The sequence below is a fragment of the Scyliorhinus torazame genome, chromosome 14 (genome assembly GCF_047496885.1).
Source record: "Scyliorhinus torazame isolate Kashiwa2021f chromosome 14, sScyTor2.1, whole genome shotgun sequence".
Taxonomy (NCBI): domain Eukaryota; kingdom Metazoa; phylum Chordata; class Chondrichthyes; order Carcharhiniformes; family Scyliorhinidae; genus Scyliorhinus; species Scyliorhinus torazame.
Window position 1 is genome coordinate 38,169,120 of NC_092720.1, and position 143,452 is coordinate 38,312,571.

A 143,452-nucleotide genomic window follows, 5' to 3' on the forward strand; every position below is an offset into this window, starting at 1 on the left:
GCGGCCACCCTTAACCAAGCGGGCAGACCGTGGCCTTTTTCTCCCGGACCCTCCACGCCTCAGAAATCCGCCACTCTTCAGTAGAAAAGGAAGCCCAAGCCATAGTGGAAGCTGTGCGACATTGGAGGCATTACCTGGCCGGCAGGAGATTCACTCTCCTCACCGACCAACGGTCGGTAGCCTTCATGTTCGATAATGCACTGCGGGGCAAAATCAAAAACGACAAGATCTTAAGGTGGAGGATCGAGCTCTCCACCTTCAACTATGAGATCTTGTATCGTCCCGGAAAGCTGAACGAGCCGTCCGATGCCCTATCCCGCGGCACATGTGCCAACGCACAAATTAACCGCCTCCAAACCCTCCACGAGGACCTCTGCCACCCGGGGGTCACTCGGTTTTACCACTTCATCAAGTCCCGCAATCTCCCATACTCCTTAGAGGAGGTCCGTACAGTCACAAGGGACTGCCACATCTGCGCGGAATGCAAGCCGCATTTCTTCAGGCCAGATGGCGCACACCTGATTAAGGCTTCCCGCCCCTTCGAGCGCCTCAGTCTCGATTTCAAAGGGCCCCTCCCCTCCACCGACCGCAACGCATATTTTCTTAACGTAGTGGACGAATACTCCCGCTTCCCTTTTGCCATCCCCTGTTCTGACATGACCGCAGCCACAATCATTAAAGCCCTGAACAGCATCTTCACACTGTTCGGTTACCCCGCATACGTCCACAGCGACAGGGGGTCCTCTTTCATGAGTGACGAGCTGCGCCAGTTCCTGCTCAGCAAGGGCATAGCCTCAAGCAGGACGACCAGCTACAACCCCCGGGGGAACGGGCAAGTAGAAAGGGAGAACAGCACGGTCTGGAAGGCCGTCCTACTGGCCCTACGGTCCAGGGATCTCCCAGTTTCACGGTGGCAGGAGGTCCTCCCGGACGCTCTCCATTCCATCCGGTCGTTATTATGTACGAGCACTAATCAAATGCCTCATGAGCGTCTCCTTGTCTTCCCTAGGAGGTCCTCCTCTGGAACGTCGCTGCCGACCTGGCTGGCGGCCCCAGGACCCATCCTGCTCCGAAAGCATGTGCGGGCACATAAGGCGGACCCGTTGGTCGAAAGGGTTCACCTCCTCCACGCAAACCCCCAGTACGCCTACGTGGAGTACCCCGACGGCCGACAGGACACGGTCTCCCTGCGGGATCTGGCGCCCGCCGGCAACACGCACACCCCCCCGACATCATCAACCCAACCCCTCCCCTTCCTGCCACCACCGCACCCCGCGACCGCCCCCTTCCCAGGAGGATCGGTCCCCCTCCCCTTTGCACCGACAGCTGAAACCGTACGGCTCCTGGAGGCGACAACACTGGTACAAGCACCACCACCACCGCCGGGGCCGAGGCGATCGACACGGACGACCAGACCGCCCGACCGACTCGTGGCGTCGATGTAAAACAAATATGGACTGTTCACAAGAACATTTTGCTTTTCTTCCTACACCCTCTGTAAATAGTTGCAACAGGACGAAATTGTCCAATACTGTATTGCCATGTGAATGTTTTATCCTCCCAGGACCAGCCCTGTAAACCCTTACCACCATACGAAGCATCACCCCGCCGGGTTCATTTTTGACAAGGGGTGAATGTGGTAGTATGTATTGGGGGTCATGTGGGACTGGAAGCCCTAATGTCATTGGCTGACAGATCCCGGGTCCTGGTTGGCCGTTGACCTCAAGCTCCGCCCTGAAGGCGGAGTATAAGAAGCCGGAGTCTTCCCCCGCAGGCCAGTTTACTATCGAGCTGCGGGGGAACAGACACGCTTAATAAAGCCTCATCGACTTCACTCTATTCGTCTCATGGAATCTTTGTGCGCTACAGGAGTCTAACCCCAAGTGAAACACCTGTCCCACCCATCCTTTCCTCAGCCTCGTCTGATCAGAGAACTTTAAGTGCGTCTCTTGCAATATGGCCACGTCCGCCTTCAACCCCTTTAAATGTGGGAACCCGCGGGACTGCTTGACCGGCCCATTAAAGCCCCTCAGGTTCCACGTGATCAACCTGGTTGGGGAGTTGACCCCCCCCCCAATCCCACCGACTAGCCATCTCCCTTTTTCGGCTAGCCGCATGCCCCCGCCTCCCTCCTCCAGCTCTCCCCCCCTCGGCGGCCCCCCCCGCCCGACTCTCCATCCATGCCCCTCACCTGGCACCTGGCTCCCCATCAGTCAGCAAAGCAGCATCCCCCCCCCCCCCCAGCCCCCAGCCCCCCCCCCCCCACCAACCATTCGCTTAGCTCTGGTTTCCCCCCCATTGTGCTTCCGTGAGTCTGCTAACCCATGCTGACCCCGGCAGCTCCCGCCTCTATATACCAACCCTTAACTTGTTGCCTCCTTCGGGCCACCCTAACCCCCCTCCTCCGCAAGGTAGAGGCGCAAGCGCCATCTGGGACCTCGCCGTGCGCTGGACAACCCGTCCCGAGGGTTTCCCGCCCCCCTAGCACCGAACACCTGGAAAACAAAACACCTGGAAAACAAACAAAACAAACAACAAAACCACCAACCAAACTAGGGCAGAAAAGCCCATAAACCTATGCTTTACCCACCGTCCTCCCCTCGGTCCCTCCCCACCCGCACATTTCACCCCCATACAACTGTCCCTTAGTTCAGGTCCAGCTTCTCCTGCCTGATGAACGGCCACGCCTCGTCCGGCGTATCAAAATAGTGGTGCCTGTCCTGGTATGTTACCCACAGTCTCGCCGGGTGCAGGAGTCCAAATTTCACCCCTTTACTGTGGAGGACCGCCTTCGCCCGGTTGAAATCTGCACGCCTCCTCGCCTGCTCAGCACCCAGGTCCTGGTAAATTCGGATCTCGCCATTCTCCCACTTACTACTCCGCTCTTTCTTTGCCCACCGCAGGACTCGCTCCCGGTCTGCCAAGCGCTGAAACCGTATCACCATAGCCCTCGGTGGCTCGTTTACCCTCGGCTTTCTGGCGAGAACCCTGTGCGCCCCATCCAGCTCCAAGGGCCGCGGGAAGGCCCCCGCGCCCATCAGCGTCCCCAGCATTGTGGCCACGTACGTGCTCGCGTCCGCCCCCTCCGCTCCTTCAGGAAGACCCAGGATCCGCAGATTATGGCTCCGAGACCTACACTCAAGGTCATCAGGCCTCTCTTGCCATCTCTTATGGAGCACCTCGTGTGTCCCACCTTCACCGCCAGGCCCAGGATCTCGTCCTCATTCTCCGCCACCTTCCTCCTCACCTCCTTGATCTCCTTCTCCTGCACCTTCTGGGTCACCACAATTCTTTCCATGGAGGCCAGCATCTCCGTTTTCAGCTCCATGAAGCAGTTTTTAAGGCGCTCCTGCTGTTCTCTGGCCCACTGGGCCCACACCTCCCGATCTTCTCCAGCCGCCATTTTGTCCTCCCGGACCTTCTCGACCTTCTTCCCCGTGTTCACGCATCTGCCGGCTCTGCTCCTGGTTCTCTCCGTGCACCACCAGGGGGAACCTCTCCCACATCCGTTCCTGCGCCGGTCCCTCCCGTCAATTACCGCCGCCGCTCCTTTTAGCAGCCTGAAAAACCGATCCCGGCGGGAGCTGCTGTTCGTGCGACCTCGCAGGTCATGGCCGCTACCGGAAGTCCCCATCAAATGTGATTTGTGTCGTGTTGGGTGCTCTGCTACACAGACGAACCAACACGGTTGCGGATGGTACAACTCAGTTTTATTACTAACAATATTTACAATGGTAAACTGGTCACTGTGGTTCATTCATTACCCTTGAATCTGTGGACCTATCCCTGACACTATCTTGGAGTGGCACTCAGCACATGGTGGATGTCTGAGTGGATTGCTGTGAGCTCCGTGCCCTGAGCTGTCTGCTGCTGGAATCACCGGGAAGTGTTGTGTTCCCCGTTTTATAGTGTGTATGTTCTTGCCTGTGATTGGCTGTGGTGTTGTGTGTGTATTGATTGGTCCGTTGATCTGTCCATCAGTATGTACGTATGTTTGCACCATGATGTTTACCTGAATACCATGACAATTTGTATTTAACAAATCCACGCTGACTTTCATTTATTACACTTTTTCAAATTATTTGGTCCTTAATTAATCTGTAGTTGTTGGATTTATCTCTCTCCCTTTTTAAACAGATGTGACATTTGGAATCATCCAGTACATTGGCACTGCCACATATTGAAGGAAGATTCGAAGATTGTGGTCAGAGCCCCTGCAATTTCCTCCTTGCTTCCCTCAGTAAGTAAGGATGCATCCCATCAGGATTAGAAGAATTTCTACTTTGAGGAAAGCCAACCTTTTAGGTGTCTCCTTTTTATTGTTATCTTGTCCAATGGCAGCATGAAGTAATTGCCTCCTCCTTGGCTGCTACATTCCTGTTTGTTTGTGAAGACAATTGCAAAATAGTCATTTTGTATCTCAGTCGTGCCCTTAGTCTCCAACAGAATATCTCTCTTCCATCTCTAACCTGCCCCACTCTTTCTTTGACCGCTCTTTTACGATTTATGTGTTTATGACTAGTTGAGTTTCCGTTTATTTTAGAGACTAATCTCTTCTTATTCCCTTTTGTCTTCTGTACTCTATTTTTAGTTTGGTTCTCTATTGTATTATGAAGCTCCAGGTAATAACATTTGCAAATGTCACACGATCGGATGTCACGTGATCCAACTTTCAGAGATACTTCTAACCAGGGTTGGCAATTTTCTGAGATGGGTCGTTCCACCATGGGATCTAGGCAAGGGACATGGTTCTTAGACAGACTAAATATCCTCTGGTATCTGCTTCACATTTGTTTATTAGTATTACATCTAAACAGGTTGCAGAGGAGGCACGCTGCTCCTAGGCATGATTCCAACCTCTCTCTAAAGAGTCCAAAACATGATTGACTGACTGATGACTGGCACCATCATCCAAGTCAGACATTAACATATCCCACCGCACCTCAAAGCTGTCCTCCGACCCCCTGAGGGCAAATTTGGTTTTCTCCAACCTGAGAAACACGTACAAGTCTCCCAAGCATGCTGCGACTTCCAGCAGCGCAGCCAAGCTCCAATTCAAAAGTGTCCATCGCCGGGCAATTAGAGAGCGAAAGCCAAGACATCAGCCGCTTCCCCTCCTGCACCTCCGATACCCCAAAGATGGCAGCCATCGGATCCGGCTTCATCTCAAACCCTACAATCCTCGATAGGTTCCCAAAAGTTCTCCAACTCCTCACAGCACCAAAACATATGGGCCACCTCCCATACCTCTCTCACCCGTCTACTACCTCTGGGAAAAAAGCACTTATCCGGGCCTGATTCATGTGGACCCTGTACACCACCTTAGACTGTAAAAGACTCATCCTTGCAAAAGGAGGAAGTTGCGTTCACTCGGCGCATTACTTTGCACCAATGTCCCCAACCTATCTCCCTCCACAACTCTTCCTCCCACTGCCGCTTGATCCTTTTTACTAAGATCGTGCCCTGCTGTCCAAGCCACCCTTTTATGTCCACAATCCTACCATCTCTCCTTCATCCAGGAGCAACATTTTCTCCAAAAGCATATATCCCGGTATCTGAGGGAATGAGGGCCGCTCCTTGAACGCAAAGTCCCGGACCTGCCAGTATCTGAACTCACTCCCCCATGGTAGCTCAAACTTCTCCCTCAGTTCCTCTAGCCCAGCAAACTTGCCCTCCACAAACATATCCCTGATCCACACTAGTCCTTCTTCCCTCCATTTCCTGTACATCCCATCCATCCCCCCCGCCCCCCCCGGCGCATACCTATGATTCCCACACAGTTGAGTCATAACCGACATGTGCCCCAGTTTAAAATACCTCCTCGGCACGTTCCAAATTTTTGTGGATGACTCCACCACCGGACTGCTCGTGTACTTCCTCAGGGCGAACAGCAGCAAGGCTGTCACTAGGGCCCTCAGGCTTGTCGCCACGAAAAGCCCCTCCTCTAACCTGACCCAATCTATCGCCACCATCATCTCACCTTTTCCACATTCTCTGCCCAGGGTTCTCTCTGCCATTTCCAGATCTAATGGTGACCTCAGACTTCATTTATTTTTCTGTCTGATGCAAACCATCTTCTTAAGCCCCTCCCCATCTCCTTCACTTCCAACAATTAATATGATGAGCTCATAAACTTTCTCACTGGGATTGAGATTATCTGATCAGCTGCCTCTGTTCCTTCCCTCCCTTCTCTCAGCCCATCGAGGCAAAGATCGTCCCATGCCCGAGCCCTAAACCCACATCTTTCTCTGGTTCCTCTCCTATCTATTTCCCTGCATGCCGTCTCAAACCTATCTCATCCATCAGCCCCAGTTTCAGCTCCCTAACCCAACTCCTCCTAAACTGCTAACCAACTCCCCTCCTGGCTCCTATGTTAGCTGATATTGTTAAGAGTTCTCTCTCCCCAAGTACTGTTCTCTCCTACAAATCTGCCGTTATCACCTCTCTCCACTGGAGAACAAAACTCTTGACTCCATCATCCTTGCAAACTACCCACTTCATCTCCAACTTCCCTTTCCTCTCTTAAGTCTTTGTACATGTTGTTGGCTCCAAATCCCATGCCCATTATTCCTGGACCTCCAGGTTTGAATCCTTGCAATTGGGTTTCCACCTCTACATTACTCTAGCATTGGCGGCCATGCCTTTAGCTACAAAGGCCCTAAGCTCTGGAATCCCCTCCCTTAAATGTTTCTGCCTTGCCTCTTCTCTTTACTATACCAAGGGGACAATTTGCATGGACCAGTCTTGAGCTTTTCAAAACATTTTGTGCAAGCAGCTGCTGCTGGTCTTCAATCCAGGCTGCTTCTACATTCACTTACAATAACATGGTCGGCAGCGGCTTGGTTGGTAGCACTCTCACCCCTGAGGTATTAGGTTGTTGGTTCAAGCCCCATTTCAGAGTGTGGAGGACAAAAATCCAGGCAGTGCAGTACTAATGGAATGCTGCACTGTTGGAGGTGACCATAGTATGAGAGAATTATATGAAGGTATGAGATATGATTTGGCTAAGATAGTTTGGGGAACTTCATTACAAGGCATGGTGATGGACATGCAACGGCTAATATTTAAGGAATGAATGAAAGCATTGAAACTGTACATTCCTTTCTGGTGAAAAAACAGGACAAGGAAAGAGGCCCAACCATGGCTGACAAATAAATGAAGGATTAGATCCAACGAGGAGTTGTATAAAGTTGCTCGAAAAAGTAGCAAGCGTGAAGATTGGGAGAAGTTCAGTACAGGAGGAAAAATAGATTAATTAAGAGGGGAAAATAGAGTAAGAGAGTAAACTTGCAAGGAACATAAAAGCGGACTATAAAAGCTTCTATAATGATATAAGAAAAATATTAGTGGTTTTCCAGTGGCCGTATGCAGAGAGCAGTCGCACAGAAGGCGGCTCTTGCCAGAGTACTTTGATTTTGGCCCTTTTCGCTTGATTTCTGGGGTGAAATGTATTAGTTCATTGGGATTTGGTTCCCACATAAAGACATGCCCAAAAGCATAAGACAAGGCAGCAGACAAGCAAAGAATGGTCGTCAGACTTGGAAACCTCTCGAGCCTTGTCTGCTGAGAAAATGCAGAGGCTCCTGCTGAGACTTTGGCCACTCCACTTACGGCCAAGATGCTCACGGGCACCTTGGTGGTAGAACTTAAGATGTTAGGCTCTATCAGGATGTGGGAGTAAAACTGGCAAAGTAGAATGCGGCGTTCAACAAGGCCAAGGCCGCATTGTATAGAAACAGTGTTTGATTTGGTGTGGTGTCTCCTGCACGCTTCCAAGTGACTTACAGCTCGAAGGAAATGGGGACGTTGCCTTTTCACTTGGCCAGGTCTAGCTTTCGTTATCTGCGAATTTGGGTGGCCTATAATTGGGCCTCGCTCCATAAACTAAATTTTGCTAGTCTGGTGAATGGGGTTAAGTCTGACTTGAAGAAGTGGGATAACCTCCCTCTGTCCTTGGCAGGCAGGGTTCAGACGGTAAAAATGGATGTCCTCCCAAGGTTTTTATTTTTGCTTCAGTGTCTCCCTATTTTTCTTCGCAAGTCTTTCTTTGTGAAGGGTAATAAAATGACATTTTCCTTTATTTGGGTGTACACCACCTCACAGATTCATAGGACATTTCTAAAGAGGCAGTCAGGGGGCCTCGAGCTACTTAATTTGTTATTTTATTATTGGGCTGCAAACATTGAAAAAGTACAGAGGTGGCTTAAAGATCTTGATTCAATAGGGACAACTGAGAAGGTGACCAAACAGGTGGATGAGGGTAAAGCAGTTGATGTGGTGTATATGGATTTCAGTAAAGCGTTTGATAAGGTTCCCCACGGTAGGCTACTGCAGAAAATACGGAGGCATGGGATTCAGGGTGATTTAGCAGTTTGGATCAGAAATTGGCTAGCTGGAAGAAGACAAAGGGTGGTGGTTGATGGGAAGTGTTCAGACTGGAGTCCAGTTACTAGTGGTGTACCACAAGGATCTGTTTTGGGGCCACTGCTGTTTGTTATTTTTATAAATGACCTGGAGGAGGGCATAGAAGGATGGGTGAGTAAATTTGCAGATGACACTAAAGTCGGTGGAGTTGTGGACCGTGCGGAAGGATGTTACAAGTTACAGAGGGACATAGATAAGCTGCAGCGCTGGGCTGAGAGGTGGCAAATAGAGTTTAATGCAGAAAAGTGTGAGGTGATTCATTTTGGAAGGAATAACAGGAAGACAGAGTACTGGGCTAATGGTAAGATTCTTGGCAGTGTGGATGAGCAGAGAGATCTCGGTGTCCATGTACATAGATCCCTGAAAGTTGCCACCCAGGTTGAGAGGGTTGTTAAGAAGGCGTACGGTGTGTTAGCTTTTATTGGTAGAGGGATTGAGTTTCGGAGCCATGAGGTCATGTTGCAGCTGTATAAAACTCTGGTGCGGCCACATTTGGAGTATTGCGTGCAATTCTGGTCGCCGCGTTATAGGAAGGATGTGGAAGCATTGGAAAGGGTGCAGAGGAGATTTACCAGAATGTTGCCTGGAATGGAGGGAAGATCTTATGAGGAAAGGCTGAGGGACTTGAGGCTGTTTTCGTTAGAGAGAAGAAGGTTGAGAGGTGACTTAATTGAGGCATACAAGATGATCAGAGGATTGGATAGGGTGAACAGTGAGAGCCTTTTTCCTCGGATGGTGATGTCTAGCATGAGGGGACATAGCTTTAAATTGAGGGGAGATATAGGACAGATTTCAGAGGTAGGTTCTTTACTCAGAGAGTAGTAAGGGCGTGGAATGCCCTGCCTGCAACAGTAGTGGAGTCGCCAACACTAAGGGCATTCAAATGGTCATTGGATAGACATATCGACAATAAGGGCATATGTAGATGGGCTTTAGAGTGATTTCACAGGTCGGCGCAACATCGAGGGCCAAAGGGCCTGTACTGCGCTGTAATGATCTATGTTCTATGTTCTATGAAGGGGAGCTCTTGTAGGTATACAAGTCTGAGGGTTTTGGCTACTGCTCCGCTTCCATTTTCCCCTGCAAAATTTACTTCAGGCCTGGCAGTGGTGGCCACTCTGAGGATTTGGAGACAGTTCAGGCAACATTTTAAGCTGGGCTCAATTTCGCTGTTAGCCCCAATCTGCAGGAATCATCTCTTTGTGCCTTTGGGTTTGGACTCATCATTCGAGTCATGGGAGAGGGAGGGACGGATGAGGGTTGGGGACATGTTGATAGAGGGGGCGTTCACCGGTTTTGAGGAGCTGTTGGCTAAATTCTAATTCCCAAAGACATACATATTTCAGTTTTTCAGGCCCGCGACTTCTTGCCAATGAGATTCCTTCTTTCTCCTGGCATCTTCATCCTCTCTTTTGGATAGGGTCCTTTCGCTGACAGAGTTAGGGGAGGGGATGATTTTGAACATTTATGGCTGGATCTTGGTGGTGGAGCAGGCTCCATTGGCTGAGGTGAAGAGGAAATGGGAAGGGGAGCTGGGCTAGGTTTTTCATGGGGGGGGTGGGGGGAGCGTGGAGCGAGGTTATTCACAGGGTCAACTCCACCTCCTCATGTGCTAAGCTCAGCTGATTCAGTTCAAGGTGGTGCATTGGACACATTTGATCAGGGGGTGGATGTAGGGTTTTTCTCAAGGGTGGAGGATAGGTGTAAGCGTTGTTCTGGGGGGTGGGGGGGGGGGCAAGGGGGGAATCATATGCATAAGATCTGGACATGTCCAAAAGTGGTTAGCTTCTGGGTCTCCTTCTTCAGCACCATGTCAGGGGTTCTTGGTATCGAGCTGGAGCCTGATGGCTGATTTTGGGGTCTCGGACTCACCGGTGCTGTAGTCGAGGTGGAGGCAAATGTCCTCGCCTTCGCCTCATTGATAGCTTGGAGGTGAGTTCTGGTTAGTTGGAGGTCTCCTGTTCTATCCAATGCCTTGGCCTGGTTGTGACCTAATGGAATTTTTCTACTTAGAGAAGGTCAAGTACACCATGAGGGTATCGGTAGGAGGGTTCTACTCTAGATGGCAGCCTATTTTAAGGAGCTACTCACCGTCAATTGTTAGGGGGGGGATTATTGGTTAAGTTTAGTTTTCTTTTGGGGGGATTGGGAGGGTGATGAAGTTTGGAGATTATTTTTTATGTGTTGTGGTTTTACTTTGTTACAATGAAAAATGTTAATAGAAATATTTTTTTGAAAAAGAAAAAAATTAGTGAAGACAAATGTTTTACAGTACGTTACAGTCCGAAACAGGAGAATTTATAATAGAGAACAAGGAAATGGCAGAGCAATTAAACAACTACTTTAGTTCTTTTCTTCACGGAGGAAGACACAGATAACTTCCCAGAAATGCTAAGGAACCGGATTGAAGGAAATTAGTAATACTAAAAAAAAAATGCTGGAGAAATTAATGGGACTGAAAGCCAATAAAATCCCAAGGCCTGATAATCTGCATCCCACAGTACGAAAGGAGGTGGCCATGAAAATAGTGGATGCATCAGTTGTCGTCTTTCAAAATTCTGTTGAATCTGGAACAGTCCTGGCAGATTGCAGTGTGGTAAATGTAACCTCACTATTTAAAAAAAGGAGTGAGGGAGAAAACAGGGAATTACAGATCAGTTAGCCTAACATCAGTAGTAGGGAAAATGCTTGCGCCTATCATGAAGGCTGCGATAACAGGACACTTAGAAAAAAATATCAATGGGATCAGACAAAGTCAACATGGATTTATGAAAGGGAAATCATGGTTTACAAACCTACTGGAGTTTTTTGAGATCATAACTGCGGGAATAGACAAGGGTAAACCATTGGATGTGGCGTATTTGGATTTTCAGAAAGCTTTTGATAAAAGAGGTAAGTGTGCAAAATTAAAGCACATGGAATTGGGGATATTGTATTAGCATGGATTGAGAATTTGTTACTAGGCAGGAAACAGAGAGTAGGAATAAATGGGACCTTTTGGAAGGAGCAGACAGTTAACTAGTGGTATCCCACAGGGATCAGTTCTTGGGCCCCAAGAAAAGGTTTTCTGATGATACGGAATTTGGTGGGAATGTGAGTGGTGAGGAGGATGCTAAGAGACTTCAAGGTGATTTAGACAAGTAGAGTGAGTGGGCAAATACATGGCACATGCAGTGTAACAGGGGTAAACGTTAAGTTATCCACTTTGGACAGAGATACAAAATGGCAGAGTACTCTTTAAATGGTGAAAGATTGAGAAACGTTGATGTACAAAGGGACCTGGGTGTTTAGTACATCAGTCACTGACGGCAAGCATGCAGCCACAGCAAGCAGATAGGAAGGCAAATGGTGTGTTGGCCTTCAACGCAAGAGGATTTGAGTTCAGGAGCAAGGATGCCTTACTGAAACTGTACAGGACCTTGGTGAGACCACACCAAGATTACTGTGTGCAGTTTTGATCTCTTTATCTAAGAAATGGAGTAAAGCAAAATATATTTTCTATGTTTCTATGTAGTTTAAGTCATTAAACCACAGCCTTGCCTGCTGTCTCAGGTGGATGTAAAAAATACCATGCAGTGATTTCAAGGAAGAGGAATTATCCTTGGAGTTCTAGCTGATACTTATCACTCAATCAATATCTTATGCAAAAAGAAAATTGACATGATCATGATCACAATGTGGGAGCGCACAATGTGTAAATTGGTTGCCGTATTTCCTACATTGCAACAGTGATTGGACTTCAAAATTGCTCCACTGGCTGCAAAATGCTTTGGGACATCTTGAGATCATGAAGATTTTTTTAAAATGCAAAAACATATGATCGTCTATCAAGATAAAAAGTCATGATGTGGAGATGCCGGCGTTGGACTGGGGTGAGCACAGTACGAAGTCTTACAACACCAGGTTAAAGTCCAACAGGTTTGTTTCGATGTCACTAGCTTTCGGAGCGCTGCTCCTTCCTCAGGTGAAGGAAGGAGCAGCGCTCCGAAAACTAGTGACTTCGAAACAAACCTGTTGGACTTTAACCTGGTGTTGTAAGGCTTCGTACTAAGATAAAAAGTAATTGTCGAAAAATGGATTTATGTAGAAGGATTCTTTTTTATCATAGGTTGTTGCTGGCAAAGTCTACATTTGAGTGGCCCATCCCCAAAATTGTAAAGGTCAGGCAAGATGTCTATGTGGAGTTTGCACCTTCTCCCCGTGTTTGAGTGGTTTCCTCCGGGTGCTCCGGTTTCCTCCCACAGTCCAAAGATGTGCAAATTCGGTGGATTGGCCATGATTAATGTGCGGGGTTACGGGGATAGGGTGAAGAAGTGGGCCTAGGTGGAGTGCTCTTTCGGAGGGTCGGTGCAGGATCGAAGGGCCAAGTGGCTCCCGTCTGCACTGTAGGGATTCTATGGATTTGACTGTGAACCTGGGATGACATGTGTGCCAGAGCAGGTAGACATAGACATAGAACATACAGGCCATTTGATGGAGGCCATTCGGCCCATCGAGTCTGCACCGACCCACTTCCACCCTATCCCCGTAACCCAATATCCCCATCTAAAGTTTTTGGACGCTAGGGGCAATTTAGCATGTCCAATCCACCTAACCAGCACATCTTTGTACTGTGGGAGGAAACAGGAGCACCCGGAGGAAATCCACAGACATGGAGAGAGCGTGCAGACTCCGCACAGACAGTGACCCAGCGGGGAATCGAATCTGGGACCCTGGCGCTGTGAAGCCACAGTGCTATTCACTTGTGCTACCGTGCTGCCCAGGTAACGTCCCAAAAGGTGATTGAACCAGATTAAAATGTGGATTACTAGTTCAATGATATTAGCAGAACACCACCGTCCGCCCCCTCCAGAAAGGGCTGGGCCATGGACATGCAGCGAGCCTTCGACGTTTTGAATGTGGTTTGGAAAATAAGGACGCTCCCTCTGCGCGCGCAGCGGAAATCCGGCACGGAAGTGGCGCTGACGTCATCCTGGTAGGGAGCGTCTCCATTTGTGAGCGTGGCCGAGTGAGGAGCGAATCAAAGGAACAGAGGCAGCGGCTCGGAGGCCTTGTGGAGCCGGGGAACGAGTGGCTGCCAAGCCGAACGGCAGCTGCCCTGTTCAGGCGAAGGGACTGGGCCTTTTCTTGCTGCTTCACACACGGACAGAGAGGCCGGGCAGCCGCCGCAAGCTGCAGGCCGCAGGGGCCGGGCTAAGAGACACATTCAGCCGGGACACCATGAGTGAAAGTGGCAACAGGAAGAGGAGGAAGAGTTTAAATCCCTCGCGTTACTCCGGTAATAAAGACTTCAGTATTTTGGGAGGGAGGAGGAAGCCTTCCAATGAACTTCCCCTTCCAATGGGGGGGAATAAAATTGACCAAATAATAGGGAAGGGGTATCACACTGACCAGGTGACTGGGTGGGGGTATCACACAGACCCGGTGACTGGGTGGGGGTATCACACTGACCCGGTGACTGGGTGGGGGTATTACACAGACCTGGTGACTGGGTGGGGGTATCACACTGACCTGGTGACTGGGTGGGGGTATCACACTGACCCGGTGACTGGGTCGGGGTATCACACTGACCCGGTGACTGGGTCGGGGTATCACACTGACCCGGTGACTGGATGGGGGTATCACACTGACCCAGTGACTGGATGGGGGTATCACACTGACCCGGTGACTGAGTGGGAGTATCATACTGACTGGGCGGGGTTATCACACTGACCCAGTAACTTGGTGGGCGTATCACACTGACCAGGTGACTTGGTGGGGGTATCACACTGACCAGGTGACTGGGTGGGGTATCACACTGACCAGGTGACTGTGTGGGGGTATCATACTGACTGGGTGACATTATCATACTGACCAGGTGACTGGGTGGGGTATCACACTGACTAGGTGGGGGTATCATACTGACCAGGTGACTGGGTGGTGTTATCATACTGACCAAGTGACTGGGTGGTGTATAACACTGACTGTGTGGGGTATCATACTGACCCAGTGATGGACAGGGGTGTAACTCTGACCATGTGACTGGGAGGGTGTATCACACTGACCGGGCAGTTATATCACACTGACCAGGTGACTGAGAGGGAATATCACTCTGACCGGGTGACTTGGCACGGCATGTCACGGGGACCTGGGTTCAGTTCCAGTCATGGGTGACTGTGTGTAGTTTGTCCGTTCTTCCTGTGTCTGCATGAGTTTCCTTGAGGTGCTCTGGTTTCCTCCATCAGTCCAAAGATATGCCAGCTAGTTGGATTGGCCTTGTTAATTTGCCACATATCCACATAGTGTGGGGCGTGGTCAGATATTACAGTCGGTCAATACCCTGCCACCACAATCCCGGGGAGTAGCGACGTACCCACTACAAAGATATCAATAGGGGAGTCCAAAATGATTAGGTGGGGTTACGGGGATAGGGTTATGCTCTTTCACAGGGTCAGTGCAGACTTGGTGTGCCAACTGGCCTCCTTCTGCACTGCAGGGATTCTAGGATTCTAAGAAACAGAGGCAGGTGATCACAGATGATTTGGCAAAGATGACTAAGCCCACTCATGCAGCTCGGGACAGTGCAGAACAGCGGCTGGAGGAACAGGACTCAAATGATATGGAAGGTTTAGGAGATGGTCACTGATCACGGTGACTGGACCGCCTCCTTGGAGGCAGGGGTAGCGATGTTGGCAGAGGGACAGAAATCATTGAAGGCCTAGGTCGACGACCTGGTGAATCGCTGCAGATGTCAAAATTTGAGGATCATTGGGCTGCCGGAGGGCATAGAAGGTGCGATTGCCAAGAACCACGTGCCAAAGATGTTTGGGAAGCTGGTGAGGGAGTGGGTCTTTGCAAACCCTCCTGAAGTGGACCAGGCCCACTGGCCGTTGCGACAAAGGCCTCGGAAATGTAGACGGGAGGATCATCCTGTCAGAATTTATCAGGATGTTGGGGCAGAACTGGCAAAAAGGCGTGTGGGTTTTTATAAGGCCAAGGCGGCTCTTTACAAGTGCAAAGTGTGATTTGCACTGGTGCACCTGGCTCGCCTGCAGGTCATGTTCGGAGACGGGGACCATAACTATGATACGCTGGAGGAGGCAAACGATTTTGTAAAGAAACAAGGACTGGGGGAAGATTGAATGAAGTTGTTGGTTACACATGACAGTTGAGGTTTTCCTTTTCTCGTCCTCTATTTTTCACATGTCACTGTTATCTTTTTGTCTTTTATCCAGGTCATTGGATTTTGGTTATTATAGTATCGTTGGAAACTGTTGGAAATGTTGGGGAGTGAGGGAGGAGAGGGGGTTGCGGTTGGGTTTGTAGATAGTAGAATGATCTGTATTAAACATGGGTTTGGGTAGGGGGGCTGTCTGTTGATTTATTGTGTGTATAACTGTTTTTTGTTTACCAGGTGGGGGTCACCCTTCTAGCAGATATGCTAGTTAATGGGAGCAAAGTGGGGGAGAAAGCCTCGGCTGGTTACCTGGGGGGGGGGGTTCTGTTTCTTTTGTTCATTAAGGTAACAAGCCTGGGGTGGTTGGGTTTTCTTGTTTGGGAGAGGGGAGGGGTCAGGACTGATGGAAGTGGGGTGTTAGTTTGGTGATCCGGGAAGCGGGGGGTTAGCTGGGACAGGGAGGGGAGGTTGGGGAGCAGTCAGGAGGGGGAAGGGATAGATTGCTGATATTGAAGCTTTATTTGTTGATGTACTCATTTAAGGGGTGTGGCAGCATCCATCCTGTGTGGGCCTGGAGCCAATGTGAGGTGGAGCCCTGTTGGCCTTCCGGTGGTCTTGGTGAACGTATGCACACTGAATTGAGACGATACGGACGTTTATCAAATTAGATAGGTCGTGCCCCAAGTTCTTTGCGACATCGGGGGTGGCAAAGGAGCTACTCCTCTTTATGGAGCAGATGGAGGGGTGGGGGATGCGTGGAGATTCAGATACCCGAGGGAGAAGGCGCTTTCCTTTTCGCATGTGTATCGGGTCTCCTCCCGTATTGATTTCTTTGCAGTGGGTAAGTTGCTACTCCCTGGGGTAGTGGGGGCAGAGTATTCACCGATTGTAATATCTGACCACGCTCCACACTATGTGGATATGAGTTTGGAGACGGGCTGTGCTCAGCGACCCCCGTGGAAGTTGGATCCGGTGTAGCTCGCAGATAAGGGGATTGTGAGAGGGCAGCTTCCGCTATTTGAAAATATGTGGAGTTTAATAAGAACGAGGAGGTCTCCTCTTCCACATTTTGTGAAGCGGTTGTCAGGGGGGAGCTAATTTTGATTAAAGCTCATAGAGATAGGTCTGGTACGGCAGAGAAGTGGATGTTGGTGGATTCCATCCTTGACGTGGACTGTCAATACTCTGCTGCCCCAATGGCAGAGCAGTTAGTGAAGAGGAAGAAGCTCCAGGTGGAGCTTTAGTTGGAAGTTGGTGTCGACGGGAAAGACGGTGAGGCAGATGCATTGCGTGAGAGGGATGTTTTTACAAGTATGGGGAGAAAGCCGGCTATTTACGGTTCACGGCGGGGGAGGCGGGTTCCAGTGAAGGGCAATGGGATATTTGAAGTCTTTTACTGGGGGGCTGTACAAATCGGAGCCTCCGGAGGAAGACTTGACTACAGTTCAGTTTCTGGATGGCTTGGTCTTTGCGGCGGTGGATATGGAAAGAGGGCAGAAATTGGAGGCGCTACTCGGGCTGAAGGAAATTATGAAATGTAATTGTCCTATGCAGTTGGGGACTGTGTTGGGGCCACAACATGTTGGACATTTAAAAAAAAATTTAAGAGTACCCAATTCGTTTTTTCCAATGAAGGGGCAATTTAGCGTGTTCAATCCACCTACCTTGCACATCTTTGGCCCATCTCCAAGTTGAATGCTGATGCAAAGCTATTGACTAAGGTGTCAGCAACTCGTTTGGAGGGGTGCCTGCCGGGGGTCATTTCTGAGGATCAGACGGGTTTTGTTAAGAGTCAGAGGTTGTCTGCCAACATTAGAAGACTTTTGAATGTGGTGCTGTCACCTTCCTCGGGGGTCGATCCGGAGGTAATCCATGGACGCAGAAAATGTGTTTGACCGGGTGAAGTGGGGTAACGTTTTGAGGTACTGTGGCTTTTTTGGCTTTGGGCCTAAATTCAATTTGTGGATTAGGCTGATGTACAGGGCCTCCACTACGAGCGTCCATACCAGCACATAAAGTTTTGGTTTTATAGAGGCACAAGGCAGGGATGTCCACTTTCTCCGTTACTGTTTGCTTTGGCAACTGGGCTGCTGGCCTTCGCACTTAGATCATCGGCCGGGTGGAATGGAAGGGTATAGAGAGGGAAGGCAGGGAGTATAGGGTGTCTCTGTATAGACGATTTACTGCTGTACATCATGGACCCTCTCATGTGGGAAAGATAATGGAGGTGCAAAGAAAGTTTGGCTCCTTCTCTGGTATGTGGTCTTCAGGAACGAAGACCTTGACCAGGAGATCCTACTTTTAAGAGAATTCTTATCTCTGGTTTAACCCTCATTTACTTTCATTGGTTTCTAATTCTCAACTGAGACCTCCTGGGTTGTTCAACTGAATGTCTGTAACTCCGAGGATGATTTGTTAATCAAACATTGGACATTACTTAAGGTTGAATGGTGCCTATCAAAACTAGCTTAGCGTCTGATTTTGCAGTCTTAGGACAATTACTGGATATGTTTTCTCACACTTGCTATGTTTCACAGCTTGACAGAGACCTTAAGAATTGATTAGTTGATTAGACAAAGAACAATACATTCTCAGTGTTGAATACACTGCAATACAATGGTTAATTCATTACATGAGACAATGATTGGATTCTCACAGTCGAGACACTTTTAATATTTTTGCCTCTTAGCTACATGCATTCAACTAGCACCTATATGAATAAAACTATGAATAAAACTAGACTGTATCAGGAGCGGATCTAGAGAGGCTACCATTTTGGCTGGTCAGGACTAGATTTAGTTATCTGGGAATACGAGTGGGCCTCGTTACACAAGTTGAACCTGGCCAATCTGGTAGAGGGGGGTGAATGTGGACCTGAAGAGGTGGAATGCCCTCTAGTTGTCCTTGGTGGGAAGGGTTCAAACGGCCACAGTGAACATTCTTCCAAGGTTCTTGTTTGTGTTTTCAATGTATTCCAGTCTTTCTTCCAAAATCTTTTTTTAGGAGGGTATATAAGTTAATTTTGTCTTTTGTTTGGGTGAGTATGACCCCTTGGGTTCCGAGGGTGTTCCCACAGAGGAACAGGCAGTCGTGGGGGTTGGCATTACCAAATTTGATGTATTATTACTGGGCGGCAAACATTGAGTAAGTGTGGGGTGAGTTGACGATTTGGGGGCAGATGGAGAGGCTTCTTGTACAGGTTCGAACTTAAGTGCGCTTGTTACTGCTCCATTTCCGTTCTCCCCGGCCAGGTACACTACTCTACAAAGCCAGTGGTTATAGCTTCTCTGAGAATATGGAACCAATTCAGACAGCATTTTAAATTAGAGTCCATGTTGCTACTGGCGCCCATCCGTAGGAACCATAGGTACATACCGGCTGGGGTGGATTTGTTGTATAAGATCTGGGAGAGGGAGGCGGTCGAGAAGTTTAGGGATTTGTTTGCAGAGGGTTGGTTTGCTGGGCCGGATTAACATTTCATTTCATAGAATTTACAATGCAGAAGGAGGCCATCGAGTCTACACCGGCCCCTGAAAGAACACCTTTGCTAAGCCCACACCTCCACCTCATCCCATCGTCCAGCAACCCCACCTAACGCTTGGATACTATGGGGCAATTTAGCATGGCCAATCGACCTAACCTGCACATATTTGGACTGTGGGAGGAAACCGGAGCACCCGGAAGAAACCCACAGATATACAGGGAGAACGTGCAGACTCCACACAGACAGTGACCCAAGCCGGGAATCGACCCCGGGTCCCTAGAGTTGAGAAGCAACAGTGCTAATCACTATGCTACCGGGGTATTAATTAATTGGTGGAGAAGTTTCAGCTCCGATGAGGGAATGTTTTTAGATATTTACAGCCACGGAACATTTTGTGAATGGAATTCTCTTCATTTTCTAGACTAACTGCACCTTCTCTTATGGGTAAGGTGCTGTCATTTGGCGAGATAGGGTAAGAGAGGATATCAGATATATATGGGCAGTTGATGGCGAGGAAGAGGGATTCACTGGAGGAAGTACAGGGGAAATGGGAGGAAGAGTTGGGTTTTGTTTTTGCTGGGGGGTGGAGGTGGTGAGGTGCTGCATAGGGTCAATTCTACCTTTTGTGCAAGACTGAATTTGATTCAGTTTAAAGTGGGGCACATGACCAGGGCACGTATGAGTGGGTTCTTTCCGGGTGAGAGGATAGATGTGAGCGTTGCTCGAAGGGGCCAGCAAACCATTCGCATGTGTTTTGGCCCTGGCCTAAGTTGGTTACGTTTTGGGCTTCCTTGACAATGTCAATGATTCTGGAAGTTAGAGGAGAGATGTGCCCAATGGTGGCGATCTTCAGGGTGTCAGACTTGCTGAGGCTGCAGGAGGGGAAGAAGGCCGATGTCTTGGCCTTCGCCTCTCTAGTAGCCCAGAGGTGACTCCTGCTCAGATGGAGCACATCGGTGTCGCCTAAGGTTTCAGCATGGTTGGAGGATTTGTCAGAATTCCTGCATTTGGAAAAGATAAAGAAGGCCATAAGGGGATTGGGGAAGTGTTTTACTCTTGGTGGTGCCGTTCATTACCTTCTTTAAGGAGCTGATTGTCGTCAGCAATTTGAGGGTGGTGGGGGGGGGGGAAGTGTCAGGTTCACATTGTTTAGCAAGTTGCAGAAGCATTGACCTTGCCTACAGGAAAGCAAGGACAAGGGAGAAATGTGTTAGTTACCATAGAATGGTTCCCCGAAGGTTGATGGTGGGATTCATCCTCTAAATGTTCTTGTTGCCTTGTAGGGTCTGACTCCACAGTTGAAGATGAAGACGAAAACAGTCCTGAACACTGTAACAATTCAAGCGATTCACAAGGTTGGTTAAAATTGTTTTGTGGGGAATGCCTGTATCTGTAAATAATACCTTCTATTTATCCACTAAGGTCAAAATTATGCACTCAAGTCACTAAACGCAGGGTATATCTCTCAAATGTTGGTGGTCTGAATTGGATTTTTCAACTGGAGTGTTTCTTAATTGCAACATTTTTGGGAGTGCCAATTGATTATAATATTGTTAGCTGGCCTACAAATTCCAAGAAACCAAAGGAAACTCCTTGGAAATGACTTATTTTCTGATTATTTGCTCCCCTTTTCTCTTCCCCGCATTTTTCTCACTGTACCATCTCCTTAAAGCACTGGATTGTGTTGGGATACAGTTCCAAAATTGCTGGTAGCTCTCTGGATCCTTACTCACGAAGTGACCATTCTTTGCCCGAGTGTATGGACAATTGTGGGTGGTGGAGGTTAGATTTGCACCTTGCTACTCGGATGCAGAACTACTGTTCTAGATCTACTGCCATTATAGAAACCATATGATTTTAAATAATCAAAACAGAAAGTGCAGGAAACCTCAGCATCTGTGGAGAGCGAAACAGGGTTAATTCTTCGAGTCCGATGTGACTCTTGTTTGGAACTCTTTTATTCATTTGTGTTTTAACTTTATCTTTGTCCCACTCCCCCATGAGCTGATACTGACATTTGTGGGGAGGAAAGGTTTGAAATTTGTGTTCTCAAAAACTAGGGGAGGCGAAAATGTGGTAGTTTTAAGAGTAGCTTAAATGTATCAATGCATTTAATTTACTTTCTCTTTTTCCAGACCTTTGCATGACAGTGAAGCCAATAAACTCTGTTTTGAAAGGGACTAGCAAGAGGCAGTGTGGATTTGATAACTGGAGCCCATTTAATGACCAAGAGAGTAAATTTAACACATACCATCCTGAACAAGAAGTTTCAACTGGCAGCAAACACCAAGATGATACAACAGAAAGTTCAGTTAGCGATGGCTCGGAGAGACGGGCCAAATCTCCTTGCTCAACAGTTCTTTATCAACATAAGTGGCCTCTGCGAAAACCGTCTTGTGATGGGCTCTACAGCTGCGAGCACTGTGACTTCAACAGCAAGTACCCGCTGGAGCTGAAGCAGCATGTTATTCTCAGGCACACGGACACGCTGCCTAACATCTGTCCAGTTTGTAAGCGAGAATTTCTAACGTACAATCTGCTCCACAAGCATTTGCAGGTCCATGAGACAGAAGAGCCAAACGCCTGCCAGTTGTGCAGCTACAGTGCTCAAAACCCAAAGGAGCTTGAGTTACATGTGGCTGATGTCCACAGCACTGAGTATCTGTACTGGTGCGAGCAGTGCAACATTCACTTCTGTAGTACCAGTGAGCTCCATCTGCACTTGCAGCAACATGATGGCGATGAGCAGTACCTCTGCCAGTTTTGTGAGTATGGCACAGATGATGCTGCTGAGCTGCACAGCCACGTCCTTGCTGAACATGCGTACAGCCTCATGGAGATGAACGACAGCTCCGAGGATGGACTTCAGGGACCTGCGGGTTTTATGAGTAAAGTGAGCTTTGACCGAGAGAGAAACTTCTTTATCTGTCAGTCGTGTGGCTACAGAAGCCGGTTGTATGGTAATGTCAACCGCCATGTGGCAATTGAGCATGCGCGGTTCTTTCCATATGTGTGCGACGATTGCGGGAAGGGGTTTTGCAACACAGCTGAATATAACAAACATTTGAACTTGCACTCATCTCAGGAGATCTACTTGTGTCAGTACTGTGATTACTCTACTGAGCAAATTGCAAACCTCCGAACACACATAGACATGAGCCATGCTGCAGCGCTTCCATACAAATGTGAAATGTGCATGTTGCGATTTGCAAGTGACGGTGAGCTCATGTGGCACCTTGCAAAGCACAAACAGAACAATGAACTGCTATGGTATCAGGGGTATGATTATTAAATAACATCTTTTAAACTTGGTTACCGTGGCTGCATCTGTAAAATTTCAAAAGTGAGAAACTAGATATGTTTCTTTTTTTTATTATCTGGAGGATGTTCCTGTGGATGGTTCCATGTAAATCCTGACAAGCCTCTGACTATCAGATAATCCATGATGGCTTAATTTAAATTTGGGGAGCATTTTCTATTGATTTCTAATTTTGCTGATTGTAGCACATTATATAAAGGTCGCGAACAAAGCAAAATGCCGTCCCAAATTCCAGACTGCCACAAATGCAAACATTATATAGTACAGATTGTGAACTCTGACTGTAAATGGAGAACTGTAAAGGAACAGACAGTCTGTGTCCTAGTGCCTGAAAAGTAAAATTAGCCAGCGGTAGAGTTTCTCAATTTGGGTGTGATCAGTAATCCATGCACAAATGGTGGCCAAAATTGAACTAGTTTTTGGATGTGCTTTCCCCCCCCCCCCCCCTCCAGTTTCCACTCCAACTCATTTATATATCACTGGGTACAACATCTGCCGTGAACCAGCTCAACTGGGCAGCGTTTTAGAAACTATTTTTAAACTTTAAAAAAAAAGTCATTGATCTATTTGTATAATAACCAGGTGCAATTTGATCAATATAGCTGAAAATGGATTCATCACAAATAATAAGCCTTTTAATCAATGTCCAGTCGTCACCCTTGAATAACTTGCATTTCGAATAACTGCAATTGACAAATCAAACTATACATTTGCTGGTTAAAAATGGTTTACAGAAGTCAGTTTAAAATTTTATGCAGTATCCTTGTGTCCAAAGGAGCAGTTTAAATTTAAGAGCCTCCTTGAAGATTCACAAGCGAACACAATTAGCTAAAATTCATACAAACGACTAGTTTGATCTGGAGGTTGTGGGGCTGGACCAGCTTCTAGAACAATGTTTTGTAAACTAGCGTGGAAATGCAATTGGCGCTTAAGAATTTGTGATTTTTGGGCGAATTGCAATGAAAGGTCCATGCAACCAAATGGAAGATCCAGACCCTGCTTTCTGTAAAATCATTGGGTTGTTTGCAGAGTATTTTCTCATCTTTCTTTGGTCTTGCAATGGGAAGCAGGGTATTTACAGGTTGTGTTGCATAGGAGAGAGGAGTACAATAGAGTATAAGAGGAAGAAGGGAAACGTCTGCATCTCTCAGGCATATCAGTGGAGTAATATGAGCTGGATGTGTCACCCACCAACTGAACTATCCTAAGCAAACTGAGTGTTGGGAGAAGGCCAGACCATACTTTTGGTAAAATTACAGGACAAAATTAAAGTTGGATGTGTCGCAGCAAAAGATTAATATCCTTGGGGGGGGGGGGGGGGGGCGGGAGACACCTCTTTAAACCTTATTGCAAAAGTTGATTATTAAGATACAACAATGCTGTTCTTTCTGGGGCTTCACCACATTAAAGTTGGTTAGTAATGGGCCAATGACTTGCAATATTCCTGCTTGCCGGTGTAAATATAAAATGGTGCTTCCTACTAATAAATCCACTGTGTCAGAGTGCATCTCAGAGTTGGATGGGTGTGATGGTAGATGTATATACACTGAAGATGCTTCTTGTACCTGAGAGTGTCTAGCATTTTGGTGACTTCATGGGTATCACCTGAGTACGGAGATTGGATTTACTGACCTATTCTGTAATTCACTGACTCGTTTAGTATTTATTTTGAAGATATCTAGACCGTGGGATGTAGTGCAGTATGACGGATCTCAAACCAACTTTTTTGAAAGCGGTTTGGGCAAAAGTTCACTCCCTTCTCTATGATGTATATCGGTATGATTAAGTAGGCTGTATAGAGCTGATTGTGCTAAAGATCGTGTCGTGATGGAGTAAGTGGCATCAATTGTGAAACTTAAAATAAACTTTGCCAGCTCGGTTGGAAATTATGGTTACCTTGTTTCATTATATTAAGTGTGGATGCATTCTTAGATACACAATAAGCAAAACTTACCTTTAGGTTCTCTTTTGGTTTGTGACGGAGAATTACTTTTAATATTTGCCTACTGCATAAAAATACTCAATGTACACACGTTAATTGTACATTTGGTTGAATTGAATAGAATATTATATTGCTAGTCATGGTGTAAAATTGGGTATAAAAGATTAGTTTTTATTTGCAGTTGAATAAAGTGTGGGACGGACTGATCCATAATGTAATTTATTTATTTTCACCTGCTAACACCTGTGATTAGGCCAGCAGATGACCTCCTACTAGCTGGAAGAGTCCTTTCCAGCTCCTGAGAAGGCTGGAGCTCGTGTACCACACAAATCACAACTTTTAGCATCTAATTGGCAGTTGGACAGAGGCCATAAGAGTGACTGGAATGCAACATGGAAATGTCGAACAGGTCCTGTAAAGAAGCTTTCTTGAGATTGAGAATAGGCTTATTTGATCTTAATAGTGACATCATTTACCTTGAATTCAAAGTTCCCCAAATCCATGGTTTTAATTTCTACATTAAGGCATTGCAGAATATCAATTGAAGACACTTTTAATCAATTCAAAACTAACAAAGTTTTTACAGTTTAAGCCTGGTCTAATTAGTCAAATATTCATCTTGTTTTGTATGAAAGGAATTACATTGGTGAACACTTTGTTTTTACAAAGTATCAACTTATTTATATTTAAAGGGTGGAGGAAATAAAACCTGAGCTGATATTCAACTGTTAATAAGACCAACAAAGAAGGACAATGTTGTTTTATAATACCATAATGTTTTGATTGGGGTGAAAAGATGCAGTGAATTCCCTGTTGGCAACAAGTCTCTGTCCCTTGCCCCCAACCTCCAGTTACAGAAGATTTCAAATTGTGCACATGGCATTTGCCAAGTATAATCTTTTGTCTTGACTTTGTTTGAAAATGTACCCCTCTGTTAAAAGAAACATAATATAAAGGAGTTACGTAAAGCTTCACAAATGATGCAAAAATGTACTGGTACCTTTACACAAATTCCTGTAGAATCCCATTTATATTTTGGAGGGCAAAGTGGTAGCAAAAATAGCATTTAAAGTTATTTTTAAAGTATTTGACAAATGAAATACTTAAGGTAACTTGTATATGCAATGTGACTTGTTGCGATTTCTCAATGTTTGACACAAGTAACTTTGTATTTGCTTATTTTTGTACACCTCTGGTTTTGATGGAATCATCATGTTTTAAACAAATGGAGAAGACAACTGCATTATTGTAACATTGCACAGCACTCTTAGAAAAGTAACTGACAAAGTGGACTGTATGACAGGAATATTTTCAGACATTTGAAGTGTGAACAGAAAGTAATGTTATACTTGTTATGGAGAGAGTTGTATTATAAGATCATGGTATTAAAATGTAATTTTTGCACTTTGACATGATTCTTTGTTCTCATTACCGCAATCTGTTCAAAAGTTCTGGTTTGCAGTTGACATTTGTTGACAAGCAGTGAGAAAGTTTCAAAAGACCGATCGATCAGAGGTCTCGTGATCATCACTGGGTAATTCTGGTTCAAAATGCACGGGTGTCAAGTGAGACGAGGATTCGGCTCAGAGGTTAGGATGGTTCCTCTCTCTGATAACACATATAATCCTGGCACTCACTGTCGAGACTTTGATGTGAGTAATGGCCACATGGTGGATATCACTGGGGCACCTGAACAGGTAGTGAGAAAATGCAGTCTGAGCCTAAGAACATGATAGGCCATGGAGTAATGTGGAATGCGTTTGGGCCTCTGATTCGTTTATTTGGGCTGAGGAGGCTGGCTAGCTGCTGTCTAGCAATGTAAACTTGGACATCCTGATGTGCACGACACAAAATCAGATCTGAGGGGCAGAACCCCATGACCTCCACACTGCTTCGTACACCAGGTAACAGATGAACAGGGTGGAAGTGAAATGCAGCGAGAGAGAAATTGTGAATTGTGCCCACTTCAGTGGCAGAGTTACACTTAGTGGTGACCTTGTGCTCGGTTTCATTTTTGGCCCTAGTCTTCAGCCGGGATCAGCAGGCCAAAGCCAAAATACATGTAAATTGTCCCTTTCAAACAAAAGGCACAGCCTCCCCTGTACTCTAGCTACCGCCATGCCGATGCTGCCGGGGGCGCAATTCTCCCAAAATGGAACAAAATCCCCCAGCGAGCTCATTTAGCTGCGTGTTTCCCGGGACTCGCTGAAGCCACACATAGCCCTGTTTTGTACAGTGGGGAGTTCCAACGAGAGTTTTATTTTTTGAAAATAAATTTAAGAGTACCCAATTTTTGTTTTCCAATTGAAGGGCAATTTAGCGTGGTCAATCCACCTACGGTGCACATCTTTGGGTTGTGGGGGTAAGACCCACACACACACAGGAAGAATGTGCAAACTTCACACGGAGAGTGACCTGGGGTGGGATCGAACCTGGGTCCTTGCCGCCGTGAAGCAGCAGTGCTAACCACAGCGCCACTGTGCCGCCCTCCAGTGAGACATTATTAAATGGTGTCCCCGATCTCCAAGGCCCCTGAAAAACCACCTCCCCGAACACTATATGGGAGGATACCCGGCCCCAATGCCCATGCATGTGCAAAAAAATGCCAGCTTGTCACCTTGGCCAGGTCAGGCTACTTTACTACGTAGCGTGACCGTTGGATCGTGCCCCCTATCCCACCGAGCCTGAGTGAGGAAGGTTGGGCTAGACAGTGGCTCAGAAATACGACAGCAGGTAAGTCTGGTGGAGGTTATGGTGAGGCGGTTATATTTGCGGCTACGTGAGCCATTCTGAAATGCCCAGATCAGCCTCCCATGAGCTTGCTCACAGCACTCCCTGAAACAACACCAGCCTTTTCTCACTTATTCATCCGGCAGACTGTCACATATCCTGGCAAATATGCTAGCGTCAAGTGCCAAAAAATAACTTTGAAGATTTTTCTGACTGGCTTTGTTCATCACATCAATTAAACGGCATGTTTGTTATGTTTCACTTCCTCAACATTTATGATCAGGCTGTCCACATTTACTATAAATTCTAAACATACATGCAAAATGTGCGGGAGGACCGGCGAACCATGTCCACATGTTTTGGACATGTCCAAAGCTTAGGGGATTTTGGCAGGGGTTTGCGGACATCATGTCCACGGTGTTAAAAACAAGGGTGGTGCTGAGTCCAGAGGTGGCGATTTTCGGGGTGTCGGAAGACCCGGGAATCCAGGAGGAGAAAGAGGCAGACGCTCTAGCCTTTGCTTCCATGGTAGCCCGGAGACGGATACTATTAGCATGGAGGGACTCAAAGCCCCTGAATTGGGAGACCTGGCTATCGGACATGGCTAGCTTTCTCTGTTTGGAGAAAATCAAGTTCGCCTTGAGAGGGTCACTATTAGGGTTCACCCGGAGGTGGCAACTGTTCGTCGGCTTCTTTGTGGGAAATTAATCAGCAGCAGACAGGGGGGGGGAGTAGTTTAGATTAGAGTAGGGGATCAATAAGGGTGGGACCTGTACAGGAGGTAAATGGCTTTTGCACTATGTTTGGTTTCATGTATATTTATTTTGTTGTCACTACCAAAAATACCTCAATAAAATGTTTATTAAAAAGAAAATTCTAAACATACTGATCTAGTGGTAGAGACACGATTTTTTTCCAAGTTATTGATATTGATCACCTTCACGGAATAGTCTCCCACTGCAACTCGGTTTCCAGTGCTTTGAAGTTAATTATCTTATCACTTTAGTGTCATGTAAATCCAGAGGGATTGGAAATGATTTCCTCTGAAAATTTTCAGTAATTTGGGATTTTTCCCCCCCCCCCACTGTTGCTTCTAAATGCCATCATTCACATACCGCCAAAACGTAACTATTAAATTCATCGTTACTTTTACTGCCAAGGAAGGACTGAGGATATCCGTGTACAATTCATTAAATACCAACATTAACATCAAAACTGTCCTGGTCTGAACAGCGGGGACTTTTGGGATTAAGTTCAAAACTGAATCGCTTTCTCTGCAACGTGTGATCATTTCAATGTTAAAACCACTGATAACACTTGATGCAAGCTTGCCCTCCCATATCATCATGTCATCTTGGGTAACTTCATTGCAGTGTTAATGTAAACCTACTTGTGACACTAATAAAGATTATTATTATGAGGGGCATCCATTTGTCCAGAAGCGGGGCCACCAGGAACGGCCACCCTTGCCTCCACCTCCTAACCCCTGGGACATTGAAACCAATTGAGACGTTTCTGTCATCCCAAGATCAGCTCAATCAATGTGGACAAGAATCTAAACTGGATTCTTGCTTCCTCCACGCTGCATTGCCACTGTGACACATCAGAGTGTCCGACAGGGAATTCCTTGTTTTCTCTGAAATGAACATTCGGGCTAATGGTTACCATTCAATTCGTACCCACGACTGCCCGTATTAATGGTTACCATTCGTTTTGTACCCATGACAGCCCGATTTAATAGCTGAAACAATGTGTATCACAGAATAAAATGATAAGATTATTTTACAATGGAAAAAATATAACCGGGGGATGTTTGTTGAAAATAGTCTGGGCTCTGCAACTGGAGCTGAAACTGGCACCAAAGTGTAAACCTGTTTGACAAGGTACAGTAAATGCATCTGGAGCAGAACCTCGTATCAAAATGACATTCACAACAACGTAAGCACAGAATATGAATAATAATCTTTATTGTCACAAGTAGGCTTACATTAACACGGCAACAATGTTACTGTGAAAAGCCCCAAATCGCCACATTCCAGCGCCTGTTCGGGTACACGGAGAGAGAATTCAGAATATCCAAATTACCTAACAGCACGTCTTTCGGGACTTGCGGGAGGAAACCAAAACTGTGCTACCGTGCAGCCCATTCTGCGCTGTAGGGGTTCTAGGAGGAATTCCTGGAATCCAAAGAATCCTTCAGCGCACCTGGAGGCCATTCGACCTATTGAGTCTGCACCAATCCTCCAAAAGAGCACTCCCCGTCCTATCCCTGTAACCCCACCTAATCTGCACATCACAAGTTTGCTGGATACTTTGAAGCCCTCCAAAAGCAGTAAACAGCAACAAAAAACCCCGAGTTGGAAAAAAAAACATTCATTGTGGTTCTTTCAATTTTTAATCAACGTACTGATTAAAATAACTTAACAAGTTGACGATTACCATTAAGAAACAAACTAAAGATATGAGATGAGCAGCAAAAGGTCTGGCTGGAAGTCTCCTTTTGCAGTTAGCTATTTCCTGGACCATCTTATTTTTTAATGTATTTATGCCAGTTAGATGACCACAGTTCACTGAGTGAGGGTCATACCTGAATAAGGAGGCAGGCGAGCCTGGATTTGTTTGAATTCAGGGCAGCATCGCTCTGTATTGTGTTAGTTCATCTCAGAGAGATTAGAGGTTACTCATGAAACCGAGTTAGTTCAAAGGAAGTATCAACCAGTCTTTCTGTAGAGGAAGAATCTGTCTGTCTCTCTGGGAAGAATCAGTCAGTCTGTCAGGGGAGGCTCAGTCTGGCTGGAGAGGGTCAGTCTGTCTGTCTGGGGAGGCCCAGTCTGGGGAGGGTCAGTCTGTCAGGGGAGTGTCAGTCTGTCGGGAGTGTCTGTCTGGGGAGGGTCAGTCTGTCAGAGGAGGGTCAGTTTGTCAGGGAAGGGTCAATCTGTCTGGGGAAGGTCAGTCTGTCTGTCTGGGGAAGGTCAGTCTGTTGGGAAGGTCAGTCTGTCAGGGGAGTGTCAGTCTGTCTGTCTGGGGAAGGTCAGTCTGTCAGGGGAGGGTCAGTCTGTCAGGGGAGTGTCAGTCTGTCTGGGGGGGGGTGTATGTCTGGTGAGGGTCAGTCTGTCTGGGGGGGGGGTATGTCTGGTGAGGGTCAGTCTGTCTGGGGGGGGGTCAGTATGTCTGGTGAGGGGGTCAGTATGTCTGGTGGAGGGGGGGGGGGGTAGTCGGTCTGTCTCTGGTTTCTACCCGGACTGATTTGTCTGGGACACTGCCCGGAAGCGGAAACGCGTAAGGGTGATTGACTCCGGGAGTTTGGCGGGAATTTGGCGACAGGCGCCGGTGAAAGTGGGAGAGGGACCGGGACCGAGACCGACTACCGCTTCCTCCAGAATAGTCTCTGCTCCCGGGGGATCCGCACAGTCCCCGAACAGGGACCCCAGGTCAGTCACTAATGTGCAGGAAATCCGGCTCTTTGAGTTATCACAGTGGAAAGATGGGCTGAGTGCCCCCACCCCCCCCCCTCAGTGTGATGGGCTGAGTGCCCCCCCCCCTCAGTGTGATGGGCTGAGTGCCCCCCCCCCTCTCGGTGTGATGGGCTGAGTGCCCCCCCCCCCTTCTCGGTGTGATGGGCTGAGTGCCCGCACCTCGGTGTGATGGGCCGAGTGCCCCCCCCCTCGGTGTGATGGGCTGAGTGCCCCCCCCCCTCGGTGTGATGGGCTGAGTGCCCCCCCCCCCCCTCGGTGTGATGGGCTGAGTGCCCCCCCCCCTCGGTGTGATGGGCTGAGTGCCCCCCCCTCGGTGTGATGGGCTGAGTGCCCCCCCCCCCCTTGGTGTGATGGGCTGAGTGCCCCCCCCCTCGGTGTGATGGGCTGAGTGCCCCCCCCCTCGGTGTGATGGGCTGAGTGCCCCCCCCCTCAGTGTGATGGGCTGAGTGCCCCCCCCCCTCAGTGTGATGGGCTGAGTGCCCCCCCCTCGGTGTGATGGGCTGAGTGCCCCCCCCCTCAGTGTGATGGGCTGAGTGGCCCCCTCCTCGGTGTGATGGGCTGAGTGCCCCCCCCCCTCGGTGTGATGGGCTGAGTGGCCCCCTCCTCGGTTTGATGGGCTGAGTGCCCCCCCTCTCGGTGTGATGGGCTGAGTCTCCCCACCCTTCTCGGTGTGATGGGCTGAGTGCCCCACCTCTGCTAACCACTGTGTCGTCATGCTGCCCTGTTTAAAATCAAAGTAAAGAGTAAATAATGAGGAACTGTTTCGATTGACTGCAGGGGTGATGACCAGAGTCCAGATTTAAGATGATTGTCAACATAATTAGGGTGAAATAAGTAAATGCGTTTTTTATGCAAGGAATGATTAGGTTTTAGAATGGAGTGTATGATGAGGTGATGGATACAGATTCAGTAGTGTCTTCAAAAGGAAATTTGACGAGCTATTGATAGTCTTTATTGTCACAAGTAGGCTCACATTAACATTGCAATGAAGTTACTGTGGAAAAACCCCTAGTCGCCACATTCCAGCGCCTGATCGGGTACACAGAGGGAGAATTCAGAATGCCCAAATTATCTAACCGCACGTCTTTCAGGACTTATGGGAGGAAACCGGAGCACCAGGAGGAAACCCACGCAGATACGGGGAGAACATGCAGACTCCACACAGACAGTGACCCAAGCCGGGAATCGTACCTGGGACCCTGGAGCTGTGAAGCAATAGCGCTAACCACTGTGCTACTGTGAAAGGAGAGGACTGTCGGGAAAGAGCAGGGATGGGCTGACTGGGTTGCTGTATGAATGAGCCAGCAATGCCGTCTTGGGCTGACTAGCTTTAATGTTTTATGAAACCAAGGTCCTGTCAGGTGGACACACAACCCTGTGGCTGCATTTCATTGCGATCCCAGAATTATGGACTCCGTGTCTGGCAGACCAGAATTCATCTCCTCTCTCCAAAGTTTCTCCATAATACTGCCTCTCTAAAGCTTTTCAAAATATCTCTCTTCATTCCTGGACTCCGCACAGCAATGACCTCGTCTCCCCAAGCTAAAAAAACAACTGATCTCTGTCGGCTGGAAAGCACATTAACTCCCCGGGGACTTCCCCAGTCAAACCACAGTCCATTACTCCAGACTGAAAAAACCCACATTCCTTCGTCAATTTCACCTTCTGGCTGCTAAAACACTCAGGCCCTGAAAAACAGAATTATTTTTTAAAATCGTGGCCACTGCAGTCAGACACACTAACCCCTGGCTTTTAACCCATTAATTGGCCAATACTTAGAATCCAATATTCCTAAAGTCTTCCAGTCGTCACAATGTGGAGGAGAGCAGGTGGGTGCTGACCAACATTTATCCTTCAGTCAACCTTTTTCGACGAAACACAGATTATCTGGCCGTCATCATGTTGGTAATTGTGGGACTTTTTAGTCAATAAATTGGCTGACATGTTTCCTACATCACAACAATGGCTACATTTGAGGTACGTCATTATCTCTAATGTACCTCGGGATATGTGGTCAGTGCTATATAAATTGAGGTTCTTTAATTTTGCACGTTTATTGTTTCCTTTTTTTAAAAACTAAATTCAAATCCTCATTCTCTGTGTCATGAGAATATCACTTTAAGAAATGTTTGGCTGCTCATGTTACTGCAGTGATGTCAGAGTGTGGGTGGAGCTGAGCTCTGGTTCTTCTTTTTAGTTTCACTTTGAGAAAAAGCTTGGTGTGTCTGGGTTTTTCAGTGTGTTGCAGCTGAAGTCAGCCAAAGCAGCTGTATTGTTGATCTCTCTGCCATGAAGGACTATCGCTTGATCATTTGATGAATTCAGAAATTTAAATGTTTTCAGTATTGAATGTAAACCCTGATGTGCTTCTGTTTAAAGGTTGTTAAGTCTTTTGGATGTTAAAAGGACAGCTTAAAGGATTACTTAGTGTTGTATTCTTTGGGGGTTGAATTAATAGTTGCTAAGATATTCACTGTCTTTCAAAAAGGTTAACTTGAGTTCATAGAATAAACATTGTTTTGCTTTAAAAGATACTTTTCATTTCTGCTGTACCATACCTGTAGAGTGAGCCGTGTGCTCCCCATACCACAATCTATTAAAAGTTGTGGGTCAGGTGAACTCCATGATACACTTTGGGATTCTCTAAACCCTGACCCATAACATCTGAATGATGAGTCCAGACCCCTGGATTGTTAGACAGATACGGAAGCACTGTACTAGTGGATGCTTTTCTACCACCAAAGCGAAAATGCTCCAGCTTTGACAAAGGGTCATCTGGACTCGAAACGTTAGCTGTTTTCTCCCCTACAGATGCTGCCAGACCTGGTGAGGCTTTCCAGCATTTTCTCTTTGGTTTCAGATTCTAGCATCCGCAGTAATTTGCTTTTATCCGGATGCTTTTCTGCGGCAGGTAACAAGCCGATACAATGTGAGAGGGAAAACTGGAAGGTGCATCATCTGTGAAACTGCAGTCACAGACCATCAAGTGGCTGATTTCGGGGCAATGCCGGGCTTCTATATCCTTCAGTAAAGAATTTGAGTGGCAGGAAAAGATGTAAAAATGAGGAAAATATGTAATTTGTTGCAAGATATTGTAAATTATTGTGGGAAGAAAGAATGAGAATGTGCTTTTCAGATTCTCAGATGTCCTGAAGGACTTTACTGTCAATTGATGCATTTTGAACTGTCAATTGATGCATTTTGAAGTGTAGTTGCTGTTGGACTGCAGGCAAAAACAGCAGCCCAAGCGTACACAGCTAGGCCCCACGAACAGCGGTGAGATGAAATACCAGTTAGTTTGTCGTCGGTGGTGTTATTTGAGGGGTAAATGTGGACAAGTGATTGGGTGAACATCCTTGCTCACTCTTGAAGAGAGTAAAGGATCTTTTACAGTCAATCGAGAGGACAGATGGAGTCTAAGTTTAATACTTCATCATTTCATAGAATCAGAGAATTTACAGTGCAGAAGGAGACCATTCGGCTCATCGAGTCTGCACCAGCCCTTACAAAGAGCACCCTGCTCAAGCCCACGTATCTACCCTATCCCAGTAACCCCCACTTAACCTTTTTGGACACTAAGGGCAATTTAGCATGGCCAATCCACCTAACCCGCACATCTTTGGGCTGTGGGAGGAAACCGGAGCATCCGGAGGAAACCCACGCAGACACGGGGAGAACGTGCAGACTCCGCACAGACGGTGACCCAAGCCGGGAATCGAACCTGGGACCCTGCCGCTGTGAAGCAATTGTGCTGACCACTATGCTACCGGGCTGCCCTGTGACTACAACCTTGTGAACTGCAAACATGCTATTGGCAGGTTCTGGTCTCCGTGTTGTTACTGTCAGTTGAGTAATTCTTCTTTTGCCTCTTGACTTAATCAATTGCCATTTTTATTTGTAGGTGAAAGATGCAAGCTTTTTTAAAAGGAGCTGGAGTTACCGGCATCAAACCAGCAAAGGAAAAAGCCGCAGCCGGAACCAGCGGAGAGAGCAAGAAACAAAAATCAGTTCCATGGGTGGAGAAATAGTAAGAAACTTAATTCCAGATGATGCTTTGTGTGCATTACATAGACGATTGAAAATGGCAGGTGTGTGTGTATACAATACTCCTCTACTTCACCGCTAGTTTAACAATTACACACGGGTTTTGGGATTGACAGGGATGACAAAGTACATTTTGAGCTACAGTAGTCTCTTTAACACACAATGTTCCTTTTTTTTAGCACACAAGGTGAATGTGGTCAAACACACGCATCCGCTCTGAACCCAAGTTATAGCCTTGTGCATTTTTCTCAGAATCCTCCCAGATGATGATCACATGAGAGTTTCCAAACTCCACTCCCAAAAACACACTTTAAAATCGGCATCCATAATAATAATAATATTTTCCCTGAGCTGTTTGCATTCTGAAATCCAGACAGGGCTAAATAGCTGGCTTTTAAAGCAGACCAAGGCAGGCCAGCAGCACGGTTCAATTCCCGTAACAGCCTCCCCGAGCAGGCGCCGGAATGTGGCGACTAGGGGCTTTTCACAGTAACTTCATTTGAAGCCTACTTGTGACAATAAGCGATTTTCATTTCATTTTCATTTCAAATGACACTTTAAACAAAGCTACCGCTCCACTTTTAACAGTCCTTCCCGTCCAGGATTTTGTACCACCCACTTTTAGGTTCCTTTGTCCTAACTGCTTTTACACAAACTCTGAGATCCAGCTACCAATCTCCATAGTTATTTCAACTCGCGTTCCACAAGATATAGTTACATCTCTCAAACTTGAAAATCACTTCAGATATCTTTCTGGTGTCTGGCCCTTCTCAGCGTGGTCTGTCTTTACTGAACATTTCTGTGTTCTAGTACCTTTAACCTCCGACTTCTTGGAAATTTCTCTCCATTTCTCTAGTTCTCTTAACTACCTGCACTTGTTTTCTCAACCATTACTCCATGGTATGGCTTTTCCTCCGCTAAGCTGGGAGAGATGTTCCCTCTCTAACTTCTAGCAGAGCTGTGAGAGCTGCCTTCTCTCTCACTGCCTATCTTTGACTGCAAACAAATTTGCTGAACTCAGACTTTAAGAGCTTCTCTACCTCACAAGGCTCAGTTGCTAAGCAATCATTGCGAGTTTATTTATTCTTCACGCTGTAGCCCTCTGTAAGCACAATAGAAACACAGTTGGAACTTAGCCAACCCCCACACGTGGAAATACCTTTGTCCAGCATGAATCTAACTATAGGTCCTACCCCTCCAGGCACAGAAACATTAACCCACTTTATACCTTATTTCTAATGTTTACCAATACAAATGAAAATCCCTTAAAACTACCATTGTTTTCCTAATAATAATTATACAATTGTTATAGTTTCAGAACTAAATGCTGACTTTATCTTTTATGCCATGAAGGGAAAATCAGTGGTGAAGCTTCATAAGTGGCTTGTCCGGCCTATGGAGCTAATCAAGGAAGAGTTCTTAACTGTAGTCTAAAGTTCCAGAATATGCCACACATTCAACCATTGCAAATCTCCAAGCTTTCGCTGTGGAACCGCAGTGCGGGTTTCTCATTATTTTCTCTGGTCTCCTACGGCAGCTGTTTTGGGAGGGAGAAGATCTGTGGAACTTCATTCCTGGTTATCATTCTCTCCAAGTTGCACTCTGTTGTTTTGCCTCTTACATGCTAGAAGGGCTGGTTTAGCACAGTGGGCTAAACAGCTGGCTTGTAAGGCAGAACAAGGCCAGCAGCGCGGGTTCAATTCCCGTACCGGCCTCCCTGCACCGGCGCCGGAATGTGGCGGCTAGGGGCTTTTCACAGTAACTTCATTGCAGCCTACTTGTGACAATAAACGATTGTCCTTTTTGTGCTTGAGCTCAAAGGATGGAAATGTTTCAATATTGGAGGGCTGAATATTCTCCACATCTCTTCCACAGTCTATTATTTTTTGGCGTGGGGGGATGTTTTTTTGTAAGTTTTATTTTCACCTTCCCTTTTCTTGGGTCACCCATTATTTGCGATCAGAACGCAAGTGGACCGCTTGCAGCCAGGTGATCCCCAGTGCTAAGCAGTTTCCAGAGCAGTGTACAAGAGGAGCCTGACTTTGCTCAGTAGTTGGCCATGACTGCGTGGCTCAGATTGGGAGCCTGGTGTATGGGAGATCAGATTCACATGGGCGATAGATACAACATTGCCGTTACGTATGAGACGAAAACCTTGGAGGCTAGTACTAGGCAAAACTATATTCTGAAAATCATGAAGAACAAAGAAAAGTACAGCGCAGGAACAGGCACTTCAGATCTCCAAGCCTGTGCCGATCATGATGCCCTAACTTTAAAAAAAACCTTCATCCCTTACTCGGTCCGTATCCCTCTATTTCCTCCCTATTCATGTATCCATCCAGATGCTTCTTAAATGTTGCTAATGTGCCTGCTTCCACCACATCCTCTGCCAGCGCGTTCCAGGCACCCACCATTCTCTGTGAAAACCTTACCCCGCACTTCTCCCTTAAACTTTCCCTATCTCACCGTGAACCTATGTCCCCTTGTAATTGACACTTCCACCCTTTGAAAAAGCCTCTGACTATCCTCCCTGTCTATGTCTCTCATAATTTTATAGACCTTCACCAGGTCTCCTATCAGGGTGGCACAAGTGGATAGCACTATGGCTTCACAGCGCCAGGGTCCCAAGTTCGATCCCAGCTCTGGGTCACTGTCTGTGCGGAGACTGCACGTTCTCCCCGTGTCTGCGTGGGTTTCCTCCGGGTGCTCCGGTTTCCTCCCACAGTCCAAAGACGTGCAGGTTAGGTGGATTAACCATGCTAAATTGCCCTTAGTGTCCAAAAAGGTTAGGAAGGGTTATTGGGTTAGGGTGGAAGTGAGGGCTTAAGTGGCTCAGTGCAGACTTGATGGGCCGAATGGCCTCCTTCTGCACTGTATGTTCTATGTTCTCCCCTCAGCCTCCGTCTTTCCAGTGAAAACAATCCTAGTTTATTCAACCTCTCCTCATAGCCAACACCTTTGAGACCAGGCAACATCCTGGTGAACCTTCTTTGCACTCTCTCCAATGCTTTCATGTCCTTCTGATAATGTGGTGACCAGAGCTGCATGTAATACTCCAAATGTGGCCTAACCAGAGTAGCAATATAGCTGCAATGTGATTTCCCAACTCTTGTGCTCAATGCCCTAGTGATGAATGCCATATGACTTCTTAATCTCCTTGCCCACTTGTATTGCCACTTTTAGGGAACTGTGGACCTGCACGCCCAGATCCCTCTGTATGTTAATGTTCCTAAGGATTCTTTTTTTTTAATAAATATTTTATTGAAAATTTTTGGTCAACCAGCACAGTACATTGTGCATCCTTTACACAATATTATAACAACACAAATAACAATGACCTATTTTATAAACAAAAAATGAATAAATAATAAATAACAAAAATGAAAACTAACCCTAATTGGCAACTGCCTTATCACAAGTACCACTCTCCAAAAATATAATTTAACAGTCCAATATATAATTATCTGTCGCAACGACCTATACATATTATACAGTATATATTAACAACCCTGAGAGTCCTTCTGGTTCCTCCTCCCCCCCCCCCCCCCCCCCCAATCCTGGGCTGCTGCTGCCTTTTTTCCATTCCATCTATCTTTCTGCGAGGTATTCGACGAACGGTTGCCACCGCCTGGTGAACCCTTGAGCCGACCCCCTTAGAACGAACTTAATCCGCTCTAGCTTTATGAACCCCGCCATGTCATTTATCCAGGTCTCCACCCCCGGGGGCTTGGCTTCTTTCCACGTTAACAATATCCTGCGCCAGGCTACTAGGGACGCAAAGGGCAAAACATCGGCCTCTCTCGCCTCCTGCACTCCCGGCTCTTGTGCAACCCCAAATATAGCCAACCCCCAGCTTGGTTCGACCCGGACCCCCACTACTTTTGAAAGCACCTTTGTCACCCCCATCCAAAACCCCTGTAGTGCCGGGCATGAGCAAAACATATGGGTATGATTCGCTGGGCTTCTCGAGCACCTCGCACACCTATGCTCCACCCCAAAAAATTTACTGAGCCGTGCTCCAGTCATATGCGCCCTGTGTAATTCCTTAAACTGAATCAGGCTTAGCCTGGCACACGAGGACGACGAGTTTACCCTGCTTAGGGCATCTGCCCACAGCCCCTCCTCGATCTCCTCCCCCAGCTCTTCTTCCCATTTCCCTTTTAGTTCATCTACCATAGTCTCCCCTTCGTCCCTCATTTCCCTATATATATCTGACACCTTACTATCCCCCACCCATGTCTTTGAGATCACTCTGTCCTGCACCTCTTGTGTCGGGAGCTGCGGGAATTCCCTCACCTGTTGCCTCGCAAAAGCCCTCAGTTGCATATACCTGAATGCATTCCCTTGGGGCAACCCATATTTCTCAGTCAGCGCTCCCTGACTCGCGAACTTCCCATCCACAAACAGACCTTTCAGTTGCGTTATTCCTGCTCTTTGCCACATTCCATATCCCCCATCTATTCCCCCCGGGGCAAACCTATGGTTGTTTCTTATCGGGGACCCCCCCAAGGCTCCAGTCTTTCCCCTATGCCGTCTCCACTGTCCCCAAATCTTCAGTGTAGCCACCACCACCGGGCTTGTGGTGTAGTTCCTCGGTGAGAACGGCAATGGGGCTGTCACCGTAGCCTGTAGGCTAGTCCCCCTACAGGACGCCCTCTCTAATCTCTTCCACGCCGCTCCCTCCTCCTCTCCCATCCACTTACTCACCATTTAAATATTAGCGGCCCAATAATACTCACTTAGGCTCGGTAGTGACAGCCCCCCCCTATCCCTGCTACGCTGTAAGAATCCCTTCCTCACTCTCGGGGTCTTCCCGGCCCACACAAAACCCATGATGCTCTTTTCAATCCTTTTAAAAAAAGCCTTCGTGATCACCACCGGGAGGCACTGAAACACAAAGAGGAATCTCGGGAGGACCACCATCTTAACCACCTGCACCCTCCCTGCCAGTGACAGGGATACCATATCCCATCTCTTGAAATCCTCCTCCATTTGTTCCACCAACCGCGTTAAATTTAACCTATGCAATGTGCCCCAATTCTTGGCTATCTGGATCCCCAGGTAACGAAAGTCCCTTGTTACCTTCCTCAACGGTAGGTCCTCTATTTCTCTACTCTGCTCCCCTGGATGCACCACAAACAACTCACTTTTCCCCATGTTCAATTTATACCCTGAAAAATCCCCAAACTCCCCAAGTATCCGCATTATTTCTGGCATCCCCTCCGCCGGGTCTGCCACGTATAGTAGCAAATCGTCCGCATACAAAGATACCCGGTGTTCTTCTCCTCTAAGTACTCCCCTCCACTTCTTGGAACCCCTCAACGCTATCGCCAGGGGCTCAATCGCCAGTGCAAACAATAATGGGGACAGAGGGCATCCCTGCCTTGTCCCTCTATGGAGCCGAAAATATGCAGATCCCCGTCCATTCGTGACCACGCTCGCCATCGGGGCCCTATACAACAGCTGCACCCATCTAACATACCCCTCTCCAAAACCAAATCTCCTCAACACCTCCCACAAATAATCCCACTCCACTCTATCAAATGCTTTCTCGGCATCCATCGCCACTACTATCTCCGTTTCCCCCTCTGGTGGGGCCATCATCATTACCCCTAACAGCCTCCGTATATTCGTGTTCAGCTGTCTCCCCTTCACAAACCCAGTTTGGTCCTCGTGGACCACCCCCAGGACACATTCCTCTATTCTCATTGCCATTACCTTGGCCAGGATCTTGGCATCTACATTTAGGAGGGAAATAGGTCTATAGGACCCGCATTGTAGCGGGTCCTTTTCCTTCTTTAAGAGAAGCGATATCGTTGCTTCAGACATAGTCGGGGGCAGTTGTCCCCTTTCCTTTGCCTCATTAAAGGTCCTCGTCAATACCGGGGCGAGCAAGTCCACATATTTTCTATAGAATTCGACTGGGAATCCATCCGGTCCCGGGGCCTTTCCCGTCTGCATGCTCCTAATTCCTTTCACCACTTCTTCTACCTCGATCTGTGCTCCCAGTCCCACCCTTTCCTGCTCTTCCACCTTGGGAAATTCCAGCCGATCCAAGAAGCCCATCATTCTCTCCCTCCCATCCGGGGCTTGAGCTTCATATAATTTTTGATAAAATGTCTTGAATACTCCATTCACTCTCTCCGCTCCATCTCTCCTTCCTCATCCCTCACTCCCCCTATTTCCCTCGCTGCTCCCCTTTTCCTCAATTGGTGTGCCAGCAACCTGCTCGCCTTCTCCCCATATTCGTACTGTACACCCTGTGCCTTCCTCCATTGTGCCTCTGCAGTGCCCGTAGTCAGCAAGTCAAATTCTACATGTAGCCTTTGCCTTTCCCTGTACAGTCCCTCCTCCGGTGCTTCCGCATATTGTCTGTCCACCCTCAAAAGTTCTTGCAGCAACCGCTCCCGTTCCTTACTCTCCTGCTTCCCTTTATGTGCCCTTATTGATATCAGCGCCCCTCTAACCACCGCCTTCAGCGCCTCCCAGACCACTCCCACCTGGACCTCCCCATTATCATTGAGTTCCAAGTACTTTTCAATGCACCCCCTCACCCTTAGACACACCCCCTCATCTGCCATTAGTCCCATGTCCATTCTCCAGGGTGGGCGCCCTCCTGTTTCCTCCCCTATCTCCAAGTCTACCCAGTGTGGAGCGTGATCCGAAATGGCTATAGCCGTATACTCCGTTCCCCTCACCTTCGGGATCAACGCCCTTCCCAGCACAAAAAAGTCTATTCACGAGTAGACTTTATGGACATAGGAGAAAAACGAGAACTCCTTACTCCTAGGTCTGCTAAATCTCCACGGGTCTACACCTCCCATCTGCTCCATAAAATCTTTAAGTACCTTGGCTGCTGCCGGCCTCCTTCCAGTCCTGGACTTCGACCTATCCAGCCCTGGTTCCAACACCGTATTAAAATCTCCCCCCATTATCAGCTTTCCCATCTCTAGGTCCGGAATGCGTCCTAACATACGCCTCATAAAGTTGGCGTCATCCCAGTTCGGGGCATATACGTTTACCAAAACCACCGTCTCCCCCTGTAGTTTGCCACTCACCATCACGTATCTGCCCCCGTTATCCGCCACTATAGTCTTTGCCTCGATCATTACCCGCTTCCCCACTAAGATAGCCACCCCCCTGTTTTTCGCATCTAGCCCCGAATGGAACACCTGCCCCACCCATCCTTTGCGTAGCCTAACCTGGTCTATCAGTTTCAGGTGCGTTTCCTGTAACATAACCACATCTGCCTTAAGTTTCTTAAGGTGTGCGAGTACCCGTGCCCTCTTTATCGGCCCGTTCAGCCCTCTCACGTTCCACGTGATCAGCCGGGTTGGGGGGCTTCCTACCCCCCCCCTTGTTGATTAGCCATCCCCTTTTTCCAGCTCCTCACCCGGTTCCCACGCAGCTGTATCTCCCCCAGGCGGTGCCCTCCCCTCCCATACCAGCTCCCCCCTCTCCCCAGCAGCAGCAACCCAGTAATTCCCCCCTCCCACCCCCCCCGCTAGATCCCCCGCTAGCGTAATTACTCCCCCCCATGTTGCTCCCAGAAGTCAGCAAACTCTGGCCGACCTCGGCTTCCCCCCGTGACCTCGGCTCGCACCGTGCGACGCCCCCTCCTTCCTGCTTCTCTATTCCCGCCATGATTGTCATAGCGCGGGAACCAAGCCCGCGCTTCTCCCTTGGCCCCGCCCCCAATGGCCAACGCCCCATCTCCTCCACCTCCCCTCCTCCCCCCATCACCACCTGTGGAAGAGAGAAAAGTTACCACATCGCAGGATTAGTACATAAAACTCCTCTTTTCCCCCCCTTTTTAACCCCCCTCTTCGCCCCCCACATTCGCCCCACCACTTTGTTCAAACGTTCTTTTTAATAACCCGCTCATTCCAGTTTTTCTTCCACAATAAAAGTCCACGCTTCATCCGCCGTCTCAAAGTAGTGGTGCCTCCCTCGATATGTGACCCACAGTCTTGCCGGTTGCAGCATTCAAAATGTTATCTTCTTTTTATGAAGCACCGCCTTGGCCCGATTAAAGCTCGCCCTCCTTCTCGCCACCTCCGCACTCCAGTCTTGATAAACGCGGATCACCGCGTTCTCCCATTTACAGCTCCGAGTTTTCTTTGCCCATGTAAGGACCATTTCTCTATCCTTAAAACGGAGGAATCTCACCACTATGGCTCTGGGAATTTCTCCTGCTCTCGGTCCTCGCACCATCACTCGGTATGCTCCCTCCACCTCCAACGGACCCGCCGGGGCCTCCGCTCCCATTAACGAGTGCAGCATCGTGCTCACATATGCCCCGACGTCCGCTCCCTCCGCACCTTCAGGAAGACCAAGAATCCTCAGGTTGTTCCTCCTTGCGTTGTTCTCCAGTGCCTCCAGCCTTTCCACACATCGTTTCTGATGTGCCTCATGCATCTCCGTCTTCACCACCAGGCCCTGTATGTCGTCCTCATTCTCGGCTGCCTTTGCCTTCACGACCTGAAGCTCCCGCTCCTGGGTCTTTTGTTCCTCCTTTAGCCCTTCGATCGCCTGTAGTATCGGGGCCAACAGCTCTTTCTTCATTTCCTTTTTGAGCTCTTCCACACAGCATTTCAAGAACTCTTGTTGTTCAGGGCCCCATGTTAAACTGCCACCTTCCGACGACGCCATCTTGGTTTTTGCTTGCCTTCCTTGCCGCTGTTCTAAAGGATCCACTGCAATCCGGCCACTTTCTCCTCCTTTTTTCATCCGTATCCAGGGGGGATTCCCTTCTGGTTTACCGCACAGTGTTTTTAGCCGTCAAAATTGCCGTTGGGGCTCCTATCAAGAGCCCAAAAGTCCGTTTCACCGGGAGCAGCTGAAACGTGCGACTCAGCTGGTCATCGCCGCACCCGGAAGTCGTTCCTAAGGATTCTGCCATTTACTGTATAATTCATACCTAAATTTAATCCTCCAAAATGCATCCCCTCGCATTTGTCTGGATTTCTGTGCCCAAGTCTCCAATCTATCTATATCCTGTTGCATCCTCTGACATTGCTCCGCACTATCAGCAACTCTGCCAATCTTCGTGTCATCCGCAAACTTAATAATCAGACCACCCACATTTTCCTCCAAATCATTTATATACACAATAAACAACAGACGTCCCAACACTGAACCCTGCGGAACACCACTGGCTACAGATCGCCATTCAAGAAAACACTCGCCACTACACTCCATTTTCTATAACCAAGCCAGTTCTGTATCCGGCCAGCCAGCCCACCCCAAATCCCATGGCAATAAAACCTTTAATTTACAATGGCCAATGGTGAAAATTTGAACACATAATTGTGTTCAATGTTTAAAATATTACCTTTTCCATTTTTCTTTTTGAAATATATTTTATTGAAATTTTTTGTTCACAATTTTTTCCCCTTACACATCAAACATAAAGAAAATTTAATAGTACATGTAACATGTTAACCACACTCTAATAAAAAGTAACTAACCAACATGGTAAACTAATCAATTAACATAAAATGAAACTTTCCCCTCCCCCCTGGGTTGCTGCTGCTGGTCATCTATCTTCCCTCTAACGTTCCGCTAGGTAGTCGAGGAATGGTTGCCACCTTCTAGTGAACCCTTGAGCCGATCCTCTCAGTGCAGACTTAATCTGCTCCAGTTTTATGAACCCCGCCATATCGTTTATCCAGGCCTCCAGTCCGGGGGGTTTCGCTTCCTTCCACACGAGTAAAATCCTACGCCGGGCTACTAGGGACGCAAAGGCCATGACATCGGCCTCTTTCGCCTCCTGCACTCCCGGCTCATCCGCAACTCCAAATAAAGCTAACCCCCAGCCTGGTTTGACCCGGACCTTCACCACCTTCGAAATCACTCCCGTCACTCCCCTCCAATACCCCTCCAGTGCCGGGCACAACCAAAACATATGTGTGTGGTTTGCCGGGCTTCCGCCGCACCTCCCACACTTGTCCTCCACTCCGAAGAACCTGCTTAACCTTGCTCCCGTTATGTGTGCTCTATGTAGCACCTTAAATTGAATCAGGCTAAGCCTGCCACGCGAGGAAGAGGAATTTACCCTGCTTAGGGCATCAGCCCACAGACCCTCCTCTATCTCCTCCCCGAGCTCTTCTTCCCACTTTCCTTTTAGTTCGCCCACCAGCTCCTCCCCCTCTTCTCTCATCTCTCTGTATATCTCTGACACCTTGCCCTCCCCGACCCACATCCCCGAGAGCATTCTATCCTGGATCCCCTGTGTCGGGAGCAATGGAAATTCCCTCACCTGTTGTCTTGTGAACGCCCTCACCTGCATATACCTAAAGAAATTTCCCCGGGGCAGCTTATACTTTTCCTCCAACGCTCCCAAGCTTGCAAACGTCCCGTCTATAAATAAATCTCCCACCCTCCTAATTCCCAACTGGTGCCAGCTCTGGAATCCTCCATCCATCCTCCCTGGGGCAAACCTATGGTTGTTACTGATTGGGGACCCCACCAGGGCTCCCAGCATACCTCTCTGTCGCCTCCATTGTCCCCAGATATTTAATGTTGCCGCCACCACTGGGTTCGTGGTAAATTTGTTTGGTGAGAACGGTAGTGGCGCCGTCACCAGCGCCTCTAGACTTGTCCCTTTACAGGACTTTCTCTCTAGTCTTTTCCACGCCGCTCCCTCTCCCTCTATCATCCATTTACGGATCATCGCCACATTGGCGGCCCAATAGTAGTCGCCCAGATTCGGCAGCTCCAGTCCCCCTCTATCTCTGCTACGTTGTAAGAACCCCCTCCTTACCCTCGGAACTTTCCCTGCCCACACGAAGCTCGTGATGCTCCTGTCTATTTTTTTAAAGAAGGCCTTAGTGATCAGTATAGGGAGACATTGGAATACAAATAGGAACCTCGGGAGGACCATCGTCTTAATTGCCTGCACTCTGCCAGCCAGTGACAGTGGCTGCATGTCCCACCTCTTGAAGTCCTCTTCCATTTGTTCCACCAGTCGTGTCAGATTAAGTCTGTGCAAGGTTCCCAGCTCCTGGCTATCTGAATCCCCAGGTATCGAAAGTTTCTTTCCACTTTCCTTAAAGGCAGGCCATCTATCCCTCTACTCTGGTCCCCAGGGTGTATCACGAAAAGTTCACTCTTCCCCATGTTAAGCCTATATCCCGAGAAATCTCCGAACTCCCTCAATATCTGCATGACCTCTGTCATCCCCCCCACTGGGTCCGTCACATACAACAGTAGGTCATCCGCGTAGAGTGACACTCGGTGTTCTTCTCCCCCTCTAATCACCCATGGCCAGTGGTTCAATTGCCAACGCGAACAGTAATGGAGATAGCGGGCATCCCTGTCTTGTTCCCCTGTATAGTCGGAAATACTCCGATCTTTGCCGACCCGTGACCACACTTGCCGTTGGGGCCCCATAGAGGAGTTTGACCCAGCTAATAAACCCATTCCCGAACCCGAACCTCCTCAGCACCTCCCATAGGTACTCCCACTCCACCCTGTCAAATGCCTTCTCTGCATCCATTGCCGCCACTATCTCTGCCTCCCCCTCTACTGGGGCCATCATTATCACCCCTAATAGCCGTCGCACGTTGACATTTAGTTGTCGCCCCTTTACGAATCCTGTCTGGTCTTCGTGCACCACCCCCGGGACACAGTCCTCTATCCTTGATGCCAGCACCTTTGCTAGCAATTTGGCGCCCACATTTAATAGTGAAATAGGCCTATCGGACCCGCACTGCAGCGGATCTTTATCCCGCTTCAAAATTAGCGATATCGTCGCCTCCGACATTGTCGGGGGTAGAGTCCCTCCTTCCCTGGCCTCGTTAAAAGTCCTCCCCAACAGCGGGGCCAGCAGGTCCACATATTTTCTATAAAATTCCACCGGGAACCCATCTGGTCCCAGAGCCTTCCCTGCCTGCATGTTCCCCAGCCCCTTGGTAACCTCGTCCACCCCAATTGGTGCCTCCAGGCCTTCCACCTCCTGCTCCTCCACCCTCGGGAACCTTAATTGGTCCAGAAACTGCCGCATCTCCTCTTTTCCCTCCGGGGGTTGGGACCTATAAAGTCTTTCGTAAAAGGTCTTAAACACCCCGTTTATCTTCCCTGCTCTCCGCACCGTAGCTCCCTTTTCGTCTCTAATTCCCCCTATCTCCCTTGCCGCTGTCCTCTTTTGCAGCTGATGGGCCAACAGGCGACTAGCCTTTTCCCCATATTCATACCTCATCCCTTGTGCCTTCCTCCACAGCACCTCCGCCCTCCTCCTGGTGGTCAGAAGGTCGAACTCCGTCTGGAGTCATCGTCGCTCTCTGTACAGTCCCTCCTCCGGGGTCTCCGCAAATTCTCTGTCCACCCTTAAGATCTCCCCCAGTAATCTTTCCCTTTCCTTGGCCTCTGTTTTCCCTTTGTGGGCCCTGATGGAGATCAGCTCTCCTCTGACCACCGTCTTTAATGCTTCCCATACCACTCCCACTCGGACCTCCCCGTCGTCATTGGCCTCCAGGTACCTCTCGATACATCCCCGCACTCGTCCACAGACTCCCTCATCCGCCAACAATCCCACATCTAATCGCCAGAGTGCACGCTGCTCCCTCTCCTCTCCTAGTTCCAGGTCCACCCAGTGTGGGGCATGATCCGAAATAGCTATGGCTGAATACTCAGTTTCTTCCACCCTCGAGATCAACGACTTTCCCAAAACAAAAAAATCTATCCGGGAGTACACCTTATGAACATGGGAGAAGAAGGAGAACTCCCTGGCCCTCGGTCTAAGAAATCGCCATGGATCCACTCCCCCCATTTGGTCCATAAACCCCTTAAGCACCTTGGCCGCTGCCGGCCTTCTTCCGGTCTTAGATCTGGATCTATCTAACCCTGGGTCCAGCACGGTGTTGAAGTCTCCCCCCATTATCAAGTTTCCTACCTCCAGGTCTGGTATACGTCCCAGCATCCGCCTCATATATCCCGCATCATCCCAATTCGGGGCATATACGTTAACCAACACAACCTCCATTCCCTCCAGCCTGCCACTCACCATCACATATCTGCCTCCACTATCTGCTACAATGCTCCTAGCTTCGAATGATACCCGTTTCCCCACCAGTATGGCCACCCCTCTATTCTTTGCATCCAGACCTGAATGGAACACCTGTCCCACCCATCCTTTCCTTAACCTAACTTGGTCCGCCACCTTCAGGTGCGTCTCCTGGAGCATAGCCACGTCTGCCCTCAGTCCTTTCAAGTGCGCGAGCACTCGGGCCCTTTTAATCGGTCCATTTAGGCCTCTCACGTTCCACGTGATCAGCCTCACTAGGGGGCTACCTGCCCCCTTCCCGTGTCGACTAGCCATCACCCTCTCTAGGCCAGTCCCACGTCCCGATGCCGCGCTCCCACTCGTTCCCCAGGTGGCGCATTCCAGCCCCGACCACCCTTTCTTTAGCCAGTTCCTCTTTGATTTCTGCAGCAGCAATCCAGGTATCTCCCCCACCCCCCGCTAGATCCCCCTCTAGCGTGATTGCTCCCCCCATATTACTTCCGCAAGTCAGCTGACTTCAACTGACCCCGGCTTCTCCTGCTCACTCCTTGACCCCCCCCCGTGTGGGGAACTCCCATCTACCTTGCGCCTATCTTCCCGCCATTATCTGTCTGGCGCGGGAACATCTCTGTAGCTGACCTGCCCCTTGTGGGGCAGCTCCCTCTGCCACCCCACTCCCATTCCTCATCCTCCGCCTATGTCTCTTTTTTTCCCCCCCACCGGCGCCCACATTTCTTAGTGTCCCCCCCCCTTCCCAATTTACATCTCTATATACATCGACAGTGACATTTCCCTCTAATATCAGTCCCTCAGTTCCGATCCAATTTCTCATCTTTAATAAAGGTCCATGCTTCTTCCGCCGTTTCGAAGTAGTGATGTCTCTCCTGGTACGTGACCCATAGTCGCGCCGGCTGCAGCATCCCGAACTTCACCTTCTTCTTGTGTAACACCTCCTTGGCTCGATTAAAACTCGCCCTCCTTCTCGCCACCTCCGCACTCCAATCCTGGTACACCTGTACCACTGCATTCTCCCATCTACTACTCCGTACCTTTTTGGCCCATCTCAGAACCACTTCTCTATCATTAAAGCGGTGAAATCGCACGATTGTCGCCCTAGGTGGTTCTCCCGCCTTTGGTCTCCTCGCCGGGACCCGATGAGCCCCGTCCACTTCTAAGGGGCCCGAAGGGGCCTCAGCTCCCATCAGCGAGCTTAGCATCGTGCTCACGTAAGCCCCGCAGTCCGCTCCTTCCACTCCCTCAGGGAGACCCAGGATCCGAAGGTTCTTCCTTCGTGCTCTGTTTTCTAGGGCCTCAATCCTTTCAATGCACTTTTTGTGGAGCGCCTCGTGCGTCTGTGTTTTGACCGCCAGGCCCAGGATCTCGTCCTCATTATCCGTCACCTGCTCCACCACGCGGAGCTCTGTCTCCTGGGTCCTTTGTGCCTCCTTAAGCCCCTCAATTGCCTGTAGCATCGGGGTCAGCACCTCCTTCTTAAGTAGCTCCACACACCGTCTTAAAAATTCGTCTTGATCGGGCCCCCATGTCGCCTGCGCTTTCTCCGCCGCTATCTTGCTTTTTCCCTTCTGTACCTATCGTCGAGGATTCCTCGCGATGTAGCCGCCGCCGATATTTTTCTCTTTCGTTGGGGGGGACTCCCTATTAACTCACCCCACACCGGGTTTCGTCGTGAGAAAATTTCCCGTTGGGGCTCTTAAAAGAGCCCGAAGGTCCGTTGGAGCTGGAGCCGCCGAAACGTGCGGCTTAGCTAGGCATCGCCGCAACCGGAAGTCGTCTTTTCCATTTTTGCTAGATCTCTATCATATCTGAAATAAAACTCCTGTTGAGCATTCCTTATCCTCTTAAATATTTACATTTATCCACTCTTGCGAAATCCAATGGATTGCCTTTAAGCACGATGGAAGTCTTTGCAGAGGGAACATGAGTCGGGAGTAATGGCTGAATGTTTCTTACCTGCAAAAACCTATTGTATTAATTTCCTTTGTATCAGGATAGATAAAACAGCCTTTTGTGATTATGGGGTGGGTGCAATTTGTAAAGAGAAAATAATAAAGATGTGTGATTGAACCAAGTTTTCCCCTAAAGTTTGTCATGTCAATGTTAACTCTGTCTGCAGTCGCCCAAAATGTGTCTCTGAAGTGGCGTTTCAGGAGGAAGTTGTAGCTATGCTAAAGAAGTCACTTGAAGGAGCTGATGTGAGTGCCCTTTACTGTTCAATTTAGAACAAGTCGCGATTAATTCCGAGTTCAGTGTCTTTCAAATGGTAAAAAAAAATGTTTAATGTTGCATCTGATCCTTAAATTCTAGGAATTCTTTCAAAAGTAAATCAAAAATATTTTTATACTTTGTCCTGAATCAAAGCTTTCTCTTCATATCTTTGTTCAAAGAGCTTATATGGAAGGTTGCATGGCACCTTAAAGCATTTAACTTCCCAGATTTTGGTTTTAATTATTGTCTGACTAACCTGCGTTTTTTCCTCTTGGGTTATTGTGCTTTTCCACTACTGTCTGTACTGAAGACAGGAATATTTCTACTAATAATGCACAGTTCCACAGGCAGGCCGTGGCAATTTAAATGGCCATTTTAGTGTGTGAGACCTGCCACTGGTAATATGCTACTCATCAATTGGAGTGGTGGGTATGTGGCACAACAAAATCCTCTCCGTGTTCAACATCCAAAGACATGATCTTGCAGTATCTTCCTCACCACTGGATAGTGATCTGGTAGCATGCACTGTGGTTGTTCCCTCCCAACCTAAAGATCTATTGTAGATTCGCTGGTTTTTTAACAATTCATTTACGGGATGTGGGTGTCGCTTGTTAGGCCAACATTTATTGCCCATCCCTAGTTGCCCTTCAGAAGGTGGTGGTGAGTTGCCTTCTTGAACCGCTTCAGTCCTTGAGGTGTAGGTCACCTGCTGTGCTGTTAGGGAGGAAGTTCCAGGCTGTTGCCGCAGTGACAGTGAAGGGACGGCGATATATTTCCAAGTCCCGATGGTGAGTGACTTGAAATGAAAATGAAATGAAATGAAAATCGCTTATTGTCACAAGTAGGCTTCAAATGAAGTTACTGTGAAAAGCCCCTAGTCGCCTGTTCGGGGAGGCTGATACGGGAATTGAACCATGCTGCTGGCCTGCCTTGGTCTGCTTTCAAAGCCAGCGATTTAGCCCTGTGCTAAACAGCCCCTGACTTGGAGGGGAACCTCCAGTTGGTGGGGTTCCCAGGTATCTGCTGCTCTTGTCCTTCTAGATGGTAGTGGTTGTGGGTTTGGAAGATGCTGCCTGAGGAACCTTAGTGAGTTACTCCCGTGCATGGGTACACATGGCTGTCACTGTTCGTCGGTGGTGGAGGGTTTGAATGTTTGTGGAAGGGAGAGCAATCAAGTGGACTGCTTTGTCCTGGATGGTGTTGAGCTTCTCGAGTGTTGTTGGAGCTGCACTCATCCAGGCAAGTGGTGAGTATTCCATTGCAATTGTGCCTTGTAGATAGTGGACAGGCTTTTGGATGGGGGGTGTCAGGAGGTGAGTTGCTCGCCATATCATTCCTAGCTTTTGATCTGCCCTGGGAGCCACAGTAATAATATGGCTAATCCAGTTCAGTTTCTGATCAATGGTAACCCCCAGGATGTTGATTATGGGGGATTCAACAACGGTAATGTTATTGAATGTCAAGGGGTGATGGTGAGATCCTCTCTTGTAGGAAATGGTCATTGCCTGGCACTTGTGTGGTGTAAATGTAACTTGTCACTTGTCAGCCCAAGCCTGGATATTGTCCAGGACTTGCTGCATTTGAACATGGACTGCTTCATTCTCTGAGGAGTTGCGAATGGTGCAGAACATTGTGCAGTCATCTGCGACCATCCCCACTTCTGACCTTATGATAGAAGGGAGGTCATTGATGAAGCAGCTTAAGATGGTTGGGACTCGGACACAACCCTGAGGAACTCCTGCAGTGACGTCCTGGAGCTGAGATGATTGACTTCCAACCACAATCATTTTCCTTTGTGCCAGGTATGACTCCAACCAACGGAGAGTTTATCCCCTGGTTCCCATCGACTCCAGTTTAGCTAGGGCTCCTTGATTCCATACTCGGTCAAATGCTGCCTTGATGTCAAGGGCAGTCACTCTCACCTCACCTCTGGCATTCAGCTCTTTTGTCCTCATTTGAACAAAGGCTGTAATGAGGTAAGGAGCTGAGTGACCCTGGCGAAATCCAAACTGAGCGTCTGAGCAGATTATTGCTGAGTAAGTGCCGCTTGACAGCACTGTTGATGACTTCTTCCATAATTTTGCTGATGATGGAGAGTAGACTGACATGCGTAGTAATTGGCTGGGTTGGATTTGTCCTGTTTCTTGTGTACAGGATACACCTGGGGAATGTTCCACATTGCTGGTAGATGCCATTGTTGTATCTGTACTGGAACAGCTTGGTTAGGGGTGCAGCTAGTTCTGGAGCACAAGTCTTCAGTACTATTGCCGGAGTATTGTCAGGGCCCATAGCCTTTGCAGTATCCAGTGCCTTCGGCCATTTCTTGATATCACTTGGAGTGAATCTTATTGGCTGGCGACTGATATCTGTGATGCTCGGGACCTCTGGAGGAGACCGAGATAAATCATCCACTCGGCACTTCTGGCTGAAGGTTGTTGTGAATGCCTCAGCCTTGTCTTTTGCACATATGTGCTAGGCTCCTCCATCATTGATCATGGGGATATTTGTGGAGCTTCCTCGCCCAGCGAGTTGTTTAATTGTCCACCATCATTCATGGCTGGATGTGACAGGACTACAGAGCTTAGAGCTGATGGGTTGGTTGTGGAATCGCTTAGCTTTGTCTATTACTTGTTGCTTATGCTGTTTGGCACACAAGTAGTCGTGTGTTGTAACTTCAACAGGTTGGCACCTCATTTTCCAGTATGCCTCCTGCACTCTTCATTGAACCAGGGTTGATACCCTGTCTTGGTAGAGTGAGGGATATAATAATCTTTATTGTCACAAGTAGGCTGACATTAACACTGCAATGAAGTTACTTTGAAAAGCCCAGTTGAAAAGCTGAATATGCCAGGCAATGTGGTTGCATATTGTGGTTGACTAAAATTCGGCTGCTGTTGATGGCCCACAGCACATCATGGATGCCCTTTTTTGGACAGTAAGGGCAATTTAGCATGGCCAATCCACCTACCCTGCACATCTTTGGACTGTGAGAGGAAACCGGAGCACCCGGAGGAAACCCACGCAGACACAGGGAGAATGTGCAGACTCCGCACTGACAGTGACCCAAGACGGGAATCGAACGGGGGTCCCTGGAGCTGTGAACCAATTGTGCTAACCACTGCGCTACCGTGCTGCCCACGTGAAGTCCCATGTGAAGACGGGACTTTGTTTCCAAAAGGACTGTGCGGTGGTCACTTCTACATGGATAGATGCATCTGCAGCAGGCAGATTGGTGAGGATGAGGTCAAGTGTGTTTTTCCCTCTTGTTGGCTCCCGCAACACCTGCTGCAGTCCCAGTCTAGCAGCTATGTCCTTTAGGGCCCAGCCAGCGCGGTCTGTGGTGCTACTACCGATCCACTCTTGGTGTTGGACATTGAAGCCCCAACCCAGAGCATACTCTGCACCCTTGCCACCCTCAGTGCTTCCCCCCCCAAATGGCGTTCAACATGGCGGAGTACTGATTCATCAGCTGATGGCGGCCGATACGTGGTAATCAGCAGGAGGTTTCCTTGCCCATGTTTAACCTGAAGCCATGAGACTTCATATGATCCAAACACGATGTTGAGGATTCCCAGGGTAACTCTCACTATTCACTATGGTTGAGAGACTGAAGCTCAGGCCGAGCTGTTCTTCGCCTTCAGTACCACAAAGAGGGGCATTGGGGGAGTTTGTCCTACTGTGTAAAATTATGGATACTTGAACCTCCTGGCTCCTGAACTTGGATTACTGTGTAATTTTAGGTACACACAGAGAAAGCTTTCATAACATTTCTGTTGGATTCTAAAACAGATTTAGGGTGAAAGGACAGTGTTCTAATAAGTTAGTGTCCAGTCTGGAGGTGGGTGACCTGCGGCCCAGGGGCCACATACGGTCCATCAGGGTTCTGAGTCCGACCCACGTGACATTTTGTTGACTGTTGCCCGTGTACAGAGTTGCCACATTCCACTGGTTTCCATTTGCGTAGCTTTTATCCAGCTGGTATAACTGAGGTGATACACATGTGAAGCAAGGGCAGGTGAAGTGAGGCGCGTGCTACTTGCTCACAATATTGACTGGGTGCGTGGCTCTCACAGTCAAGTATAAATATTTATTTTGTTTTTTGCCACTTGAAATTGATAGCTCTATTAATATATGAATGATTAAGTATTTTCTATAACTTATGAAATATTTGGCATCTATTAAATGTATTCAATCTGATTCAAGGATCATAGTTAGTGAACATGCCTGGTTTCAATCTTGCGGCCCACTGAGATGAAGGAGGGTCACTGATGCGGCCCACACTAGTCTAGGTTGCCCATCACTGGTTTAGTCTAAGGGAAAATAGTTTTGTTTGGAATTTTTTTAAAGCATTTGCCTCCTTTTGCAGCTTCCCAACTTACTTTTTTATGGACCTCCTGGCACAGGAAAAACCTCCACCATATTGGCTGCAGCAAGAGAACTCTTTGGGTAAGATTGCATCAGTCTTGTTAGAAAAAGGTAGAGTTGGAGATTGTTGGGTTGAGTAGAACGGAAGCAGTTTACATATGGGCAGTACCGGAATCATTACTGAATCCCCCATCCTGGGGCAGGGGTTGGGGGCAGAGAGAGACCAGAAACCTCACTAGACTAACCATGTGATTACACACGACAAAGGTGTCAGAGACGGGGTACCTCTACAACAGATAACTCAACTCCTGACTCCCCAGAGATTTCCCATTGTCTATAAGGAGCAAGTCGGGGTTTTGATGAAATATTCTCCACTTGCCAGGATGAGTGCAGCTCCAGCAACACTTGAGATGCTCGACACCATTCAGGACAAGCATCTGCTTGACTGGTAGCTCATCCACCGCCACCTTAAACATTCACTCCCTCCACCACCAGGGCACAGGGGCAGCATCTATAAGACGCACTCCAGTAAAGAGTCAAGCCTCCTTCATCGGCAAGACGTTTGCTCCCATCCACCTAATCTTGGGTGGTTAGAAATGGACCATAAATGGTGGCCTGGCCAGCGCCACCCATGCCCGGCCAACATTAAATAAAGTAAAATCATTTTAGATTTCAGTTTGGAAAGAAATCAGACCCAAGATCACCTTTCTCTGACAGGTTAAAAATCAACCTGTTAAAATTAATAATTAGGGATCCCTTTAATTTTTTTAAAAATATATATTTTATTCAAGATTTTTTGGCCAAACATAACAGTACGTAGTGTTTCTTTTAAACAACAGTAAAGCAATATAAATAACAGTGGCCAGTTTTAAACAAATAAATAAATAATATATGAACAGAAACAACAACCAAACTAAATGGCAACTGCCTGGTCAAGAATAAATACTCTCCAAAGATACAATCCAACAGTCCAATATACATTACCTAAAACAAGTGCCTATACATATACACTAACATCCCTGAGAGTCTGTCCGATTTCCCCCCCCCCCCCCCCCCCCCCCCCCCCCCCCCCCCCCCCCCCCCGGGTTGCTGCTGTTGTCTTCTTCTTTTCCATTTCCTCTATCTTTCTGTGAGGTAGCCGACGAACGGTTGCCACCGCCTGGTGAACCCTTGAGCCGAACCCCTTAATACGAACTTAATCCGTTCTAACTTTATAAACCCTGCCATGTCGTTTATCCAGGTCTCCACACCCGGGGGTTTGGCTTCCTTCCACATTAACAATATCCTGCGCCGGGCTACTAGGGACGCAAAGGCCAAAACATCAGCCTCTCTCGCCTCCTGCACTCCCGGCTCTTCTGCAACCCCAAATATAGCCAACCCCCAGCTTGGTTCGACCTGGACCCCCACCACCTTCGAAAGCACCTTTGTCACCCCTACCCAAAACCCCTGTAGTGCCGGGCATGACCAGAACATGTGGGTGTGATTCGCTGGGCCTCTCGAGCATCTCGCACACCTATCCTCTACTCCAAAAAATTTACTGAGCCGTGCTCCAGTCATATGTGCCCTGTGTAACACCTTAAATTGTATCAGGCTTAGCCTGGCACACGAGGACGATGAGTTTACCCTACGTAGGGCATCAGCCCACAGCCCCTCCTCAATCTCCTCCCCCAGCTCTTCTTTCCATTTCCCTTTCAGCTCATCTACCATGATCTCCCCCTCGTCCCTCATTTCCCTATATATTTCCGACACCTTACCATCCCCCACCCATGTCTCTGAGATCACTCTATCCTGCACTTTCTGCGTCGGGAGCTGCGGGAATTCCCTCACCTGTTGCCTCGCAAAAGCCCTTAGTTGCATATACCGAAATGCATTCCCTTGGGGCAACCCATATTTTTCCGTCAGCGCTCCCAGACTCGCAAACGTCCCATCTAGGAACAGATCTCTCAGTTGTGCTACCCCTGCTCTTTGCCATGCTCCAAATCCTCCATCCATTCTCCCCGGAACAAACCTATGGTTATTTCTTATCGGTGACCGCACCGAGGCTCCCGTCATTCCCCTATGCCGTCTCCACTGCCCCCAAACGTTCAATGTAGCCACCACCACCGGGCTTGTGGTGTATTTCTTCGGTGAGAATGGCAGCGGTGCCGTCACCATAGCTTGTAGGCTAGTCCCACTGCAGGACGCCCTCTCCAATCTCTTCCACGCTGCTCCCTCCTCTTCTCCCATCCACTTACACACCATTGAAATATTGGCGGCCCAGTAGTACTCACTTAGGCTCGGTAGTGCCATCCCCCCCTGTCCCTACTACGCTGCAAAAATCTCCTCCTCACTCTCGGGGTCTTCCCGGCCCACACAAAACTCATAATACTCTTCTCGATTCTTTTGAAAAAAGCCTTTGTGACCACCACCGGGAGGCACTGAAACACAAAAAGGAATCTCGGGAGGACCACCATTTTAACCGCCTGCACCCTCCCTGCCAGTGACGGGGACACCATGTCCCACCTCTTAAAGTCCTCCTCCATCTGTTCCACCAACTGCGTTAAATTAAGCCTATGTAATGTACCCCAATTCTTGGCTATCTGGATCCCCAAATACCGAAAGTCCCTTGTTACCTTCCTCAACGGTAAATCCTCTATTTCTCTGCTCTGCTCCCCTGGATGCACCACAAACAACTCACTTTTCCCCATGTTCAATTTATACCCTGAAAAATCCCCAAACTCCCCAAGTATCCGCATTATCTCTGGCATCCCCTCCGCCGGGTCCGCCACATATAGCAACAAATCATCCGCATACCGAGATACCCGGTGTTCTTCTCCTCCCCTGAGTACTCCCCTCCACTTCCTGGAACCCCTCAATGCTATGGCCAGGGGCTCAATCGCCAGTGCAAACAATAACGGGGACAGAGGGCATCCCTGCCTCGTCCCTCTATGGAGCCGAAAATAATCATTCGTGACCACGCTCGCCATCGGGGCCCTATACAGCAACTGTACCCATCTGATATACCCATCTCCAAAGCCAAATCTCCTCAGCACCTCCCACAAATAATCCCACTCCACTCTATCAAATGCTTTCTCGGCATCCATCGCCACCACTATCTCCGCTTCCCCCTCTGGTGGGGGCATCATCATTACCCCTAGCAGCCTCCGTATATTTGTATTCAGCTGTCTCCCCTTCACAAACCCAGTTTGGTCCTCATGAACCACCCCCGGGACACAATCCTCTATCCTCGTTGCCATTACCTTGGCCAGAATCTTAGTGTCCACATTCAGGAGGGAAATAGGCCTATAGGACCCTCATTGCAGCGGGTCTTTTTCCTTCTTTAGGAGGAGCGATATCGTTGCCTCTGACATAGTCGGGGGCAGCTGCCCCCTTTCCCTCGCCTCATTAAAGGTTCTCATCAGTAGCGGGGCCAGCAAGTCCATATATTTCCGATAGAATTCAACTGGGAATCCGTCTGGTCCCGGGGCCTTCCCCGCCTGCATGCTCCCAATCCCTTTCACTACTTCCTCCGTCTCAATCTGTGCTCCCAGTCCCGCCCTCTCCTGCGCCTCCACCTTAGGAAATTCCAGCTGATCCAGAAAGCACATCATTCTCTCCTTCCCATCCGGGGGCTGCGCTTCATATAATCTTTCATAAAATGCCTTGAACACTCCATTCACTCTCTCTGTTCCTCGCTCCATCTCTCCCTCCTCATCTCTCACCCCCCCTATCTCCCTCGCTGCTCCCCTTTTCCTCAATTGGTGGGCCAGCGACCTGCTCGCCTTCTCCCCATATTTGTACTGTACACCCTGTGCCTTCCTCCATTGTGCCTCTGCATTACCTGTAGTCAACAAGTCAAATTCTACATGTAGCCTTTGCCTTTCCCTGTACAGTCCCTCCTCCGGTGCCTCCGCATATTGTCTGTCCACCCTCAGAAGTTCTTTCAACAACCGCTCCCTTTCCCTACCCTCCTGCTTTCCTTTATGTGCCCTAATAGATATCAGCTCCCCTCTAACCACTGCCTTCAGCGCCTCCCAGACCACTCCCACCTGAACCTCCCCATTATCATTGAGTTCCAAGTACCTTTCAATACACCCCCTCACCCTTAAACACACACCCTCATCTGCCAATAATCCCATGTCCATTCTCCAGGGTGGACGCTGTTCTTTTTCCTCCCCTATCTCCAGGTCCACCCAATGTGGAGCGTGATCCGAAATAGCTATAGCCGTGTACTCCGTCCCCGTCACCTTCGGGATCAGTGCCCTTCCCAAAACAAAAAAGCCTATCCGTGAATAAACTTTGTGGACATAGGAGAAAAACGAAAACTCCTTACTCCTAGGTCTACTAAATCTCCAGGGGTCTACTCCTCCCATCTGCTCCATAAAGTCCTTAAGCACCCTAGCTGCAGCCGGCCTCCTTCCGGTCCTGGACCTCGATCTGTCCAGCCCTGGGTCCAGCACCGTGTTAAAATCTCCACCCATTAACAACTTCCCCACCTCTAGGTCCGGGATACGTCCTAACATACGCCTCATAAAGTTGGCGTCATCCCAGTTCGGGGCATAAACGTTCACTAAGACCACCGCCTCCCCTTGCAATTTGCCACTCACCATCACGTATCTGCCCCCACTTTCTGCCACTATGGTCTTTGCCTCAAACATTACCCGCTTCCCCACTAGTATAGCCACCCCCCTGTTTTTTGCGTCTAGCCCCGAATGAAACACCTGCCCCACCCATCCTTTGTGTAGTCTGACCTGGTCTATCAGTTTCAGATGCGTCTCCTGCAGCATAACCACATCTGCCTTAAGTTTCTTTAGGTGTGCGAGTACCCGTGCCCTCTTTATCAGCCCGTTCAGCCCTCTCACATTCCACGTGATCAGCCGGGTTGGGGGGCTCTTCACCCCCCCTTGTCGACTAGCCATCTCCTTTTTCAATCCAGCTCCTCACCCGGTTCCCACGTAGCCGTATCTCCCCCCAACGGCGCCCTCCCACCCTGACCACCCCACCCCATACCAGCTCCCCCTTCTCCCCAGCAGCAGCAACCCAGTTAACCCCCGCCCCCGCTAGATCCCTCAATAGCGTAATTGCACCCCCCATGTTGCTCCCAGAAGTCCCCTCCTTCCTGCTTCCCTGTTCCCGCCATGATTAACATAGCGCGGGAACAAAGCCCGCGCTTCCCATTTGGCCCCGCCCCCAATGGCCGGCGCCCCCAGCTCCTCATCCTCCCTCCCCCCTCCCCCACGACATGGGGGAGAGAGAAAAGTTACAGGGTCGCAGGATTGACAACTTGGGAAATCATCTCTTCCCCCTTTTCACCCCACATATTCGCCCCACCACTTTGTCCCAAACGTTCTTTTTCTAGCCCGCTTATTCCAGTTTCTCCTCGACAATAAATGTCCACGCCTCTTCTGCCGTTTCAAAGGAATGGTGTTTCCCTTGATGTGTGACCCACAGTCTTGCCGGCTGCAGCATTCCAAATTTAACCTTCCTTTTGTGCAGCACCGCCTTGGCCCGATTAAAGCTTGCCCTCCTTCTCGCCACCTCCGCACTCCAATCTTGATATATGCGGATCACCGCGTTCTCCCACCTACTGCTCCGAGTTTTCTTTGCCCATCTGAGGACCATCTCTCTGTCCTTATATCGGTGAAATCTCACCACTATGGCTCGAGGAATTTCTCCAGCCCTCCGTCTTCGCGCCGTAACTCGATAGGCTCCCTCCACCTCCAACGGGCCCGTCGGGGCCTCCGATCCCATTAACGAGTGCAGCATCGTGCTCACATATGCCCCGACGTCCGCCCCTTCTGCACCTTCGGGAAGACCAAGAATCCTTAAATTCTTCCTCCTCGCATTATTCTCCAGCACCTCCAGCCTTTCCACACACCTTTTGTGTTGTGCCTCGTGCATCTGTCTTCACCACCAGGCCCTGTATGTCGTCCTCATTCTCAGCAGCCTTTGCCTTCACGGCCCGAAGCTCCTGCTCCTGGGTCTTTTGCTCCTCCTTTAGCCCTTCAATCGCCTGCTATATCGGGGCCAGCAGCTCCTTCTTCATCTCCTTTTTAAGTTCTTCCACGCAACGCCGCAGGAACTCTTGTTGGTCAGGGCCCCATATTAAACTGCCTCCTTCCGACGCCATCTTGCTTTGTGCCTGCCTTCCTGGCCGCTGCTCTAGAGGATCCACCGCAATCCGGCCACTTTCCTCTCCTTTTTCCATCCGTGTCCAGGGGGGATTCCCTTCTGGTTTACCGCACAGTGTTTTTAGCCGTTAAAATTGCCGTTGGGGCTCCTATTAAGAGCCCAAAAGTCCTTTCCACCGGGAGCTGCCGAAACGTGCGACTTAGCTGGTCATCGCCGCACCCGGAAGTCCCCTTTAATTTGTTTTTAAATGAGTTTGTACAAATACAAAATATCATTATTCTTGCAAAGGAAACTGGATCAGACAGGTTAATTCTGAAAGTAGACATGTAAAATGAAGTAATTTTCAAAAACTTATTGTAAAGAATGACATTCTGATTGAAAATATTTTTAACATAAATTGGAAAATAGACCCCATTGTGAGTTAGAATGTAATTATGTAAGAATCATTTAGCTTGAACTAATGCCTGTACCTAAAAATTCCATCCAATTTCTCATTTTTTCATTAAAACATTTTTTACCCCATCCATAAAGTTAGAAAGCCAATGCACAGATGTGGACAGAGCACAGGCTTAATCCATCCCATTGCTTGCTCAAAAAAACCCAATTCAAATTGAAGCCAATTCATGGTCTCTACAAGAGAGACGTACAAGATCCAAGCTGACAAGAAAAGGCATCAACACCTCATCTTGGGGCTTGACCTGACGCTTGATCTTAGCCTAAAGGCCAAGAAGCGATCCATTTTCTCACAAAAAAACTTCCACAATTTTCTTCACTGATGATAGCAGATACTGCTTAAACTGTGTATTAGAGCCTCCCTGTCAGATTTTGTTTTGTAATTTTAAAAGGGTAATAAACAGAGACCATTTGCGATATAGTGAATGACGTTAAATGATTTGTTGATATGCATGTAACCCCACGGTCTCGCCTTCTTTCCAATGGAAAAAACGTGACGCTCTTCAAAAGCATCGAGGGTCTGACTGTTCAAAAGTAGCAACCTGCATGAAATGTGTAGCCCATGGGGCTGTGGCTCATCTGAGTCATGATCCGATCAGATGCGCTGTCATTAATTCCGTGCAACATTTGCAGGCCTGAATTGTATCGCAAGAGAATTCTTGAGCTGAACGCCTCTGATGAACGTGGTATTCAGGTTGTACGAGAAAAGGTGAAAAGCTTTGCAAAGTTGACGGTAGCTGGATCTCGCTCCGAGTGAGTAGCAACTTTTCTGTGAGGGCTAAAGTGTTTTGGGGAAATTAGTAATTCTATTATTTCAGGTCCGAACCAGCCATGTGTTGCTTTTCTTTCCCAAAACTAACAACTATATAGAATGTACAACAGAAGCAAGCCTATCTGGACTGTGTGGTCTTTATGCTCCATATGAGTTTTCCCAGCATACATAATTTTATTGGATCAGCACATCCTTTATTTATTTCTCCCTTTGATGCTAGATTCCCCTTCAATACGTCTATGTTATTCGCCTCAACTACTCTTTGGGGTAGTGAGTTCAATATTCTAACCATTCTTTGGGTAGGGGAGGTGCTCTTGAATTCCCTATGATTTATTAGTGACTGTCTTGTAATTTATTGTCTCTAGTTTTGATCTTCAACAGGCTCCATCAATTCCTTTTATTAAATTAAAATCCTCTGTCAGGTCACCCTTCAACCTGCTTTCTACAGAAACAAGCCCCAGTCTATCCAGTCTTTCCTGATCGTTATAGCCCCTCATGTCTGGTGAAATCTTGTGAATCCTCTTTGCGACATGTCCAGTGCCTTTATATCTTTCCCAAAAAATGGAGTCCAACGATACCAGTGGGTAGCACTGCAGCCTCATCGCGCCGATGTCCCAAGTTCGATCCCAGCTCTGGGTCGCTGTCTGTGTGGAGTTTGCACATTCTCCCCGTGTTTGCGTGGGTTTTGCCCCACAACCGAAAGATGTGCAGGGTAGGTGAATTGGCCACACTAAATTGCCCCTTAATTGGAAAAATGAATCGGGTACTCTTTTAAAAAAAAAAAAAAAAAAAAAAAATTTTTAAATTTTAAAGAAAAAAAAAATATTCTATACCAGTCGAATAAAACTTACCTTACTTTTCAATCTGTCCTATTAGAAATTAATCCCAGTTCTTGCTTTGCCTTATTTTGTAATCTTATTAACCTCAGTCGCTACTTTTAGTGATTTATTGTCTCCTCTGCCTCATTAGGCGTTTATTTTTCCAACGGGTACATGACGTCTTTCTTCTTCTTACCAGATTGCACTACTTCACATTATCTATATTGGAAATTAATTAATTTTCCCGTACCAGCCTCCCCGAACAGGCACCGGAATGTGGCGACTAGGGGCTTTTCACAGTAACTTAATTTGAAGCTTACGTGTGACACTAAGCGATTTCCATTTTTTTTTTTTCATTTTTCAATATATTTTGCAAGTTTATTTTTGCGCTATATTCCATATAATGCATTCTGATGGGTGTGAGGATTGTCAGTGGTCCTGCTTGGCCTGTGTGATATCAATTATCTGCAGCTCCCACTTTCAAGGCTAAAAATCTCTGCCGTCAAAACCGTCCATCAGGAGACCATTTGTATTCAGAGCTTGGCAGCATTGAGAGCTGTTCCCTTTGTGGAAATGTAACCTTCTTTATGAATGTGGCTCTAGTTTGAAGACTTTTTCTTAGGCCATTACACTGTTTGTGTCCTTCCAGTGGAAAAACTGCTCCGCCTTTTAAGATCATCATCTTGGATGAAGCAGACTCTATGACAAATGCTGCGCAGGCTGCTCTTCGTCGAACAATGGAAAGAGAGTCAAAAACCACACGCTTCTGCCTCATCTGCAACTATATCAGCAGGTGGGCGAACCAAAACTTTCTGGAATGTTGCATAAAGTTAAGAGGTACAGGTCAGAACGTATTTGCTGAATTTGTTTTTTTGGTTAATTCCTTTTAGGCTAGAACTTCAGTTGCAGTATATCCCAATTTTACATTGTACATCACATTACCTTGTAGATAGGGTGCAGAAACAGGCCTTCCAGCCCACTGGCTCATGTTGCTGTTTATGCTCCACACAAGCTTCCTCCTACCTCACTTACTTCATCTAACTGTATCAACATATTCTTATATTCTCCCTCTCTCCCTCTTTCCCTTCAACGCATCTCTGCTAGTCATCTTAGCTTGTTGTATCACATTACACATTCTACCCAATCTCAGGATAAAGAAGTTTCTCCTGAATTCCCTATAGAATTTGTCCATCCAATCAGACTCCCTAAATATCTTAAAGACCACTGCTAAGTCACACAATCATCTTTTTTTCTAAAGAAAAGAACCCTACTCTGTCCAATCTTTACTAATGGGTATAATCTCACAGTTCCGGTATTATCCTAATAAATATGCTTTGTATTTTGTCGAGATACTTTTCAACCGGTTCAGAGTGCTCCAGTTGTGGTCTAACCAGATTCTGTAAAAAGTTTACATAAATTCTCTGTACTTAATAATAATAATCTTTATTGTCACAAGTCAGCTTACATTAACACTGCAATGAAGTTACTGTGAAAAGTCCCTAGTCGCCACATTCCGGCGCCTGTTCGAGCACACAGAGGGAGAATTCAGAATGTCCAAATTACCTAACAGCACGTCTTTCGGGACTTGTGGGAGGAAACCGGAGCACCCGGAGGAAACCCACGCAGACACAGGGAGAACGTGCAGACTCCAGACAGACTGACCCAAGCAGGGAATCGAACCTGGGACCTTGGCGCTGTGAAGCTTCAGTGCTATCCACTGTGCTACTGTGAAGACAGTTTCAGTTCGATTTCAGTTCTTTCTAGAAAAAAAAACATTTTTTTATTGACGTTACGAACCCTCTTATGAAAGGGGAAAGCTGCCTGCTTTCTTGATAAGCAACGTCACTGCAAGGTTCTTCATTGAGTTAGGTTTCGTAATTTTTTATAACTTAAAAAATAGAAACCTTCAATTATAGGAGTGTTATAAATATCCATTTCTAACAGCTGTCAGATGGCAGAGAAGTTGAGTTTACTGGGATTCAATTAAATTGAATTTTAATTTTTTGCGGTGGGTTTTCTTTCCCTCCCCACCCACTATTTTGGCAGCTACTGGGTCGGCTTACATTATCTATCTTTGCAAATGTAGCAACTTAATTATGCAGTTTAATCAGTGCAACATTAATGCTGTGCTTTCTACCAATACATGTACAACAAAATACAACAGTGAGTTGACACATTGAAAAAAAAACATTTGCAATGCTACTGTGTTTCTTGTCACCGTGGAATGTATTTTGGTGCAATGTAAAGAGAATGAAATCCACTTCTAGTTGTGGGAGGGAAGTCAAGTCACCCTAAAGAACAGTGTCGCCAAAGCATGACATTTTGTGTTTCAGGATAATTGAACCACTGACGTCCCGATGTTCTAAGTTCCGTTTTAAACCTTTGATAGACAGTATACAAGAGAAAAGGTTGCTGGATATCTGTGAGAAGGAGAATGTGCAGTGCAGGAGTGAAGTAAGTCTGGCGTTGCATTTGATGCTCAAATTGTAATTGGGAAGCGGAGTGTGATTTTAATGTTGGTTTAGCTTTACAGAGTCTGGTTTCACAAGCTGACAGTCCTCCGATCTGTGTCCAAGGGATCATTCTTCATGTGAGCTCTTGAGCCTGACTTTGTGCTGACCGTGTATTAAGCTATGAGGGCATCAAGATTGAATCTGCTCATGTCTTTTCTGGATGTGTCCCCATCCATTAGGCGTTACTAGCTGCTCTTTTTCCCCTTCTTCAAAGCTTCATATTGATAAGATTGATGAACACAGATTGGAGTTAAGTCGCATTGCTGGGCAGAGCAAGGGGAGGTTAATCTTGTCACTCCTCTGTGCTCTGCGTAACCTAAGTATGCTCAGCGCTGATTACCTAAAAGTGGCTAGTATTCATTTCTCAGTAATCCTTGAACACCAAAATTTGGCAATAAATTGAAAGGAAGTAACAAAACTATTTCAGTAAGTTAAAAGGCAATCTATTTTTATTTTAAATTATTTTTCCTACTGTTTCAAGTCATTTAAAAAATAAACCTTTATCCTCTGGGGGAAAAAAACAATCTCTTAGTCCCGCCTGGTCTCTTGGTCAGAGGTTATTGGGCATGAGGACGAGCATGTGGCATGATGTTCATCACAAAAATGGCCCTTGGACATGAGATGTTTAAGAAGATATGTTGAGGGGGAAAGAGAGCCTCTTTTTCCCTTGTACCTCGTGTTTGGTATTGGAACTGTTATTTTGCTTAACCTGGGCGGGGTAATTCTGGAAACTGAAATGTTTCCACAATGATCATTATACTTTTCACTACCTTTTCTCTTTGCCCACCGCCAGAAATTATGAATGTTTTTCACTAAAGCGTAAAGAGAAGGAACAGGAGGTACATATAATTAATTTGCTTTAAATCTCTGTACTGGTGATGGGCTCTTGCTCTGTGGCTTGGTCTAAATTACATGACTAATTATGTAGTTGTGCAAAGATCTGATAGAGCTAACTGTATTCAGCTTGCCTGTAAACTCAAAAGACATAAAGTTACTGCCACCTTGGTGGCAGGTGGCAAGGGAATGTGTGAAATTCACCCCCGCCAGGCAAATTTCCCAGAACAGGTCAGAAAGCCGAATGGTGGCGAGTAGCCAACTGAGGCTGTTTAGCAGCCAATGGACGGCAATTTTGAGGGGCATTTTAAACTTTTACTGGGGCACACTGGTACCATGGCACAGTAGATTGCTTGCTGAAAGGTGAGAGCTTAGCAATAGGTGAATGGTGGCCGGGGTTGGCAGTCATTGGGTACATTGTGTATCGGTTATTGCCCTGATCAGGGCAGTCAGGTTAACAAGATGATAGGATTTGGAACCATTGCTGGATTCCTTTAAGTGCAGGGGGTAATCTACTGTACACCTGTGCCTATCAAGCCTTTATGAACAGGAAGGGGTTCCAATGGATGAATGTTCATCTGGTCCATCGCCGCCGCAAAAGGATTCTGCAGGTGTGTGTATGACTCCCTGGAAGCCTGCCATGACTCTTACGTCTTTTGACAGTCGTATGTGCCTCGGCTCTTTAGACCACCCAAATGTCTTCATGGGTGGATTCTGGTATCAAGAGGTACAGTGTGGTTAGTGTGGACGTGAGTAAAGGATACTCTGGGAATAGATTCTAGAGCTGGCTGTGGTAAATGACAGACAGCAGTTCAAATTAATGCCATGTGAACAAGAAAACCGAAGGAGCTGCTGGAAACATGTTTGCAAAATACACATGTAGGAAACCTGCATTAGTAAAAATGACTGGAGCTTTGGGCATCATTAAGGCTTTTGATGAGAATGGGAGCAGTGGAGCTCTCGTACTGAGCATTTTGATTATTCTGCACTGGCGAGCAAAATAGATGATATTATGGTGCCCATTTTCCTGAGCGTGATGGGAGGAAAAACATTTAACCTCCTCCACAGTCTTGTGCAACCTGATAAGTCGGGTGCTAAAATGTTCAAGCAAATTGTTTTGCAAACACATTTTTGACTTAAATCTCTGGTGATTTCAGAGCGCTTTAGATTCCATAAAAGAAACCAAGAGGAGGGGGAGCCAATCTCACAATTTGTTGTAGTGCTTGAAAGACTTGCAGAATATTGTGAATTTGAAGACGTGCTTAATAAGACTATTCGTGACAGATTTGATTGTGGTCTACGCAGTAAAGCAACACAAAACTGTCTGTTAACCCTCTAGAAAGCTATTGAAATCACTGTTTCTAGAGAGCTGGCTGAAAAGGAAGCCCAGCAATTGAGTTCATCCACTTGGGTGTACAAAATGTCCGCTGAACCGACACCCAAAGCTGCCGGGGCCCATGCACATTATGAAATGAAATGAAAATCGCTTACTGTCACAAGTAGGCTTCAATGAAGTTACTGTGAAAAGCCCCTAGTCGCCACATTCCGGCGCCTGTTCGGGGAGGCTGGTACGGGAATTGAACCGTGCTGCTGGCCTGCCTTAGTCTGCTTTCAAAGCCAGCGATTTAGCTGTGTGCTAAACCAGCCCCAGCCATTACCGGTGTGTAAAGCCAGGGCATTCTGCTGCTGAATGCTGGTGTCAAGGCATGGTATGTCGAACCTGTAGAAAAAAAGGGCACATGATTACAGGAACAAAAGAACTATAAATAAAAAGCAAGAACGAACCAAGACATCATTTAAACAAATTAAAAGGAGAAATGTCCATGCTGTACAATAGGATAGGATCGAGAAGAGCGAGATGACACAGTCAGAGAACAAGCTATCGCTATATGTGTTAGCCATTGCTGGTACTACACACGGATACTGGGTCACTCCACTGCTGGCAAGACAGCCTGTAAGGATGGAAGTTGACACTGGGGCAGCAGTCTCTCTGGTGCCGAGACTATCTCCAGTGAGAAACTCAACACAATCCCCTAAGGCTATCAAGGATAGTGCTGAAGACCTACACACGAGACGTGGTTCCCCTGAAGGGCCGCATTGAAGTGACTGTGCACTCGATGGGCAAATGGCAGCTTTGCCACTACACATAGCGAATGGAGGGAAACTACCCAATGTTGATGTGTCGTGCATGATTGGAGAAGATTCGACTGAACTGGGCTGAAGTCCATATGATAGCCAATGGAGAATCAGGCCTCATGACATTTTTTATGGCACACTGTTTTCAGTGGCGAATTCGGGGGCATGATGGACATCACAGTCAAAATAAAATATGGAAACCAAGCAAAATTCTTGAAGGCATCAAGTACCATATGCTATTAGGCCGAAGGTGGAGGCTAACTTGGAGCGGCTTGTAAAGACTGGAACATGTCAACGTCAACAAATGGACCACACCTATTGTTCCCATCATCAAGAAAGATGGCTCCATGAGGATTTGTGGGGACTTTAAGGTCACCATAAATCCAGTGTTATGTACTGAACAGTATGTCACATTGAGAAACTGTTTGTGGAATTGGTGGGAGGCCAAAATTTCAGCCTGAAACCGTACTGCTCTAGGAGAACGGAGCAGTGAGTTTAGTCAGAATGTCTTCTATGGGAGCTAAAGAGTGATTATTCCGCCACCATTGAGGAAATGGGTGTCAGAGAAGCTACATGAGGGCCACTATGGAGTCATATGCATGAAGGAAAGAGCAAGACGTTATTTCTGGTAGCCTAGATTTGATGCTGAGCTCAAAGAAAAGGCTAGAACATGTTCTTTCTGTGCAATGGGACAAAATCTGCCACCCTTAGCACCTCTGCACCCAAGGTAGTCTCCAGAAGAGGCTTGGCAATACGTGCATATGCCTTTTGCAGGACCGTTCGAAGGTTGCATGTTTTTAGTGCTCACCAATGGCCAAGGATCATTGTGATGACATTTACCTCATTTGAGAAGCTAGAAGTGTTTAATCGCTTTGGACAGCTGGTAAGCAACAACGGATCTCAGTTTGCCTCCCAGGAATTTGAGAACTTCCTACAAGAAAACAGCATTCGACACATTACCTCAGCTGTTGTTCAGGCGCAGAGACAACCTCCAGTTACCATGTCATCACCGGTTAAACCAACCACCGTTGACATCAGTGTGAAGGTGCAAACTCCAGAAGTTCGCTGTCAACTGTTCCAAGAATGACAACATCCAGGACGCCTGAATTTATAATAGTAGCTAATCTTTTGACTACTGTTCATGTTGAACTTGTTTATAGGATGGTTGAAATTAAGGGGAGGAGGAAATTTTGTTATTTTTCCCGTTGGCTCACTGTAGAGCCCTGCTGTAGTAATGCATGCAAAAGTGACGTAGAGAGGGAAAGAGAGAAGCGAACACTCAGGAACACTTTGAATGCCTCGATTAAACTTCCCTCCAACACACTTTAATGGGAGTGCATTCCAGACCATAAACACTCGCTGTGTGCAAACAATTTTCCCTGTGTTGCTTTTGCTTTTTGCCAATCTGTGTAAATTCTGCTCTTCTGTTCTCAGCCTTTGACAAGTAAGAACCTTTTCCTACCTACTCAGTTTTGTCTCCTTGTGATCCTGAATACCTCTATCAAATCTCCTCTCTGCCTTCTCTTCTCCAATCTGCCTTTGTAACTGAAGTTCCTCACCTCTAGAGCTATTTTCATGAATCTTTTCTGCAATTTTTCCGATGCCTTTACATCTTGCCTTTAGTGTGGTACCCAGAACTGGAGACCATACTCTCGCTGAGATCGAACTAGTGTCTTATACAAGTTCAACATACGGGCAGCACGGTGGCCTTGTGGATAGCACAATTGCTTCACAGCTCCAGGGTCCCGGGTTCGATTCCGGCTTGGGTCACTGTCTGTGCGGAGTCTGCACGTTCTCCCCGTGTGTGCGTGGGTTTCCTCCGGGTGCTCCGGTTTCCTCCCACAGTCCAAAGATGTGCAGGTTAGGTGGATTGGCCATGATAAATTGCCCTTAGTGTCCAAAATTGCCCTTAGTGTTGGGTGGGGTTACTGGGTTATGGGGATAGGGTGGCGGTGTTGACCTTGGGTAGGGCGCTCTTTCCAAGAGCCGGTGCAGACTCGATGGGCCGAATGGCCTCCTTCTGCACTGTAAATTCTATGATGATAACCTCCTTCCTCTTGTATTCTATGCCTCTATTAATATATCTTACTGCATGCTTTATTAACTACTCTTGTCAATCTGTCCTGCCACCTTAAATGACTAATGCACATATATACCCAGGTCCCTCTGCTCCTACACCTTCTTTAGAGTCATACCATTTATTTTATATTGTCTCTGTGTTCTTCCCACCAGAATGAATCACTTCACACTTTTCTGCCTTGAACTTCATCTGCCATTTGTCACCCCCCCCCCCTCATTCCATCAATTATGTCCTTTTGAAATTCCAGACTAACCTCCTCACAATCCTTTGAATTTTAATCACCAGCAAATTTTGACATTGTTACCCTGTACACCAACGTCTAGGTGATTAATTTATACCAGAAAGGTATTAAACTAATGCAGCAGGGGCATGGGAACCTGGATTGTAGTTTTAGGGTAAGGGAGAATGAGATATAGAGGTCAAGAGCACAGATTTGATGTCGCAGGAGGGGGCCAGTGTTCAGGTAGGTGGTTTGAAGTGTGTCTACTTCAATGCCAGGAGTATACAAAATAAGGTAGGGGAACTGGCAGCATGGGTTGGTACCTGGGACTTCGATGTTGTGGCCATTTCGGAGACATGGATAGAGCAGGGACAGAAATGGATGTTGCAGGTTCCGGGGTTTAGGTGTTTTAGTAAGCTCAGAGAAGGAGGCAAAAGAGGGGGAGGTGTGGCGCTGCTAGTCAAGAGCAGTATTACGGTGGCGGAGAGGATGCTAGATGGGGACTCATCTTCCGAGGTAGTATGGGCTGAGGTTAGAAACATGAAAGGAGAGGTCACCCTGATGGGAGTCTTCTATAGGCCTCCAAATAGTTCTAGGGATGTAGAGGAAAGGATGGCGAGGATGATCCTGGATAAGAGCGAAAGTAACAGGGTAGTTATTATGGGAGACTTTAACTTTCCAAATATTGACCGGAAAATATATAGTTCGAGTACATTAGATGGGTCGTTTTTTGTACAGTGTGTGTGCAGGAGGGTTTCCTGACACAATATGTTGACAGGCCAACAAGAGGCGAGGCCACGTTGGATTTGGTTTTGGGTAATGAACCAGGCCAGGTGTTGGATTTGGAGGTAGGAGAGCACTTTGGGGACAGTGACCACAATTCGGTGACGTTTACGTTAATGATGGAAAGGGATAAGTATACACCGCAGGGCAAGAGTTATAGCTGGTGGAAGGGCAATTATGATGCCATTAGACGTGACTTGGGGGGGATAAGGTGGAGAAGTAGGCTGCAAGTGTTAGGCACACTGGATAAGTGGAGCTTGTTCAAGGATCAGCTACTGCGTGTTCTTGATAAGTATGTACCGGTCAGGGAGGGAGGACGGCGTCGAGCGAGGGAACCGTGGTTTACCAAAGAAGTGGAATCTCTTGTTAAGAGGAAGAAGGAGGCCTATGAGAAGATGAGGTGTGAAGTTTCAGTTGGGGCGATGGATAGTTACAAGGTAGCGAGGAAGGATCTAAAGAGAGAGCTAAGACGAGCAAGGAGGGGACATGAGAAGTATTTGGCAGGTAGGATCAAGGAAAACCCAAAAGCTTTCTATAGGTATGTCAGGAATAAGCGAATGACTAGGGAAAGAGTAGGACCAGTCAAGGACAGGGATGGGAAGTTGTGTGTGGAGTCTGAAGAGATAGGCGAGATACTAAATGAATATTTTTCGTCAGTATTCACTCAGGAAAAAGATAATGTTGTGGAGGAGAATGCTGAGACCCAGGCTAATAGAATAGATGGCATTGAGGTACGTAGGGAAGAGGTGTTGGCAATTCTGGACAGGCTGAAAATAGATAAGTCCCCGGGTCCTGATGGGATTTATCCTAGGAGGCCAGGGAAGAGATTGCTGGACCTTTGGCTTTGATTTTTATATCATCATTGGCTACAGGAATAGTGCCAGAGGACTGGAGGATAGCAAATGTGGTCCCTTTGTTCAAAAAGGGGAGCAGAGACAACCCCGGCAACTATAGACCGGTGAGCCTCACGTCTGTAGTGGGTAAAGTCTTGGAGGGGATTATAAGAGACAAGATTTATAATCATCTAGATAGGAATAATATGATCAGGGATAGTCAGCATGGCTTTGTGAAGGGTAGGTCATGCCTCACAAACCTTATCGAGTTCTTTGAGAAGGTGACTGAACAGGTAGACGAGGGTAGAGCAGTTGATGTGGTGTATATGGATTTCAGCAAAGCGTTTGATAAGGTTCCCCACGGTAGGCTATTGCAGAAAATACGGAGGCTGGGGATTGAGGGTGATTTAGAGATGTGGATCAGAAATTGGCTAGCTGAAAGAAGACAGAGGGTGGTGGTTGATGGGAAATGTTCAGAATGGAGTTCAGTTACAAGTGGAGTACCACAAGGATCTGTTCTGGGGCCGTTGCTGTTTGTCATTTTTATCAATGACCTAGAGGAAGGCGCAGAAGGGTGGGTGAGTAAATTTGCAGACGATACTAAAGTCGGTGGTGTTGTCGATAGTGTGGAAGGATGTAGCAGGTTACAGAGGGATATAGATGAGCTGCAGAGCTGGGCTGAGAGGTGGCAAATGGAGTTTAATGTAGAGAAGTGTGAGGTGATTCACTTTGGAAGGAATAACAGGAATGTGGAATATTTGGCTAATGGTAAAGTTCTTGGAAGTGTGGATGAGCAGAGGGATCTAGGTGTCCATGTACATAGATCCCTGAAAGTTGCCACCCAGGTTGATAGGGTTGTGAAGAAGGCCTATGGAGTGTTGGCCTTTATTGGTAGAGGGATTGAGTTCCGGAGTCAGGAGGTCCTGTTGCAGCTGTACAAAACTCTGGTACGGCCGCATTTGGAGTATTGCGTACAGTTCTGGTCACCGCATTATCGGAAGGACGTGGAGGCTTTGGAGCGGGTGCAGAGGAGATTTACCAGGATGTTGCCTGGTATGGAGGGAAAATCTTATGAGGAAAGGCTGATGGACTTGAGGTTGTTTTCGTTGGAGAGAAGAAGGTTAAGAGGAGACTTAATAGAGGCATACAAAATGATCAGGGGGTTAGATAGGGTGGACAGTGAGAGCCTTCTCCCGCGGATGGAAATGGCTGGCACGAGGGGACAAAGCTTTAAACTGAGGGGGTAATAGATATAGGACAGAGGTCAGAGGTAGGTTCTTTACGCAAAGAGTAGTGAGGCCGTGGAATGCCCTACCTGCTACAGTAGTGAACTCGCCAACATTGAGGGCATTTAAAAGTTTATTGGATAAACATATGGATGATAATGGCATAGTGTAGGTTAGATGGCTTTTGTTTCGGTGCAACATCGTGGGCCGAAGGGCCTGTACTGCACTGTATCGTTCTATGTTCTATGTAAAGAGCAGGGGTCTCAACGCTGACCCCGGGGAACTCCACGACAAACCTTTCTCCAGCCCAAAAGACAACCATTAACCATTATTCTGTTTCCTGTCACTCAACTTTGTATCCGTGCTGCTACTGTCCCTTTTATTCCATGAACTATAACTGCTTGCAAGTCTGTAGTACAGCACTGTATCACTTGCCTTTTGGAAGTCCATGTACACCATATCAACAGCATTGCCCTCATCAACCTTCTTCAAAAAATACCAGTGAGTTTGTTGACAAATCCGTGTTGGCTCTCCTTAATTAATTAATTCCTTGATTAGCCTGCAGTTATCTGTTTACATCAAAAACTAATGTGGGTCCATTACAAGTGGAGTTGGGAACATTGATAATGGGAAATAAAGAAATGACAGAGAATTAAACAAATACTTTGTGTCTGTCTTCATGGAGGAAAGCACGAAACACCTCCCAGAAATAATGGAGAATCAATGAACTAGTGTAAACAAGAAACTATGGGCTGAATTCTCCACCGTCGGGATGCTCCGTTTTGCCGGCAGCTAGGGGGTTTCCCGACGGCTTGGGGCTGCCCCATAATGGGAAACCCCATTGACCAGCCGGCGAAGCGGAGAATCCCGACAGCGTGCTGAACCAAAAATCTGGCGTGGCGGGATGGAGAAATCCGCCCGACATTAGTATAAGAATAGTACTAGATAAATGAATAGCAATTAAAAGTAGATAAACTCCTTGGACCTGATGATCTACAGCCCAAAGTGTTGAAAGAGGTGGCTACAGAGTTAGTATCGGTGGTCATCTTTCAAAATTTTATAGACTGGAATGGTTTTTACAGATTGGAAGGTGGCAAATGTAACCCCATTATTTAAGAAGAGGGAGAGAGAAAATGGGGAACAATAGATATGATAGTCTGACATCAGGAAAAATGCTAGGATCTGTAATGAAGAATGCGATAACAGGACACTTAGAAAATAATGGTAGGATTGGGCAGAGATGGTATGAATTTATGAAAAGAAAATCCTGTTTAACAAACCAGTTGGAGTTTTTTGAGAATGTAACTAGCTAGCAGAATAGATATGGGGGAACTAGTGGACTTGGTATATTTAGATTTTCAGAATGCTTTTGATCAGGCCCCACACACACGAGGCAAGGAAAAATTAAATCGCATTGGTTTGGGGGGAATGTACTGTCATCGACTGAGAACCTGTTAATGAGAAGCGTAGGAATAAATGGATCATTCTGTTTTATTTTTAATTCATTCATTGGATGTGGGCATTGCTGACTAGGCCAGCATTCATTGCCTTGCGCATGCGGGTGGTGGTGAACTGTCTTCTTGAACTGCTGAGTCCCATGTGTTGTAGGTGCATTCACAGAGCATTGTACAACAAAAAGGTGCAGCAAGTGATTAGGAAGGCAAATGGTATTTTGGCCTTTAGTGCAAGAGAATTGGAGTACAAGAATACAGAAGTCTTGTTACAATTATACAAGGTTTTTGCGAAAACACATCTGGAGTACTGTGTGCAGTTTTGGCCTCTGTATTTTCGAAAGTATGCACTGGAGATGGTACAGTAAAGATTCGCTCAATCGTTTCCTGAGATGAGAGGGTTGTCCTATGATGAGAGGCTGAGTAAATTGGGTCTATATTCTCCAGAGTTTAGAAGAATTAGAAGTTATTTCATTGAAACATACAAGATTCTGAAGGGACATACAAGACCTGACAGGGTGGACACGAGGATTGTTTCCTCTGACTTGGGGAATCAAACATGGGGGCACACTCTCAGATGAAGGGCTGATCATTTAGGGCTGAGATGAGAAGAAATGTCCTCACTTAAAGGGTTGTGAATCTTTGGAATTCTCTAGCCCAAAGGGTTGTGGTTGCCCCATTGTTGAATATATCCCCAAAGGCTGGGATGGACAGATTATTTTGGTCTCTTGGGAATTAAGGGATATGGGGAGCTGGGGAGAAAATGGAATTGACGGCCAAGATGAGCTATCATGGCAATGAATGGTGGGGCAGGCTTGACAGCTGATATTTTCCTTTGTTCTTATGATCACTCAGTAATCAATGGACAGGCAGCACGGTAGCATTGTGGATAGCACAATTGCTTCACAGCTCCAGGGTCCCAGGTTCGATTCCGGCTTGGGTCACTGTCTGTGCGGAGTCTGCACATCCTCCCCGTGTGTGCGTAGGATTCCTCTGGGTGCTCCGGATCCTCCCACAGTCCAAAGATGTGCAGGTTAGGTGGATTGGCCATGATAAATTGCCCTTAGTGTCCAAAATTGCCCTTAATGTTGGGTGGGGTTACAGGGATAGGGTGGAGGTGTTGGTCTTGGGTAGGGTGCTCTTTCCAAGAGCCGGTACAGACTCGATGGGCCGAATGGCCTCCTTCTGCACTGTAAATTCTATGATAATCTATGAATGGTCTGAAACTTTTACATAGCTAAGTAAAATGAGGAATACAATTCAGTCCATCTCCATTGTTTGTGTACATTCTCTGCTTATTGTGACGAATGTGAGAAATTTTCACATTTTAAAGTTTGTATTTTTGCTGTGATTTCAAAGGCAAAGAATCATTGATTTTTGCTGGGGCAATATAACCTTTTGTAACAAATCACAAGAATGTGGCGGGCTTTTGGATTGCGGGTGGGTGTCAGTTGCTTCTGGAACACCAAGCTGGACGGACGTGCTTCAGTTTAATTTTAAATAAATCTCTCCAAAAAGGCGCCACGTCAATATCAGCAACAGTCAACTTTAGATAGCTGAGATGAATGATTTCTCTCTGCGGACTGTAATGTTCTTGTGTGAATTGTAATGCTATCTCCGTGTTACATCAACCTACGGCACAAAATGTGAAAAATGGAAGTGTCATACTTCTGCAGATTCAGTTTCCCTTCTCCAATGAAGGCTGGGATATATTATTGGGAAATTCGGAGCTAGACTTTCTGTATGCCTACTTGGTGGCACAGTGGTTCGCACTGTTGCATCACAGCGCCAGGGACCTGGGTTTGATTCCAACCTTGGGTGACTGTGGAGTTTGCACGTTTTCTCCATGTCTGCGTGGGTTTCCTCCAAGTGCTCCAATTTCCTCCCACGGTCCAACGGCGTGCATATTGGGTGGATTGGCCACGCTAAACTGCCCCTTCGTGTCTAACGGTTAGGTGGATTGGCCATGACCAATGTACGGGGATAGGACGGGAGAGTGGGTTTAGGTGGAGTGCTCCTTCGGAGGGTCCGTGCAGATTTGATGGATCTAATAGCCTCCTTCGGCACTGTGCAGATTCTATGGCTCTTGAGTGCTTAATCCTGATTCTAAGAGCCAAAAGTGGAAACACTTCTTCACCCCTGACCTTTCTCACCTTGATGAGCACATAATTCACCCACCAGTGGAATTCTAAAAGAGATCTCCCTGAACATTGGACTGTAGGTAGGTAAGTTGGTGGGCGGATGATGCACCATGGAGCATTGCAGGCTAATTAAACATCTTAACCACCGATATTGATCAATATCGGTGGTTAAGATATTTAATCAGCTTGCATTCCTTGGGGGAAATAGCTGTGTTGCACAAGTAATTACTTGGTGTGCTGGGCCAAACACAGAGAGACTGAAAACTTAACCAATAGAAAGAAAAGGAAGAACTCCACTGTTGTATAAAATGACCAACTCAACAAAGCAAATGTTCTTACTATATCATGTTGGCTTTTTCCAGACAATCGATATTCTCATCAATGTATCTGAAGGAGACCTGAGAAAGGCAATAACATACCTCCAGTGTGCAACAAGACTTACGGGAGGGAAAGACATCACAGAACAAGTCATCAGGGAAATTGCTGGGGTAGGAAAACCTTTTCTGCTTATGTACAATAGACAGGTCAGGTTTTTTGCAGGAACGAATATGCCCTTTCCTTGACAAGTATTTCCATAGATATCCATTCTTTTACTGTTTTGCCCAGCATCTGTTCGTAGCTGGGAAAGTTTTCCAACATGCAGTTTTCATCTTGGTGTCTAAAACATTTTGTACATGTCCAGTTTGTTCCATATTAAGGGTCAGTCTCATTGGTTTCTGATTTACGGGTCTCCCAACAAGAACAGTGCCCCTTTTAGTTACCCCACCTGTGGTATCCTACTATGTGGTACATATATTGACCACTACAGGTGATCCAACACTTCCCTTTATGTAAAACAGGAGTAAAACAAAGGTTATGTACCTGTTTTCCCTGAACATCGCTTCATACCCTCTAGAAGACAGTTTTCTTCGCGTTCGTCTAATGTGAGAAGTTACATGTCAATCAAAAAGTATGCTTGTGGGAAATAGTGAGCCGCAATGTGATTATGGTACTGGACTAACAACCTAGAGATTCTGAGTTCAAATCACATAGTGGCAAGCTGCAACATCCAGTAATTTGTGAAAATCTATAATAACTGCCAGATTGCCTGCTATTGTTCCCACGTCATTGAGATAGGTCGTGGGATATATTGTGTCTACCAGAAGGCAATAGGTAGGGATTTGGCTTTAACATTTCATGCATGTGATGCCTCTTAAAATGCAGTACTGCAATGAGAGGTCAGTCTAATTAGTTGATGTGCTGAAGTCTGTACTGAAGCTGAAACCCACACTTCGGGAGATGTTAGCCACTGAGCTAAGCTGATACTTGTAATTTGCATTTTTGTTCCATCGTGAGAACAGAACTAAAAAGGACATGGGAAATTCTCCATGTTTTTGAAAATGTTGGGCTCGAACCTATTTCAAAGTTGAACGCTTTTGTTTGTTTTTGCTGGCTCTTCAGCTGCCCCATCCAATCTCGCAAGCACACAAACAATTTGTGGGGGGGAAAGAACTGTTAATTCATTTTTTTTTTCTTTTCTAGGTTGTGCCATCAGAAATCATTGACAGCCTTTTAGCTGCATGCCACAGCAGCTCTTTTGAAAAACTGGAAACTGTAGTAAAAGTAAGGAGAAAGACTTCTTAATAAGACAGTGGACGCGAGCTGTCAATGCCCGAGACGTTGAAATGTAGTGGCAGATCCTCGGTGTAAAGAAAATTTGAGTTGATGTATGTGTCCAATCCTCTCATACCCATTTGACATTGCCATCAAAATTTTCCCCCAATATCGTTCTGGGCACAGAGATCTATTTAGTGTTTTGTGAAATTGTGCTGGAGAGGTTGGCCAGGTTTACCTGCTGGACTCGAGTGCTGAACCGAGATTGGAATTAATGCAATGAGCTAGGTAGCCAGTGAGGATTCGTCAGCATCCTTTTAAAATTTTTTAGATTGAAAACCTTCTGCTCATCAAGTTGGATGGCCTCAGTTCAGCTTTATTTTATTTTGAATGAGTGGAGAAGATGATGAAAAAAAATGGATTTGACCGCCTAGATTAATTAATTGGGTGAGCAATTCTTTTCTGGTTAACATTACTAGGTAAGATAGATATTCAAAATTTAGATGAAGAAAAATGACCCCCTCTGTACTCATCAATTCGGTGTGCATCACGTTGTACATGTGCAAAGTTTCCAATTCTCATATTAACCATTCTAATGGTCTCTCGATGACATTTGTGCCACCTGTCCAGACTATTCAAATCTTAGTTCACTATGGCGTTATATTCTTATAAACTGCACATTTATATTTTAATATTAATTAAATATGCCTAATGTTACTTGGTTCAAGCTCTTATGCTGGCTCCACTGATTGGCACTGTTTGATATAGTACCAAGCTGAATTAATTGATCTCAACCAGACCGGTAGTGCTAATTAACTTCAGTAAGGAGAGAAAATACTGGCTGGGGTTTTTGCTCCTTATCTAGATCTAGTGATTACTGCTTAAAATTACGCTTCTGTTAATGTGGTCTGAGGATAGATCTGGCTGGGTTATAATGCCCTCTGATAAATAATGTGCCAGCAGTAACATTGAGTCTGCCAATGAATGATGCCACTTTAATTGTAGTTCTTCATAGTACCTGGCCTGAGTCATACTTAAAGACAAAATTGGAGTGGGGACATGAGAACATTATTTGCTTAATTTGATTTTGTCCTGCACAGAGCAAATTTACCATCATTTATGTAGATCTCTGAAGCCCTGTGTGATCAATCAAGATTCCAGTGCCAACTTGAAGAAAGTGTTATAGAGGTGTGTTAAATACCTGTGGAACTGTATCTCATTGAGTCATTGCAGGGAAAGGAATTGATTCACTATTTGCAATGTGATGTATGCACCAAAGTGCTTGTTTATCCATCGCTGTTTTTTTCCTGTCAGAATATGATTAATGATGGTTACGCTGCAACACAGTTAATCAACCAGCTACACGATGTCATTATCGATAAAGAAGATCTTAACGATCAACAGAAATCAGCAATCACACTAAAACTGGCAGTAAGTATGGACTGAAATGAACAGCGAGCCGTGTTTACCTTTCTGTGGTTTCAGTGGAATATCATTGACCTAGCTCCATCCTTATAGACTTTTGGTGTCCTGACTTTTGAATTCTGGAAACCACCTTTTAAATCCTGTAACTGATCTTAATTTCCACTTAACAGTTGGCTAAAATGCTTGTGTAATAAATAGTAGACTGTAGTTCACTAGCCACTGGAGTGTGTTCAAGAGTTTGGGTCACTTTAGTTTGATTCTGTTGAACAAAATTTGTAATTACACCTATTTGACATCCTACAACACTATTCGTCTTTCCCCAACAATAGCACAGCTGAATTAATAAGATTGAAGTGTTTCAATGAAATTGGGGTATCATTTTGAGAGAATTTACAGAACCATCCCTAGTAAATCTTTTGTAATTTTATATAAAATATGTAACTTTCTGAATTCAACCGGTCTCATGGCCCAGCTCTTAATTTCTGCAATTATATTTTGCTGAATATTCTATCTTGAATTATATACTCTTTCCCCCCCATCCCGATTGATTTGGTAGTATCATTCTTCCAATGTGGTCGAAAACTGACAAAAACAATTCTGAGAGAAATCCTTCATTTTGCTGGGTTAAGTACAGTATTCCTTTTTTTATTATAAATCTTTTTATTGGCATTTCCCATATTTATAAACAGCTATATATATATACACAAGTACAGTATTCCTGAAAGTAGAACCTAGGTGTTTGAGTGGGATCCTAATTTCAGGGTTTGGATGTTACTTCTCAATCCACCTCTGGCAGTATTTAATTAGCTTTAAAGAATGTCACTTATGATGTCACTACCACTTTAAAAGTAGTTCTTTTCTTTCCAGGAAGTTGATAAGTGCTTAGCCGATGGTGCTGATGAGTACCTGCAGATGATCGCTCTTTCTGCTGTTATTATGCAACAGTTTACGCAGAGCATTTAAACTACAGATGGGCAGCTGTTGAACAAAATACCGTTCATTTATTTAATTGCACAAAGGCCTGAAAGGTGGATTTACAATCTGAAGAGCCTCAGCCCAAGTTTCATACAGTGCTTCTAAATCAATTTTTCATACAAAAATAAAGTGTTTCTAAGTCTACGGTTGAAATATAATCATTTGTTGGCTTTTGAGTATTTCAGCAACTCTACTTGGCACAAACACCATAGGCCCATAAGACAGGAGCAGAATTAGGCCACTCAGCCCATTGAGTCTGCTCCGCCATTCAATCATGGCTGATATTTTCCTCATCCCCATTCTCCTGCCTTCTCCCCATAACCCCTGATCCCCTTATTGATCAAAAACCTCTGTTTTAAAGACAGTGATTTGGCGTCCACAGCCTTCTGCGACAAAGTTCCACAGATTCACCACCTTCTGGCTGAAGAAATTCCTCCTCATCTCTGTTTTAAATGATCGTCCCTTTAGTCTCACACAAATAATTTTAACTCATCAGTGCTTTTGGAGGAAGCCAAGCATCAAAATTATTTTGTATGCACACTGTTGAATTTATTTCAAACATGCACTGAAATGATAATGCTGTAATATTTTGTGACGTTATTTTGTATCAGTGCCCAGACAATAGTAGTCTTCCTACATCTCTCTTCCACTTTGTATCTCGTCAGTCTTTCCCCAAACGTGTTCCGATATCCTCCCACAAGTGCCCAAAGATGTGCTGTTAGGTAATTTGGACATTCTGAATTCTTCCTGTATACCCGAAGAGGTGCCAGAATGTGGTGTCTTGGGGCTTTTCACAGCAACTTTATTGCAGTGTTAATGTAAGCCTACTTGTGACAAAGATTATTATAAACTCTGAAATTGCTATAATAATGATTTCCTAGCACTTGGGACATTCATCTTTTCGTTGATTGCATTTTGAGTATTTTTGAAAATATATATTTAGATCAGGCATGGCACCTATCCTTATTTATGAAGCTACTGGAATTTCCATGTCCTAAAGGGTGAATTGACCCATTTGCTCAATGGAATGCCACAGCTTTGACCATATGTCACCCTTTCAGTTACCATGATGTAAGAAACTTATAGCCAAGTTCCGCACACGAGTGCGGCCTCAACCGGGACCTGGGATTCATGTCGCATTACATTCATCCCCCACCATCTGGCCTGCAAAATCCTACCAACTGTCCTGGCTTGACACAATTCACACCTCTTTAACCTGGGGTTACCCCATCTCTGGATCTGTAAAGATTTAATCACCTGCTAATGGTCGCATTCCAAGCATTGTCTGGCAAAAGTATGGGCAGCACGGTAGCATTGTGGATAGCACAATTGCTTCACAGCTCCAGGGTCCCAGGTTCGATTCCCGGCTTGGGTCACTGTCTGTGCGGAGTCTGCACATCCTCCCCGTGTGTGCGTGGGTTTCCTCCAGGTGCTCCGGTTTCCTCCCACAGTCCAAAGATGTGCAGGTTAGATGGATTGGCCATGATAAATTGCCCTTGGTGTCCAAAATTGCCCCTGGTGTTGGGTGGGGTTGTGGGGATGGGGTGGAGGTGTTGGCCTTGGGTAGGGTGCTCTTTCCAGGAGCCTGTGCAGACTCGATGGGCCGAATGGCCTCCTTCTGCACTGTAAATTCTATGATCTATGAATTTATATATATATGTTTCTGGAACATACCTCTTCATTCACCTGAGGAAGGAGCAGCGCTCCGAAAGCTAGTGACATCGAAACAAACCTGTTGGACTTTAACCTGGTGTTGTAAGACTTCGTACTATGATGTAATGCATTAGACAATAGTGTAGCTAGAACCATTTTACAGCATTGAGAGCAGACACCTGCATTTAATATTGTTCTGCCATTGGGCAAGTCAAAGCTAAAGGCATTCTTCATTCATATATTCCTGATTTGATACAAAGCCAACTCCAACAGAAGTTATCCAATACAATCCAGCACAAAAGCAGCCCACTTCAGTAAGTGTAATGTAGTAATACAGGACCACTTCGTTAGGCTGGTTTGGAAACGGACATTCCTTTACTGTTGTGCCCATCAGAACAAAACAGATAAAAATTCACACAGGTGGTTAGCACTGCTATAAGACCATAAGACATAGGGGTGGAAGTAAGGCCATTCGGCCCATCGAGTCCACTCCACCATTCAATCATGGCTGATTTCAACTCCATTTACCCGCTCTCTCTCCATAGCCCTTAATTCCTCGAGAAATCAAGAATTTATCAACTTCTGTCTTAAAGACACTCAACGTCCTGGCCTCCACCGCCCTCTGTGGCAATGAATTCCACAGACCCACCACTCTCTGGCTGAAGAAATTTCTCCTCATCTCTGTTCTAAAGTGACTCCCTTTTATTCTAAGGCTCTGCCCCCGGGTCATAGTCTCCCCTGTTAATGGAAACAACTTCCCTACATCCACCCTATCTAAGCCATTCATTATCTTGTAAGTTTCTATTAGATCTCCCCTCAACCTCCTAAACTCCAATGAATATAATCCCAGGATCCTCAGACGTTCATCGTATGTTAGGCCTACCATTCCTGAGATCATCCGTGTGAATCTCCGCTGGACCGGCTCCAGTGCCAGTATGTCCTTCCTGAGGTGTGGGGCCCAAAATTGCTCACAGTATTCTAAATGGGGCCTAACTAATGCTTTATAAAGCTTCAGAAGTGCATCCCTGCTTTTATATTCCAAGCCTCTTGAGATGAATGACAACATTACATTTGATTTCTTAATTACGGACTCAACCTTCAAGTTTACCATTAGAGAATTCTGGACTAGGACTCCCAAGTCCCTTTGCACTTCAGCATTATGAATTTTGTCACCGTTTAGAAAATAGTCCACGCCTCTATTCTTTTTTCCAAAGTGCAAGACCTCGCACTTGCCCACGTTGAATTTCATCAGCCATTTCTTGGACCACTCTCCTAAACTGTCTAAATCTTTCTGCAGCCTCCCCACCTCCTCCATACTACCTGCCCCTCCACCTATCTTTGTATCATCGGCAAACTTAGCCAGAATGCCCTCAGTCCCGTCATCTAGATCGTTAATATATAAAGAGAACAGCTGTGGCCCCAACACTGAACCCTGCGGGACACCACTCGTCATCGGTTGCCATTCCGAAAAAGAACCTTATATCCCAACTCTCTGCCTGACAGCCGGTCGTCAATCCATGTTAGTACCTTGCCTTGAATACCATGGGCCCTTATTTTACTCGGCAGTCTCCCGTGCGGCACCTTATCAAAGGCCTTTTGGAAGTCAAGATAGATAACATCCATTGGCTCTCCTTGGTCTAACCTATTTGTTATCTCTTCAAAGAACTCTAACAGGTTTGTCAGGCAAGACCTCCCCTTACTAAATCCATGCTGACTTGTCCTAATCCGACCCTGCACTTCCAAGAATTTAGAAATCTCATCCTTAACAATGGATTCTAGAATCTTGCCAACAACCGAGGTTAGGCTAATTGGCCTATAATTTTCCATCTTTTTCCTTGTTCCCTTCTTGAACAGGGGGGTTACAACAGTGATTTTCCAATCCTCTGGTACTTTCCCTGACTCCAGTGACTTGAAACATCATCACCAACGCCTCCACTATTTCTTCAGCTATCTCCTTTAGAACTCTAGGATGTAGCCCATCTGGGCCCGGAGATTTATCAATTTTTAGACCTCTTAGTTTCTCTAGCACTTTCTCCTTTGTGATGGTTACCATATTCAACTCTGTCCCCTGACTCCGGAATTGTTGGGATATTACTCATGTCTTCTACTGTGAAGACTGAGGCAAAGTACTTATTCAGTTCCTCGGCTATTTCCTTGTCTCCCATCACAAAATTACCAGCGTCATTTTGGAGGGGCCCAATGTCAACTTTTGCCTCCCATTTGTTTTTAATGCATTTAAAGAAACTTTTACTATCATTCCTAATGTTACTGGCTAGCCTACCTTCAAATTTGATCCTCTCTTTCCTTATCTCTCTTTGTTATCCTCTGTTTGTTTTTGTAGCCTTCCCAATCTTCTGACTTCCCACTACTCTTTGCCACATTATAGGCTTTCTCTTTTGCTTTGATGCATTCCCTAACTTCCTTTGTCAGCCATGGCTGCCTAATCCCCCCTCTGATAACCTTTCTTTTCTTTGGGATGAACCTCTGTACTGTGTCCTCAATTACTCCTAGAAACTCCTGCCATTGCTGTTCTACTGTCTTTCCCACTAGGCTCTGCTCCCAGTCGATTTTCGTCAGTTCCTCCCTCATGCCCCTGTAGTTACCTTTATTTAACTGTAACACCTTTACATCTGATTCTACCTTCTTTCTTTCAAATTGGAGATTGAATTCGACCATATTATGATCACTGCCTCCTAAGTGCTCCCTTACTTTAAGATCTTTAATCAAGTCTGGCTCATTACATAACACTAAGTCCAGAATGGCCTGTTCCCTCTTGGGCTCCATCACAAGCTGTTCCAAAAAGCCCTCCTGTAAACATTCAATGAATTCCCTTTCCTTGGGTCCACTGGCAGTATTATTTACCCAGTCCACCTGCATATTAAAGTCCCCCATGATCACTGTGACCTTGCCTTTCTGACATGCACTTTCTATTTCGTGGTGCATCTTGTGCCCCTGGTCCTGACCACTGTTAGGTCATAACTGTACATAACTCCCATTATGGTTTTTTTTGCCTTTGTGGTTCCTCAACTCTACCCACACAGACTCCACATCATCCGACCGCATGTCGTTTAGTGCTATTGATTTAATTTCATTCCTAATTAACAAGGCAACCCCGCCCCCTCTCTGTCTTTTCAATAGGTTGTGAATCCCTGGATGTTTAAATGCCAGTCCTGAACCCCCTGTAACCATGTCTCTGTGATGCCTACCACATCATACCTGCCAGTCACAATCTGGGCCACAAGCTCATCTACCTTGTTCCGTACACTGCGCGCATTTAAATATAGCACCTTTAATTCTCTATTGACCGTCCCTTTTTGTTTTCTTAGTGTGGTGGACCTTGGTTTACTGAGCCTTTCCATACACTGTCATATTTTGTGGGATGGGGACGATCGTAACCTCTCCTGAGTTTTGTCTTTTCGTGCTTTTTTGTATTCCTAAGCAGCTACGCTTCCCACTGATTACTTCACCTCTTGGTTCCCTGACTTTCCCTCCCCCCCCCCCCCAATCTTTAGTTTAAAGTCCTATTGACCACCCTATTTACTCTTTTCGCCAGAACACTGGTCCCAGCTCGGTTCAGGTGGAGACCATCCCAATGGTTTAGGTCCCCCCTGTCCCAAAACTGATGCCAGTGTCCCATGAAAAGGAAACCCTCATTCCCACACCACTCTTTCAGCCACGTGTTAACTTCCCTTATTCTTGCCTCCCTATGCCAATTTGCACGTGGCTCGGGCAGTAATCCGGAGATTATGACCCTTGAGGACCTGTTTTTTAATTTGAATCCTAGCTCTTTATAATCTCTAAACAGGTCCTCTTTCCTAGACTTGCCTATGTTGTTGGTACCGACATGGACCACAACAACTGGATCCTCCCCCTCCCTCTCCAGTATCCTTTCAAGCCGGTCAGAGATGTCCCGCACCCTAGCACCGGGCAGGCAACATACCATGCTGGACTCTTTATCCTGCTCACAAAGGATACTATCTATCCCCCTGATAATAGAATCCCCTTCAACTACAACTTGCTTATTTACTCCCTCCCCTTGAATGGCCTGCTGAACCATGGTGCCTTGGTCAGCTGACTCATCCTTCCTGCAACCCTGTTCGCCATCCACACAGGGAGCAAGTGCCTCATACCTGTTGAACAGAGTCAAGGGCTGAGGCTCCTGAGTTCCTGACTGCTGGTTCCCTTTACCTGCCTGACTTGCAGTCACACCCTGCGGTCCCTGGCCACTAGCAGGATTTAAACTACCTACTCTGACAGGTGTGACTGCCTTCTGAAACACAGTGTCCAGGTAAGTCTCCCCCTCCCGGATGTGCCTCAGTGTTTGAAGCTCATACTCCAGCTCATCAACTCTGAGCCGGAGCTCTTCGAACAGCCAACACTTACTGCAGATGTGGTCGCTGCAGCTCGCAATGGGATCTGCCAGCTCTCACATCAAGCAGCTCAAGCACATCACCTGACCAGCCATCACGAATTAATTAATTAAATGTAAGTTTATGGTGGGGGCAGCTTCAGCCAAACAGACACTACCCTGCACTTTTAACTGAAAAACAGCACAATTAGATTAACCACTTACCTTTCCTGGTTACCTCATTGCACCAAACTAGCAAATTCTCACTGTCTGGATCTCTCTCACTCCGGCTGTGTCTCCTTGACCTGTGCAATGCTAATAATATAATAATGCTAATAATAATATAATATGGCACTTACCTCACACCAATGAGTCTTATTATTAGGTTAGAGGAGGAGGGTGGGTGGGAGACACTACACGTGTAGTGTCTCGGGTTTCCTCTCCACCAGAATTTATTGGTTGGGGGGGGGGGGGCCTTCCCAGAAGTCCGCGGGTCGGAAAAAAATAAAACAAAAGAAGTGGGGGTTTTTTATCAGCACGTTAGGACCCAGGTTCAATTCCTGCCTTGGGTGACTGTGTGTGGAGTTTGCACATTTTCCCTGTTTGTGGGTTTCCTCCCACAGTCCAAAGATGTGTAGGTTAGGTGGATTGGCTATGCTAAGATTGCCCTTGGTGTCCAGGTTATATTACAGGGATAGGGTGGGGGAGCGGGCCAGGTTAGGGTGTTCTTTCAAAGGGTCAATGCAACTTGATGGACTGCACCGATATAGGTAAAAAAACAGGATGAGGTCCTACAAGCTGAATTCAGGGAGTTAGGAGTTAAACTAAAAAGTAGGACCTCAAGGTAGTAATCTCAGGATTACTACCAGTGCCACGCGCTAGTCAGAGTAGGAACGTCAGGATAGGATGAATGTGTGGCTCGAGAGATGGTGTAAGAGGGAGGGATTCAAATTCCTGGGACATTGGAACCGGTTCTGGTGAAGGGGGGACCAGTACAAACCAGTCTGCACCTGGGCAGGACTGGAACCAATGTCCTGGAGGGGTGTTTGCTAGTGCTGTTGGGGAGGGTTTAAACTAATGTGGCAGGGGGTGGGAACTGATGCAGGAAGTCAGAGGGAAGTAAAATGGGGACCGAAACAAAAGGCGGTAAGTGTAAGGCAGAGAAACCATAGTCAAAAATCAAAAAGGGCCACCGTACAGGGTGCAGTGACTGAGGAGAGCTCAGTGAATAGGCCCAGCAATACTAAAAGGAACAAAACGGGAAGTTTAAATATGAATGGAAAGCGAAGCAGCAGATTATTACATGAAGATATGGGTTTTACGATAAGGAAAGTTAAGAGAAACGTTCAAAGGAAAAATAACTTGGGAGGTTACCGATAGGTGTCAAGATTCAAAAAGGATGTATAAAAGCCAACATCAGGGTACTTTACCTGAATGTTCATAGTATTTAGAATAAGGTAAATTAGTTGATGGCGCAAATCATTGTGAATGACTATGATTTAGTGCCCATTACTGAAACATGGTTGAAGGATGGTCATGACTGGGAGTTAAATATCCACGGGTATCAAACTATTCAGAAGGACAGAGTGGATGGTAAGGGAGGTGGTGTAGCTGTTATTTAAGGATGACATCGGTGCTATGGAGGATAAGGTTGAATCCATTTGGATGGAAATCAGGAATAGTAAGGTGGAAAAGTCACTGATAGTAGTCTATAGGCCACCAAATAGTAACATTACGGTGGGGCGGGCAATAAAGAAATTTAAATCGCTGGCTTTTAATGCAGACAAGTTCAATTCATGTATCAGTCTCCCCGAACAGGCGCCGCAATGCACCAACTAGGGGCTTTTCACAGTAGCTTCATTTGAAGCCTACTTGTGACAAGCGATTTTCATTTCATTTTTTCAAATAACTGATGCATGTAGAAATGGGACAACAGTTATGGGGGATTTTAATCTACGTGCAGCCCTGAGGAGTTAATAGAATGTATCCACGAGTTTCCTAGAACAATATGTAATGGAACCTACGAGGGAACAAGCGATCCTAGATCTGGTCCTGTGTAATGAGACAGGACTGATTAATGATCTTATAGTTAGGGATCCTCTCGGAAGGAGCGATCACAATATGGTGGAATTTAAAATACAGATGGAGAGTGAGAAGTAAAATCAAACACTCACGTTTTGTGCTTAAACAAGAGATTACAATGGGAAGAGTGAAGAGCTGGCTAAGGTAGACTGGGAGCAAAGACTTTATGGTCAAACAGTGGAGAATATTCCAAGCAATTTTTCAGTGCTCAGCGAGTTTATACCAACAAAAAGGACGCTAGAAAGAGGGAAAATCAACCGTGAATATCGAAGGAATTATCAAATTGAAGGAAAATGCAGACAAAGATTAGAGGATTGGGAAATCTTTAGGGGGCAATTGAAAGCTACTAAAAAAGCTAAAGAGTAAAATAGATTATGAGAGTAAACTTGCTCAGAATATAAAGATAGTAAAAAACAAAAAAAAATTGGCTACGGTAAATATTGGTCCTTTAGAGGATGAGAAGGGAGATTTAATAATGGGAGATGAGGAAATGGCGGAGGAACTGAACATGTTTTTTGGGTTGGTCTTCAGTGGAAACACAAATAACATGCCAGTGACTGATAGAAAAGAGGCTATGACAGGTGAGGACCTTGAGACAATTGTTATCACTGAGTAGTGATGGGCAACCTAATGGGGCTAAAGGTCGACGAGTCTCCTGGCCCTGATGGAATGCATCCCAGGATACTAAAAGAGATGGCTAGTGAAATTGCAAATGCACTTGTGATAATTTACCAAAATTCACTAGACTCTGGGGTGGTCCCGGTAGATTGGAAATTAGCAAACGTGACACCAGTTTAAAAAAGTCGGCAGAAATTATAGGCCAGTTAGCTCAACTTCGGTAGTAGGGAAGATGCTGCAATCTATCAAGGAACACACGAGGCGTCAAATGGAAATTGTCCCATTGGACCAACGTAGCATAGGTTCATAAAGGGCAGGCCGTGCCTAACTAATTTAGTGCATTTTTTTCAGGATATTGCCAGTGTGGTAAACAGGGACCCAATGGATGTGGTATATCTGGATTTCCAGAAAGCTTTTGACAAGGTGCCACACAAAAGATTGTTGCATAAGATAAAGATGCATGGCGCTAAGTAGTAGCATGGAAAGAGGACTGGTTAATAGAAAACAAAGAGGGGTTGGGTCTTTCTCTGGTTAGCAATCAGTAGCTAGTGGTGTCCCTCAGTGATGGGCCCACAATTTATAGATGATTTGGAGTTGGGGACCAAGTGCAATGTGTCCCGACGACACTAAGATGAATGGTAAAGCAAAAAGTGCAGAGGACACGAAGTCTGTAGAGATTTGGATAGTTTAAGTGAATGGGCTAGGGGTTGGCAGATGGAATATAACGTTGACAAATGAGGTTATTCATTTTGGTAGTAATAACAGCAATTGGGATTATTTAAATAAAATATTAAAACATGCTGCTGTGCAGAGGGACCTGGGTGTCCTAGTGCACGAGTCGCAAAGTTGGTTTACAGGTGATTAAGGCGGCGAATAGAGTTTTGTCCTTCATTGCTAGAGGGGTGGAGTTTAAGACTCGGGAGATTATGCTGCAATTGTATAAGGCGTTAGTGAGGCCACACCTGGAATAGTGTGTTCAGTTTTGGTCTCCTTACCGGAGAAAGGATGTACTGGCGCTGGAGGGTGTGCAGAGGATTCACTAGGTTAATCCCAGAGTTGAGGGGGTTGGATTATGAGAGGTTGAGTAGACTGGGACTGTATTCATAAGGATGCAGGGGGAATTTTATAGAAACATAAAATTATGAATGGAATAGATAGGATAGGTGCAGGGAGGTTGTTTCCACTGGCAGGTGAAAGCCTCAAAATAAGGGGAAGTAGATTTAAGACTGATCTTAAGAGGAACTGCTTCACCAAAGGGTTGTGAATCTATGGAATTCCCTGCCTAGTGAAGCAGTTGAGGCTCCTTCATTAAATGTTTTCAAGATAAGAATAAAGGACTATGGTGTTAAGAGTGGGAAAGTGGAGCTGAGTCCACAAAAGATCAGCCATGATCTCACCGAGTGGCAGAGAAGGCCTGAAGGGCCAGATGGCCTACTCCTGCTCCTAGTTCTTATGCACTGTAGAGATTGTATGGTCACTCAAAATCCTGAAACTACGGTTGGAAACTGCAGTGCATCAAGTGGGTGGCTCACCACCATCTATCTCAAGGACAATACATGAGGGCTTCACTTATGCCATCCCGAATTTTAAAAATTCCAGAAAATAAGCGGTTGTGAAATACAGGTAATCAATCGCTTGGGTTAATAGGTTATCTACAAGTCATTTTAAAAATCAAACTCAAGAATTAATTCCAGTTTAATAGCACACCTAAAAACAATAAATGCAGTATTATAGTGGTTGTTGGTGGGCCAGTAAGCCACAAACCTGGTGACTATTCAAATCCTACTACAGTAATGAAAATTTGCAAGTTAATTGGTAGTATTAGTGATGGTGACTATCAAACCACCATTTGTCAGCTAAAAATCTATTCCATTCAATTCACTGTCGTTTATGAAAGGAAAGCTATCCCCAATGGCCTTTTGGCTCCAGAGCCTCAACAATTCACAACTCTAAATTGACCCCAGAAATGACCTCGCAAGCTCTAATAGTACAAAAAGGTGGCTCAATTAGGGATGTACAACAAACAATGCACAAATAAAAGGGATTGTGTAACAGGAATTAGGATTCAACTGGTCTCACGAATACCCCATTTTTAATGATTAAGAATCCAAACAATTTCAAGAATTCTGATCCACCCTCCAACCACGTTTGGCCAGTGTTAAAATTCAAAGTAATGTACACAACTAATCCCATATAACAAGTGGAAAATATTCTGTCCATTGGTCTTTAATGAAATGGCATAGATCACTAGTCATTGAAAAAGCATTCACCATCAACTGAGATGCCCAATGAAGACAAGTTCCATGCATTCAACTCTGCAACCTAATGTAAACAATTTTATCCCTCCTGCCCTTGAACCACACCCAATTTCTAATACAGAATATTGTAGGCATTTAAAGAGCAAACACATGCCCCAAAAACGTAAGTAAATACTGCAGTTATATTTTTTGGGTATGTAAAAGTAATCACCCACAATCCTTGCGGTGTCTGAACCATGTCCCCCTCAGCACGAACAAGTTGGAAATTAGTTACGCTTCAGGAGGAATGACAGATCAAGACAACCACCTTGTGGTATTTGTTCCTCCTAACAACGAGGTCAACATTTCAAGTTTAAATTAACTTTAATAGCTTTATATGCTAACTTCTGAAATTCCACCTTACAAGTTGAAATTTGGTAGAATCTAATAGGTGCAAAACATTACCGCTTTAAAGACTTCAATGTGGGTTCAAGTCAGCCAGGGCATTGATTATTTGGAAGCCATACAAAAGGAAATGCAGAAATCATACACAAATCAAATTACTTATTTAAACCTGCATAATGTTTTATAGAACATGTTGCCCTTCAATGTGAATGTTAGCCTCACAGGGGCTAGAATACTACAATTTCTAACTGGCCACCATTGCATAATTAAACCACTCCTGTGCATGCATGGCTTAAATCTTACTGATTAAAGGCAACAGTTATATAAAGCTATGGATTTTTACAAAAACCCCTTTTAAAAGTAGGTTTATGGAGTGTAAACCTCCAATTATAGTGTTTCTTACTGAAAGCACCACAGGAATGAGCCTGCAATACATTTGCTTAGGTTTGCTGCATTTTATATTGCTAAGATCAAACATGCACCACCATTGCAAATTTACAGGTAGTTTTTCCCTCATACATTTACTCTCTGCAGAAGCATCTTAGATCAACATGGAAAAGTTGAAAGATCTGTATTTTACTACTGAGCAGAGTCTGTACAATCTCCTAGTAGGTTGTTTTCTGGAGAAAACAAAAATAAATATTTAGAATAGGAAGACATAGCAAAAGATTGCATAAATTAGAACAGTCCATGTACAATAAACAAAGTTACAAAAATAAAGATGCAATACAGGAATGCAGTTACAACATCTGGTTTCCCTCAAAACTAATGCCAAATTTCTCACATTTGTACACAAGGTATTTTTAGCAACCATCTACTAGGAAGCCAAAACTGTGCAGATCACAGCACAAGTAGATATTTGCACAACTTAAAAAACTTTTTATTAAATACAAATACATGTAGTTAGATTACTCTAGAAAAAAAGTGCACATACATTTTACCAGTTGATTGGCAAGCTTAATTTTAAAATAGTTGTAGATATGCCAGTTTGACATAATTGGCTGATTTAACACAGCACTTGAATTTTTTAGTCCATAAGTAAACTATTAAATGATAAAGAATATCAAACAGAAATGCTACTACAGAACACTCAAAACACTGAAGGGCATATACATTCAAACACCCCATGACTTAAACTTCCCACCCCAGCAGTCAACACTGCAAAAGGATGGCGTTCCTCAAGTCACTTATCACAATGCTGGATTTCTGATCCTGTCTGCACATGGGAGAAGAGATTCAACAACTCATGAAGCAGCACAACGCACCATGTAGTCTGATAATTCAGCAGCTGCAAATGCAAATTCTCATGCCACCATTAGATCAGGTCAGCCACATTCATAGGCATTTCTTCCACAGTTGTATTGTAGAATGTCTCAATATCACGAAGAATTCTTTTATCCTCTTCAGTAACAAAGTTAATAGCAACACCTTTCCTTCCAAAGCGACCCCCACGACCAATTCTGTGTAAAGAATAAAACAAACTATTGTAAAATGCAGTACAAGGTAACATCCTCAAACAATGTGGAGAAAAGGGATTTCTCAAATTCTAATGTGAAGCTGTATTCCTCTTTCCTTGTTCCGTATTCCCTCTCAAAATTAAACCGTGCATAATGCAATATAGACAAAGCCACACTTGCAACACCCACACAGGTCAAAATTCTGCTTTAATGAGATCAAGCTTAGTTTACATTAATTTGAAAAATACTAACCTGTGAATATAGTTCTCACGATTCGTAGGCAAGTCATAGTTAATAACAAGAGACACCTGCTGCACATCGATACCACGAGCCTTTAAGAGAATATTCAAATTAATTATAAAACTGGAATCAGATTTCTGCTGAAGTACATTTTATATCAAGATCTTTGCTGCGAGAGCAGCGATTTTCTTTCCTCTATCTTGAGCAAAAAAACCACCTGTCTGGGCCAGGAATGCCATTATAATTTTCTGGCATCACCAACTGGGTGCAAGAACTATAAATAAGTGAAAATGTCATTTTTAGCTGCCAAATTCTTGTGTCAATTTACCTACCAGCAAGTCAGTAGTGATAAGTACACGGCTAGATCCTGAACGGAATTCCCTCATAATCACATCACGTTCCTTCTGATCCATATCACCATGCTACAATCAAAAGTCATAAAAAGATACTGCATTTATAGACTTTATATCAAGTTGTCAAAAAGCAACTATTGCTCTAGTCTAATACAACTAGGAACTGATCACTGCTTGGATTAATTAACCAGTGACAAAAGAATCTTGCAAAAAGCTGTAACAAACAAATAAACCACTTAAAGTGCCTCCAATTAGTTCTTCTGCAATATCAATCTTTATAGTTAAAAGTCTTGCCTCAATAGAGCAGGGTGCCCATGGATACCAAGAGGGTCCCAGATTTACGGTTCCTGATTTGCGCAGAACATTGCAACAACCAGATTATGTTCAACTTAACTAAAAACACAGCAACTTCCGCAAGGTACAAGAACAGTGGAACTATACCCCAGCTGAGAATCATTACCAAAAACAGAAGATAGAACTATAGAAACCTTACCAATGCAGAGACAGTGAAATCCCGTGCATGCATTTTCTCAGTTAGCCAATCGACCTTCCTCCTCGTGTTAAGGAAAATCACGGCTTGAGTTATTGTTAGAGTTTCATACAGATCACACAGCGTGTCCAGCTTCCATTCCTGTCAGAATAAAATCCAAATCCAGTGTTTGAATTATGTTTCTAATAACTGCTATTTTAATTCCACCCTGAAGAGGGGGTTTTAAACTCTGTTCAACACACCTCTCTCTCTACATTGATGTAAAACTGCTTGATGCCCTCAAGGGTGAGCTCCTCTTTTTTCACAAGAATACGGATCGGATCACGCATAAACTTTTTGGTGACCTCCAAGACATCACTGGGCATGGTAGCAGACAACAAAACCACCTAAAGAAATAAAGTTAATTAGCTATGCTTTAAATAATTAAAATTCTTCCCAGTTAGTTCTTCACACCAATCCCTCATTGGAATTCTGGTTTCTGTACACACGCCAGCATTTTCCATTCATATTTACGTACATTTGTTAGCCCTCCATTCTTGACAATGGTCGCTGAATATCCCAATTATTTAGTCTGTAATGTAAAGATTGTGTGTTCCGGCCATCACACCCCTTCTTAAATTACAGTACATATTGCTATACAATCAAAATATACAAAAATAAAGATAGAATACAAACCAAAAACTTGCACGCCCTGGTTCAATTATTTTCCATTCTCCAACCCTTGATCATCCAAAGATCATTTAATTTCACCCCGTATCTCAATGTGCAGAAGATCAACCAACCAGACATCCATAAAACCTGTAGCACAGAATCTTGAGACAAAGAGCACTGGACATTAAGAGGTCCACCCTGGCCTCATTTGCAACACTGTGCAATTTTTCTCCTTCCTCGGTGTACTCTACTAGCATTATTACAAAAGGCAGGGGTACCTGAATTTTGTAATTTTAGCAGAGTGCTTAAGAAGAAGTCAAGTTGGTAACATCACAAATTTGGACATTTCACTGCTGCCCCTGTACTCTCTATTAGAAGCTATTTCTTACTCAGGTTATCTTCTGTTGGAAAACAGATGAGCATACCTGAATGTTTGTGCTCAGCTTCTGAAAAATCTCGTAGATTTGATCTTTGAATCCACGACTCAACATTTCATCAGCTTCATCTAAAACAAACATCTTGATCCATCTAGAAGCTGCAAAAATCGTTCAGACTAAGTTAGAGCCAACAACCTGGTACACATCCACATAACACCTGCAGAGCAATCTATGGGAAGTCTTGACCAAAGGGACTCTAGCAATCGGATTTCTAAAATCGTTGTTTCTGACTAACCTTGATTGAACCCAATTAGAAGTTTTGTTTTTAATTATTTAAAACATGAGCACACCTAATTATAAAACAGAGTGATCAGTTCAGAAGTGTGTCTCCATTTCAGGTCAGTCCCGAAAGATGAGAAAGCATCATTTCACTCTGAAGAACTTGGAGGGCGTTGGATTTTAAGATCAGTACTCACATATATATCCCCTGTTCAACATGTCGAATACTCGCCCTGGAGTTCCTACAACAATGTTGGGAGCTTCTGCGTTCAGTTTCTGCATCTCACTTCGTACATTGGTGCCACCAATGCAGGCATGGCAAGTAGCACCCATGTAATCCCCCAGAGCCAGGATTACCTTCTGGATCTAAAAAAGGGTATAGATTCACTTAACCCTTTCATTAAAATAGACTTCACTGCACAAGAACTGCTACGCGTTAACTTGGTGCTGTACTTAAATACTGATCATTTAACATTTACCTAGTGAACTCATTTGAATAAATAAGATACAATTGAACAAGATTTATTCCTGTTATAACAATTGGGCACTTTTATTTTTAGCTTTCCATCATCTTTAGAGGCCATCAATAGCCCAAGAATAGACTCACAAAATTAGAAACCATCAGGAATCTTGCATTTTGTGGAGGGAGAAGCAAAGACAATTCTTTAAATTAAACCACCCCCCATTTTTTATTGAAGAAACCTGTCTGAAACCCCTTATTTGGTGCTAATCTTCTAGTGGTACAAATGGAGAGAAAAATTATGATTCCAACTAGGGACTGTAGATTCTTGGTTTCCAATCTTTGCCCACATTTTACACTGAACTGCACCTATTTAAAAACAAAGTAGACAAACTACCCATTTCTTCTGCTCAAGATTTACATGAATAGGAACTAGAGTAGGCCATGTAGCCCCTTCCAGCATTCAACATCATACCAGTGGGCGGCACTGTAGCACAGTGGTTAGCATTGTTGCTTCACAGCGCCAGGGACCCGGGTTCGATTCCTGACTTGGGTCACTGTCTGTGCGGAGTCTGCACGTTCTCCCCGTGTCTACGTGGGTTTCCTCCAGGTGCTCCAGCTTCCTCCCACAAGTCCCGAAAGATGTGCTTGTTAGGTGAATTGGAAATTCTGAATTCTCCCTGTGTACCCGAACAGGCGCCGTAGTGTGGCGACTAGGGGATTTTCACAGTAACTTCATTGCAGTGTAAATGTAAGCCTACTTGTGACACGAATAAAGATTATAACAAAAAAAAAAAATCTTATTGAAATCAAGTAGACCAATGTCAACTGCCATTTGCAGAACTGAATTCCAAACTTCATCAGCCACTGCATGAAGAACCGTTTCTTAACCTCACCCATCAGAACAGGTTCTAATTTTTAAGCTATTTTTAGCCCCCAGTTCTAGAATCCCTAAACAGTGAAAATAATTCTTATCTGCCTCATCAGTTCCCCTTAGTATCTGAAACTTTTACCAATTATCCCATATCCATCTAAATTCTATGGAGTACAAATTTCCACATGCAATTTACCCAGAGGTTGGGAATCATTCTGTTAAATTTACACCGAACTCCCCCCCCCCCGAAGCCAATATTTTTTTTTTTCAATAGTGTGGTTTAACTTGGGCTTTGGACATCTGCAGCATAATTTCTCAGATTTCAAATTCTCTGGATACAAAGTATAGCACCCCATTAGTCTCTTGGTTATTTTCTATACCTGTGCATGACATTTTAATTATGTACTGAAGCACCAGGTTTCCTTAGACTGATGTTTCTGGATTTTCACCATTTTTGAAAGTACTCTGGATGTCGAAGGAATCATTTGAGTTGCCTATTTGCTTACACAAAGCTCAAGTTCTATAGCCACATTTTGCACTGAAATGAATCATCCTGCTACACATGGTGGATGAGGAACCCATGGATACTGCCAACATGGATTGTCAGAAGGCATTTTATCAGGTTGCACACAAATCAGCAATAATGAGTGGAAGTAATCTTGTGACAGATTGATTATTGGTTTAAAGGTGGAAATAAGGGAACACTCAGTGGGGTATGAGTCTTGTTCCCTTGTGATCTGCATATGCTATTCAACATATGACTTGGTTGAAGGAAGAGTTATATCTAGCCTAGTTTTCAAACTGACATCAAAATAAAGAGGCAGAGGAATTTGTTTAGATGGAAATTCAATGAGAAGCTCTAAACTTTGGTCCAGCAAAATAACTTAATGGTGACAAACTGATCAAAAGGATCTAACAGTTCATAGGTACATTAAATCAAAAAGGCTAACGGAACCTCAAGGAGGTTGGTGAAATGACATCTGGAGTACTGTGTTCAGATTGAGCACCAAAACAAGGGCACTGGAAGGAGTGTAGTATAGTGCAGATTCAAGTCAGTGTTGTACCTACGCAAGATCCAATAACATCAGAATATATTTACACTGGACCTTGCAATATTAAGGTGATAATCAGAGCTCAAACCTCATTGATAGGCCACTTTGTACCTGCTGTGCCAGTTCTCTAGTAGGAGCCAGCACCAAGGCCTGTGATTCTTTCATATCCAGCTCTAGCTGTTGCAGGATTGAGATTGCAAATGTGGCTGTTTTACCAGTTCCAGATTGGGCTTGGGCAATGACATCAAAACCTGAATCAATGAGAAATCAGAAGTTACCTTTGAACACAAAAAAAATGGCATTTGAAATATTAAATTTTGTTCAAGAAATACACAAGGGGTTCAAGTCCCTACAGGCTTCTATTAATCAACAATAGTGCAGTGTGCAAGACCAGCACAGGAGTCCAGAAACAAACAAGACGGAGATCATAAACAAACACTTATCCTGAAAGATAGAACTGAAATGAGCCATAAACCTATGAGTGATCAGTAAAGAAGTTTCTCTCATTGAATCAGTCCCGAAAGATGAAGCATCATTTCACTCCAGGTTTAGACTGATATAGGATCTGATGAACAAATAATGTAACAAGATTTTACTATCAAGGGAATTACAAAAAAATCCATTATAAGTGGTAGTGCTAGCTCCTACAAACGCAATGCCAAACCACAAGTGAGTACTAGTATTAAATATTCACCTTTAATACATGGCATAATTGCTCTCTGCTGAATGGCAGACGGTTTTTCAAATCCATATGCATAAATTCCTCTAAGAAGGGTCTCCTTCAGGTTCATGTCATCAAAGTTATCAACAATTTCATTCCAGTTACTCTGATGGGGGAAAAGAGATAATAATCTTTATTGTCACAAGTAGGCTTACATTGCAAAGAAGTTACTGTGAGAAGTCCCTAATCGCCACCACCTTCCAGCACCTGTTCGGGTGCACAGTGAGAATTCAGAATGTCCAAATTACCTAACAGCATGTCATTCGGGACTAGTGGGAGGAAACCCACTCAAGACACAGGGAGAACGTGCAGACTCTGCAGACAGTGACCCAGCCGGGAATCGAACCTGGGACTCTGGTGCTGTGAAACCACTGAACTATCAAAACATTAACCTGACTCTAGCAAAAAAAAAAAAAACGAACATTTCTGAAGAAAGTACAATGTTGAATACTACTTACTTCAATAACACCATCTGGATCCATTCCATCTGGGCCATGTTCTTTGGAGCTGCAACAAAAAAAAATGGAAAGGAAGGTTTCTAAATTAGGTGGCTTGCACTTCTTAATCAGTTTCCACTTTAATGGCTCTCCCCAAACCAGTTAATCAAGATTACTTTACACGCTAATGTAACTATAAGGAGTATTGAGTTGCCAGGCCAATAAAAATCCGCGATGTCATGCCCCGGCCAGAGCTGGAGCCAGAAAATCCTCAACTCGGACTGTTCAAGAGAAGCGAAGACGAAAAAAGCGACGGGTTTGGGTGAAGAAACAAGGTCACGGAGCGCCGACGTTAAAATGCCCCAAGTTTAAAAAATACGTTTACATATATCTAAAAGTAATCTCAAAAAGGATTAACTATTGAACCCAGCTCCAAGGCAGCAGCAGCCACTGGAGCGCAGGTTTGAGGCCCCGGCAGGTCCCGTCCACGTGTCCGCTCCTCGTGCGGGAGGACAGGCCGCCTCCCTGGCGGACACGCAGCGTCGAAATCACATCCCGCCCGCTCCCATCGCCCCAGTCCCCCCGGAGAGGGGGCGTCAACATCACCCTGCCCACCCCATCCAACCCCTCTCACCCAATCAGACAGCAGAGCAGCCGGGCCGGAGGCAGCACAAGGCCGCTGCCGCCATTTCAGCGACGGCTCCCTCCTCGATGTTGGGTCATTCACTTTATTTTACTGTGGGGGAACAGGGGTTGATTCTTTATTTCATTGCGGTTTTTGTGTGTGGGGGGGAGGGGGGGACGAAGGACCTCCGCCGGCCGCTAACCTGTAATCCGCAGAGCCACACGACATTTTCTCCGCCCTCCCTCCACCGCCGCCGACACCTCCTCACGGAAAGGAAGCGCTCGCTCCGGGTCACGCTTATTTATACCCTCCCCGCCCGGCCACTTCCGGTGCCTGCTCAAACTCTCCGGCAAACCGACCCAACTGTACCCTCGGGACGCGAAACCGCCTCGAGGCCGCCGACGCCCCGACTGACCGCCCCCCTCGGCTTGCCGCCGGGCTCGGCCGCTCTCCGATCGCAAACGGCACTCGCCCTATTTTCTCGCGGCGGATGAATATTTGGGGGCGGGGGCGGGGAGGACGCTCCGCACTGACGGGGTTTCTCCAAGTGCCCCTGGCGGTAGGATGAATCACTGGGAGTAGGCCCGGGCCTGGAGCCGGGCTTCACACAGCCTGGGCCTGACCTCATAAAGCCTGAGCCTGGCCTGCTCACTCTCCCACTTAAGGAATTCTTACAGGGAACATATCTGCCATGTACGTTTTGATTTAAAAAAAAAATACCAGACGTATTTAAAGATAATGTTAACGTTAAACAAGGAACAGAAAATTACCCCTCCTCGCTTCAGTACGTTGGCCCTGGCTGACCAGCTTTAAACAAAATCCATACGGGCAAAATCTGCTGGTATGTTAGATGGCTTTCCACCACAATCTGCTGCCTCAAGGGGGTGATTGCACTTTTTAAATCCCAACTGTGTAATCACTGGTACTCTGTTCACAATGTTTTGGCAACGACCAGGGTGACCAGCTATTGCGGAGAAAATTAGGGCACTCTGGCATGGGGGTGCATTAGTGTGGTGGGAGCAAGTTGTCCAGAGTTGTGAGGGCACAAGCGGGAGAAGAGTGGGTGCTGCACATGCATGAGACTTAAAGGTCCAAATTAAGAGTAAAACATCTTGGATGCATGCAACATGGGACAAGTGGGCTCAATTGCAGCACAGCCCTGTAAAATAAAGGGCAGTTGGTCACCCTAGCAGCGACACATCTGCTCAATCAGACCTCCATCTTTGATGCCTGTGTGACACGCTCATCTTGGAAGCTCCCCTTATGGCTCCCATTTCCATTCCTTTAGGTCTAGAGATTCAGACTTGGATTGAGCTGGGTTTGGTCATTCAGCACAATATTTGTCCTTTTTGTGACCGACTGGAGGATGTAAAGTATCATCGGATTCTACTCTTGTTTGGCAAAAGTATTCCGGACCACCCTGGAATGAAAAGATAACCTCCACTTCTTTTCTCTACTGCAAAACATATTCTTAAACCATTCTCCCCTGTCCCATACAATCGCAGAAGGTGTAACACCTGCCCCTTTACTTCTTCCATGCTTAACATCCCAGGCCCAAAACACTCATTCCAGGTTAAGCAGCGTTTCCCTTGCATCTCTTCCAATTTGGTCTACTGCATTCGCTGCTACCAATGTGGTCTCTATATTGGAGAGACCAAACACAGACACTTTACATATGCTCGCTTTGCTGAGCATCTTCGGTCTGTGCGCATTCAGGACCCTGACCTTCCTGTTCCTTGCCATTTTAACAAACGACCCTGCTCCCATGCCCATATGCCTGTTCTTGGCCTGCTGCAATGTTTCAGTGAAGCTCAACACAAACTGGAGGAACAACATCTCATCTTCCGGTTAGTCTACAGCCTTCCAGCCTGAACATCGAATTCAACAACTTCAGATGATCAGCTCTACCCCACCTCGACCCATTTGTTTTCATCCCATTTCATTTTCACTGTCTTTTACCATTTCTTTCTTTCTTAATATATATTTAATTTCCCCCCGCCCCCCCCCCCCCCCCAATCTTATCCACCTTTCCTTCACCTTTCTCCTCTGCTTCCCCCTTCTCCTTCCCCCCACATCTACAGTTCATCCTCTGATGTTAGTTTTCCTGCTGTTTGACCTTTCACATCTTTTGTTCTCTCTGGGGTCTGCCATTAGCACTCTTTCCCCTTGGTTTCTGTGGCCATTAGCACCCAGTTCCCTGGGTTTGTGGCTATGACTCACCTTTCATTCTCACTCCACAGTATAAATATTTCCCACTTTCTCTGTCTGTTAGCTTTGACAAAGAGTCATCGGACTTGAAACGTTAGCTCTTTTCTCTCCCTACAGATGCTGCCAGACCTGCTGAGATTTTCTAGCATTTTCTCTTTCATTTCAGATTCCAGCATCCGCAGTAATTTGCTTTTCTCCTCTGTCTCTTCTCCCTTTATGTCCGACAACAAACGCAATGAGCTCATGGATTTGTTTATCACTAAGATTGAGACCCTGTGCTCAGTTGTCGCAGCTGCTTTCCTAATTTCCCCTTGTTCATAGGGCCCAACATCCTAAGAATCCTCCCCAATCCTCTCTAAATCTGACCTCACAACTTTCTTTAGTTTTTCTTGTTTCTCCTCTCTGAGCTCAGCCATGAGACACACACCCTGCTCTCTTGATCCTATTCCCCCTTTCCTAGCTCCCATGTTAGCTATTATTGTAACAGGTCTGTCTGATCAACCACTCGCCAGGTTCCATTGCTATCTATCCAATTGTAACCAGAAAATCATTGCAATTATTTTACTTCCCACTCTGCACTGTTATCTGCCCTTGGATAAATCCTTGGCCTCCTAACACAGCACGAATTTTCAGATAAATGCCAACAGTAACACACTCTGTCTCACTTCTATCTCCCTCAGCTCCTAAACTGCTGCTTAATTATCAGCCTTCTTGTCTGACATCTAGTACTAGATAAACAGAAATTTCCTCCAATGAAACATTGGGAAGATCAAACCCATTGTCATTGTTCCCCACTCCGAATTCAGTTCACTAGCCACCCATTTCATCGCTGTCCCTGGCAATTGTTTACAGATAAAAAAAGACTGCTCAAGACCTTGGTGTCATATTTATCCCCCAGGTGAGCAAGCGGACCACATATCTAGGCAATACTCAGACCATCCATTTCCACATGTAGCATTGTCTGATTCCACTCCTGCCTGAAAGGTGGTGATGATCTTCCTTTTGAACTGCTGAGTCGATCTGGTGCAGGTACACTCATGGTGCTATTAGGAGGGATTTTGACCGCCGCAACAATGAAGGAACAGCAATATATGTTGTGTGTGACTTGGGAAATTTGCAGGTGCTTTTCCCGTGTATCAGCAACTCTAATTTTTCTGGGTGTTAAAGGTCGTGGGTTTGGAATGTGTTGAAGGAGCCTTGGTGAGTTGCTTCTTGCCGATGGTCCACACTGCTGCCCCTGTGAGTCGGTGTTCTAAATTCCCTAGCTCGGGAAAGCAACCTTGTCAAGCCCCTTCAGAAACTTGTGTGTTCAGCAAGATTGCTATCTAATTTTTCCCAAATGGCAGAGTATAGGACCCACTTGTAGCCACAATTAGTGCGGGTGGTCCAGTTATGTTTATGGTCAATGGTAACCTCCAGGATGGTGGTGGTTTCAGCAAAGGAATGTCAGTCCAAGGAAAGATGGTTAGGTTCCCTCTTGTTGGTGATGACAATTGCTTGACACTTTTGTGATGTGAATGTTACTTCCCACTAAGCCCTGATCCTGCTGCACAGATTCTTTCATAGAATCATAGAATTTACAGTGCAGAAGGAGGCCATTCGGCCCAACAACCCTGCACAGCCCTTGAAAAGAGCACCCTACTTAAACCCATACCGTCATCCTATCCTCGTAACCCAGTATCTTGAGGTGCTGCATATGGTACTAAACTATTTACAATCATTAGCAAATATCTCTCCTTCTGACCTCCACCATTTGGCGCCAAAAGCACGTACATAAAGGGTGCTTGACGTCACGTGTACGTACAAGGCGTGTGATCTGCTCACTATTGCCGCTAATGGCTGGACGATTGCACACACCTTCATTTCCTTCTCATTTATAAGTCGTTATTGGCCATCATTCTCAATAAAAATGGCAATAATGGCCGTTGATGGGGACCACCGTGAGAACACCACAACCGATCATTCCACAACCATCCTGACACTAGGCGAGTCACGACCCGCACTTTGAAAAACCCTGACCTAGGACACTAGCCTGAGGAATTGCTGTACCAATATACTAGGGCTGAAATGATTGGCCTCCAACAATTGCAACCACCTTTATCTTCATTTAAGATTGAGATGGGAGAAATGGTTATGAATCTGATTTCTCTACCTCTGAGGGTTTTTAAAAAATTTAGAGTACCCAATTATTGTTTTCCATTTAAGGGGCAATTTAGTATAGCCAATTCACCTACCCTGCCATCTTTAGGTTGTGGGGGTGAGACCCACGCAGACATTGGGATAATGTGCAAACTTCACATGAACAGAGACCGGGGCCGGGATCTAACCAGGGTCCTCAGCGCCTTGATGCAGCAATGCTAACCACTGCACCACTATACTGTCCACCCTACCTCAGAGGGTTGTAGATGCTTCAGGTTGCATATATTTAAGGCTGAGATAGATTTTTGGTCTCTCGGGGAATCAAGAGATATGGGGAGTAGGTGGGAAAGTGGATTGAAAGCTGAAGATCACCCCTGATCATATTGAATGACAGAACAGGGTGAACCTGATGTACTCCTCTTATTTTTTATGTTCTCATGTTCTTTTGTGCTAAATATGACTCCAACCTGTGGAAGGTTTTTTCTTTCCCATTGACTTCAATTTTCAGGAATTCAGCTCTTTTGTACAAGTTTGGAGGAAAGCTGTAATGATGTGATGTTGGAATTTGTAGTTTGAAGTTTTTATTTTTTTGACTCAGATCCTAATTGAAAAAGAAAACCGAAAAGGAAAACTGAGAAACGAAACCGACCCTTAAAGTCTCAAAGGAAACTAAGACCAAAACTGAGATTGGAAACCAATCTGGGGCAACTGAACCTGGTTGAAACATATAAAAGGGCACAGAGAACCCTCAGAGCTCAATCATAGATGATGAGTCCAGTGGTGCAGTAGAGGTAGGTTCAGGGGCGGATCTACTGTGAAACTAATGAAGCTTAAGCTTCAGGGCCCCTAACCCCAAAGGGGCCCCAGAAGCGACTTTACAAGGCAGTCATAAATTAATTGGCAGGACTTCACTGACAGCAGATAAGTCAGTGCTGGGTCTCAGGTTAAAAGGAAAGTGATTATTCTGCTGCAAAAATGCGATCAGGAAATGCTGAGGATCAAAATTCGCCTCCTCTTCCTAATGTAGATGTGTCTCGATGAAGAGTGTCACCCCCCGTAAGTGTTTGTGTTAATGCCAGTGTGTGTGTGATTGGGTATTCAAAGAATGCTGATGTGGCCTGGCTCACGGGGCTGCTCTCACCTCATGCACTGTCCATTTGGTCAGTTTCACTAGGGTCATGAATTTTGCAGCTGTGTATCGGAGGAATGAGTGGTCAGTTTCACTAGGGTCACATATTTTGCAGCTGTGTATCGGAGGAATGAGAAAGAACTGGCTCCAAACCTCAGCACAAACACTGGCGCCCTGCTTTGCTAGTTTTGTCTTTAGCCATAGTGTTAATACATTTCTGCCTTCTTTGAAACGCAAAGCTCACTCAGCCTGGGAACTCGCGGTGTGAATTCAGATGTCCCCCTTTGCCGGTTTGCTAGGGGCAGCACGGTAGCATTGTGGGTAGCACAATTGCTTCACAGCTCCAGGGTCCCAGGTTCGATTCCGGCTTGGGTCACTGTCTGTGCGGAGTCTGCACATCCTCCCCGTGTGTGCGTGGGTTTCCTCCGGGTGCTCCGGTTTCCTCCCACAATCCAAAGATGTGCAGGTTAGGTGGATTGGCCATGATAAATTGCCCTGAGTGTCCAAAATTGCCCTTAGTGTTGGGTGGGGTTGTTGGGTTGTGGGGATAGGGTGGAGATGTGGACCTTGGGTAGGGTGCTCTTTCCAAGAGCCGGTGCAGACTCGATGGGCCGAATGGCCTCCTTCTGCACTGTAAATTCTATGAAATTTCACTATCCCAGCCTTCATCTCAGTTTTTACCAGCAGAACTCTATCTGTTGCTGTGTAATTTGTACACAAGTGCGATGTGCTGTGTTAACATCCTGGTCCTGTGCTGTCAGCTCCAATATGCCTAGATATATTTTTCAATGCACATATTTCATTTTGTTCTCCGACACTTGGGATGTTGTGAGTGTGTACGGTGGCCCATGCAGCCTCTGCTTTCGTTTCATGAGTTTTCAGGTTTGCCATAACATGTGATTGCTGCACTTGACAATCAATGATAAACAGACAAAAGAAAAAAACCCTTTGCAGTCCTGTGCGTGAGACCAAACCACAATGTATCCGGTGAAACATTATACACACAGGTCTCACTGTACCAATGTTCATTATACAGTCAGAGATACAGGTCTCTGATGCACGATCAATTGCACAAAGACTAAAGGTGGGTACAACTGTGGCTTTATTACAGTCAGATGCGTGGCCTCCTGCTGCAGCTGGTGAAATGGCAGGGCACTGGAGGTCATGCATATTTATACAGTTCTCCGTGGGCGGAGCCAGCCGGCAGGAGCTACCGGCGAATCTGTAGTGCAGGTCCTACCTTACATCTCCTATTACAGTGGTTCACCACATTCACCCCCTGTTAAAAATGAGTCCGGTGGGGGTGACGTGAAACTATATACAATTAGTACAATTATGTACAGTGGTAGGGAAAGAAAAGTCCATGTTGACGGTCTGGAGTCCGTCAAAGGTTCAGCTGGTCCGGTGCTTTGGTGCTTCGTTGGGAGCGTCGTAACTGTGGTGGCGAAGTCGGTGCTGGCGGTGGTGGAGGTGGCGCCGATGGCGGTGCTGATGCTGGCCAGTCATCGGGGAGCGTGCAGAAGTCCTCTTTGTCCTCTTGTGCGGAAAAGGGGAGGGGGGGTGCTCTGGTGGGGTCAATATTGACGGCGCGGTGGGAGGTGGGGGGGGGGGGCGCATTGGTGGGGGTGTGTGTTAGGGTGGAACCTGATGGTGCCAGGTCCCTGAGTGAGACAGTATCTTGGCGGCCGTCGGGGAACTCAATGTAGGCATATTGAGGGTTGGCGTGGAGCAGGTGAACCCTGTCCACCAAGGGGTCCGCCTTGTGGAGTCGGACGTGCCTATGGAGAAGGACCGGTCCTGGAGCCGCGAGCCAAGTCGGGAGCGACACCCCGGATGTGGACTTCCTGGGAAGGTAAAAACACATTCATGGGGTGTGTTATTAGTGCCGGTACGCAATAGTGACCGGATGGAGTGTAGCGCGTCAGGGAGGACCTCCTGCCAGCGAGAGGCTGGGAGGTTCCTGGACCGTAGGGCCAGCTGGACGGCCCTCCAAACCGTCCCATTCTCCCATTCTACTTGCCCATTTCCCTGGGGGTTGTAGCTGGTCGTCCTGCTGGAGGCTATACCCCAGGAACTGACGTAGCTCATTACTCATGAATGAGGATCCCCTGTCACTGTGGATGTAGGTGGGGAAACCAAACAGAGCGAAGGTGGTGCTGAGGGCCTTGATGACGGTGGCAGACGTCATGTCGGGGCATGGGATGGCGAAGGGGAATCTGAAGTACTCATCGACCACACTGAGAATGTACGTGTTACGGTCGGTGGGGCAGAGGGGCCCTTTGAAATCCATGCTGAGGCATTCAAAGGGGCAGGAAGCCTTCACCAGGCACGCACGGTCTGGCTGGTAGAAGTGCGCCTTGCACTCCGCACAGACCTGGCAGTCCCTGGTGACTGTCCTTACTTCCTCAACGGAGTAGGGCAGATTGCGAGCTTTGACCAGATGGTACAATCGAGTGACCCCCGGGTGACAAAGGCTGTCATGTAGGGCCCGGAGTTGGTCCACTTGTGCACTGGCACATGTACCTCGGGAGAGGACGTCTGGGGGCTCGTTGAGTTGACCGGGGTGATACAAGATCTCGTAATTATAGGTGGAGAGCTCGATTCTCCACCGCAAGATTTTATCATTTTTGATCTTGCCCCGCTGTGTGTTATTGAACATGAAGGCTACCGACCGTTGGTCCATAAGGAGAGTGAATCTCTTACCGGCCAGGTAATGCCTCCAATGCCGCGCAGCTTCAACTATAGCTTGGGCCTCCTTTTCAACGGATGAGTGTCGAATTTCAGAGGCATGAAGGGTGCGGGAAAAGAATGCCACGGGTCTGCCTGCCTGGTTTAGAGTGGTGGCAAGGGCGACGTCTGAAGCATCGCTTTCTACTTGGAAAGGCAGTGACTCGTCCACTGCGCAATGATAGAAGGCATTGAAGGTGTTGGCGTCTATGTCGATGACATAATCATTTGGTCCACCACCCCGCAGGATCTTGTTAGTCGCCTCCAGCGCGTATTCAGACGTATACATGAGCATGGCCTCCGCCTCAACAGGGCCAAATGCTCTTTTGGTCAGATGGAACTCAAGTTCCTCGGGGACCACATCTCCCAATTGGGTGTGCAGCCGGATGCGGACAAGGTAGCTGCCATCACAGCTATGAAAACACCAGAGGACAAGAAGGCGGTCCTCCGATTTCTGGGCATGGTCAATTTTATAGGGAAAATTATCCCTAACGTCGCCTCTCATACCACGGCTCTCAGGAACCTGGTCAGGAAGACGGCAGACTTCCAATGGCTCCCTGCCCACGAGCGCGAATGGAGGGAACTCAAAGCAAAACTGACCACGGCCCCGGTCTTAACTTTCTTTGATCCAGCAAAGGAGAGCAAAATTTCGACCGACGCCAGTCAATCCGGCATTGGGGCAATGCTCCTTCAACATGATGAGGCCTCATCATGGGCCCCGTTGCATATGCGTCATGTGCGATGACCCCCACGGAGCAGCGCCAAGCGCAGATAGAAAAGGAGTGCCTGGGCCTTCTGACTGGTGTGGTTAAGTTTCACGATTTATGTCTACGGACTCCCTCAATTCACCATCGAGACCGACCATCGCCCGCTGGTCAATATAATACAGAAAGACTTGAACGATATGACGCCTCGCCTCCAGCGTATTCTTCTCAAGCTCCGGCGATATGACTTCCAGCTGGTATACACCCCAGGCAAAGACCTCATCATTGCTGACGCTCTCTCCAGGGCAGTCAACACTCCATGTGACCCAGTGGGATTTGTCTGCCAGGTTGACGCCCATGTGGCATTAGCGGCCTCCAATCTACCTGCCACGGATGAACGCCTCGTCCAAATTTGCCGCGAGACGGTAGCTGACCCCTTGCTACAGCACGCCATGCGCCACCTAACGGACGGGTGGCTCAAGGGCCAATGCCTTCAGTTCTATAATATCAGAGATGATCTGACGGTAGTAGACGCGGTTCTTCTAAAACTGGACCGCATTGTCATCCCGCATAGCATGCGCCAATTTGTCCTGGAACAACTACGCGAGGGCCACCTTGGCGTGGAAAAGTGCCGCCGAGTGGCAGTGTACTTGCCCGGCATTAATGAGGACATAGCCAACACAGTGCTCAACTGCCCCACTTGTCGGCGCTTCCAGCCGGCCCAATCACGTGAGACCCTGCAGCCCCATGAGTTGGCCATATCACCATGGACCAAGGTGGGCATCGACCTGTTCCACGCGCTGGGTAGAGACTATGTCCCGATCGTGGACTACTTTTCAAATTACCCGGAGATGATACGGTTGCACAACACCACCTCGTCTGCCGTCATTCGTGCATGTAAAGAAACATTTGTTCGACGCAGCATCCCGCTCACGGTTTGTCGGATAATGGCCCCTGCTTCGCCAGCCAGGAATGGTCCAACTTTGCCAGGCGGTACAATTTTGCCCATGTGACATCCAGTCCCCTGTAACCCCAATCCAACTGCAAAGCGGGGAAGTGAGTACATATAGTCAAACGGCTCCTATGCAGGGCTGCCGACGCTGGGTCTGATTTCCACCTTGCCTTGCTGGCCTATCACTCCGCCCCGCTGTCCACTGGCCTGTCACCAGCCCAGTTACTCATGGGTCGTACCCTGAGGACAACAGTGACGTCCATCCATGTCCCAGACCTCGACCACGTTCCGGTCCGTTGCCGGATGCAGCTGTCTCGTGCACAGCACAAGGCGGCTCATGACTCCCGTGCAGCTGATCTCCCTGCTCTGGCTCCGGATGACAACATCCGTGTCCATCTTCCGGATGGGGGCTGGTCTGCAACCGCTGTTGTCCTTCGCCAGGTGGCCACCCGCTCATTCCTGGTTCATCCACTGGATGGCTCTATTCTGCGCTACAATCGACGCACCCTTTGTCTTGTTCCACGCTCACCACGTGATCCTCCACTGTCGCCTCGCCCTCCTGCTGATCCTGCCACAGACTATGCAGAGTTCCCTGTCACTCTGCCTCCCCCTGACTCTGACGCAGTCCAGCCCGCTCCTGAACCGGCGGCTCTCGACCCACCCTTGAGGCGGTCAATCAGAATTCATCGCCCACCTCAGAGACTTAATTTATGAACTTTGCGGACTTATAGACTCTCTGAATTGTTTCATTGTTTTGTTTGATCGTTTCCCTGGTTTGTATATAGTGTTGATCTCGTTATTCTTGTTGCACACTGCTTCTCTGCACCAGGCACCTTCCCATGTAAATGGTTTAGTTCTCATGTACGTAATCCTGTAAATATGTCTTTGCACCCGACACGTAGTTAGGAACATTCTCACCATACATTATTTATTGCCGCACACATACATTCTTTTATAAAAGAGGGATGTCATAATATACACCAGTATATCATGGTGCAGATACACACACACTGATGGACACACAGCAAGACCAATCAACACACACAACACCGCAGCCAATCACCAGTTAGAGCACACGCACTATAAAGACAGGGGGCATCAGAGTTCCCGCGGATTGGCATGCATCCTCCTACAAGGACAGAGCTTACAGCTTACAGCATAGATCCTCACCATGTGCTGAGTGCATAGACTGGTTCGGACAGGCATAGGTCTTTAGTTTAATCTAACATTGTGTTAACCCACAGTGAAAGTATGTTCAACAGTTTCTAACTTAATAAAATAGTGTTGCACTATTTTAAGTGTTGGTGGCCTGTATGTGTTCCACGGATCCAGAGCACCCAACACATCAATCTTCTGCTATCATCTTTACTTTTGTTTGTTAAAGAACTCAGAGAAACTTCAGCCGATAGGATTGCACACTATGAATCAGAAGCAAAAGGTTTGTGTGAAGATATCACCTCAAGTTATTCTGATGCTTCCAAACGCATTGTTACAAGGAAATTTTCAGATGGAACAAGTGGTATTGCTTCTTTGAGAGGAGCTGACACATTTAGGATAGAAGTTCTATATCAACTCTATGACTGCTTGGTGATCCAGTTACGCAAGAGGATTGACCCATATGAGCAGATTGCGAAAAGGTTCAAGTTCCTCTCAGAATTGGTGACCAATTCTGAAATTGATGAGGACAGTATTAAACTTATAATATCGTATTACAAAGATGATATTGACCACAAATTAGTCAACGAGTGTTATCAGTTCAAAGAATATTTGCACCTTAGGAAATCTCAGAACACAGAAGAAAACACGCCATCTAAAATGCAATGCGCAGAAGTTCTTCAACTTATTTGTGAGCAACACCTAATTGAAGTGTTCCCCAACTTTACTACTGTGCTTAAGCTGTACTTGACAAAGCTTATCACGAGCTGTGAAGCAGAAAGGGATTTTTCAAAGCTATCCTTTATTAAGAACAAATTTCGGTCTACCATGACTGAAGAGCGCTTAAATTCTTTATGCATATTGTCTCGAGAAAATGACATTGCAAGGAAGCTCTCATATGACAAAACTGTACGTGAATATGTTGCTCGAAAAAACATGTAGTATGTATTCTCATAGGTGTCTAAAATAAAAGATTATATTGACTGTGGTCTTTTCTATGTTTTATTTCTTCATTCTATGATGCATCATGCATGTTTATAACATTTCCCTAATTTTCATCCCCCCATTACTCGAAAACTATAAGGCATAGGCAATTTTTATTCACACCAGTGACTTTGACATGTGGGATAATCCAGTACAGCAATTTTTATCAAAATCTGAGATGTAGTGGATAAATATTTTTAAAATTTGTGGTGATCTGTCGTGGAACAACCCCATTGAAGAAGATAACAGTGGTTACCCAGACCTCGTTGCTGGTTGCGAAGGGGCCCCCATAACAGTTCAAGCTTCAGGGCCCCGAAAATGTAGGTCCGCCACTGGATAGGTTAAAGAAGATGGAAGCTAGATCCAGAATCTGAGAAGTATAGATATAGATGCTGTGGATATTTTAATACTTGAAGATAACATTGGTGGATCTATACCATCCTGACCACCAAATGCAGAGTTGAGGAGATTTTGCAGATAGTGCCATTTTTGTTGAAGCCTGTGCATATGCAATTTGATTTGGTTGTGCACTGCTGTCGGCTGAGGATCAAGTGAAATCCTAGAAAAAAGGAGAACTGATATTCTTCATGAGGAAGATTGAGTTATGAAGGACGTTTTGACTGAGATCAATGACATAGGTTGAGTGGACTGCCAAGCCAATTTGTAAGATCTGTCCTAGTTGTAACCTGCCATTTAATGTATGAAGGGTGGGGTGCGGGAGTCAGATCACCCCGATGCTTGTGGGGGGAGGGGGGTTGCCCCAATGTTTGTGGGGGTGTTTCCTTCTGCATGTGGGTGTTGGGGGCTGGGGGTCTCGATCGTCTTGGGATTGGGGGGTGGTCTTGATCACCTTGGGATGGGTCGTGATCTTCGTAGGGGGTGGGGGCTTTAATGTAACTTTAAGATCGGGGCACCCTTAAAAGATGGCATTGCTGACACTTCCGGTGGCGGCTATGAAAGAGTAAGTCGCACATTTGGTGGCTCCCGCACTGGTCGGACTTTTGGATCTTTCCCCCCGATTTTCTACCGGACTTGAATTGTAAAACTGATGACAGAGGCAATTGTGTACTGAATTCCCACATTGGTGCATGGAGAGAAGGACTAGAAGTGCTCGTAAAGGCAGAAACAGAAAGACAGAGAAGGCTTGGGCTGAAGCTGCAGCAGGAGACAGCATGGTGAAGGATCGAACCTCTGGTTTATCGACCCAGCGGTCAACGGAGCAGTTGATGCAAGTTATTCAGGAAGGCTTTGTTAAGCAGAAACGGGACTGCTTGGACCCGATAAAAGAATCAATTGAGCCGCTGGAGCTTAGATTGGATGCCCAAGATCGGGCGATCCAGAAGGTAGAGAAGGCGCTGGCTGAGCTGGAGGAACATCAAACTGCGGCGGAGTTGGAGGTGGGGATGCTGAGAGACCAGCAGAAGAAGCTCCTGGAGAAGGTGGAGGGCATAGAGAATAGGTCCCGCCGGCAGAACTTGAGAATCATTGGGCTCCCGGAGGGGTCCGAAAGAGCGGACACTGGGGCATACATCACAGACATGTTTGAGAAGCTGCTGGAGGATGGAGCATTCTCCCGGCCCTTGGAGGTGGACAGGGCTCACAGAGCACTCGCGAGGAAGCCGCAAATGGGAGACCCCCTGAGGGCAATGGTGGTGAGATTCCACAGGTACTTGGATAAGTACCGCATTCTAAAGTGAGCCAAGCAGACACGGAGCTGTAAGTGGGACAACAGTATCCTGCGGGTTTACCAAGACCTGAGTGTGGAGGTGGCCAGGAGGAGAGCAGGCTTCAACCAGATTAGGTCGATCCTTTTTAAGAAAAAGGTGAAGTCCGGACTGTTGTACCGGCCCATCTCTGGGTCACGCACGAGGAACAGCACTTTTATTTTGAATTGCCTGAGGACGCGCTGGACTTCGCGAAAAGGAAAGATCTGGTGGTGGACTGAGAACTTTTGAACTTTGCTGCAACGTTCTTGTTTTTTTTTCTGTTCTTTTAAAAAAAAAGTTTCTCGTTTTTCGTTCTGTGCAAGCTGTTTGTAATGCCTTTTGCATTGATTTGGGACCAGCGGTAGAGCTGAGTGAGTTAAGGTTTTCATTTCCACTGTTGGGGGATGGAGGTGTGCTTGTTTAGATCTTGGTGTTTTTCTGTCGGGCAATTGTTTGGGGATTGTTTGATGTTGGAGTATGCTTGTATAAGTGGGTGGGGAGGGAAAAATAGGTGGGAGACTATTCGGCGCCAGGGATGGGGGCCACCAAGCTAGCTGGGCGGGCTAGCTCACGGAAGCGCAGTGGGTGGTGTGCACATGTTCGGTTTATTAAAGGGGTTGGGTTACAGAGTGTTGTTACTTGGGGGGAGGGGGGGGTAAATGTTCTGCTGACGAGGGAGGAACTTGGACTAAGGGACAGAGAGGAGGTTGGGGGCAGAGGCTGCCTGGGGGCGGACTGGTGGAGGCATGGAGCATGGGCTGGAGGCGGGCCCAAAAAAGGGGATTGCTGATCGGGGAGGGGGCAATGACCCCCCCCCCCCCCCCCCCAACTAGACTGATCACCTGGTATGTTCGAGAAGTAAATGGGCTGGTCAAGAGGGCACATGTGTTCACGCATCTCAGGGGACTGAAGGCGGACGTGGTAATTTTGCAGGAGACGCACCTTAGAGTAACTGACCAGATTAGGTTGAGGAAAGGCTGGGTCAGTCAAGTCTTTCACTCGGGACTAGACTCAAAGACTAGAGGGGTCGCGATCCTGATCAATAAGCGGGTGATGTTTGAGGCGGGTAAAATAGTCTCAGATGTGGGAGGGCGGTACATTGTGGTCAGTGGGAAACTGGAGGTATGAGTAAATGTGTATGCGCCAAATTGGGATGAATGAGGAGTTTGTAAAGAGGATGCTGGGGAAGATACCGGACCTGGACTCGCACAGGTTGGTCATGGGAGGGGACTTCAACACAGTTATTGACCCTGGCTTGGACCGGTCAAGCTCGAAAACGGGCAGGGTGCCAGCAATGGCAAAGGAACTAAAAGGGTTCATGGAGCAGATAGGGGGGGTGGATCCTTGGAGATTTGGGCAGCCGAGGTGAAGGAGTTCTCCTTCTACTCACACATGTGTAAAAATGTACTCCCGGATTGATTTCTTTATTTTGAGCAGGGCCTTACTGGCAGGGGTAGTGGACACGGGGTACTCGGCGATCACAATCTCAGACCATGCTCCGCACTGGGTTGACCTGCAGCTTAGTAACGACAGTAACCAGCTCCCGCAATGGAGGTTAAATGTGGGACTTTTGGCTGACGAAGGGGCGTGCGAGCGGCTGAGGAAATGTATCCAGAACTACCTGCAGGTCAACGACACGGGGGAAATTTCAGCAGCGGTGGTCTGGGAAGCACTGAAGGCGGTGGTCAGAGGGGAGCTGATCTCGATACGGGCCCCCAGGGAGAAGGTGGACAGGGCAGAGATGGACCGACTGGTTAAGGAGATACTACAGATCGATAGGAGGTATGCGGAGACCCCAGAGGCAGGGCTTTTAAGGGAACGGCGGAGACTACAGACTGAGTTCGGCTTGTTAACCACCAGGAGGGTGGTGGAGCAGCTGAGAAAGGCGAGGGTGGCGATCCATGAGCATGGAGAGAAGGCTAGCAGAATGATTGCAGAGCAGCTAAGAAAGAGGGAGACAGCCAGGGAGATAGGGATATTAAATTATGGAGATGGGGACCTGGTTGGAGATTCAGTAGGGGTGAATAAGGCGTTTAGGGATTTCAACAGTAGGCTGTACAGGTCGGTACCCCCTACGGGACCGGAGGGGATGAGGCACTTCTTGGAGGGGCTGAATTTCCCAAAGGTGGACGGGGAGCTGGTAGAAGGGCTGGGGGCCCTGATCGGGTTGGAAGAGATAGTGGAGGGTCTGAAGGCCATGCAGTCGGGTAAAGCCCCGGGGTCGGACGGGTACCCAGTTGAGTTTTATAAAAAGTTCTCTGGGATATTGGGGTCGGTGGTAATGAGGATGTTCAATGAGGCAGGGGAAATAGGGGTGCTGCCCCCGACGATGTCACAGGCCACAATTTCGCTGATTCTGAAGCAGGATAAGAACCCGGAGCTGTGTGGGTCCTACAGGCCGATCTCCCTGTTAAATGTGGATGCCAAGCTGCTGGCCAAAACTTTGTCCTCCATGATTGAGGATTGTGTTCTGGACGTTATTGGGGAGGACCAGACGGGGTTTGTTAAGGGCAGGCAGTTGGTGGCCAATGTAAGAAGGCTGTTAAATGTGATCATATCATGATGCCCCCGGAAGGTAGGGAGGTGGAGGTAGTGATCGCAATGAATGCAGAAAAGGCTTTTGATCGGATAGAATGGGATTATCTGTGGGAGGTACTGGGACGGTTTGGATTTGGGCGGGGCTTTATTGACTGGGTCAGGTTGCTGTATCAGGCTCGTGTGGCAAGCGTATGGACGAATAGGACAACATCGGACTATTTTAGACTGCACCGGGGGTCGAGACACAGGGATGGCCCCTCTCCCCACTGTTGTTCGCGCTAGCTATAGAGCCATTGGCAATTGCTCTGAGAGCCTCAAGGGCCTGGTCGGGGGGGGGGGGGGGGGGGGGTGCAGAGTCTCGCTCAATGCAGACGACCTGCTTCTGTATGTATCAGACCCAATAGAGGGGATGGAAGAAATCATGAGGATCCTATGTTTGCGGTCCAGGCGAGGGGACAGGAGAGGTGTTTGGGGGTGCTGCCGTTTAGATTAGTAGAGGGAAGCTTTAGGTACCTAGGCATTCAAGTGGCGCGGGAATGGGACCGGCTGCATAAATTAAATCTGGCCCGGCTAGTAGACCAAATGAAGGACGATTTTCGGAGATGGGACGCGCTTCCGTTGTCACTGGCTGGCACCATCTTTATTCTGCGGTCCTTTTTTAAACGGGTCAATAAAGTGATCACAGGCTTCGTTTGGGTGGGCAAGACCCCGCGAGTAAGGAAGGTAATGCTTGAGTGGAGTCGGGGAGAGGGCGGGCTGGCACTGCCAAATTTTAGTAACTATTACTGGGCAGTGAATATAGCCATGATCAGGAAGTGGGTGGTGGGGGAGGGGTCAGCATGGGAGCGTATGGAGGCGGCTTCATGCAAAGGCACCAGTTTGGGGGCATTGGTAACTGCGCCTCTGCCGTTCCTGCCGGCACGGTACTCCACCAGCCCCATGGTGGTGGCAGCCCTGAGAGTCTGGGGGCAATGGAGGAGACATGTGGGAGCAGAGGGAGCATCGGACTGTTCTCCAATCTATAATAATCACCGGTTTGCCCCAGGAAGTATGGATGGAGGGTTCCGGATATGGCAGAGGGCAGGGATTGAGAGGATGGGGGATATGTTTATAGAGGGGAGCTTTCCGAGTATGAGGGCGCTAGAGGAGAAGCTTGGGTTGGCGAGGGGAAACTAATTCAGGTATCTGCAGGTGGGGACTTCCTACATAAACAGGTGTCAGCCTTCCCGCTCCTACCGCTAAGGGGGATTCAGGACAGGGTAGTTTCCAGAGGGTGGGTAGGGGAAGGGAGTGACTCTGACATTTACAAGGAACTTATGGGGTCAGAGGAGACGCAGACCGAGGAGCTGAAGCGCAAGTGGGAGGAGGACCCATTTAATCCGACCCTCTGCTTTCAGTTAGCCAATCCTCAATCCAATCTAGTACTGTTGCTCTCTTTGGCTGGCTCTGAATATGGCAGTCAATATGGTCGCCTTCCTTAATCCTAATTATGTTTGCTCTAGAGTCGCCAGGTATCTTTCGATAACGCCACAAGGTTCAAACCCGAATACTGATCAAAGAGTCGGTACACCAGTTAGTTAGTTCAAAGTCAATACTATTTATTCACACACACAGTAATATCTACTCATGCACGAAATACTACAGACTAAATTATCACTACTGCTAAAGCCTATACTTAGCTTCGGGCGCCCACGCAGTCAGAGGAACAATGGCCGTTGTTCGGTTCTGAGGCTGCTGGGGTCGAAGTGGTGAAGGGGACCAGCTGAGGTCGTCAGTCTGGTAGCGAGCGTTGACCTTGGACTTACTTGCTTCTGGTGCAGCTGGTGGACGGATCTCTCCGCTGTGAGAGCCAAGTCCAAGAGAGCGATTCTCTTTTGGGGCCTTCTTATACCCGAAGGGGCTTCGTGCGCTTTTGGACAGGCTTTGAACTTGGCCCCAATCAATTGGGCCGTATCTTGATCACTTGTATTGATCTTGACCAATAAAGGGGTGGGTGCCCTGATGGCTGGGCGTGTCCTCGGTGGCAGTTGGCCGGCTTTGTTTTCTGCTTTCGATTTGGGGAACTGGCGCCAGGAGGTCTGGGGCCAGATCGGTTACTTAAGGATCTTCCTTTGTTCCCGGAGATGGGCCATCCATATGCTAATGGGCCTACAGTTTCAGTCTTGCCTGGGAGCTGCGACTCCAATATGCAGACAGCCTCTGTGCCTGCTTGCTTTCTTAACATTGTCCATTTTTCCCTGCAATCCTTGCAAATGTCCATGGCTACAGTACTTGTTGTGTTGGGCACTCTGAATCCGTGGAACACATACAGGCCGCCAACACTTAAAATAGAGCAACACTATTTTATTTAGTCAGAAATAGTTTAACATACTTTCACTGTGGGTTAACACAACATTAGATTGAACTAAAGACCTATGCCTTGTCCTAACCAGTCTATGCACTCAGCGCATGGTGAAGATCTGTGCTGCAGGCTGAGAGCTCTGTCCTACTAGGAAGCTGCAGCTCGAATGAGCGGGAACTCTGATGCCCCCTGTCTTTATAGTGCGTGTGCTCTAACTGATGATTGGCTGTGGTGTTGTGTGTGTTGATTGGTCCCACTGCGTGTCCATCAGTGTGTGTGCGTCTGCACCATGATATACTGGTGTATATTATGACAGTACTCTACCCCCAAATCCGTGTGATCGCACTTTCTGTATCAGTCTTTTATGCAGCACCTTATCAAACACCTGGAAGTCTAGATATACCACATCCACAGGTTTCCCATTATCTACCTTGCTGTTTACATCCTCAAAGGACTCACGCAAGTTTGTCAAGCATGACTTACACCTCATAAAGCCATGCTGACAATGGTGGATTGAACTTTGTCTTTTTTAAATGTTCAGTCATCTCCTCCTTAATTCCAGCAACTTCCCCACCAGAGGTCAAGCTAACTGGTCTATAGTTTCCTACTTTTTGCCTCTCTCCCTTTTTGAATAGGGGTGTCACATTAGCATGTTTCCAATCCACCAGGACCCTCCAGAATCCAGGGAATTCTGAAATATCATATTCAATGCACCATCTATCTCCACTGCCACCTCCCTTAATACCCTATGGTGAAGGGCAGCACGGTGGCGCAGTGGTTTAGCACTGCGGCCTCACAGCACCGAGGTCCCAGGTTCAATCCCGGCTCTGGGTCACTGTCTGTGTGGAGTTTGCACATTCTCCTCGTGTTTGCGTGGGTTCCGCCTCCACAACCCAAAAATGTGCAAGTTAGGTGGATTGGCCATGCTAAATTGCCCTTTAATTGGAAAAAATGAATTGGGTACTCCTAAATTTTAAAAGAAAATACCCTAGGGTGAAGGCCATCAGGTCTTAGAGACTTATCTATCTTTAATCCGATCAGTTTATTCAATACCGGCTCCCTAGCAATGGTTATTGCACCAAGTTTCTCTGCATTAACTGTAGTTTTTGGAAAATGTTTGTTACCTTCTATCGTGAAGACAGAGGCAAAATATTGGTTCAGTGCTTCCGCCATTATTACCTCACCAGTATCGTCCTCTATGGGGCCAACATTTACTTTAGCTATTCTCTTTCTCTTTATATACTTATAGAAGCTTTTGGTATCCGTGTTTATGTTTTCTGCTAGTTTCCTTTCATAGATCATCTTGGCTCTTTTGATTTTATTTTTAGTAGCCTTTTGCTGAACGTTAAAGTTCTCCCAATCCTCCAGTTTACCACTAGCTTATGCAGTATGGTATGCCCTAGTTTTTGCCTTTATGCCTTCCTTGACTTGTTTAGCCATGGAACATTTTTCACCCTTTTACAATTCCACTTCCTGTCAGGAATGTACATTAATTGAGTGGTATTTAATATCTCCCTGAACATCCGCTATTGTTCCTCAACTGCCCTACCCTCAATTATCTGTCCCCAGTCTACTTGGGCCAACTCTTTCCTCAGACCTGTATAATTACCTCTGCCCAGCGCTAAAACTCCAGTATGGAGTCTTCTATCGCTCAATCTGAATTTAAAATTCTAGCATGCTGAGATCACTCCTTCCAACAGGATGCTTACTAACAAGGCTATTTATCAAACCTTCTTCATTACATAATACTAAATCTAAAATAGCCTGCTCCCTGGTTGGCTCCATAACATATTGATCTAAGAAGCAATTCCGCATACACTCTATGAAATCTCCCTCGAGGTTATCCTTACCAATTTGATTAATCCAGTCAATATGCATATTAAAATCACCCATGATTATTACTGTTATGCCATTCTCACAAGCCCTCATTATTTCTTGGTTCATACTATACTCCACTTTGGAAGTATTTGACGGGGGCTGTAAATTACTCCTACAGAGGATTGTTTTTCTCATTTTCTATTTCCACCCAGATCGTTTCAACATTTTCGCCCTTGGTGCCAATATCATTTCTTAATTTAAAAAAATAAATTTAGAGTACCCAATTCTTTTAATCCAATTCAGGGGCAATTTAGCGTGACCAATCCACCTACCCTGCACATCTTTGGGTTGTGGGGGTGAGACCCATGCAAACACGGGGAGAATGTGCAAACTCCACACGGACAGTGACCCGGGGCCGGGATCGAACCCGTGTCCATGGCGCCGTGAGGCAGCAGTGCTAACCATTGCACCACCGTGCCGCCCTTAATATAATTTCTTAATATAATTTCTTCATACAGCCTTGATGCCATCTTTAACCAATAACCATCTTTAACCATCCTGTCTATCCTTTCGCAATACTGAGTACCATGTAAGATGGCAAGGTCAATGTGGTCACCACAAATATGGTTGGAAGAATTTATATAAAGAGAGAGATTAAGGGAAGACAGGAGGACAATAAAGTACGAACAGCCAGCAAGGTAAATTTTATAAAGATTAAAGCCAAAGTTGAGGGATTGCTCAGCGCAAAGATTTAAAAAGGAAAGGTGGGAGGATAGCTCGGGGGGGGGGGGGGGGGGGGGGGGGGGGCCTCAAGATGATGTGCGAGGATTGGTAGAATAGAAGGATTTTAGAGCAAAGTGAGATATGGACATAGGTGAAATGCACAAAAGAGCAGGAGAAGGTGGTAAAGGAGAAGGCTGGGAGACAATGTGACATTTTGTGATAAGGGCCACACTACCACTCCACAGGTTTGTTGGGGCAGGAGGTGAACGTATAGCTAGGTGGAGAGACTTCAGTAAGGTGCAAGGTGTTGCCATCCGTGAGCCAAGTTTCAGCCATAGCCACAGTGATAATGCAATTGTGCACAATAAGATCATGGATTGTAAGGACTTTGTTTGTCCACAAACAAACATTTTAGTAGAGTCAAGGGGTATGGTGGAGTAAACTAAAAGCAAAATTCTGTGGATGCTGGAAATCTGAAATAACAACAGAAAATGCCGCAAAAACCCAGCCGGTCTGGCGGCATCTGTGGAGCAAGAAACAGAATTAACATTTCAAGTCTCTATGACTCTCCTTCAGAGCTGGTTATGGTGGATTTGGGCACAATTGGCTCCCAGTAGCATATTATTCAGGATGATTGGTGAAAAGGAGGATAGAACATTTGGACTTATTGCTTTCAATATGACTACACAGGTTCTCTCCATGAGCTGTGGGCTCATCCAAGAAAGATTCACGCATGGGGTGGTGACGACAGGAAAGGAAGAAGCAGGGATTGTATAGGAATTGTAAAGGGAGAAAAGATAGGTGGTGACTAGATAACAGGAAGTGAAGGAGACAGGAGAGTTTATGCAGTGGGTGGTTGGGATGTGGAATGCATTGCCTGTGAGGGTGATGGAGGCAGATTCAATTGTAACTTTCATCGGAGAATTAGATAAGCAACCAACGAGAAAACCATGCAGGACAATGGGGAAAGAGCAGGAAGTTGGACTTGCTGAGTTGCTCTTTCAGAGGACTGACACAGACACAACAAGCCAAATGCCTTCCTTCTGCGCCATTCTATAATCAGAGTCCAGAGTCTGAAGTTCAGTAACAGGAGAAAGTCGACTTGTGCAAACAGCAGTAATATGTCATATATGTTATAATGATTAGCTTGGTGGTACAAAGTGAGTAAAGCTATTAAGACTATTTTTTTCATCACTTTATTATGGTTAAGCACTGAGATAGGTGAAAGAAGGGATTATTATAGTGTTTATCTGCTGATTGCAACAGCGGCTGTGGCTTGTTATTATAAACAAATGTTTGAATTCTAGTGAATTGGTTCTTAACCTTTAGCCTTTGATGAAGTTGCCACTAGATGGGTTTTGTGCAATGAGGAGCCAGAAGTCCAGATTAATTTCCTGTGCTGTACTTTATATCAGCAAACTACCCAGCCTTCAGAACAGTGACCACGACACCACACAACCCTGCCATGGCAATCTCTGCAAGACGTGCCAGATCATCGACATGGATACCACCATTACGCGTGAGAACACCACCCACCAGGTACGCGGTACATACTCGTGCGACTCGGCCAACGTTGTCTACCTCATACGCTGCAGGAAAGGATGTCCCGAAGCGTGGTACATTGGCGAGACCATGCAGACGCTGCGACAACGAATGAACGGACATCGTGCGACAATCACCAGGCAGGAACGTTCCCTTCCAGTCGGGGAACACTTCAGCAGTCAAGGGCATTCAGCCTCTGATCTCCGGGTAAGCGTTCTCCAAGGCGGCCTTCAGGACGCGCGACAACGCAGAATCGCCGAGCAGAAGCTTATAGCCAAGTTCCACACACATGAGTGCAGCCTCAACCGGGACCTGGGATTCATGTCGCATTACGTTCATCCCCCACCATGTGGCCTGCGAAATCCTACCAACTGTCCTGGCTTGACACAATTCACACCTCTTTAACCTGGGGTTACCCCATCTCTGGATCTGTAAAGATTTAATCACCTGCTAATGCTCGCATTCCAAGCATTGTCTGGCATCTTTGAATCTGTCTATATATATGTTTCTGGAACATACCTCTTCATTCACCTGAGGAAGGAGCAGCGCTCCGAAAGCTAGTGACATCGAAACAAACCTGTTGGACTTTAACCTGGTGTTGTAAAACTTCTTACTGTGCTCACCCCAGTCCAACGCCGGCATCTCCACATCATGTACTTTATATCAACAGCTCATCCAGTTCAGTTTCTGGTCAATGGTAAAACTCAGGATGTTGATAGTGGGATATTCAAGGATGGCAATGCCATTGAATATCAAGGTGAGATGGCTAGGTTCTCTCTTGTTGTAGTTGGTCATCATCTGGCACTTTTGTGGCCAAATATTACTCATCACTCATCAACGCGCTTCTCAATGTTGTTCAGGTCTTGCTGAATGCACGGGAGATGGACTACTTCAGTATCTGAGAAATATTCATTTTGTCATTTAATCTCTGCCTTCCACCACCGCAAAGCTCTTCCATTTTCTTCTTTTCCCCTTTTCCCCTGCCTCTGTCCTTGCTCGAAACCTGTTATATTTCTAACCTTTTCCAGTTCTAATAATAGGTCATTGACTTGAAACATGATTTTTTGTCTTGTTAATTCCATCTTCAGTGGTTTACGTTTGACGTACATTTTCATTCTTATTTTGAGGCAGTATTTTATTTTATTACCACCACAGTCTTGATTACATTGGCTAAGACCAAGAATTCGGCATGAAGGAAATCACAGGCACAATTTTGGCATTTGCTGTTTTAATAATTTACAATAATAACTGATTAATAAAGCAAAATAGGAAAATACATAACAACAATATATGTTTATATAGAATCTTTAGCCTCATAAAACGTCCCAAAGCTCTTCACAGAAGCAATGTAAAACAAGATATGAAACCAAACCACATGATGTTGGGTCAGATGACCAAAAAGGTTTGGTCAAAGAGAATGAGTTTTAAAGAAGGAAAGTGAGGTAGACAGACAGAGAGGAGGGAATTTAGGGCAGCACGGTAGCACAAGTGGATACCACTGTGGCTTCACAGCGCCAGGGTCCCAGGTTCGACTCCCCGCTGGGTCACTGTCTGTGCGGAGTCTGCACGTTCTCTCTGTGTCTGCGTGGGTTTCCTCCGGGTGCTCCGGTTTCCTCCCACATTCCAAAGACATGCAGGTTAGGTGGATTGGCCATGATAAATTACCCTTAGTGATCAAAAAGGTTAGGGGTTATTGGGTTACGGGGATAGGGTGGAAGTGATAGTTTAAGTGGGTCGGTGCAGATGTGATGGGCCGAATGGCCTCCTTCAGCACTGTATGTTCTATGTTCTATGTAATTTCAGAGCTTAGGACCAGGGCCAATGAAGGCATGGCCACCAATGGTGGAGCAATTAACAACTGGTATGTTCAAGAGGCCAGAATTAGATGATCTTGGAGGGTGATGGAAATTATAGAGGGCGAGAGGGCAAGTCTATGGAGGGAATTGAAATTAGAGTGAAAATTTTACAATCCAGGTGTTTGCTTGACTGGGAGCCAATGCAGGTTGACAAGCGTGGGGATGATATGTGAAACAGGACTTGGAGCAAGTTGAAACATGGTAACATAGATTTGGATGGCATCAAGTTTATGGAGGGTAGAATGTGGAAGGCCAGCCAGGAGTGCATTAAAATAGTCAAACCTGGGGATAACAAAGGTAAGAATGAACGTTTCAGCAGTGCGAGCTGAGATAGGACCACGTTGTGTGATGTTACGGAGGTGGAAGTAGGTGGCCTTAGCGACAGCATGAAGTTCATCTCAGATTCAAATATGACACCCAGATTAAGAACGGTGTAGGTGAGTTTCAGACTTGCCTGAGAGGGATGGCGTTTGTAGCGAGGTAACAGCGTTTGGAGCAGGGACCAAAAACAATCAATCTTCCCAATATTTAACTGAGGGAAATTTCTGCTTATCACTGTTGGGTGTCAGGTAGGTATAAACAAGAAGAACCCAATCATTTTTTTAAATTATCATTTTGTGATTTCTGCTTTATCGGATTTCAATGGCACATGGTCAGTGGCCCTTTCCCATCCCTCTAAAATATGCATCTTGGCCAATTGAATGACATTGGGGCACATATTCCACCTCTCTGACCAATAGGTTCTGACAAGGAATTATAGCAACGAGAGTCAATTTTAATGTTTTCAGACTTTTTCAAATCCTCGTAACGTTTCTGCACATTGTCTCACTTTCAGGTGATAAGTTGTTTCCTTTGATGATCTCTGACTCCATTTTCCTCTTTCTTCTCCGTCTATGTTGAATCAAAGTGTAAACACCTCTGATGAAGAAAAGCCCTGATATTGCTGCAAAGTAACTCCCATAAATAAGGAACTGCAAAATAAAACCAAGCGTTTAGTTTTCTGCTGGTTAATGTGGCAATAAATTGCCTTCAGTATAAACCTGGACATTAATTTGCCAATATCTTGTCAGTTCTAAAGTCTCTGAATTGCTATTGCTAAGCTTTAATGCTTCATTGTTTTTTGCAGCATTACAGTCTATACATTACTTTTCTGTCTTCTTTTACTGTGAAACCCAGATTAAAAGCCAGGGCCCATCATTCAGGACACTCCCAATGGAGAAGAGAGGAATTGGTAATTTAGGATGTACTATTTTGGTGGCCTCACATTTGGGGTTTTAAAAGCCTGATGATGTTAGGAGAAAGGAAAGGCTGAGTGAGGTAAGGAAGTCTACTGTTTTCACATCACGCGCAGTTGTGAGTTAGGAGAGAGTGCGGCGAGGAGCAAGAATGTTTAGTAAAATGTTCTTGCAAGTCAGGGAACAAGGCAGAAAAATTAATGGATTCAATGACTACAGAGGGAAGCTATAGGTGAGAAGCAGATCACTTTCTACACAAATAATCCTTTTGTATCTCCTCCAGATGTGTAAGGCACTTTGGTGAAGGTGGTGGAAGAGGAAGTGGTATTCAAATTTCAGCTTTATGTTGTTGAGAGGAAAGGAAATTTTTGCTGCGCGGGACTAAATCAGAGGCAGTTTTAACAGCAGAGTAGATGTTAAATCGGAGAGCTTCAAAGATACTGAGGTTGAGAATATTAATAGATGCAAAAAGACTAAGGATGAAGCTGCCAAAATTGGTAGCTGATAAAGAAAGAGCTTGCATGTATACCTTTATATAATGCTGCTCAGCCAGTGAGGTACTGCTTAAATGTTTTAACGGAGAGACATTTGGCGATCAATTTGCACATAGCAACATCTTAAACACAGCAATGAGATAATCTGTGGTTTATTTGACAATGGTGACACTGTTGGCCAGGATCCTTGACCTTTTTCAAATGCTTCCATAAGATTTTATGTCCTCCCGAGAAAGTTAACAGGGTCTTGGTTTAACATCTCATCTGAACGATGGCACATTCAAAGGTTTATAGCTCTGTTTCAGTAAAGCACAGAGTTATCAATCTAGGTCATGTACTCAAATGTCGCAAAGGGTTTGTTGAACCCATCATCCTCTGACTCAGAAGTAAGAGCGCTACCAGACTCACACTTTTAGCCTGGATTTTGGCCTGGAATTTCCTGGAACTTTTCAGTGTAACTACGGCGTAAAAGCTGAACTGTACCAGTTTTCGCCAAGGAAATTTAATTTGAATTATGCCAGCTTTACAATGAAACATCACTGATCATTTTCTTATACTTTTGTTACTGAGATTCGTGCACTAATAATAATGATAATATTTATTGTCACAAGTAGGCTTACATTAACACTGCAATGAAGTTACTGTGTAAATCCCCTAGCCGCCACACTCTGGCGCCTGTTCGGGTACACTGAGGGAGAATTCAGAATGTTCAAATTACCTAACAGCACATGGAGCACCCGAAGGAAATTCACGCAGACACGCGGAGAACGTGCAGACTCCGCACAGAGAGTGGCCCAAGCAGGAATCGAACCTGTGTCCCTGGAACTGTGAAGCAACTGTGCTAACCACTGTGCTACCATGCCACCCACCTATTTAGCCATGTTAATCAAACCTGTCCCCACAACATGTTTAGGATGTCTATGTAACTGGGGTGGTCTCCATAACGGGCACTCCTCTCTTCTGTATACTAATGGAGAAAGCACAATAGAGCAAGGTGCCTTGCCAGAAGACCAGAAATCCACTTGCTGCTTTCCCTATTAGTGGTGCTGCATTTCCATTTGGTTTATACATTCTGGTGTAGGCAAGTGAGCTTTGGAGGAAATTTTGCGACTATTTTCCAGGTTTGGTGCAAAAGCTGCCTTAAATTTTGGTGCAATTCTCTGTAACTGAATATGTGGGTATTCAACCATTACACTACAAGATTGTAGGTAGAAAATATTACAAAGACACTCTGAAGCTCTTCTTGCAGTGTGAGAGCAATGACATTCACGACTGGGAGGAGCTTGCTACCAACCATTCAAAATGATGATGACATGCCCATCAAGCATCATCATACTTTGAGTTTAAACACCTTAATGATGAGGCAGAGTAGAAACGGATAAGGCAGGAAAAGGAAGCAAATCCTGCACTCCAGATCCCATTTCCTCATGGGATGATTGCCCCATGTGCTCAAAGAAGTGCAGGTCGAGAATTGGCCTGTCCGGTCACATGAAGACCCGTGGCAGAAACCCATGACCCTGAGTGGACATCATGCTCAAATCGCAGGGCAGCTAACACCGATGACGTATTGAAGGCATGTAATCTGAAGGACATTGATGGTGGAATCAGTTAAAGGATTGGTTGAGCGTGGAAGAGGTCATTAATATGGAGAAAGAAATTTGGAAGAGATAATGGAGCTGTGAAAAATCAATGAATTGATGAGAAAGAAGTCAGGACCTTTAACGAAAGCCGAGGTTGAGCAAGTTGATGCCACATTGGAAGCCACAAAAGTAACCTTGTTGTGTGCTAATACAATGACGATGGACGGGATTTTCCACTTCATGCCCTTCAACCTACAGTTTTCCTCCCAATCATTTCTATTTGGGCTGAGAACATGGGTGGTATATCCTGGTTACCATGTTTAGACACGCATAGCGTCATGTGAGAGTATCTTTCAGAAATGGGTGTTTAAGAAATGTACCTTCAAGAAATGGGTGTTTAAAAAATGTACCTTCAAGAAATGGGTGTTTATTACTGCAGTGATGTCAGAGTGTGAGTGGAGCTGGTCTGTCTGTCAGCTTTTTACTTTTGTATTAGGCTGTTTGCTTCAGGGTGTGTTTTAGTTTTGTTTTCAGTGTTGGAGCTGAAACCAGACAGAGCAGGTGTACTGTTGACCTCTCTGTCATGAAAAGACTATCTCTTGATCATTTGGTGAATTCAGAATTATAAATGTTCTCAGTAGTGAATGTAAACCTAATATGCGTCTGTTAAAAGGTGTTTCTTTTGTCTTCTGGATGTTGTTTGGGAAGTTATTAAGGATTACTTGTATTCTTTGGGGGTTGTATTTGAACTGATGGTTGCTAAGATGTTCACTGTATGTTTTAAAAAGGTTAACTTGAGTTCATAGAATAAACATTGTTTTGCTTTAAAAAATACTTTTCCATTTCTGTTGTACCACACCTGTAGAGTGGGCCGTGTGCTCCCCATACCACAATCTATTAAAAACTGTGGGTCAGGTGAACTCCATGATGCACTTTGGGGTTCTCTAAACCCTGGCCCATAACAATAGCATCAGATTCTCTCAAAGGCTTTTGAGAGGTCCAACGTTGTCAAATAAATCACAAATGCTTAAAAACAGAATTAATAAATTGTTGGTAAATAATCTCTTGATAAATCAACCATATTATCCTTTTGCAAATCTCATATTGATGCAAATCATTTGCCAAATTTAGTCTTGAACTCACCTGGGTGATAATATCCAATCCAAGGCCTCTTGAATCAACTACAATAACCGTCATAATGGTCTGAAGTAAGAGAGCTACAAAGGTATTTACTCCAAATAAAAGTGCGTAACGCTCCATGCTCAGGTTAGCTGCTATTTGAAATCTTGATGAAGAAAATAACTGGTTAGACTTTGAACATTGTTTCAAATATTCATATTTAACAAAGGGTGCAAAAGACTATTTTAAAATTTGGTGTGCAAGGTGTTCACTCACCATCTGCCCATTGTAAACTCCATGTTGCCCGAGCCATTTTGAGACCCAAATCTCATTTACATGCCATTGGCAAGCTCCTCATTGAAACTGTTTTGTTTAAAATTTCCAATAAAGATGTTGGATTTAGGGTAAGATTTTGTCAAAAGTAATTCTCAATCTCCAAATTTAAGAAAGCGGTGAAATCAGCCACTGTGCCTTGTGGTATCACAATACACCAAGTGGATTCCAACTCCTCTACACTCTCAGACATAGTGCTGCGACTCATAGAACATAGAACATGCAATGCAGAAGGAGGCCATTCGGCCCATCGAGTCTGCACCGACCCACTTAAGCCCTCATTTCCACCTTATCCCCGTAACCCAATAACCCCTCTTAACCTTTTTAGGTCACTCAGGGCAATTTATCATGACCAATCCACCTAACCTGTATGTCTTTGGACTGTGGGAGGAAACCGGAGCACCCGGAGGAAACCCACGCAGACACTGGGAGAACGTGCAGACTCCGCACAGACAGTGACCCAGCGGGGAATCGAACCTGGGACCCTGGCGCTGTGAAGCCACAGTGCTAATCACTTGTGCTACCGTGCTGCCCGTGACTCACCTTCTGATAACTTGTAAAACTACGTGTGTGAGGCCAACAGTTCGCACCTCAGGTCTGGATCCTGGTATCCCCTAAACACTCACACATACATGATACTGATCAATCCTGACACATAATGCCCAACCCCACACACGTGTTACCTGTCCCCTAAACACACCGGCACAAATACACAGAATACTGGTACCCTACACACTTAAACACACTTAAATTTCTAGGATGAAGTTCAGCAAACACCTATGTTAGGTATTCATGTTTATTCCTAATTGGAACAAGGTCATTTTAAGAGTCTGATCACGTGACATATCGATGACATCATCGGCCATTTGCGTGGGCAAACGCGCAGTCTATCCTTTTGTTTTAATTCTTTTATAAATTTAGAGTACACAATTCATTTTTTCCAATTAAGGGGTCATTTGGCTCTTAGCGTGGCCAATCCACCTACCTTACACATCTTTAGGTGAATTGTGCAAAATCCACACGGACAGTGACCCAGAGCCGGGATCGAACCTGGGACCTCGGAGCTGTGAGGCAGCAGTGCTAACCAGTGCGCCACCGTACAGCCCCACGGGCAGTCTATCCTAACAGCTTGTTGAGTAAACACCTTGTCAATAAAGCTCTTGCTTGTTTGTATCATCAAGGTCTGCAAGCGTATCCTTTAAAAATACCACAATCATGCTCTGGGTATGTTTGCGAGCAGTTATTCATGAGGGGCAGTAGAAGTAAAAAGTCAATTCACTAAAGGGTTTTTATTGATCCAAATTTTGTTTATTTAATGCTACCTTTAAAAAAAAAGAATACTATTTCAGTTTTGATTTTTGTTTTCAGGTAGGCTATTATACTTACGTTGCTATGGTAATCAGTAACATGTATGTGGCTTTGAACACAACATAACCAGCGTAACAAATCCAGATATTGTCTGACAGATCAATGGCGAATAATGCACCGCTGTTCACTGTTGAAAAGATACCTAGTGCCATTTCTCCCCAGATTGCCCAATCCAGCTTTATGTAGCCCACAGCAAAGGATGTGACAGCACCTGGATTTAGAATAACAAGGAACTCAAATTTCTGGGGTCATGCAATTAGCAATAGATAATCAAACTCTTTAATGTGATCATTATCATGAACTCTTTCATGTAATTTACAAATAACAACACAAAATATTATCGAACGAACAGCATTATTGATCGGAAAAGCTGAGAAATTAATTTGATGGGCCCATGGAGGAATAAGTAAAAATAACTGTCATGAAGTTGATAAAGCAACATTCACGTAAACACGGAACTATGACTTGTGTATAATTAATTCAGCACAGTACCAGAAAGTTCTACAGCGGAATACTCATAACCGTGACTTGGCTACTCTTGATTAATATTGGAATGGGGCTTAATTATTGCACAAACGTTCAAAGCTATAGGCTGGCCTCATAATGTTTTAATTATGCTTTTTTCACAAACTAATGCTCCTCTTGTCACACATCGGGTTAACTATGCACTACTGATCTGGAAGTATGACTGTTTTTACTACATGGACTTGAGCAGGTTAACTGGTCTTGTATTAGAATAATGCCACCCAAATCAAATGCTACACTAGTTCTTGAAATAAAACGTACAACTGTCCAACAGCTTGTTTTTTTCAGATGCAGGAAGTACATCTTAAAGTGCATAGTTCCGGGAAATACATCTTCCCGTACCAGCCTCCCCGAACAGGTGCCGGAATGTGGCGACTAGGGGCTTTTCACAGTAACTTCATTGAAGCCTACTCGTGACAATAAGCGATTTTCATTTTCATTTCATTTCATTTTCAAGTGCTTAACATTTAGGAGCACATAATAGTGGAAGCAGGAGGAGAAATAGAAGCATAAAGTGGAGTGGTGGAATCGCAAAATGTAGTCATCAACTAATCTTGCACTCGAAAACTCATTCAAACTCAGCTCTAGTTGTAACTGTACTTTGTTTTAGTCTTCAGTGAAATGCTCACAGAACAACAAAACATTCAAAGATCAATTAATTCTTATTTCTTTAAATTGTTGAAGTTCTTTCTAGATTTATTGTTGAATCTTGCTGGATGCACTGGTGTAAAAAAACTTGTGACTTTTTGTATTGCTGTGTGTACTCTGGCTAACTGTGGATGCTTTTCTTATTCAATTCTGGCGGATGGTGTAACTCATTTGCCATGTGCCTGGCACTTAACTGGTACTCGAGCAGCACTCTCCTAGTGGAACCTTCATCTAGTATTGCTGCAGGTATTGTGTGGGGTCTACCTGATGTTGGTCTTTCCTAGGATGTTAACTGGTTCTGTCTATTAGTGCTTCATCAAAAAAATCTCTCAGTCTTTCCATTTATGATGACATCAGGCATATTTGCTGACGATAAATTGGATGAAAATTCTAACTGAACTTACTCATAAAGGTGGACACTGCTTCCACACCACCATTATACACTGTAGCATTTTGGGATGGTTCAACGTGATCCCACAGCACTTGTATGTAATTTGTAACTTGATAATATCCACAGCTGGCCAAAGCCCACCAGATAGACCAGTAGAAGATTTGTGGCGAGGAGTAACACTTTATGAAGTCAGACCACAGTTTAAGGAGGACATTCTTTGCATTATTTTGCTCTGTTGCCTTCGCCAGAGTGTAGACATTTCTATCTGACGTGACAGGTAACTGTGAGCAGTTTTCTCCATCAGGATTGTTTTGGGGACTACTATTTTCAGATTTTGGCTTGACATCTTCAGTTGACGGGGGAACCTGGATCTTTTCAGTCTCTTTCCTGTGGAAAAGCATGCTTGTCCGGGGCATTGGCAGGGGAATGGAAGAAAGGAAAGCTACAGACACTGAAACCAGTGCAATCACATTCAGATAGAAATAAGGGACACTCCAAACAGAGACTAAAACCTGTCCCAGAATGGAAGCCAGTGTGTATGCAACTAAAGTGACGCTCCGACAGTAACTGGTGACTTTTTGATAGTGCTCAGAACTAACAACACTGTAAATATAGGAGTAATATGCCACTTCAGTGGCAGATGCGATGCCAAAGACGAATTCTAAAAACTGCATGGCCAGGACTCCTTGTGCAAACAGGAGCATTAGCCAAGTGATAATAAAGCTAATTCCCTGTAAAGCTATGATAGGTTTATATCTTAGATAATCTGTGACCAAGAAGACAGGAAATAGCATCGCCAAGTAAGAGTATGTCCAAACTGGAAATATTTCATTAGTAACCTGAAAGTGAATGAGAAAATAAATTTAGTGCTACATTAAGGCAGTAAAAAATAACAACAAACTGAAACATAGGACTAAAATTCTGTGACAAGTCCTCAGATTCAGTTTAGTGTCAGAAATAATATAAAATATGTTTTAAAAAAAATAATTCTCCTGCTCTGTTGCTTATCATCTCAAAAATAATACCAACAAAATGGAATTCAGAGGTGATTTGTGCTATTCGTTCCTCTTGGGAGACATGGTTCATCATGAATGTTAGGGTAGATTTAGCAAAAGAAGTAACAGTGAGGCTAAAGTGTTATTTATGTATTTATCTAACAGTGTTATCTATGTATGTGAGAATCAATCAGGCAACTTTCAATGAGCATACGTGTACAGTTATATAGCGGTTTATAGAATTCTAAAGATTCGCAACCATTTGAGTGAAGAAATATCTCCCCCCCCACCCCCCAACTTCAGGATGCAAGCACAAAGGTCAAGGCTGATACTCCAGTGCCGTGCTGAAAGAATGCTGAACTGTTGGAGGTGCCATCTTTTAAGATGAAACTTTAAGTGGTAATCCCGTCAGCCCTCTCAGGTGGACATAAAAGATCCTATGGCACTATTCCAAGAGCAGGGGAGTTATCCCCAGTGTCCTGGTCAACATCTTTCCTTCAATTAACATAATGAAAACAGATTATTTAGTCATTAACACATTGCTGTCTATGGGAGCTTGCTATGTACACGTTGGCTGTCTTGTTTCCTACGATGCAGCAGTGAATGCACTTTAAAGGTTCTTCATTGGCTGGAGAGTGCTTGGAGATGTCGGGTGGTCATGAAAGGCATTTCATAAATGCAAGTCTTTACTTCTTTCCTTTTTGGGTATTCAGTTGGAGCCGTGCCTGTTGGTGGTCATCTTTTGAAGTGTCTGACTCACCGAGGCTGCAGATGGGGCCGAGAATGGATATGTCTTAGCCTTCGCCTCGCTAATAGTCCAGAGGCAAATTCTATTTGGTTGGAGGTCCCAGGTACCGCCTAAGTCTTCGGCTTGGTTGGGGGGATTTCTACACCCGGAGTAGATTAAGTATACCTTGAGAGGATCTGTGGAAGGGCTCTACTCGAGGTGGTAGCCTTTCATCTCTTTTAGGGAGTTGGTTACCATCAGCGGTTAGTGGGAGGAGAAAGAGTTTGTCCTCTTATAGAACAAAGAGCAAAGACCAATCCAGCAGTTGGGTTAAAGGTTTGCTATGGTTTTGTTTTCTTTTTGGGGGAAAGGGGTTTGGGGGAATGTTGGGCTGGGTGTAGTTTATGGGTTTGTTTGTTATAATGAAAAGATCATAGAATTTACAGTGCAGAAGGAGGCCATTTAGCCTGTCAGGACTGCACCGTCCCTTGGAAAGAGAACCCCACTTAAGTCCACGCCTCCACCCTATCCCCATAACCCCGCCTAACCTTTGTTGGTCACAAAGGATAATTTATCATGGCCAATCCACCTAACCTGCACATCTTTGAACTGTGGGAGGAAACCGGAGCACCCAGAGGAAACCCACGCAAACATGGGGAGAACGTGCAGACTCCGCACAGACAGTGACCCAAGCCGGGAATCGAAGCTGGGACCCTGGAGCTGCGAAGCAACTGTGCTAACCACTATGCTACCGTGCTGCCCATGAATGGGGAAGATGAAAGGAAGAGAAGTGATATGGGAGTTGTTAGGGTAATAGACAGGCATTTCAGCGGTGGCAGACATGACTGCAGGATGGTATGTTGCATCCCTGGTTCCAGGGCGAAGGGTGTCACAGAATGCTTGCAGGACATTCTTCTGGGGGAGGGTTTTCAGCCAGAGGTCATGGTCCAGGTTGGCACCAATGACTTGGGTAGGAAAGGGATGAGGTCCTGATCCAGATTTTAGGAAGCTATAAAGGAGATTGAAAAGCAGGACCTCTAAAGCAGTAATGTCAGAATTATGTAATGCCAAAATCTCACTATGCAAGTGAGCATATAAATAGAAAAATTGACCAATTAAACATATGGGCCGGGATTCTCCAATCCCCCGGCCAAGTTCTGTTGCTGGCGTGAAAAGCGGCGCGAACCACTCCGGCGTCAACGGTCCTCGATTATCAAGTATTCGCCTCTTCCTAGGGGATTAGGTCGGCGCCGGAGTGGTCTTCGCTGCTCCAGCATGTGCGCTACTGCCGGTGCGAGTCCGCGCATGTGCACTATGGCCGGCGCGGGTTCACACATGCGTGTGGGTTCCCGTCTCTGCAACGGCTCCCGGGCAATATGGCGGAGCCCTACAGGGGCCTGGTGTGGAGGAACATAGGCCCCCACGGAATCAGCCCGCCCGCTGTTTGGTAGGCTCTGATCGCGGGCCTGGCCACCATGGAGGCCCCCCCCCCCCGGGGTCGGATCCCCCACCCCCCACCCCCTCCAGGACCGGCCCCGCAGGCAGAGCTCCGAGGTCCCGCCATGTGGGACCACATGTAACCCACGCCTGCGGGACTCGCCTGAACTCGGCGGGCACTCAACCCATCAAGGCCCGGAGAATCGCCGGTGGTGCCGAAAGTCAGTGTAGGAGGGAGGAGATCTGGGTCTGGATTCTCCGCTGTCGGGATGCTCCGTTTTGCCGGCAGCCCAGGGGTTTCCCGACGGCGTGGGCTGCCCCACAATGGGAAACCCCGTTGACCAGCTGGCGAAATGGAGCATCCTGCCAGTATGCTGAACCAGAAATCTGGAGCGGCGGGACGGAGAATCCAGCCCCCTGTATCTGATGAGTTACATCCTAGGATATTAAATGGAGTAGCTACAGAGATAGTGGATGCAATGGTAGTAATCTTCCAAAAATCCTTAAATTCTGGAAAAGTTCTAGTGGATTGCAAAACTGCCAATGTAACTGCCCATTCAAAAAGGGAGGGAGACAAATTAAACTATAGGTCTGTTAGCGTAACATCTGTCATTGGGAAAATGTTAAGAATCCATCATAAAGGATGTAATAGCAGAGCATTTAGAAATAGATAATATAATCAAGCAGAGTCAACATGACTTCAAGAATGGAAAATCATGCCTGCAAAATTTATTTGTTTTATTTGAAATGATAATGAGCAGGATCGATAAAGGGGAACCAGTAAATGTAATATACTTGGATTTCCAAAAAGCATTTGATAAGATACCAACCACACTTAATAAGATAAGAGACTGGAGTTTGCACATTCTCCCCGTGTTTGCGTGTGTTTCGGCCCCACAACCCAAAGATGTGCAGGGTAGGTGGATTGGCCACACTAAAATTGCCCCTTAATTGGAAAAAATGAATTGGGTACTCTAAATTTATATATTTTTTTAAAAATACGATAAGAGACAATGGTGTTTGGGGTATTATATTAGTATGGATAATAGGATTGGCTAACTAATAGAAGACAAGACAGTTGGGATAAGGTAGGGAATTTTCAGGATGGCAACCTGCAACTAGTGGAGTGTCACAGGGATTAGTCCCGGGGCCACAATTATTTACAATATATTTGAAGGACTTGGATGAGAGAAGTAAATGTCATATCGTCAAGTTTGAAGATTACACAAAATAGATGGGAAGGCAAGTGGTGAGGATGACAAAGAATCTACAGAGGGATCTAGGCAGATTAAATGAGTGGGCGAGACATTGGCAGGTGGAATATGTCGAAAAATGTGAAGTTATGCACTTTGCTAGGAAGAATACAGGAGCTGAATATTATTTAAATGGAGAAAGACTGCAGAAAGCTGCAGTACAGAGAGCATAAATCACGAAAAGCTAGCATGCAAGTTCAACAGGTAATTGGGAAGGCAAGTGGAATGTTTCAAAGGGAATGGAAAATAAAAATAGGGAAGTCTTGCTAAAAGTATACAAGGCACTAGTTAGACCACACCTGGAATACTACAAACAGTTTTGATCTTATCTAAGAAAGAATGTACTGGAATTGGAGGCAGTCCAGAGAAGGTTCACTATGTTCTGAGCCCCAGTTTTAAAAGGGTGTTACATATATATCACACAATGCAATATAACCCAAGTCTCAGTGGTTAGCACAGTTGCTTCACAGCTCCTGGGTCCCAGGTTCGATTCCCGGCTTGGGTCACTGTCTGTGCAGAGTCTGCACGTTCTCCCCATGTATGCGTGGGCTTCCTCCGGGTGCTCCGGTTTCCTCCCACAGTTCAAAGATGTGCAGGTTAGGTGGATTGGCCATGCTAAATTGCCCTCAGTGTCCAAAAAGGATGGGTGGAGTTATTGAGATAGGGTGGAGGTGTGGGTTTGGGTGGGGTGCTCTTTCCAATGGCCGGTATAGACTCGATGGGCCGAATGGTCTCCTTCTGCACTCTAAATTCTATGTTCATCCCAGGTATGGAGAGAGGTTGAGTAGGTTGGGGCCTGCACTCATTGGAGTTTAGAAGAATGAGAGGTGATCTTATTGAGACACATAGAATTCTCAGAGCTTGACATGGTAGATGCTGAGAAGTTATTTCCCCTTGTGGGTGAGTCTAGGACCAGAGGGCATGATCTTAGAGTAAGGGGTCGATGAGGAGGAATGTCTTCTCTCAGAAGATAGTAAATCTGTGGAATTCTTTACTGGGAGGGGCTGTGAAGGTTGGGTCTTTAAGTATGTTGATGGCTGAGACAGACAGACCTTTTTAAAAAAAAAGTATATTTATTAAGATTTTACATTTTAACAAACTATTGAACAAAACCACAAAAATAATACAGCACTACAAGCAAACAAAACGGCTCAATATACATGGACACAGTTTAACGAGCTTGATACAATCATTAGACATAACCTGATGCCCAACCTGAGACTAAGGGAGAAACAGGACAAGGCCTGAAAACATGGTAAAATGATGGAACAACTTCCCACGCAGCAATTGTTTGCAATTGCCACTAGAGCTCAGGATAAGTTTTTCACACCATGTTCGGATGCGCACAATATACATCTCCCTCAACTCCAGCAGAGCAAAAGGCATAAACGACACACCTCAACCTCCGCACCTTGGATACCAGATCCACCTTTACCCATGCAGGAACCAATCACGGATTATTTATACCCACCCCTTAAAAAAAAGGAAACATACAACAAAAGTACTCGAGAGCCCCAGTTTTAAAAGGGTGTTACATATATATCACACAATGCAACATAACCCAAGTCTCAGGCCCAGCACAGAACCAACACCATTCCATACATTTATACAGAGAGGACCAACAGCAACATGTATGGATTATGGTCAGTGTCGTCAACACCTCCCAAGATAAAACAGAAAGGAAGGAGTACTAGAACTACCAGGAGTGGATCACAGGATAACAAAGGATCAGGACCCCACCATGGGTCTGTGTTTTCCCAGCACATGTCAATCACCCATTAATGAAAAAGAGAATAAGCTGCTCATTCAAACAAGAAAGCGCCCCGACCATTAGGGAGGGCAACAAGTTATCAACCAACAGGACTTGGCTTAATCGAAGGTCTCTGAAGCAAAACCCAGCCTCAGGATGTCCCAAACAAGTGCCGTTAAGAAGGGACATCCCAAGCTTCGAGGGGCAATAGGATACCAACCTGAACCTGCCTAGCCCAGCATATTCTGACAGCAGGAATCGGTACCTCCAGGACCTCCAGCACACCCCAAAATCTACAATCCAGCCAATCCTGAACCTCACCAGGGTGAGTTGTAAAGGTCATTCCTGTTTGTTCCTGCTTATTCCCTTGTTTCCCCTTTCTTTTGTTTTTGCTGTAACATTTTTGATCCATGGACGTTTAATGGACCTGTGACTTTAAGGCAAAGTGGCCTATGCCTTTAATTCAAGCAGAAGATTGCAGTAGCAGGACAGATCAGCGCTAACTCGTTTGATTGATGTGGCTGAAGGCCAACGAATTGGAGCAAAAGGCTGTGCTTTGCCCGGTAACATGTGGTGATTGGATCTGATCCCACTGAAATGGTTCAGAGACCTAAAGAACTTTCAGTTTCGCTTTGGTAGCTAAGGGAGAAAACCTTTCTTTTTTCACTCTGTTTTCTCCAGAAATAACCAGCTAATTCTCACCAAAAGGTCGCCGTGGGAACCAACTCGCTCTGCAGAAAAGGCTGTGCAAGCAGAATCCAAAATCTGGTAACTCTCTCTGTAGAACTGCAGGCTGATGTGCAAGGGTCTCTCCTGGAAAAGCTGTGATTAAGATTTTGCTAACTGCAAGGACGATCATTATGGGCTGTAGACCAGAGACTTTAATCCACACTTATACTGTGAAGAAAGTGCACTAAAGAACTCACCATCTGAAGCAAGGACTCTTTTCATTTGATAGTGGCATAGTGCTATTGTCTCTGGACTAGTAATCCAGAGACCCAGAGTCAAGTTCTGGGGACCTGGGTTTGAATCCCGCAAGGCAGATGGTGAAATTTTAATTCAATTAAAAGCCGAAAGGTGACCATGAATGGATTGTTGTAAAAACCCATCTGGTTCAGTAATGTCCTTTAGGGAAGGAAATCTGTTGTCCTTACCGGGTCTGGTCTACATGTGGTTGACTCCGAAATGCCCTCAGGGATGGGCAGTAAATTCTACTTTTATTTCTGAACTCAACCATTATGGCCTCATGTGATGCTTCATTTAGTATATCATCTCTCCTCACAGCTGTAATTGCTTCTCTAACCAATAATGATATGCCCCCACCTTTTTTTATCCCCTTCTCTAACATGCAAATAAAAAAACAAATCTGAACAGAACTGGGATGAATCTCCTTGCGGGGAGATTTGCTGGCGGTGTTGATTGGCAAGGGAATGGAAACCTGACGGCAAATTCAGAGCAGGAAATGGGAGATAGAAAATCAGTGAGTGACTGAAAGACAGGAGCAGCACAGGTTAAAAAGTGTGCAACACAAAAATTTGGCAGTATTAAAAGGTATATATGTAAATGCAATGGGCTGGATTCTCCGTTTCAGCGGCTAAGTGCTGTCGCCAGAGGAGCATGTGGACTTTTACGACCCAAAAATCTTCCTTCTGGTCTGACCCCCCTCCCTCCCAGACATCCCTCTCCCCCCCCCTCTTCCTGGGCTAACCCGCCTCCCGGATTGATCCCCCTTTGTCTTTCCCCCCCCTCCCGTGCCCTTCTGGGATCATAAAAAGGGGGAGTGACTTACCTCTCTACGTCCCAGTTATTCAATGTTGATGTTGCTGGGGGTGAGTTTTCAGGCATGTTACAGAAGGGGATAAAAAAGGTGGGGGTGTATCATTATTGGTTAAAGAATCAAATACAGCTGCGAGGAGAGATGATATACTAAATTAAGCATCATATGAGGCCATATGGGTTGAGTTCAGAAATAAAATGGGGCTGCCACACTCTCAGGCCTCTACTATAGACCCCCAAATAGTAGAAGAGTGTCAGAAGAGCAAATATGGAGGCAGATTTCTGAGTGCAAAAATAGTAATAGCGGGAGACTTCAACTACTGTTGTTTATCCAGAAACTTACAGGGTAAGATAAAACAGAAAAGAAAGCTTTTGACAGTCACAAAAGCATAATTCTGTAGAAAGCCTAGAGGAGCTATAAGGAAAGGCTGGGACTTTTTTCCCTGGAGCGTAGGAGGATTAGGGCTGATCTTATAGAGATTTATAAAATAATGAGGGGCATAGATAAGGTAGATGCTCAACATCTTTTCCCAAAGGTAGAGGAGACTGGAACTAGAGGACATAGGTTTAAGGTGAGAGGGGAGAGATACAAAAAAGACCAGAGGAGAAATTTCTTCACACAGAGGGTGGTAAGCATCTGGAATGAGCTGCCAGAGGCAGTGGTAGAGGCGGGTATAATTTTTTCCTTTTATAAAACAGTTGGACAGTTACATGGGCAGGGTGGGTATAATGGGATCTGGGCCAAATGCGGGCAAGTGGGACTAACTTAGTGAAATAAACTGGGCGGTATGGACAAGCTGGGCCAAGTGGCCTGTTCCATGCTGTAAACATCTATGATTCTATTACTCTATGAATATAGACGTACAGGGGTGAAGTAAAAAGGAAATTAGGAAAGCAAAAAGAGGATATGAAAATTGGCAGATAAGATGAAAGAAAACCCAAATGTGTTTTACCAGCACATTAAGAGCAAGAGAATAACTTAGGAAACAGTAGGGCCTCTCAGGGATGTGCATGGTAAGTTGTGGGTTGATGCTGAAAGTATGGGCAGGGTTCTCAATGAGTACTTTCTCTGTGCCTTCACCATGGAGAGGATGGTGCAGTTACTAGTTAGAGGAGTATGAAATTTTAGATACAATAAGCTATATTAGATGGACTTGTCAGATGGGCTAATCGGTGGCAACTAGAATGAAATCCGAATAAATGTGAGGTGATGCATTTAGGCAGGACATACAAGACAAGGGAAGACGTGATAAAGGGCAGGAGAGGAAACACTGAGGGTCAGAGGGTCTTGGTGTACATGTAAACTGGTCCCTTAAGATAGCAAGGCAGGTGAATACAGTGGCTAAGAAGGCATATGGTATACTTGCCTTTATTAGCCAAGGTATAGAGTTTAAGAGCAGGGAGGTTATGCTGGAACTGTATAAAATGTTCGTTAGGCCACAACCAGAGGGTTGTGTGCAATTCTGGAATCCACATTATAGGAGGGATATGATAGCACTGGAAAGGGTGCAGAGGAGATTTACCAGGATGTTGTCTGGGCTGGGGAATTTTAATTATGAAGAGAATAAGTTGCCTTTCTGTTTTTTTGACGAAAATGCATGATTTCACACTTATCTATGTTAAACTCCATCTGCCACATTTTGGCCCACTCTCCTAACCTATCTATATCATTTGTAAGGTTCTTATTTCCTCATTGCAACTTACTGTCCCACCTATTTTTGTGTCATCTGCAAATTTGCGATTGAATCTTCTATCCCTCTATCTAATATAGATTGCAAATAGCTGGGGCCCAAGGACCAAACCCTTTGGCGCCCCACTAGTTACATCTTGCCATCCAGAAAAATACCTATTTATCCCAACTCTCTTTAAAAAAAAAATAATTTAGAGTACCCAGTTATTTTTTTCCAATTAAGGGGCAATCTAGCGTGGCCAATCCACCTAACCAGCACATCTTTATGTTGTGGGGGTGAAACCCATGTAAACACGGGGAGAATGTGCAGACTCCACATGGACAGTGACCCAGGGCCGAGACTCGAACCCGGGTCCTCAGCGCCGTAGTCCCAGTGCTAACCACTGTGCCATCGTGCTCTGCCCTTTATCCCGACTCTCTGTCTCCAGTCCGTCAGCCAGTCTTCTATCCAAGCTAATAAGTTACCCCTAATCCCATGTGATCTCACCTTGTGAATTAACCTGTGCGGCACCTTATCAAACACCTTCCAGAAGTCCAGATATACTACATCTACAGGATCCCCATTATCCACTTTGCTTGTTACATCTTTGAAGAACTCAAGCAAATTAGTCAAACATGATTTGCCCTTCATAAAACCATGTTGACTCTGATGGATAGTCCTTTGGCTTTCCAAATGTCCTGATATTACGTCCTTGATAATTGATTGTAACAATTTTCCGACAACAGATGTTAAACTAACTGATCTGTAATTTTCTATAATCTGCTTCCCTCCCTTTTTGAATAAGGGCATTACGTTAGCATTTTGCGATCTTCTGGAACCTTTCCCGTGTCCATGGAATTTTGGAATATCATAACTAATAAACCCACTGGGGGCGATTCTCCGATCACGGAACAGAGTGTCTGCGCCATCGAGAACACTGTCGCGTTTCACGACGGCGTGAAATGGGCACGGGCAGTAGCGATTCTGTCCCCCACTGGGGACCAGCAGCGCTCCAGCCTTACTTCCTGGCGCACACTGGAAGTGCGCATGCGCGGTGGCCTTACTGAACGCTCCAGCCCCGACGTAACATGGTGCGGGGGTTCTGGGGCCGGACACGCAACAAAGTAGGCCCGGGAGGGGGAGAGACCGGCCCGCCGATCGGTGCCCCCCCCCCCCCCCCCGGGGACGGTGGCCCCCCCCCCCCACAGGCCACCCCCCCCGACCCTTTGCGCAAAGTTCCAGCCGGCGGCGACCAGGTGTGGACGGCGCCTGCAGGACTCTGCTTTTTCCGTGCGGCCGCTCGGCCCATCCAGGCCGGAGAATTGGCGGCCCCCGCCGTGTGCAGCGGCCCGCGACCGCGACATGCCAAACGCACCGAGATTCTCCGCACCTCGGAGAATTGTGCGGCGTAGCGCGGTTGCGCCGATTCTCCTGCCCGGTGCAGGGCTGGGAGAATCGCGCCTACTATCGCTGCTGCCACTTCCTTTGACATCCCAGGATGTAGGCCATCAGGCCCTGGGGACTTGTCTGCCTCAATCCCAAGAGTTTGTTGAGTACCATTTCCCTATTGATGCTGTTGCTGTAGAGCTCTATGACTCTAAACATAATGAGGAGAAGAAGAACTGGTGGGACTGAGATCCTTGATAGTGAATAAATCACCAGGGCTAGACGGATTATATCCCAGGTGGTTAACACTGCTGCCTCACAGCGCCAGGGACCTAGGGTCACTTCCGG

At 46.1% G+C, this 143,452-nt stretch overlaps 4 protein-coding genes, 1 long non-coding RNA gene and 3 other non-coding genes across 15 annotated transcripts in view; 2 read left to right on the forward strand and 6 right to left on the reverse strand.

Annotated features, from left to right (window-relative positions):
- Positions 1–3,699: 3,699 nt before the first annotated feature.
- On the reverse strand, positions 3,700–30,076 carry LOC140389650 (uncharacterized). Its single transcript, XR_011934437.1, has 3 exons — positions 29,643–30,076; positions 20,283–20,393; positions 3,700–4,377 (listed from the first exon to the last, which is right to left on the reverse strand). It is a non-coding gene; the product is annotated as an uncharacterized lncRNA (long non-coding RNA).
- Positions 13,408–25,735, forward strand: LOC140389649 (zinc finger protein 639-like). The gene is made up of 3 exons (XM_072473968.1): positions 13,408–13,702; positions 20,348–20,419; positions 21,200–25,735. The coding sequence occupies exons 1-3, from the start codon at positions 13,645–13,647 to the stop codon at positions 22,354–22,356; spliced, it is 1,287 nt and encodes a 428-aa protein (XP_072330069.1). The 5' UTR covers positions 13,408–13,644; the 3' UTR covers positions 22,357–25,735.
- A 249-nt stretch (positions 30,077–30,325) lies between the features above and the next one.
- Positions 30,326–80,680, forward strand: rfc4 (replication factor C (activator 1) 4). Of its 3 annotated transcripts, XM_072473970.1 has the most exons (11): positions 30,326–30,486; positions 34,433–34,558; positions 49,716–49,794; positions 54,174–54,253; positions 61,370–61,489; positions 62,976–63,119; positions 64,660–64,780; positions 76,906–77,031; positions 78,065–78,145; positions 79,451–79,567; positions 80,429–80,680. In XM_072473970.1, exons 2-11 carry the CDS (start codon positions 34,440–34,442, stop codon positions 80,522–80,524), a joined length of 1,083 nt encoding a protein of 360 aa, XP_072330071.1. In that variant the 5' UTR covers positions 30,326–30,486; positions 34,433–34,439; the 3' UTR covers positions 80,525–80,680. The 3 variants fall into 3 exon arrangements, with proteins under 3 accessions (XP_072330071.1, XP_072330073.1, XP_072330072.1); XM_072473972.1 differs by lacking the exon at positions 49,716–49,794; XM_072473971.1 differs by lacking the exon at positions 30,326–30,486 and having other exon boundaries at positions 34,479–34,619.
- Positions 80,681–91,447: 10,767 nt separating this feature from the next.
- eif4a2 (eukaryotic translation initiation factor 4A2) lies at positions 91,448–100,191 on the reverse strand. Of its 6 annotated transcripts, XR_011934438.1 has the most exons (12): positions 99,689–99,894; positions 99,292–99,340; positions 98,807–98,939; positions 98,224–98,363; positions 95,924–96,092; positions 95,496–95,605; positions 94,662–94,805; positions 94,423–94,560; positions 93,909–93,998; positions 93,589–93,668; positions 93,145–93,339; positions 91,448–92,499 (listed from the first exon to the last, which is right to left on the reverse strand). XR_011934438.1 is itself a non-coding variant. In XM_072473974.1 (11 exons), exons 1-11 carry the CDS (start codon positions 100,121–100,123, stop codon positions 93,195–93,197), a joined length of 1,224 nt encoding a protein of 407 aa, XP_072330075.1. In that variant the 5' UTR covers positions 100,124–100,191; the 3' UTR covers positions 91,448–93,194. The 6 variants fall into 6 exon arrangements, 5 of the variants coding, with proteins under 5 accessions (XP_072330075.1, XP_072330076.1, XP_072330074.1 ...); XM_072473974.1 differs by lacking the exon at positions 99,689–99,894 and adding an exon at positions 100,098–100,191 and having other exon boundaries at positions 91,448–93,339; XM_072473975.1 differs by lacking the exon at positions 99,689–99,894 and adding an exon at positions 99,905–100,081 and having other exon boundaries at positions 91,448–93,339.
- Positions 95,216–95,388, reverse strand: LOC140390952 (small nucleolar RNA SNORA81). The gene has a single exon (XR_011934979.1). It is a non-coding gene; the product is annotated as a small nucleolar RNA SNORA81 (small nucleolar RNA).
- Positions 95,812–95,881, reverse strand: LOC140390955 (small nucleolar RNA SNORD2). Its single transcript, XR_011934982.1, has one exon. It is a non-coding gene; the product is annotated as a small nucleolar RNA SNORD2 (small nucleolar RNA).
- Positions 98,592–98,655, reverse strand: LOC140390957 (small nucleolar RNA SNORD2). Its single transcript, XR_011934984.1, has one exon. It is a non-coding gene; the product is annotated as a small nucleolar RNA SNORD2 (small nucleolar RNA).
- A 23,581-nt stretch (positions 100,192–123,772) lies between the features above and the next one.
- The window catches only part of LOC140389653 (thiamine transporter 2-like), a 24,110-nt gene continuing 4,430 nt past the window's right edge, over positions 123,773–143,452 (reverse strand). The window contains exons 2-5 of the mRNA XM_072473979.1: positions 132,124–132,949; positions 130,565–130,757; positions 128,870–129,011; positions 123,773–125,388 (exon numbers count right to left, since the gene is read on the reverse strand). Coding sequence (XP_072330080.1) covers positions 125,212–125,388; positions 128,870–129,011; positions 130,565–130,757; positions 132,124–132,949 — 1,338 coding nt within the window. The 3' untranslated portion in view covers positions 123,773–125,211. The remainder of the gene's footprint in view (positions 125,389–128,869; positions 129,012–130,564; positions 130,758–132,123; positions 132,950–143,452) is intronic.

Bases quoted from the DNA above. Each gene is read 5' to 3' on its own strand.
- LOC140389649 (XM_072473968.1), top strand. From the start codon at position 13,645: ATGAGTGAAAGTGGCAACAGGAAGAGGAGGAAGAGTTTAAATCCCTCG. The intron at 13,703-20,347 runs GTAATAAAGACT...GTTGCCTTGTAG, and splicing joins AAATCCCTCGCGTTACTCCG to GGTCTGACTCCACAGTTGAA. The intron at 20,420-21,199 runs GTTGGTTAAAAT...CTCTTTTTCCAG, and splicing joins CAATTCAAGCGATTCACAAG to ACCTTTGCATGACAGTGAAG.
- rfc4 (XM_072473970.1), top strand. From the start codon at position 34,440: ATGCAAGCTTTTTTAAAAGGAGCTGGAGTTACCGGCATCAAACCAGCA. The intron at 63,120-64,659 runs GTGGGCGAACCA...TTTGTGTTTCAG, and splicing joins ATCTGCAACTATATCAGCAG to GATAATTGAACCACTGACGT. The intron at 78,146-79,450 runs GTAAGGAGAAAG...TTTTCCTGTCAG, and splicing joins AACTGGAAACTGTAGTAAAA to AATATGATTAATGATGGTTA.
- eif4a2 (XM_072473973.1), bottom strand. From the start codon at position 99,873: ATGTTGACGCCCCCTCTCCGGGGGGACTGGGGCGATGGGAGCGGGCGG. The intron at 94,806-95,495 runs GTATGCTCATCT...TTATTTCTTTAG, and splicing joins AGCTGAGCACAAACATTCAG to GTGGTTTTGTTGTCTGCTAC. The intron at 93,340-93,588 runs GTTAGTATTTTT...TTCTTTACACAG, and splicing joins CGTGAGAACTATATTCACAG to AATTGGTCGTGGGGGTCGCT.